This window comes from Hypanus sabinus, chromosome 2 (assembly GCF_030144855.1).
Source record: "Hypanus sabinus isolate sHypSab1 chromosome 2, sHypSab1.hap1, whole genome shotgun sequence".
Lineage (NCBI taxonomy): Eukaryota > Metazoa > Chordata > Chondrichthyes > Myliobatiformes > Dasyatidae > Hypanus > Hypanus sabinus.
The window spans coordinates 76,699,809-76,822,268 of record NC_082707.1 but is presented as its reverse complement, the minus strand read 5'-3'; the positions used below and the strand labels follow the sequence as shown (position 1 = coordinate 76,822,268).

Here is a 122,460-nt window from a genome sequence, read left to right as displayed (position 1 = left end):
GACACTAGGCTGTACATAAGGTGTACATAAGCCATCCTAGTACAGACTATGTTTTCCTTGGCATATAGGAGACTATTATTTTTATTATTCTGTTATGGATTTATTGAGGATGCCAGCTAGAAAATGAATCTCAAGGTTGTATGTGGTGACAAATATATACTTTGACAATAAATTGACATTGAACTTTGAAGAGGGGCCTTCACAAAATATTAGTAATAGTTAGTAGAAACAGTTCTCCCCAACCAAGCTGCCTGCAAAGGTATTAGAACATGGAACAGTACAGCACATTACAGGCCCTTCAGCCCACAATGTTGTGCCGACCCTCAAACCCTGCCTCCCATATAACCCCCCACCTTAAATCCTCCATGTATCTGTCTAGTAGTCTCTTAAATTTCACTAGTGTATCTGCCTCCATCACTGACTCAGGCAGTGCATTCCACGTACTAACCACTCTGAGTGAAAAACCTTCCTCTAATATCCCCCTTGAACTTCCCTCCCCTTACCTTAAAGCCATGTCCTCTTGTACTGAGCAGTGGTGCCCTGGGGAAGAGGTGCTGGCTGTCCACTCTGTCTATTCCTCTTAATATCTTGTACACCTCTACCATGTCTCCTCTCATCTTCCTTCTCTCCAAAGAGAGAAGGCCTAGCTCCCTTAATCTCTGATCATAATCCATACTCTCTAAACCAGGCAGCATCCTGGTAATTCTCTTCTGTACCCTTTCCAATGCTTCTACATCCTTCCTATAGTGAGGCAACCAGAACTGGACGCAGTACTCCAAGCGTGGCCTAACTAGAGTTTTATAGAGCTGCATCATTACATTGCATCTCTTAAACTCTATCCCTCGACTTATGAAAGCTAATACCCCATAAGCTTTCATAACTACCCTATCTACCTGTGAGGCAACTTTCAGGGATTTGTGGACATGTACCCCCAGATCCCTCTGCTCCTCCACACTACCAAGTATCCTGCCATTTACTTTATACTCTGCCTTGGAGTTTGTCCTTCCAAAGTGTACCACCTCACACTTCTCCAGGATGAACTCCATCTGCCACTTCTCAGCCCAATTCTGCATCCTATCAATGTCTCTCTGCAATCTTCAATAATCCTCTACACTATCTACAACACCACCAACCTTTGTGTCATCTGCAAACTTGCCAACTCACCCTTCTACCCCTACATCCAGGTCATTAATAAAAATCACGAAAAGTAGGGGTCCCAGAACCGAGCCCTTTGGGACACCATTAGTCACAACCCTCCAATCTGAATGTACTCCCTCCACCACGACCCTCTGCCTTCTGCAGGCGAGCCAATTCTGAATCCACCTGGCCAAACTTCCCTGGATCCCATGCCTTCTGACTTTCTGAATAAGCCTACCGTGTGGAACCTTGTCAAATACCTTACTAAAAATCCATGTAGATCACATCCACTGCACTACCCTCATCTATATGCCTGGTCACCTCCTCAAAGAACTCTATCAGGCTTGTTAGACGCGATCTGCCCTTCACAAAGCTATGCTGACTGTCCCTGATCAGACCATGATTCTCTAAATGCTCATAGAGCCCATCTCTAAGAATCTTTTCCAACAGCTTTCCCACCACAGACGTAAGGCTCACTGGTCTATAATTACCTGGACTATCCCTACTACCTTTTTTGAACAAGGGAACAACATTCTCCTCCCTCCAATCCTCCGTACCATTCCCGTGGACAACGAGGACATAAAGATCCTAGCCAGAGGTTCAGCAATCTCTTCCCTTGCCTTGTGGAGCAGCCTGGGGAATATTCCGTCAGGCCCCAGGGACTTATCTGTCCTAATGTATTTTAACAACTCCAACACCACCTCTCCCTTAATATCAACATGCTCCAGAACATCAACCTCACTCATATTGTCCTCATTGTCATCAAGTTTCCTCTCAGTGGTGAATACCGAAGAGAAGTAATCATTGAGGAACTTGCTCACTTCCACAGCCTGCAGGCACATCTTCCCACTTTTATCTCTAATCGGTCCTACCATCCTTTTGTTCTTCACATAATTGAAGAATGCCTTGGGGTTTTCCTTTACCCTACTCGCCAAGGCCTTCCCATGCACCCTTCTTGCTCTCCTCAGCCCCTTCTTAAGCTCCTTTCTTACTACCCTATATTCCTCAGTAGACTCATCTGACCCTTGCTTCCTAAACCCCATGTATGTTGCCTTCTTCCACCTGACTAGATTTTCCACTTCATTTGTCACCCATGGTTCCTTCACCCTACCATTCTTTATCTTCCTCACCAGGACAAATTTATCCCTAACATCCTGCAAGAGATCCTTAAACATCGACCACATGTTCATAGTACATTTCCCTGCAAAAACATCATCCCAATTCACACCCACAAGTTCTAGCCTTATAGCCTTCATAATTTGCCCTTCCCCAATTAAAAATTTTCCTGTCCTCTGATTCTATCCTTTTCCATGATAATACTAAAGGTCAGGGCGCGGAGATCACTGTCCCCCAGATGCTCACCCACTGACAGATCTGTGACCTGAACCGGTTTGATACCTAATACTAGATCTAGTATGGCATTCCCCCTAGTCGGCCTGTCAACATACTGTGACAGGAATCCATGCTGGACACACTTAACAAACTCTGCCTCATCTAAACCATTGGAACTAATCAAGTGCCAATCAATATTAGGGAAGTTAAAGTCACCCATGATAACAACCCTGTTATTTTTGCACCTTTGCAAAATCTGCCTCTCAATCTGCTCCTCGGTATCTCTGCTGCTACCAGGGGTCCTATAGAATACTCCTAGTAGAGTAACTGCTCCCTTCCTGTTCCTGACTTCCACCCATACTGACTCAAAAGAGGATTCTGCTACATTACCCACTCTTTCTGCAGCTGCATTAGTATCCCTGACCAGTAATGCCATCCCTCCTCCCCTTTCCTCCCCTCTCTCCCTTTTAAAGCACTGAAATCCAGGAATATTCAGAATCCATTCCTGCCCTGGTGCCAGCCAAGTCTCCGTAATGGCTGCTGCATCATAATTCCATGTATGTATCCAAGCTCTCAGTTCATCACCTTTGTTCTTGATGCTTCTTGCATTGAAGTACACACACTTTAGTCCTTCTACCTTACTATCTTTATACCCTTTATTCTGCTGCTCTTTCCTCAAAGCCTCTCTATATGTTAGATTTGGCTTTACTCCATGCACTTCTTTCACTGCTCTATTGCTCCAGGTCCCATCCCCCTTGCAAACTAGTTTAAACCCTCCCGAACCATGCTAGCAAACCTACCAGCAAGGATATTGCTCCCCCTTGAGTTCAGGTGCAACCCATCCAATCTGTACAGGTCCCACCTTCCCCAGAAGAGATTCCAATGGTCCAAAAATCTAAAACCCTGTCCCCTGCACCAACTCCTCAGCCACGCATTCAATTTTCATCTCCTCCAATTCTTTCCATCACTATCACGTAGCACTGGCAGCAATCCTGAGAACGCCACCCTTGTGGTCCTGTTCTTCAGCCTTCTGCCTAGTTCCCGAAACTCACACTTCAGGACCTCATCCCTCTTCCTGCCTATGTTACTGGTACCAACATGTATCACGACTTCTGGTTGCTTTCCCTCTCGTACCAGGATGTCATGCACCCGGTCGGAGACATCCCGGACCCTGGCACCCAGGAGGCAACAAAACATGCAGGTTTCCTTCTCACATCCACAAAATCTCCTGTTTGCACCCCTGACTATAGAATCTCCAATGATGACAGCTCTCCTCTTCTCCGTCCCATCCTTCTGCACCACAGGGTCAGACTCAGTGCCAGAGGCCCTGCCACCGTGGCTCACACCTGGTCGGTCGTCCTCACCAACAGCATCCAGGACAGTAAACTTATTATTCAGGGGAATGGCTACAGGGGTGCTCTGCATTACCTGTCTACTCTCCTTCCCTTTCTCCTCTCAGACTGTCACCCAATGACCTGCTTCCGGCAGCCTAGGTGTGACTACCTCCCTGTAGCTCTCATCTATGACTGCCTCATTCTCCCTTATGAGTCAAAGGTCATCCAGCTGCTGCTCCAGATTCCTCACTCTGTCTTCCAGATCACCCAGCCGCAAGCACTTCTGGCAGATGTGTCTCTGCAAGAGAGGGAGTTCCCCCAAGACTGCCACATCTCACAGGAGAGGCACATCACTGTCTCAGGAGGCATTGTAAAGACTAACTGGGAACAAACTCGTCCTCTGCCTCTTCTTGTTGAAGGCTCTCAAGTCAAAGCCTCAAATCTCCACTCTTTCACTGGCCACTTTCCACAGGCCGCTCCACTTCAGAGAACCCTCTATTTATTTGTTTGAGCTTTTCAAACTGCTTGGTCACCTGACCTCGATTGCCCAATCAGTTGCTTTCTGCTGAGTCTGAGCTATTCAAATCTTGATTGACTTGATTGCACAATCCAACTGCCAAAACTGCCAGAATCTCTCGAGTCAAAGCCTCAAATTTACATCTGGCCATGGACTCATCTCTACCTGCCTGCTTGGTCCTCATAACCCTTAATTCCCCTACTATGCAAAAATCTATCCATTGTCTTAAATATAGTTTCTGAAGTAGTCTCCACTGCTTAATTGGGCAGAGAATTCTACAGATTCACCACTCTCTGTGAAAAGCAGTTCCTCCTTATCTCTAATCTAAATCTACTCACCCGAATCTGGAGGCCATGTCTCCTAGTTCTAATCTCACTTACCAGTGGAATCAATTTTGCTGCCTCTATCTTATCTATTCCTTTCATAACTTTATGTTCTATAAGATCTCCTCTTTAGGTCAAGAGATAAATGAGCAGGGTCTGAGGAAGACTTATTTCACTTAAAAAAGTGGTTGGAATCTGGAACACAGTGCCTCAGAGAATGGTGGCGATAGATACTCTCACAACATTACAGAACACACAAAATGTGGGAAGAATTGAGGTCAGGCAGCACCTACGGAGGGGAATAAACAGTCAATGGGTTTGGCCAACACCCTTCACCAGGGCTGGAAAGGAAGAGGAAAGAAATGAGATTAAGGTGGGATGAGGGGAGAGAGTACAAACTGGCAGGTGAGAGGTTAAACCAGGTGATGGTGAAGGTGGGTGAGTAGAGTGGAGGAATGAAGTGAGAAGATGGGAGAGGATAGGTGGAAGAGGTAAAGGGCTGAGGAAGGATTCTGACACGAGAGCACAGTGCACCATCTGAGTAAAGGAAGGAGGAGGGGCACAGTGTGAAATATGGGCCGTTGAGGAACAGAGAAAGGGGTAAGAGGGGAATCAGAATGGGGAATGGAAAAAGAGAGAAAGGGAATGGGGGAGAATTTACTGGAAGTTGGAGAAATTGATATTTATGCTGTCAGGTTGGAGGCTACCCAGACAGAATACAGGGTGTTGCTCCTCTAACCTAAGAGTTCATCTCCATAGATGTTGCCTAACCTGATGCGTTCCTCCAGCATTTTGTGTGTCTTGCTCTAGGTATTTCTTATATGTTGTGAGAGTACCTGCTTCCATCATCTTCTAAGGTAATATCTTCCATATTCCATCTAGATGTGCACTTGGATTACCAATGCAGAGGGTCTATGAGCCAAATGCCAGTAAACATGATTGACGTAGATACTCAATGTTCTGTATAGACATGATGGCCTGAAGTCTGTTTCCGTGTTATATAACAATATTTCCTTCACAGTAAAATAGCCAATTAATCAGCCTGCCAAACAGAACAGGCGAAAACCAAAGTTTCCAGGGGAAACCCACATGGGCACAGGTAGAACATGCAGACTCCACACAGACAGCAATGGAGATCAGGACTGAACCTCGGTCTCCTGAGCTGTGAAGAAGCAGCGCTGCCCATCACGAGGAGCAAAAAGAGAACATTTCACACCAGATCAAAAGAATTGTGCAGGTAAAGTACACACAATGCAATGCAGCTATTTCTATGAACTACAACAAGAATGTTCATCTTCTCACTTACTCTGACCACTCCTGAGAAGAGATATGAATACCAGTCAGTATTCATCAGTTCGTCAGTTGAGCGGCGTAGCTCAAGATAAAGACAGCTGAGTATCTACACAATATCTCAGTTTACAACTATAAAAATGTTGTGGAAGGACCTGAAGCAAGGAGTTCTTGCCAGGAAGCCCATCAGCATCCCAGAGTTGAACAAGTTTTATAAGGAGGAATGGCCTAAAATTCCTCGAAGCCGATGTGCAGGACTGATCAACGATTACTGGACATGTTTGGTTGACATCACTACTGTACAAGGCCCCCACCCCCGGGCCACACCAGTTGCTGAAAGCAAAGGTTCACATTTTTTATCAAATATTTATAATATTGGATCATTTTTCTCAATAAACAAATGAACAAGTATAAAGCCTGTTGTGTTATTTATTTAATTGGGTTTACTTTTCCTAGTTTTACAACTTATGTGAAAATCTAATCACATTTTATGTCAGCTTTATGTAAAATTAGGGAAAATTCTACAGGGTTCACAGGTTTCTAGCACCACTGTATAGCCTGTGTTGAATTACATAAACAAAGAATGCATAATCAAGTATTTACAATATTATAACCAAAACTTTTCAAAGCCTCAAGTTTAAAATGGAACTTTGAGTATTTATTATTGAAAAAAATCTCAGAATTCAGTTACGTGGTGTACACTCTGTGCAGTTACCAATTTAACACCAGTCCATTGGCAGAATGGACACCACACGTTAGCCACATGATTAATAAACAAATTTTGCCATTACTTATTTAATTGATAAATTATCTAAAATAAAAGTAATCCAGGCTCTATGAGCAACAGACGACTTTGCTTTCCCTAAGGGGTTCATACTAACCTGAGCAGTAATACTTACCGATTAAAGAAGCATTTTGCAAAAGCAAACAATGAAATTGCCATCATCACCAAAGGAATCAGGATCATAAGGCAATTCCTTTTACCTGAAAACAGTTTATAGAAATTAATGAGATAAATACACCTTTCAGCTTCTTATGGTCAAGTGTACCCTACATCTAGTTCAATAATATGGCTGTTCTCCAGCTTCTATTAAAAGATTTTGTCTTTCCTTTGATTTGTGGTTCATTATCTTAAAAGTACACTGCATCGATAAACATTAACTGTTATTCAGGAACATACGTGGGAAGCGACAGAATTAATGGTTTGAGCTGAGGTGAATGCATTAGAGCTCTAATGTTAAATGCTGAGTATTTCCAGCATTTTCTATTTTTATTTTACATCTACAGTTTCTGATTTGATTGTCAGTGATTCTCTTTCCTCATTTATGGTTAAAATCTGCCAAATATTCTAAATAAAGATCTTAAGGATTAGTTTTTTTTGTCACATGAACATCGAAACATAGTGAGATGTGTCATCTGGGCCAAATCACATTAGCATGGATTGTGCTGGGCAGCCCACAAGTGTCAATGTAGCCAGTCCACAACTCACAAACCATAACTGTCCATCTTTGGAATGTGAGGAAATCCACACGGTCACGGGCAGAAAGTACAATCTCCTGATAAGACAGGCAAGAATCAAAATCTGATCTTGCAGCCGGCAGTGTAAGGCGATGCACTAACTGCTTAATTTTGCTTTCATTGCTAAAAAAAACCAGTCCCTGTTTCCTATCTTTGTAGTAAAAGCTCACATCCTTGCTATCAACTGCAAAGACAGTATTATGTAAAAGATCAATGTCCAATTTCTCACCGTTCAGATTTCTGGTGTTACATGAATTGATAGATATCTCACTGCTGGATGCATTACTGATGGGATTTTTTGCAATGCACCTGTACTCATGTTGCTCATCTTCAGTAGCACAGTCTATCACAAGAATTGTGTTCGTATACGTCTCGATGGTGACTCCAGAAAAGGATATTTTTTCCCAGTAAATCATGACTGCCATTCCATTGGAGACAGAGCACTTCAAAGTTATATTTGATGCATTCTGACCATGACTTAATGTATTTGCTACAGGTTGAGAAACTGGTTCTGAAATATAAAAATGTAAGAGGATTTTTAAATGCAGTTGCAATTATTTGATGTGATTATTTTCTCAAAAATTTTCATGCATTACCACTCAACTGCATGTTTTTCTTTTAGGTTTTGTGTTATAAAGTTATTAATCTCAGAGCCTGCAACACTGGACAGAAAATGCAATGAGAACAATGTTTAACAGGTTGATATGCTGGAACATGTTGATGTTAAGAAAGAGTTGTGCTGGGACTTTTGACCCCAGTGCCAGACAGGATAAACTCCAAGTTACTACAGAAAGCAAGTGGAACGATTGCTGCACTTTGGCGATGAATTTTGTGTTCTCACTAGTCACAGAATTAGTACCAGAAGACTGGAGGGTGCAAAATTTGATTCCTTTGTTCAAGAAAGGTAATAGGGAAAATGGTGGATATTATAGAAATTCCATCTTTTGTTAGAAGTGAGCAAAGTGTTGTAGAGAATTCTTAGAGACAGGATTTATTACATTTAGAGAAGCATATCTGATTAGGGATAGTCAGCAGGGCTTTGTGATGGACAGCTTGTACCCTGCAGCGTGATGGAATTCTTTCGGGCAGTGACAAGGCAAACTGATGGTAGTGGAACAGTGGACAAGGTTCTTCATGGTAAGTTCATTCAGAAAGTTAGGAGGCATGGGATCTAGGGAAAATTGGCAGCATGAATACAGAATTGGCTTGCCCACAGAAGGCAGAGTGTGGTAGTAGGTAGAATGTATTCTGCTTGGGGGTTGGTGGCCAGTGATGTTCTGCAAGGATCTGTTCTTGGACCCCTGCTCCTTGCGGTTTTTATAAATGACTTGGATGAGGAAGTGGAAGGGTAAGTTAGTAAATTTGCAGATGACACAAAGGTTGATGGTGTTGTGGATTATGTAGAAGATTGTCATTGTTAACAATGGGACATTGATAGAATGCAGAGCTGGACTGAGAAGTGGCACATAGAGTTCAATCCAAACAAGTGTGAAATATTATGTTTTGGAAGGTTGGATGTAAATGTAGAATACAAGGTTAATGGCAGGATACTTAGCAGTGTGGAGGGAGAGGGATATCTGGGGGTCCATGTCCATAGATCTCTCATACTTGCCACACAAGTTGATAGAATGATCAAGTAGGCACAAATTGTGTTGGCTTTCATTTGTTAGAGCACTGAGTTCAGGAGGTCTAATGTTGCAACTGTGGTTATACCATACTTCAAATATTGTGTTTCGTTCTGATTGTATTATTATAAGGAAGGAGAAGGTGAAGAGGACGCTTACCAGAATGCTGCCTGGATTACAGATAATACAGTATCTTATGACAACAGATTGAGTAAGTGAGAACTTTTCTCTTTAGAGCAAAGGGGGATGAGAGGTGTATCACACTGCAAGGTGTGGTGGTAGAGGCAAATAAATTAGGGAAATTTAAGGGACTCATAGATAGGCACAAGGATGAAATAAAAATTGGAGGATTATGTGAGAAGGAAGAGTTATACCAGGTGTCCTCTGCTTTACGAATGTTTGTTATACGCCACTTTGCTTTTACAAAAGACCTACATTAGTAACCTGGTTTTGCATTATAAAGAGGATTTTTGCTTTTACAAGCACTTTTCCCATATACATTAATGGTTCTTCACTTTACGCCATTTCAGCTTAAGAAAGGTTTCATAGGAACGCTCTACCTTTGTAAAGGTGGGGGGAACACCTGTATTGATCTTAGAGTAGTTTAAAAGGGTAGTACAGCACTGGGCTGAAAGGCCTGCACTGTTCTATGTTCTCACACAAGTCCTGATATTGAAATGTGGGGAAAGGATGATTCATACAACCATAGTTTCTACCTACTTTCTCATGGGATTTGATAGACTCGATTTAGTTATATGGATTTCCTCACCAGATTCTTGATTGTTGTACAATTTCTTTGATTGTCATTTACACTAATAGATACAATGATGTTCTGTCAATGAAATTCTGCTTCGATAGAGAACATAAAAATAACTGCAAAGCAGTATTTTGATTTTTAGCAATTACCCATTTCATGAGAAATTCTGTCAGTATAATGTTGAAAGGGTTTCTATATTTCAGCTCTGTGTACTACCTGTTTGGTATATCTCAGTTGGCTCACAATGTAAGAATAGTATAACATTTACTATGACTAAAATGCTAAATTAATACTTTTGTAGAGACATGCTTTGCTTTCTGTTGTGAGAACAATGATGCCTTTATCAAAGTAGAAGTGCTACCAAAGATATGATTTCATAATGCTCAATTGGTTAAACAAGGGATAAACAAGTTCATTTCTTACATTTAGCTTTGGCAGTTTCAACACACTGCACTACGTGACAATAAATGGTGAGAACAGGGGGAGGCGAGGTAAGTAGGTACAATCGTTCCTTATTTTCTGATTCTGAATTAACTCTAGAGAGAATAGGGGATATTTCTACAGAGACAGTATTCTGTTCTGGGTGTTAGGTGTGGGATTTCCAGGTGACTTCCAGCCTCCCTGATGGACACATTTACACGAGGTACATCGAGATGCAGCTCCTTAGAGGCCGTGTCAGGGAACTGGAACAGCAGCTCAATGACCTTCAGCTTGTTAGAGAAAGTGAAGCAGTGATAGACAGGAATTACAGGCAGGTGGTCACCCCAAGCCTACAGGAGACAGATAAATGGATGACTGTCAGGAGAGAGAAGGAAGAACTTCAGATAGTAGAGAGCATCCCTGTGGCCGTCCCTCACTACAATAAGTACTCCACTTTGCGTACTGTTGGGGGTATGACTTGCCTGGGGAAAGCAACAATGGCTGTGCCTCTTGCACTGAGACTGGCCCTGTAGCTCAGAAGGGTAGGGAACTAAGAGGTTGGCAGCAGTGATAGGAGACTCTATAGTCAGGGAGACAGGCGATTCTGTGGACATGAAAAGGAAGGAAATATGGATAGTAGTTTGCCTCCCAGGTGCCATGTTTCTGAACGCACCCACAATACCCTGAGAAGGGATGGTGAGCAGTCAGAAGTCATGGTACATCTTGGTACAAGTGACATGGGTAGAAAAAGGGAGGAGATCCTGAAAAAAGAATACAGGGAGTTAGGAAGGAAGCTGAGAAGCAGGACCACAAGGGTTGTAATCTCAGGATTGCTACCTGTGCTGTGCAGCAGTGAGGATAGGAATAGAATGAGGTGGTAGTTAAATGCATGGCTAAAGAATTGCAGCAGGAGGCAGGGATTCAGATTTCTGAATAATTGTGACCTTTTCTGGGGCAGGTGGGATCTGTACAAAAGGAATGGGTTGCACTTGCATCTGAAGGGGGCCCAAATTCTTACAGGCAGGTTTACTAGAGCTGCTGGGAGTGGTTTAAATTAATATGGCAGGGGGATGGGAACCAGTATGATAGAGCTGAGGATGAGTCAGCAAGTTTATAAGAAAATGATGGCTGTAACATGAATATAAGGAAGGACAAGCAAATGACTGGATATGAATGCAAAGAGACAGAGCAAAGAGTTAGATTGTACCACAGAGGCAAAATCCAAAAGGGTGAAGAATGCAGGACTGAGGGTGCTGTATTTAAATGTGCATAGTATTCAGAATAAGGTGGATGGACTCCTGGCACAATTAGAGATTGGTCAATATGACATTTTGGGCATCATTGAGTCATGGCTGAAAGAAGGCCATAACTGGGTGCTTAACATCAAAGGATATACTTTGTATTGAAAGGACAGGCAGGAAGGCATGGGCAGTGGTGTGGTTCCATTGGTAAGAGATGGAATTATGTCTTTAGAAAGAGGTGACATAGGGTCAGAGAATGTTGAATCTTTCTGAGTGGAGTTAAGAAATTGCAGGGGTAAATAAAACATGGGATGGGAATCATATGTAGGCCAAATAGTAGCAAAGATCTGGGGTTGAGATTGCAAAGGGAGCTGGAAAAGGCATAAAATAAGGGTAATGACACAATTGTAATGGGGGATTTCAATATGCAAGGGAATTGGGAAAATCAGGTTGGTGTCGGATCACAAGAGAGAGAATCTGTTGAATGCCTACAGGATGGCTTCTTAGAACAGTTTGTTCTAGACCCTGTTCAGGGAAAGGCCATCTTAGATTGGGTGTTATGTAATAACCCAAATCTTATTAGGGAGCTTAATGTAAAGGAACCCTTAGGAGCCGGTGATCGTAATTTGATTGAATTCATACTGCAATTTGAGAGGGAGAAGCACAAGTCACATGTATCAGTTTAACAATGGAATAACACAATTACAGAGGCATGAGAGAGGAGCTTGCCAAGGTGGACTGGAAAAGGGTACTGGTGGGGATGATGGCACAGCAAGGATGGCTGAGGTTTCTGGGAATATTTCACAAAGTGCAGGATAGATCTATCCTACAAAAGAAGTTCTCAAATGACAGGGGTAGGCAACTGTGTCTGACAAAGGAAATTAAGAACAGCATTAAAGCCAAGGAAAGGGCACATAAGGTAGCAAAAAATGAGTGGGAAGTTGGATGACTGAGAAGCTTTTAAAATCCAACAAAAGGCAACTAAAAAGCTATAAGAAGGGAAAGATGAAATATGAGGGCAAGCTAGCCAATAATATAAAGCAAGATACTAAATTTTTTTTCAGTTATAAAAAGGGTAAAAGGGAGGTGAGAGCAGATATTGGACCAATGGAAAATGATGCTGGTGAGGGTGTAATGGGGGATGAAGAAATGGCAGATGAACTTAATGAGTACTTTATATCTGTTGTCACTGTGGAGGACACTAGCAGTATGCCAGAGGTCTGTTAGTGTCAGGGAGCAGGAGTGAGTGCCATTGCTATGACAAAGGAAAAAGTGCTAGGCAGACTCAAATGTCTTATGGTGGGTAGGTCACTTGGACCACATGAACTACATTCCCAGAGTTCTGAGAGAGGTTGCTGAAGAGACAATGGACGCATTGGTTATGATCCTTCAAGAATCCCTTGATTCTGGCATGGTCCTGGAGGACTGGAAGATTTCAAATGTCACTCCATTCTTTAAGAAGGGAGGAAGGCAAAAGAAAGGAAATTATAGGGCAGTTAGCCTAACTTCAGTGGTTGGGAAAGTGTTGGAATCTACTATTACAGATAAGGCTTCGGGGTACTTGAGACTAATGATAAAACAAGTCAAAGTCAGCATGGTTTCTGTAAAGGGAAATCTTGCCTGACAAATCTGTTGGAGTTCTTCAAGGAAGTTGGAGGCAGAGTTAAGATGGTGCTAAATGGCAACTCCTTTGCTTGCATCTTTGGAAACAGCTTGATGCTGTCCAAGTTACCATCTTGGACAATGACTCCCATCCACTCCATAATGTACTGGTTAGGCACAGGAGTACATTCAGCCAGAGACTCATTCCACCGAGATGTAACACTGAGCATCACAGGAAGTCATTCCTACCTGCGGACATCAAACTTTACAACTCCTCCCTCAGAGTGTCAGACACCCTGATTCAATAGGCTGGTCCTCGACTTATTTCCACTTGGCATGATTAACTTATTATTTAATTATTTATGGTTTTATATTGCTATATTTCTTCACTATTCTTGGTTGGTGCGGCTGTAACGAAACCCAATTTCCCTCGGGATCAATAAAGTATGTCTGTCTGTTTGTCTGATTTCTATCTTTAATATCTTTATTTTTCCCTTTCAGGGTTCTTTTGAAGACCCTGACCTGGAGTTACACGCAGACTTCGGTTCTTTGCAGGAATGAGACCCATTCTTGGGGTTTCAGGACCAGCCCTTGTTGTTTGGCTCACCAAAAGATTGGCCTGTGAGTCCTGCTCAAATTCGAAAGCCTAAGATCTCCGGGCTCTGGAGACAGGCAGATCGAGGGTTAGTGTCACAACAGAAGACTCATGTCAGAGAGGCAGGAAAATCTTTCACTGCGGGCCCAAAGACCCGAGGTCTTTGCAATCTTCAGGCACAGAGCTTGTAAAAAGCAATGAAACCGACTTTTTAACATTGTAAACCAGTGGGTTGTTGTTATGTCTCCCGCTCACTGTGGAAATGGGGGACACCTCCCTCAGTATTAGGGAGACAGAGAACCTGTGGTTTGTCAAATGCTGGATGAAACGTGATAGTCTTTACTATCGCCTAGCTCACGCTTGTGCTCAGCAGCCCGTGTGTTTTTTTTTGCTGGGGGGAGAGGGGATCATTGCTTGCTGCTGCTTACGTGCAGGAGGGGGGAGCTGGGGCGGACTTTGGGGTTCTCAAAGTCAAAGAATGAACTGTTGTTGCTAGACAGACAGACATACTTTATTGATCCCGAAGGAAATTGTTAATTATAATTATTTAATTACATTAGTAGCTGATCTTCGCTGCATACGTTGCAGTTTTTATTCCACAAATTTGTGCATTTATCAATAGTCAAATTTATCAAATTAATCATCAATATGGTTCATTTACCAATAGTTATTTATGTATCGATGCTGCCAAAGTCTTTGTGTCATCGGAGTAAAGCCCTACTGTGAATATTTACTTCTCAAAGAGACGGGGCAGATTATAGACCGCTGCTGGGTCTGGCTTTCACTTGGCGGGCTGAACAACAAATAACTGTGAACAGTCTGTGCACACCTGTTCATTTCAAACACTCACTGCTGTTCCACGGAAATCCCCTCACAACATTTTAACTCTTTATGGTTTATTTTAAGTTTTTTACTCTTAAAACTGTCCTGTTTCTAAACAGTGGGCAGACCATCACTGAATTCACAAGTTCTCCAGCTGGTCCCACGTTAATTCCGCTGGACATCTGTCTGCACTTTCTGTCTCTAAAATTATTCCCTGATGTCTGGGGCTGCCCTTTTGACAAATAATCAAAAGAAAAAATGCTGGAGTAACTCAGCAGGTCAATCAGAACGTAATGCTACTAATCAGAGTCTATGCCAAACTTCTTCCTCTGACATGAGTGAGAGCGGGTCATTCCAGCTGAATTGAATTGAATTGACTTTATTACTCACATCCTTCATATACCTGAGGAGTAAAAATCTTTATGTTACCTCTCTGTCTAAATGTGCAATTTATAATAAATAGTACGTACAACAGGGACAGTCAATATAACATAGAAATACAGTTGTGTCAGCTTGAATTAATCAGTCTGGTGGCCTGGTGGAAGAAGCTGTCCCAGAGCCTGTTAGTCCTGGCTTTTATTTTCAAGTACCATTTCCCAGATGGTAGCAGCTGGAGCAGTTTGTGGTTGGGGTGACTCAGGTCCCCAGTGATCCTTTGAGCCCTTTTTACACAGCTGTCTTTGTAAATGTCCTGAATTGTGGGAAGTTCACATCTGCTGATATGCTGGGCTGTCTGCACCACTCTCTGCAGAGTCCTGCGATTGAGGGAAGTACAGTTCCCATACCAGGCAGTGATGCTCTCAATTGTGCCCCTGTCAAAAGTTCTTAGGATTTGGGGGTCCATACCAAACTTCTTCAGCTGTCTGAGGTGAAAGAGGCGCCGTTTTGCCTTTTTCACTATACAGTCGGTATGTACATACCACGTGAAATCCTCAGTGATGTGTATGGCGAGGAACTTAAAGCTGTTCACCTTCTCAACCCTAAGTCCATTAATGTCAATAAAGGTTAACCTGTTCCCATTCTTCCTGCAGTCCACTGGTTACAGAAATGCCACAGCTCTACACACCATCATTACTCACCTGGAGAGGAGGGGTGCTTATGTGAGAATGCTGTTCTTAGTCTACAGTTCAGCATTCAACACCAGAATTCCCTCCAGGCTCGACAAGAAGCTCAGAGATCTCGGCCTTCACCCTGCCTTGTGTAGCTGGATCCATATTATTATTTGAGATTAGACCAATCAGTACAGTGTCATCAGTAAATTTAATTAGCAGATTAGAGCTGTGTGTGACGACACAGTCATGGGTATACAGAGAGTAAAGGAGAGGGTTGAGTACACAGCCCTGAGGGGCACCTGTGTTGGGGGTCAGACGAGCAGAGGTGAGGGAGCTCTCTCTTACCATCTGCCAGCATTCTGACAGGAAGTCCTCAATGTGATGGCAGACCAACAAGTTTCGGGTAGACCTGAGACTGTCTTTCACTGAGCCAATCGTCTTCCAGCAGCACGTTATGTCCATCTCTGGAACAGCCCATAGATCAGAGAGTCCTCTGTCACGTAGCCTCTCAGGTTGAACCATGACACAGGCCCTTGCTTCTTTCTCCACACCCTCTTCACAAAGCCACAGACCACAAAGAGGTGAGCAACTGTCTCAAAGTTCAAAGTAAATTTATTATCAAAGAACATACAAGTCACCATAAACACCCTGATGTTCATATTCTTGTAGCATACTCAATAAATCCAAAAACCATAATAGAATCAATGAAAGACCACACCAATGAGTGGACAGACAGTATGGAAAAGACAACTGTGTAAATACAAAAAATTTTTAAAAATCAATATGCTACAAATATTGAGAAAATGAGATGAATAGTTCTTGAAAGTGAGTCCATAGGTTGTGAGCGCAGTTCAGTGATGGCACAAGTGAAATTATCTCCTTTGCTTCAGACATGGTTGAAGGGTAGCTGTTCCTGAACCTGGTGGGGTGAGTCCTGAGGCTCCTGTACCTGCTTCCTGATAGTGAGTAGAGAGTGTGACCTGGGTTGTGGTATTCCTAAAGATTTATGTTGCTTTCTTTCAACAACGTTCTGTGCAGATGTGATCAATGCAGGGAGGGCTTTACCCAAGATGGACTGGGTTGCATCCACTACTTTTTGTAGGATTTACCATTCAAAGGTATAAGCACATATTTCCATACTGGGCTGGAATGCAGCCAGTCAATATACGCTCCTCACTCCCACCTTGTCCCCACCATGGTAATCTTGGGGCAGGGCATAGTGAGAGTGAGGTTCCAGGCAAGCAGGAAAGAATTGACTGGGAGGGCCCCTCTGACCATCAGCCAGGCAGGGTCTTGGTGCCTGTGGCTGAGGTTTGGTGATGAGGCAATGGTATATGTGTACAGCGTGCCAGCATCAGATCTACTTTGCCCTGGATACATTGAGCTTGCTCCAAGTTGCAGTATACTGTACATATCACACCAGTGCAGAGTGTTCTTCACATTCCTGACTTTTATTTTACAGATGGTCAAAGTGTTTTGGAAATTCAGGAGGTGAGTCACTCAACACAGGATATCCAGATATGAACCTGCTGAGTAGATGCAGTAATTATGCTTCTGGTTCAATTAAAATTCTGCCAAATGTAGATTCTAGATTGTGCATGAGGGAATGGCAGAAGGGAATTTTCATGACAGGCAGATAATTAGACTTTGTTATTGTCTGACATTTGTGTATCATGAAATGTACTTGTTTCTGGTCAAGCCAAGTTTGAATATCATTCAGGCCCTGTAACACATGGACAATATCTGTAAGAGGAAACGTAAAGTGTGTTACCATCAGCAAACATGCACATTTTTGACTGAGCAAAGCACTGAGCTGTCTTGCTTCTGACTGTGGTAACAATTTGGTGTGATTTAGTCTGAATTCCCCACTTTCCAGCAGCCACCATAATACTCACTGTTCTCACTGTAAAATTCCCCTTTGCATTTGTGACCCGACCTCACTGTTAATCATTACACTCAGTGTTTCATGAAAAGTAAGAAGACATTGAACAAGGCTGAACTTAATTTTAAATCATTGTAAAGTTGTAATAGTTAAATGTCCACTTTATTGAAATTCCTTTTCTTTGTAGTTCTCATTGGTGACATAAATTTTATTGTGTTATTTTGAAAGATTACAATGGTGTCAGGATAAGTAGAGGATGCTTGAACCAAAAGCAAAGTAGCAGAAATGATTCGGCAGTGAACAATAACTTTAATAAATGATCGCAATATAACCAGCATGGGGGTGGGGTGGAGTGTGTGCACAAAACATGAGTGAATAGAAGCTAAATACAACAGGCAACAAGGTAAACTTTAGGCAGGGAGTGTGAAGACTAGGAGGAACTGGTTGAGACTGGCTGGTTTAATGATTGCACAAGGACATCGATGAGAACTGGGGTTAAATAGGTTGCAGGAGCTGAGTCTGGAATGGGTGGGAGGTGAATACAATTAGCTGGGTGGAGACTGGGAGTTGCCTGCTTGTGCATGCTGGAAGGTGTCAGCAGAAGCAGGTCTGATGAAAGGCAAGCCAGATCACAACCATATGTTGATTAACTTGGTGGCATCAAGGGGATAAGAGGAGTTTGGTGTGGTGGAGCTCTTGAGATTGGAAGAAGGTCCTTTGGCCCCATTTCACCATGTTGATGAAGTTACCTCTCTGTGCTACTCCCATTTTCCTGCATTTGCCTGATATCCCCCTAAACCTTTCCAATCACGAATCTGTCTCAATTTCTTTCATACTTTGTAATTGTACCCACCATTACTATTTCCCTAACAGCATATCTGACAGAACCACTACCCTCTATTGTCACTCAAATCTCTTTTAAAACTTCCTCCTCTTACCTTAAATCAATGCCATCTAGTGATCATTGGTTCTACTCATGATTTTATCCACATTAAACTCCTCTCTATGGGAGAAAATACCCGTCTATTCACTCAGTCCGTATAACTCAAACCCTCCAGTCCCTGAAGTATCCTTGTGGAATTTCATTCTTTAAACTTACCAGTTGAGTGAGACCCTTCTTATAGCTAGGTGAACTGAACTGAACTGAAGTATTTTGAGAAGTTGGACACTTCGCTCTTACAATATCATTCATGGATATTAAAACTATGAACACTGACACCATTCCTGGCTATCAGTTTGTTCATGAAAGGAAAGAGGGATAACCCTATCAATTATAAACCAGTGAGTCGTACACCAGTGGTTGGCAAACCATTGGAGAATATTCTTAGAGACATAATGATGAGCATTAAGAGAAGTGGAGCCTGATTGGAGTTAGTGATCATGCCTTGTGACGGAGCAAGTTGTACCTCATAAGCCAGATAGAATGCTTTGAGAATGTGACAAAACAAATTAATGAAGTTAGAGCAGTGGATGTGGTGTATATGGATTTTAGTAAGGCACTTGACAAGTTTCCACATTTGTCCTGGTCATATTGTGTCAGCAGGGATATGGTAACAGAATTCTCCAAATCTTGGTGGGCTGGTTTAAGGTAATTCTACCAAAATACGTTATCCATGATAGATGCCTTTTCTCCCTGTTCCAAAACATGGAACTGGCCATGGTAAGACCATAAGACCAAAATATTTGGAGCAGAATTAGGCCATATGGCCCATCGATCCTGCTCTGCCAGTTCATCCTGGCTGATCCAATTTTCCTCTCAGCCCTAATCTCTTGCCGTCTCCAGGTATTCCTTCATGTTGTGACCAATCAGGATTTTCTCTTCATTGAATCTGCCTTAAATGTACAAAAAGACTTGGCCTCCACAGCTGCCTGTGGCAAAGAATTCCACAAATTCACCATTCTCTGGCAAAAGAAATTTCTCCTCATCTCCATTCAAAATGGACACCCCTCTATTCTGAGGCTGTGTTCTCTGGTCTTAGACTCTCCCACCATAGGAGACATCCTCTCCATATCCACTCTATCAAGGCCTTTCACCATTTAATATGAGCTGAATAAGAGCTCATTCTTTTCAACCTTACATTAACTAGTTCTTCCCAGATTATCAATCTGCTTCGAAGAGCTGAATAAAACTTCACTTATTGTGGTGAATCCAGTTAGTATGTACTCTGCAGTTTCAATGGTGGACTAGACCACACCTGTTACTTTGATTAAGTAGGTGAAATGTCAAGGTAATTATGCTGTTAATATAATTAACACCAATATTTTATTTTTTCAAAAATATAATTTTTTAAATTTAAAAAAATCAGACCAGTATTTTATAAAGAATTTTGCTGGTTTTTCTCTATGTTATTAGTGCATCATAATTAATGTCTTTACATCAATTACAAATTCCTTATTTAATTTTGAAAATTAATCATGTTTTAGGTTTGATAACAAGATATTCTTTTCCATCCCTAAGGCAGCAATGAAGGAGTCAGACAATTATCAAATCATTGCCTCGTTAGCTCTGCATAGCTTTTAACCAAATCTGGAACCACTGATCAGATTTGGACAGTTTTCCCACCAACCTGTTCACAACCCTAGCGACTGGGCGAGGCTTTTGAGATGCTGGTGCACAAACAACATTTTATTCCTTGCACTTTATCTTTCTATGTTGTAAATTAATTCATGGAGCTTGCAATCAAGCAAAAAAAAAATCAATGTTGTCTGTGTTTTTTATTGTTACATGTAATTTTAGAAATCCAAAGTTTTGGTTTTATCATGCAGAATTACCTTTGTCCATACAAAATATTGAAAGAGATTTCGTGCCAATATCAGTTCACTGCTCAAACTGCACCCCTCACTGAAGTCAGAGTATTTCTTCTGTCTGTGCTGCTCTCTAACTTCTGTATGATGCTGGCCAACATGCCGTGTGATGCACCATCAATAACTCTCTCTGAGATGTGAAGTTGAGATTTCGGCTTTTATTGACTGGAAGAAGGAACAAGCAGTAGTTGACCACCATACTACATCCTGGAGACTGAGGCCGGGGCTGTGTCTCCAATCGCCTTTATACCGGGGTCTGTGGGAGGAGCCACAGGAGCAGTCAGCAGGGGGCGTGTCCAGACAGGTATATGTAGTTCACTACATTCACCCCCACTTTGTTTTAAAAGAGAGTCCCCATGGGGCAAAGTTTCTTAAAAGTATATTTACAGGTCAAGTCTATCAGGTGGTCGAATCAGTCACTGCGATCTATGTAGCACCGGCTGTGACTGCACAGGTGCCGGTGGTGTTTGCACCGGAGATGGTGGTTGTGCTGGTTCCGGCCTAACTGGAGGTGTCAGCCCACTAGGCGTCAGTGATCCCTCAGGCATGTGCGAGGCGCCTGGTATATGTGCGTATGAGATGCCCGGTATAGGAGTGTCGTGAGGAGTCTGTGTAGGGCTTGGTGTGCGCGGTGTCACCTCGGGTACAGGGTTCATAGTTACCGTGGAGTGTTTGGAGTAGTGGTCTGCTGCTCCTGCGGACGCCAGGTCACGGACAGAGACCGTGTCCTCTCGCCCATCAGGTAAGACCACGTAAGCATACTGGGGGTTCGCATGGCAAAGATGTGCATATAGATTTGGCAGTCCCTGGCCATCGTCCTGATGTCCTCTAGGGAGTACGGCAGGTTCCAGGCTTTCAGGAAATAGTAAAATCGAGTGACCCCCGGATGGCAAAGATCTGCATGGAGGGCGTATAGCCGGTCGAGCTGTGCGCTGGCACACGCTCCCTGGGATAGGGCATCAGGGGGCTCATTGAGCCTTCCAGGCTGGTACAGGATATCATAGTTGTAGGTGGAGAGTTCAATTCCCCACCTCAAAATTTTATCATTTTTGATTATTGCCCGCTGTTGGTTGCTGAACATGAATGCAACCAAGCGCTGGTCGGTCAGCAAGGTGAACCTTTTCCTGGCGAGATAGTGCCTCCAGTGCCTAATAGCTTCCACTATGGCCTGGGCTTCTTTCTCCACCGCAGAGTGCCAAATTTCAGAGCTTTGAAGGGTACGAGAGAAGAATGCTACTGGCCTGCCTGCCTGATTGAGGGTAGCAGCCAGCGCAAAATCGGAGGCATCACTCTCTACTTGGAAGGGAATGGTCTCGTCCACCGCATGCATCGTTGCTTTGGCAATGTCCCCTTTGATGCAGCTGAAGGCCGTGCAGGCCTCAGCAGAGAGGGGAAAAGTGGTAGACCTGACCAGCGGGCGTGCCTTGTCTGCGTAATGGGGGACCCATTGGGCGTAATAGGAAAAGAAGCCCAGGCACCGTCTGAGGGCTTTGAGAGTGGTGGGAAGAGGGAGTTCTAACAGGGGGCGCATATGGTTGGGATCAGGACCAATGACCCCGTTTTCCACGACATACCCAAGGATAGCGAGTTGGGTGGTTCTGAACACACACTTGTCCCTGTTATAAGTAAGTTTCAGGGCTTTGGCCACTTGGAAAAATCGTTGGAGGTTGGCATTGTGATCCGGCCAGTCATGACCATAGATGGTGATGTTATCCAGATAGGGAAATGTGGCCTTCAGTTGGCACTGGTCCACCATCCGGTCCATTTCCCTCTGGAAGACAGAGACACCATTTGTGACACCGAAGGGGACGCGCAGGAAGTGATAGAGCCTGCCGCCCGCCTCGAAGGCGGTGTAGGGGCAGTCCTCCGGGCGGATGGGGAGCTGGTGATAAGCGGATTTCAGATCTATTGTCGAGTACACCTTGTACTGAGCTATCTGGTTGACCATATCCGAGATGCGGGGTAGGGGGTACGCGTCAAGCTGTGTGAACCTTTTGATGGTTTGACTATAGTCCACGACCATCCTATTTTTCTGCCCGGTCCGAACAACAACCACCTGGGCCCTCCAAGGGCTTGTGCTTGGCTCAATGATCCCCTCCCTGAGCAGCCGCTGCACCTCTGACTGAATGAAGGCCCTGTCTCCCGCGCTGTACCTCCTGCTTTTAGTTGCCACAGGTTTACAGTCGGGGGTCCGGTTGGCGAACAGCAGTGGGGGAGGGATCTTGAGGGTGGAGAGGCTGCAAGTGGTGTCAGTATCGCAGCTGGTTGGCATGGTGCTGGGTGGGATGTGTGGTTTGGTGTGTGTGTGTGGTCAGTAGCGGGGTATATGGCGAAGTTCCACCAAACTGAGGATTCCTGACTGTGAGTGGTGGGAGGGGCCTGTCATATGCCATAGTCACACTTTCGAGGTGGCTCTGGAAGTCCAGCCCCAATAGCACAGGCGCGCACAGTTGAGGCATGACCAGTAGCGCAAAGTTCTGATATTCTGTTCCCTGCACCACCAATGTCGCTACACAACCCACCCGAATGTCTGTGGAATAGACCCAGAAACCAAGGTGACCCTCTGCCTTACCAGCCATGTCACGAGTCTGCAGCGTTGCACTGTGTCCGGGTGAATAAAACTCTCAGTGCTGCCCGTGTCAAACAGGCAGCTATTCCTCTGCCCCCCCACCAGGATGTCCATCACTGACCTTGCAAGCTGGTGTGGGGCGTTTTGGTTGAGGGTTACGGTGGCCAGAGTTGAACCACCATCTTGGTGCCCAGTAAGCACCGGTGAGTCGGGGGCGGGGCATGTTGGCGCCGACAAAGATGGCCACCCCCATCCGGGCATGCAAGATGGCAGCCCCCATGCCTCGCACAAGGCGGGCAGGCAAGATGGCGGCCCCCATGCCTCACATGCAGCGCCGCCCGACCCCGCTCGTGGTTTAGACTTACAGACCTTGGCGAAATGGCCCTTCTTCCCGCAGCTGGAGCAGGTCGCTTCTCAGGCCGGGCAGTGTTTTCGGGGGTGCTTTTCGAGTCTGCAGCAGGCTTGCGACTGGCAGCAGCTGTGGTCGGGTTCGGGGAGTTCGTGGAATCGCGACTGGCAGCGGCGTTGGTGAATTCGCTTGTGGGAACCGGCGGCGGCGGGGTCTGAGGTGTCCACAGAACCGGCGGGGAATCGCGCGGCTGGACAGTGTCAGCATTGTGCAGAGCAGACTCCAGCGTGTCGGCCGCCTCGATCGCCAAGTGTAAGGTAAGATCGGCATTTTCCAGCAGCCGTTGGCGTATGTACACTGACCTCAGTCCCGTCACAAAGGCGTCTCGTACTAGCAGCTCTGCATGCTGTTCCACCGTGAGAGTTTTGCAGTCGCAAGTCTACACGAGTGTCAGTAGGGCTCGGAGAAACTCAGCGCTGGACTCTGTAGGCCGCTGTCGTTGCGTAGCTAAGCGATGTCTTGCGTAGACAGTATTCACCGGCCGCAGGTACTGTCTTTTGAGGGTGTCCAGTGCCCCTTCGTAGGTTGACAGGCCTCTGATAAGTGAGTAAACTTTCGGGGTGACCCTCGAGAGGAGAATTCGGTGCACAACAGCGGGTTCAGTTGCACTAACCTCCTCCAAGTATGATTGGAAGCATGCAAGCCAGAGTTCAAAGGCAAGAGCTGCTTCAGGGGCTTGGGGGTCCAAATCCAATCTTTCCGGATGTAAAACGCTTTCCATGTTTTAAAACTTCCAGTCAATAAAATTGATGCACCAATAACTCTCTCTGAGATGTGAAGTCGAGATATCGGCTTTTATTGACCGGAAGAAAGAACAAGCAGTAGTTGACCACCATACTACATCCTGGAGAATGAGGCCGGGCTCAGGCCTCAATCGCCTTTATACCAGGGTCTGTGGGAGGAGCCACAGGAGCAGTCAGCAGGGGGCGTGTCCAGACAGGTATATGTAGTTCACCACACCGTGATTGTGCTGGGCAGGTCTGGTCGTGCACAAGTGGACTGTGCTTACAGATGAGCAGACCATATTCCAGCCTGGAGCTCCCACCACACAATACTTTCATTTGCATGAGCTGGGACTAAACCAACCATTACAGGCATTATGGCCTTGCACTGACAGTTAAACCACTCATGCAATTAGAAAGCAAAGCTATACAGGTCAAAGTTCACCTGCTCTGCCAGTGTTGCTTGAGTTGTTTGTGGGGGAGGGATTGACTGCATGACTGTCTCTGAAATATTGACTTTGTTACTGCTCTCCCTTTCACCATAGGCATCAGCCATAATATCAATCACCAATCCTCCATTCCTATCTGTTTGAAACTCTGAAATCTCCTTTCCCATGGATTCCACCCTCTCCAAAAATGTTGCCTGGCCCTTTCAACGTTTGGCATTCTGTTTTCTTCTTTCGTTTGAATTCTGTAAAACTGTTCCCTGACATTGAAAAACGTTTGTCAGTTTCAGCCTGAAATGTCAACTGTACTTTATTCCATTGATGCTGCCTGGTCTGCTGAGTTCCTCCAGCACTTTGTGTGTGTTGTTCAGATTTCCAGCATCTGCAGATTTTCTCTACTTTATCAGTTTCCATCTACTCCAATGAATGTAGTTAATTGGGTTCATGAAATCGATTTCCCAAAATTAGATTCTACAATAACAGAAAGGGCAGTGAATGAGCTGCTACATCTAACCTGTAATTCATCTTAAAGCTCTACATTTATTACAGTCAGATTTATCAATTCAGTTGCCCACCTCAGCTAAAATAGAGGTAAAATTATTTTTGTTTGAACAGAATTAATAGTAATTTGAAGTATTCATCACTTTAAAATGAATAATTTCTTTGCCAGGGTTTTTTGGAATATATCTCATTATCCAAGATATTGAAGAACAAAGAAACAGCTGGAGCCGCCTCTGAGTGTCCGGGTCAGGGCATCAGGGTGCTTCCTACTAATCTGCACACCACTCACATCTCAATTTGCTTATGAAACAAGCATGGAATTGAAGTGCCGAGGTTGGTGGAAGTTCAGAACTGCAACAATAAAGTGACATGGGATCAAGGACAGGAAGCAGGTTGGGTCCTACGTGACTTCTGAAATGTGCCAATGTTTTGAACTTCAATGTCAAATTTTTACTGCTGTTAGATTTGTTGCAGAGAACATGAACTTTAAAATAAAATTTGTTGTGTAACTGGTCTTCTGTGTAATGAATTTATGCTTTTTCTAAATCGGCTGTTCTGTTTGCAAGGATCCATGGCACATTTTTCTTTTCTGAATACACATCACAATGGTCTGCCTTACTTAAATACCGATTTTAGCCTCTGTTATTGCCTTCAGTTATAGAAAAGGAAGGGCATCACACATGTCCTGAATCAAAAGTGTAGCAGCTTGCAACAGCACCAAAACTTCAAATGGAGGCTTAGAGAATGATCACAAGATCTGTGGTTGAATATTCATTTCATCTGCACTTTGCTAAAAATTGAATAATCATATTTATGCAGGATCTGTTGACTGTTTTTAACATTTCCAAGTATTATCATGTAGTGTCAAGGAACAACAGAATTTTGATACAGTCACTGGGGCAGTTAGGACTGGTTTGGTTCTCCAAGTCTCATTCGAAAAATTGGGTTTGGTTTCCAATGAAAAGAAACACACAATGTTTCCAAGTGCAAAAACAAAAAATAACACATTATTTAAATGAGCAATATTATGGGTGTAGTGGAAGACAGGTCCCAGAGAGAAGTTTCTGAGTGGGATTTGTATTTTATGGGAACAGAAATCAGCAGTGGAATAGGTTATCTGCACAAACACATATATAGGAGTCACAGAGGGGCTGGTGGATTTGTGAGTAATGGTGACAAACATCAGTTATTTCCTCCACAGGATCAGCAAAATATTCTCTGGTCTGATCCACCCTTGTGCAGCGTTGGGATCAGTCAAGGAGGTTAGTCAATACCAAAGCAGGATCGAGAGACCAAGCTGCTTTCTGCTTATAATTCCCTTGCTCAAATGTTCATATGAAATCAACATCTGACAGTTTTGATCATGTATTATCACAAAATAGATACATAGCTCCTAACACAAAAATTGTTAATCAATTATTCACAACAAAAATCAATTCATTAAAAGTAGTAACTCATGTTAATACTTTTAAAAAATACTATTTCATGCTATATATTGTAGTAAAACTTAGGTTTACAATTTCCCAAGATTTGATAGGACAGAAATCAATGCCAGTGAACATCTTTTAGGAGATATATACATTTAAGACAAAAACATTCAGTCCATTGAATTTGCTAAACAGATTCACCATGGCTTGCCTCCAGTTCTCTCTCAACCCCATTCTTCTCCCTTCATCCCTTTCGTGCCCTGAGTGATCAAGAACCCATCAATCTCTGTCATAATTACACCCAATGACCTGGCCTCCACAGCCAGCTGTGGCAAAGAATTCCACAGATTCACCACCTTCTGGCTACAGAAATTCCTCCTCACCTCCATTCCAAATGGACATTCCTGAGTTTGTGCCCTCTGGTCTTAAGACTCACTCAGTATAGGAAACATTGTCCCTATTTCCACTCTATCTAGGCCTTTCAACTTTCAGTAGGTTTCAATGAGACTTTTGCACAACATGTAAATGACAATAAAGAACGAGCTACAGCATTAAAACAGAATCAGAAGTATCCAAACTACAGTCCAGTTCATAAACCACAGATGCAGAAACTTTGCACCATCCTTCGACTGGGGAGGATAGGTAGGGGGAGAGAAGGAGGAAAGAATGGGGAGAGGTGGGGGAGAAGAAGAGGTTACTCAAATGCAGGGGCCTTTCCTAGGGAGAAGTGACCAAGAGGGAAAGACACATTCTCCCAGCAGCAGTGAGCCTGGCTGGTAACGGCACTCAACACCTGCTTGCACTCCATATTGGCCTCGATGTTCTCAATCTTCTTCAATGCTTTAATTGGCAAAAGATGGAGTCAATCATGGGCTCACACCCCATTCCTAAGCTTTTTACCCTCTTCCCACTCAGTCCACCAAACAGACCCATATCAGAATCAGGTTTATCATCACTCAAAAGTTTCATGACTTTTGATTATTTTATGGCAGCAGTACAGTGCAATACTTAAAATTACTACAGTATGGTACAAAAGTCTTAGGCACCCTAGCTGTAAATATGTGCCTAAGATTTTTGCACAGTACTGTATATCTGAAAATAATTGTTATCCTCATTGAACTTATTGGCCATTTTACTTTCATATTTTATCTTCTCCATTCTTACTGCTTTTTTACATTGCCTTCCATTGGTTTTTAAATTTCTCAGTTCTCCAACTTCCCACTAACTTTTGCTCTATTATATGACGTATCCTTTTTCACGTTGGCTTTGACTTCCCGTGTCAGCGATGGTTACATCATCCTGCCTTTAGAATACTATTTTGGGATTTATCTATCCTGTATCTTCTAAATTCTTCCCAGAAACTCCAGCTATTGCTGCTCTGCTGTCATTCCTGCTGATGTCCTGTTCCAATCAACTTCCAGCTCCTCACTCATGCCTCTAATCCCTTTACTCCATTACAAATAATGATATATCTGACTTTAGCTTCTCTCTCAAATTGCAGGGTGAGTTCTATATTATGATTATTCTATATTAGGCGGTGCAGACTCCAGGGGCCGAATGGTCTACTTCTGCACCTATTGTCTATTGTCTATTGATCACTGCCTCCTAAGGGTTTCTTTACCTGAAGGTGCTAAATCAAATCTGGTTCATTACATAGTGCACTATACGGAGTAGCTGATCCCTTACTGGGCTCAACCACAAGCTGCTCTATAAAGGTACTTTGTAGGGATTCTACAAATTCTCTCTCTGGGGATCTAAAATCAGCACCAATCTGATTTTCCCAACCTACCTGCATGTTGAAATCCCCCATTACTATCTTAACATTGACTTTTTGACATGGATTTTCTGTCTCCAGTGGTAACTTGTGATGCACATCCTGGCTACTATTAAGAAGTCAGTATATAATTCCTATCAGGGTCTTCTTACTTTTCCAGTTTCTGAACTCTACCCACAAGGATTCTACGTCTTCCCATCCAATGTCACATATATGGACGTAGCTGAGATACAATTGTGGTTTGCGTCTAGGTTAGCAATCCATGCAATGGATTAGAACTAAGGGACATAGCCTCAAGATTCAGGAGAGTAGACTTACAGGGGAGATGAAAAGGAATTATTTTTCCCAGAGACTGATGAAGCTGTGGAATTCTCTGCCCAATGAAGCAGTGGAGGATACCTCAGTAAAAATATTTAAGACAAGTTTGGATATGATTTTGCATAGTAGGGGAATTAAGGGTTATGGGGAAAAGGCGGGTAGGTGGAGGTGAGTCCATGGCCAGATCAGTCATGATCTTATTGAATGGTGGAGCAGGCTCAACGAGCCAGATGGCCTACTCCTGCTCCTATTTCTTACGTTCTTAACTCTAATGGATACAAAGGAGGCTGTGATGGTTACAGAAATGGAACTCGCAGGGCAGGAGAGTAGTGTTTGGTTGACCACAAGACAATTTCTCATATTCCATGAGCAGGTGGTCATGTCACCTCCAACCTCTGCTCAGGTGGTTACGAGGTGTCCTGGCTTTCCCTGAAACTTCAAGCCTTGGGAATTCATTGCATGGGTCAGCTACCAGTTGGTCATGCTTGTGGTCAGCCAAAGATGCTATAGAGAAATGAGCTGTCATTCGCAAGTATGGTCTGTGGCATTCCAGTCAGGGTTGGTGAATTTTGTGCAGCAATGTGAGTGTTTCCAGGTAATTCTTGGAGATGATCGTCAGGCGTTAGAATTCATCATTTGGACATCTAAAAAAAAAACACTGATGTTAAAGTGCTGTATAATCCAGAGTTTATTTTTAAATTGAGAAATCAATACAAAACTTACAAAGCAGTTGTGAAATCATTCAATTATATGTGGAATGAATTCAAACATAGGAAGACCATTCCCAGCCCAGGTAAAGTCCTCTTCTTAATGCCTGGGAGCTGTACTGACATCGAGAGCACTCTCCCTTGTAACTGCATGACAAAGTTGTACTCCAACTCCTACCTCATGGGTAACATACTGGATCTTTCCACTGCAATCCCTTTGTACATCAAGAGTAAATAATACTTTCAAATCTTTTCATGAAAAATAGTGGATAACCATGCAGATAACAGGAGGAGACTTTTCCATTCACAGTTCTAGTGGACCTAGATACGAGGCTTATAGATAACACTGAAGCATTTCCAAACGAATTCAGTCAGAAATGATTCTGAGATCCCAACCATCACAGAATTCTTTAGCTGTATCACACCATTGTGATATCAAGAAGAGTTTTATGCACTGGATACCAGAGATTAAAGCTATGGAACATGATGGCATCCCAGCTGTAGTACACAAGATTGTACTGATTTTCTCGCTGCTAGTCAAGATTCAAGATTGTTTAATGTCACTTCCTGTAAACAGTTGTAAAGAGAATAAAATAATTGATTGCCTGGATGAAAAGTAAGAGAACAAAATAATTGCCCCTGCATGAAAAGGCCACAAAAGATAAGATTCCAGATTCATCCAGATGTGCACTTGAGACCATTGCAGAGAGTCTATGAACCAAGAGCTAGTGAACATGATTGATAGAGACATGTATTTGATGGTCTGTGTGGACGTGGTTTTTCAGAAGAGTCTGCCTCTGTGTCAAATAGCTACACTGCCATAATATAAAAATATCCAATTAATTAGCATGCTAAACACCACAGGAGAAAACCAAAGCATCTACAGGAAAGCCACACCAGCACAAGTAGAACATGCAGACTCCACACAAACAGCAATAGAGATCAGGACTGAACCTGGATCACTGGACCTGTGAAGGAGCAGCACTGCCCATTGTGAAGACCAAAAAGGAAACATTTGACACTGGATTAAAAACCTGCAGGTAAAATATAAACAATCCAATAGGCATTTGTGAACCACAACAAGAATGTTCATCTTCATCTTCATCAAGGAGACATGATAGAGGTGTACAGGACAATAAAAGGAATAGACAGAGTGGACAGCCAGCGCCTCTTCCCCAGGGCACCACTGCTCAGTACAAGGGGACATGGCTTTAAGATAAGGGGAGGGGAGTTCAAGGAGGATATTAGAGGAAGGTTTTTCACACAGAGAGTGGTTGGTGTGTGGAATGCTCTGCCTGAGTCAGTGGAGGAGGCAGATACACTAGCGAAATTTAAGAGATTACTAGACAGGTATATGGAGGAATTTAAGATGGGGTGTTATATGGGAGGCAGGGTTTGAGAGTCAGCACAACATTGTGGGCCGAAGGGCCTGTAATTTGCTGTACATTTCTATGTTCTATGTTCTCATGTACATAGGAAAGATATGAATACCAGTCAGTATTCCAAATCAACTAAACATGCAACGAAGTTCAAAATTAGAGACAGTGAAGAATCTATGTGATACCTCAGTTTGCATGTTTCTGCTTTAAGTATATTTATATATGTATATATTATATATAAATATTTGTATATAATGATAAAATGATGACGCAATTTCAAAGATTTTTAACATTGAAAGGATCATCTTTTTAAAAAATAAGTTATGTATCTATTTATTCAAAAACAAGGCATTCAAAAATATTTATTGCAACTTGTTTGATTTTAATCAGATTAAGCTAGAAGATGAAGATCAGTAAATAATTTCCATTCGTATCTTCAATTGTCACATTTCCTTAGTAATTGGAATATTGTAAATGAATTGCATTAATTGTTTCTGGCCTAATGTGTCATATTTTCTATTTTATGAAATACTGAAGACAAAGCTGGAATTTGTCTACAACTTCAAGTGGAGGACACATGGTGTCGAATTAGGAAGATACAGGATCAAGACCTTTTGAAGATTCTGAAGATTTCTTGCAAGTGTCTGTGCAAAAGTTAAATGTTATTTCTTTGTAACTACAAAACGTAAAAGAATAAAGAAAAATATACACAGAAATGCAAAATACTATATACTACAACTACGATATAGGCATCCACCTCATAATAAATTTGAAATGGTCTTATTCAGGTCTAACAATTTAATTGCTGAAGGGGATTTCTTACTCTTGAGGAATAACTTTTTTCCTGACGGGGGAGGTCGCTCAGCTTGGCAGGTGAGACTTGTGGCTGTGAAAGAATCTCAGGTTCTGGGGCCTCCTCCATGGTGGTTGTAGCAGTTGACTGTCGGACTGCAGGAAGTGGTTCTGACAGCTCTGGACACCTTTCTTCTCCAAGATTCTCTTGTCGTCTTTTGGACGTGTTGGCATCCTAAACAGTACATAGCACGGTGCCCGATCTGCTGATCTGTCCCTGGCCATCAGACAGCTTTGATCCATCACTTTCATTTTGTCCATGCCTAGATGACCAGCACATTGCTCCTCCATCACTTTATCTCTCAGCTTGGATGGTACAAGAACTCTCAATCCAAACATAAGGCGACCCCAGTCAAGGTCAAGTTCATCCTAGTGTTGGTTAAAATGGGGGAACTGGAGTATCTGCTGTTTCGTCCAGCCATTAGAGTGCCAATTTAGACCTGAGACACTGTAGGGTCTTTTCTGGTTTCCCTTTGGATCATCTCTTCTGTAATAGGGAGACTGTTCATTTGTGATAGGAGAATATGTCAAGAGGATTGTCCTCCTGTAAATATTTCAGGTATATCCTTATCCAGGGTAAATGCTACAATCCATCAGCATTTCCATGATTAGTTGTGCTCTTGAATTCAATTTTGTGATTGTGTCCTCCAATTAAGAACCTACGTCTGCATTCGTGCTGCTGCTGTTAGTGGAACTTCTGTTGATTGAAAATGGACACTAGTGGTTGATAATCAGTGATGAAGGTAAACTCTCTCCCACACAGGTGCTGGTTGAAATGTTTTAGACCCCAATCGTTGTCAATCTGAGCATAATTTTCTCTAGAGCAGTAAGGGAATGTGATGCAAATTCTATGGAGTGTTCACATCCATCTTCATAACATGTAACATGACTATACCTATACTAGAATACGACATGCCAGAGGCAGTCCTCACTGGATGATGTGGGTTATAACATGAGAATACAGTGTCTGATGTCACAATTTCCTTTGTCTTTTTGAAAGCCACCTCACTGCTTTGTCCATTGCCATTTCTTTCTGATCTGTAGTAATGAGTCGATCTAGGAACAAGGAATCACCACCAACATCTTCTGAATTGTCATACTTAATTACGTTCATGCTGTCTTTTTCACTTTGTGCTCTTATTATAAGCAAAACTTCAATGCCTGAAGTTTAAAATGTAACTGAGAATTAATTACTACTGAAAAAAAATTCTCAGAATTCAGTTATATAGCTAAAAGTCTGTGCAATTACCCATTTAATACCAGACCATTGCCAGAGAAACACCAGACATCAGCCACATCATTAATACACAAATTATGTCATAACTTATTTAATTGATAAATTATCCTAAACTAAAGGAAATCCAGGCTCTGTGAGCAACAGACCACTTTGTTTTCCCTACAGGTCATACTAACCTGAGCAGTGACACTTACCAATTAGAAGAGTATTGTACTAAAGCAAACAATAAAGTTGCCATCATCACCAAAGGAATCAGGATCATAAAGTAATTCCTTTTATCTGAAAATAGTTTAAAGAAATTAATGAGATAAATACACTATTTAGCTTCTTATGGTCAAGTGTACCACATGTTCAGATCAATAATATGGCTGTTCTCCAGCTCCGATTAAAAGATTACTTTTTCCAATGGCTTGATTTTCAAAAATCGCTTTATATTTTGCTTTTCCTTTGATCTGTGGTTCCATGTCTTAAAAGCACACCGTATCAATAAACATTAACTGTTATTTAGGCAGCATATGTGGGAAGAGTGACGGAATTAGTGATTTAGGCTGAGCAGAATTCATCAGAGCTCAAATGTTAATTCTGCATGTCTAACCACAGATGCTGCCTGACCTGATGAGTATTTACAGCATTTTCTATTTTTATCTTATATTTCCTGCATCTGCAGTTTCTGATTTGATTGTCAGTGATTCTGTTTCCTCACTTGTGGTTAAATTCTGCTAAATATTGTAAATAAAGATCTTAAGGATTTGTTTTATTTGTCACATGTACATCGAAATGTAGTGAGATGTGTTGTTTGTGCCAAATCAAATCAGCAAGGATTGTGCTGGGCAGCCCACAAGTGTCAATGTAGCAAATCCACACCTGTCCAAATTTGGTATGTTTGAGGAAAATGAAGCGCTTACGAAACCCACGCGGTCATGGGGAGAATGTACTAATAGATGGGCAAGAATTGAAACACTATAAGCACTGTAAGGTGATGCACTAGCTGCTTAATATTGCTTTAATTGCTCAAAAAGATACATTCCATGTTTTTGTCTAGTTGTATAAGTTCATATCCTTGGTATCAACTACAAAGACAATATTATATAAAATATCGACGTCCAGTTTCTCACCGTTCAGATTTCTGGTGTTACACGAGTTGTTAGATATTTCACTGCTGGATGCGTTACTGATGGGATTTTTTGCAATGCACCTGTACTCATGTTGCTCATCTTCAGTAGCACAGTCTATCACAAGAATTGTGTTTGTATATGTCTCAATGATGACTCCAGATAAGGATATTTTCTCCCAATAAATCATGACTGACTTTTCGTTGGAGACAGAGCAAATCAAAGTGATATTTGGTGCATTCTGACCTTGACTTAATGTATTTGCTACAGGTTGAGAAACTGGTTCTGAAATATAAAAATGTAAGAGGATTTTTAAATGCAGTTACAATTATTTGATGTGCTTATTTTCCTGAAAAATGTCATAGATTACTATACAATTGCATGTTTTTCTTTTAAGTTTTGTGTTATAAAGTTATTAACCTCAGAGCCTACAATACCAAACAGAAAATGCAACAAGAACAACATTAAACAAGTTGATAAGCTGGACCATGTTGTGTACTTGGATGTACTGGAACATTTGAAAAACATTCGGTTAGATGTCTCCAGTGCCAAACAGGATATAACCCAGGTCACTACAAGAAGCAAGGGAAAAGTTTGCTGGACTCTTTCAATGATCTTTGCGTCCTCATTGGCCACAGAAGACTGGAGGGAGCAAAATTTGATTCCTTTTTTCATGGAAGGCAATAGGGAAAATCCTGGGTATATAGAACACTTTCATCTTATGTCAGTGGTGAGCAAACAATTGGAGAGGATTCTTAGAAACAGGATTTATAGCATTTGGAGAAGCATAATCTGATTCGGGATACCAGCATGGTTTTGGACGGGGCAGGTTTCTTCCTTGGGAGAATGATAGAATTCTTTGAGGCAGTGAGAAAATAAATTGATGAACGTACAGCAGTTGACAAGGTTCTTCATAGAAGGCTTACTCAGAAATTTAGAAAGCATGGGATCCTGGGACGCTTGGGAGCAGGAATACAGAAATGGTAGTAGATGGAATGTATTCTGCCTGGAGGTTGGTGGCCAGTGGTGCTCTACAGGTATATGTTTCCTGCTCCTTGTGATTTTTATAAATCACTTGGATGAGGAAGTAGAAGAGTGAGTTTGTAAGTTTGCAGATGACATGAAAGACGGTGGTGTTGTAGATTGTGTAGAAGATTGTCATTGGTAACAATAGGATCTTGTTACCAATCTTGTAACAAGAGGATCTTGTTACCAATAGGATGCAAAGCTGGACTTAGTAGGGGCAGATAGAGTTCATCCAGAAAAGTGTGAAGTGTTAGATTTTGGAAGATCAGACATTAACACAGAATGCAAGGTTAATGGCACGATTTTTAGCAGTATTGAGGAACAGAGAGATCTCGGGGTCTACGTCCACAGATCCCTCAAAGTTGCCACACAAGTTGATAGAGTGGTTAAGAAGGCATAAGTTGTGTTGGCTTTTGCTTGTCGGAGTATTGAGTTCAGGAGGCTTGAGGTAATGTTGCAGCTCTATAAAACTCGGTTGGACCACACTGATTATTGTGTTCAGTTCTGATTTTCTTTTTATAGGAAGGATGTTGAAGATTGAGAGTGTGTAAAGGTGATTTACCAGGATGCTGTCTAGATTAGGGATCATGTCTCATGTGGGTACATGAAGCCAGATAGAGTTCTTTTCTCTAGAGCAAAGGAGGATGAGGTTGTAATACACTGCAAGGCGTGATGGTAGAGGAAAAAAAATTAGGGACATTTAAGGGAGTCTTAGGTAGGCACAGGGATGAAAGAAAAAATAGAGGGTTATGAGGGAAGCAGGAGTTAGATTGAGTTTAGAGTGGTTTAAAAGAGTGAGAAGACCTGTACTGTGTCATGCTATGTTCTATGTTTTCATACAGGTCCAAGTCCTGATATTGAAATTTGGGGAAGTGATGATTCACACAAACAAACTTTGTATCTACTTTCCCATGGGATTTGATAGGCTGGATTTAGATGTATGCATTTCCTCAGTCCAGTTTTGCACAATTTCTTTTATTGTGATTTACACTAACACATACAATAATGCCAATGAAATTCTGCTTTAATGGAGAACACAAAGATAACCTCAACACTGTATTTTGATTTTTATTGATTACCCATTTCATGAGGAATTCTGTCAATGCAATGTTGAAGGGATTTCTAAATTTCTGCTCTGTTCTACCTGCTTGGTATATCTCAGTTGGCTTGTAATGTAAGAATAGTACAGTATTTACCTTTCTATGACTGAAATGGTATATTAATACTTCCTACGTAGAGACATGCTTTGCTTTCTTTCATGAGAACAACGATACCTTTATCAAATGAGAACTGGTACCAGGTATGATTTCATAATGCTCAATTGGTTAAACAAGGGACAAACAAGTTCATTTCTTACATTTAGCTTTAGCAGTTTCAACGCACTATCCTATATAGACAATAAACTTACTATATTATGTGAGAAAATGTAGGCTTGTTTGATAACAGTGTAAACATTTGCTGCTTTTGAATGACTGAATGGAAACATTACTAAACTAGTCTTTGCAGGTCTGCTTGTGTCAGTGAGTACATTAGGGACAACTGATTAAACTACAGTGGTCCTTTCAAATTCATTCTTCATGAGAAATTGATCCAATATGAATCCATTAAAACACTGATACATTTTTTAACTTCAGCTAGACACTACATTAATCAACTAGAATTTTTTCCCGTTTAGTCATCTTTAAACAAATAGGCATGACTTGTGAGACCAGCCTTTACTGCCATTCCCTAAAGGCCATCAACGTTGGTGGTGAGCTGCCTGTGGTGAAGATACTTTCAGACCACTGACACATTTAGAGCTCCAGGCTTTAGTCCCAGGAACAGTGAAGGGCTTGTGATACATTTCCAGGTCAGGCAGCTCTGTTAACTGAAAAGGAACCTGTAAGCAGTGACCATTCGATGTCCCTGCCGCCTTTGCTCTTCTTGTGGCAGAGATTGTGGTTTCACATGCTATCTCAGTAGCCTGGGTGAGTAACATCTCACTACACCCTGCACCCTGAAGGCAAAGATTGCAACGTTGTCTAGGACGTTCAGTAGTAAATTTAATATTACAGAATGAGTTGCAAACCTCTGCATTTCTGACTCGATTGAGGGAAGGCAACTGGGCCTAGGACCCAGTCTGAGGAATTGTTGCAGTGATTTTCTAGGGCTGAATGATGACCCCGATCATTGGGAGAATTTCTCCATTGACACCCACCAACTCTGATCTTATTCAGACTCGTTAAGGTCACACTTAGTGAAATGCTTTCTTGCTGTCAAGGGTCATCACACAACTCACTTCTGCTCTTCATATAGTTGACCTCGACCAAGGGCTGGAACTTGAAAATACTCAACTTTCTAAAGATACTGGAACTATAAAAAGTACGAGGAATGAATACTTACCAAAGACTTGAATCGTGAAAGTATTTTGATCATGGTTTTTCAGTTCTACCCCATAGTAGTCAGTTCGTATTTGATATTCTCCACTGTCATTAACTTGTATATCATATAACACCACCGATCCATTTTTGATTGTAGCTCTGTGTTTATATTGTGGATGCACAATATGCAGATTGTCTGGATTATTGGATGTCCACATGAAAATGTTAAAGAGCTGTGGAATTGTTAGACTAAAGGTAACATCGTACTGATCTTCGTTGCTTTGGTGCTCTATGGGGAACATCACGGTTTGTCCTGCAGCAGCATTAGTGACAGTACCAGGTCTGGCATACAAAGCCCCTCTGCACACCAAAATTAAATGGAAGACTGGAAAATAAATATAAATTCAAAAGTAAAGTACTGTAGACACTGGAAATCTAGCATTGTAAACCACAATCAACCAGTTTACCTTGAAGCACCATAGTACATGGAGTAGTGTGAGTTGTACTGAAGTTTCAAGGACGATATTCACTTCACCCTGGAGCCAGTCAGCAAAGGACTGTTTTCCCATGCATGTTGGGCTGAGCTCCACCTGATGCCAGGCTGGGCACTAGAAATGAGCCTCAATCTGGACAAGACACCTGCTGGTCAAGGAGCCACTGGCACAATGATCAACAAGATTGGTTGATGTACAATCCCTGCCCCAACCCTCTTCTCCAATTGTACTCTTGGCAGTGGCAGGATCATGTGTGTGAGTTTGATGGAATCTCAGAAAAAAAATATTGCTACAAAAGATAGTTATTACTGAGAGTGAATAGAAAGAAATTTTGTCCAGCTTTCTGAACAAGAGTTGAGGAAATATTTTCTCTGAGATGAAACTGCACAGCTAGCTTCTTGAGGATATATTTGTTCAGCATTATTTCTGAGTGGCCTAAAATAAAATAGAAATACTGGAAATGATCAAAAGTCAAGTAGAAACAATAGGAGAGAGAAAATAAAATCAGATCAGTGACTTTCCTCACAGCTACAATCTATTAAAGTGGGAGATGCTCGGCATTTATGTGTGTTGTCTGACACAGGTGTTGGGTACATTATCACGGAAAAGGAATTCAGAATTATCAGCAGGTCAGCATTTTCTCGATGTATTTGAAGATTGCACAATGTGTTTTACAGATTCAAGCATTCTTCAGTTTGTACATGTTACCTGAAACAAGTTTGAAGATGTTGATGTTTAATGTCTCTGAAAGTTCCATGATGTGTCATGCACCTTTTTCCTTTATGGGAGTATGAGGTGGTCCTAAAAAAGATGAGAGAAATTTGAGATTCAATACTCAGTACTGGATTTCCAGCAAATACTAGCCACATGAGTAATGCATGTTTATGTCATCTTCTTCATCATTAAGAAGACAACTTGTTAGTTCTCACCAAGGATAGTGTAACCAAAACAGATTATCTGTTCTTGATGATGTTGTTGGAAGCTAGTAATTTGCTGCCTCACTGCTTCCCAGAGCCCTTGGCTCAATCCTGACCTCAGGTGCTTTGTTTTCCTCCCCATAGCTCAAATGCAAGCAGATCAGTAGGTTAAATGGTTAATTTCCCATAATGTGCAGAGGACTGGCTGAGTCTGGGGTGTCTGGGGTAGGGGAAGGGCAAGGATAGATGAGAACGTGGGGTGAATTATATATAAATGGGATTAAATAGGATTATTGTAAAAGGGTGGATGATGGTTAATGTGGATTTGGTGGCCAAAGTGCCTGTTCACATACTGTACATTTCTGTGACTCTTATAGTAGGTATCAGGCAAAAAATATATTTAGAAGTGGAAAAAGTTGAAAATTGGTAGTTGAGAAAGCCCCATAACCAGGTAATATGATATATTTAAGACCAATGCACTAAGCTATAACTAGCTGCGGACACAAGTGATATTACCATCTACTTTATTGCAAATTACATTGCATATAACAAATGCTGAAAGAAGATAAAATGTTTAAGTGTGAAATCTAGGATCTATGGACCTTCGAGGCAGTCCCAGAAGTGAGAGATCCTAACATTGTTTGTCCTCCTAGCCTGGTCACCCTGGCACGTTGACATTAACATTGCCACTAAGACACAATTGGAAATAGATGGGTGGTTCAAAAAGGAAATGGCAAACATGAAGATTCCATCTTCACAGGATGTGTTTTCTGTCAGGAAAGTATTCCAGCTGCTTGTTCAGGAAGGAGAATGAAAAGATAATCTGTGTGGATCCTTCCTACTGACAAAATGCGTGGAGCACCAATATTCCAACTTCCATTCTGTCAGAGGCAGATGCAAGACCTCAAAGCAGCATCCATAATACAGTCACAGATACATTTTGATTATGTCATTATCGAAGCAACAGACTACAAAGAAGTCCAAGTCACCCAGGCCTAGAGAGATGCTGTTCTATGTTGGACTCTACCGTCTACAAGAAAATGTTCTCATAAGGAAATCAGTGAAGCTTTCAAGGACTTTGCAAAGATAGATCTTCCCACAAATGACAATCAGGTGACTCATATTCATCTCAGCCAATAAGAATTCTAATCCATTCAATATTGAGTGCTTGTGACACTGCTGACTCCATGTGTATCTTCATTGATCTCCTACCTTCATTACAGAGGTAGAGTGAGGGATATGTTAGGTTAAGAGAGAACAGATCATGGAGATCATATTTCCACTTTTGCTGATGGTCCAGATCAGCTCATGGACGTCCAGTCATTTATCATGACCATATCACCACCCAACACAATGGAGTGTGTCCCAACTCTGTTACAGCACTTCATCTCCATAAGGACTGTGCATTGGTAATCTCATACAAAGATGTTTTTTGACACAATATCCCTCCAACTATGTAAACAATTGTATTTCTCATGGAGGTCAACTCTCCCTTTTTTAAATGCTACAGGATACATAATTACCCTCCTCAGTGTGTCCTCATATCATCCCATGAAGCAACGTGGTGTCAGGCCTATCTGGGCTTGAACGCAGACTCCAGCATGACAGTACAGAACTCTAACACTGTACCACAGGGACTGAGGGAGAAATGAACCCAGGAGCAGAGACCATGCAGGAGGTCAGAATGAATATTCAGATCGGTACTTTACTGGATAGTTTGCTTTCCAGCACAGTTCCAAAACAAAGGCATTAATCCAAATCAGAAGGCCAGGGAGTGGGTCAGTATTAGAAACAAAAAGTCAAATATGAGCAGATGAACAATTCCAAAAACACAACAGGCTGAATCCAAAGTTCTAAAACAAAATGGGTCCAAAATACAAAAGGAAAAAGCCAAGGGCAAAAAGATACTCAAAGGGAACACAGCAATTCGACCACCAAAGAGACACAGTATCAAGTGTTGGCTCAAAGACTGAACAAAGAACAGTAAAAACACACACAAAATGCTGGTGGAACACAGCAGGCCAGGCAGCATCTATAAGGAGAAGCACTGTCGACGTTTCGGGCTGAGACCCTTCATCAGGACTAACTGAAAGGAAAGATAGTAAGAGATTTGAAAATAGTGGGGGGAGGGGGAAATGCAAAAAGACAGGAGAAGACCAGAGAGGGTGGGATGAAGCTAAGAGCTGGAAAGGTGATTCGCGAAAGTGATACAGAGCTGAAGAAGGGAAAGGATCATGGGACGGGGGCTTTGGGAGAAAGAATGGGGGGGGGAGCACCAGAGGGAGGTGGAGAACAGGCAGAATGATGGGCAGAGAGAGAGAAAAAAAACAAACAACTAAATATGTCAGGGATGGGGTAAGAAGGGGAGGAGGGGCATTAAGGGAAGTTAGAGAAGTTAATGTTCATGCCATCAGTTTGGAAGCTACCCAGCCGGTATATAAGGTGTTATTCCTCCAACCTGAGTTTGGATTCATCTTGACAGTAGAGGAGGCCATGGATAGACATATCGGAATTGGAATGGGACGTGGAATTAAAATATGTGGCCACTGGGAGATCCTGCTTTCTCTGGCGGACCGAGCGTAGGTGTTCAGCGAAATGGTCTCCCAGTTTGCGTCGTGTCACATCAATATATAAAAGGCCACACTGGGAGCACCAGACACAGTATACCACACCAGCCGACTCACAGGTGAAGTATTGCCTCACCTGGAAGGACTGTCTGTGGCCCTGAATGGTGGTGAGGGAGGAAGTGTAAGGGCAGGTGTAGCACTTGTTCCGCTTACAAGGATAAGTGCCAGGAGGGAGATCGGTGGGAAGGGATGGGGGGCACGAGTGGACAGGGGAGTCGCATAGGGAGCGATCCCTGCAGAAAGCAGAGGGGGGGGGAGGGAAAAATGTGTTTAGTAGTGGGATCCCGTTGGAGGTGGCAGAAGTTACGGAGAACTATATGTTGGGCCTGGAGGCTGGTGGGGTGGTAGGTGAGGACAAGGGGAATCCTATCACAAGTGGGGTGGCAGGCGGGAGGTGTCGGAAATGGACCAGGTAAATTTGAGGGCAGGTGAAAGTTGGAGACAAAGTTAATGAGACAAAGGAGAAATTATTAAGAGTAAGGACTAATTCTGCTAGACGGAGGAGAGTGGTGGTAGAGGGGAATTGGTTAGGTCTGGAATCCATAAAGAAGTCGAGAGCTTTGAGACCGTCTGGGTGGGGGATGGAGGTATATAGGGACTGGATGTCCATGGTGAAAATAAGGCGGTGGGGGCCAGGGAATTTAAAATCATTGAAAAAATTCAAAGCATGTGAAGTGTCACAAACATAGGTGGGAAGAGATTGAACAAGACAGTGTCAAGGTATGCAGGAATGAGTTCGGTGGGGCAGGAGCAAGCTGACACAATAGGTCTACCTGGACAGGTAGGTTTGTGGATCTTGGGTAGGAGGTAGAAACAGAAAGTGCAGGAAGTGGGAACTATGAGGTTGGTGGCAGTGGAAGGGAGATCCCCAGAGCTGATAAGGTTGGTGATGTATAGGAGACTATGGCCTGGTGCTCCTTAGTGGGGTCATGATCAAGGGGTGAATAAGAGGAGGTGTCAGAGAGTTGTCGCTATCCCTCGGCCAGGTAGAGGTCAGTATGCCAGACAACAACAGCTCCCCCTTTATCAGTGAGTTTTATAGTAAGGTTGGGATTGGTGTGGAGGAAGTGGAGAGCAGAGCGTTCAGGAGTTAGGTTGGAATTGGAACAGGGTGTGGTAAAGTTGAGATGGTTGATGTCCCGTTGGCAATTAGCAATAAAGAGATCCAAAACAGGCAGAAGACCAGAGCGGGGTGTCCATGAAGAGGAAGAGGGTTGAAGACGGGAGAAGGTGTCATCAGTTGGGGTAGTAGAGACCTTGCCAAAGAAATAAGCTCGGAGGCGGAGCCGGTGGAAGAAGATTTCAGCATCTTGGCGTACGTGGAACTCACTGAGGTGTGGACGAAGGCCCTTACTGAGGACAGAGTGCTCTGCCTCAGAGAGTTGAAGGTTGGAGGAAATGGTAAAGACCCGGCACGGATGAGAGATGGGATCACAAAGAACAGCATAATTCACACAGTTTAAACACTGAGAGAGACTGAAGCAAAGGTGAACTCAATTACCATACAGGTAACCAGTAAGGTTAGAATATTTGGAAACCAGAAGCCTTCTGAAAGCTTCTAGTGGCCGACTGTGGATGGAGCCCAAAGTCCTGGCAATGTGGTGAGTCCACTCCCTCTGCATCCTTTATCCTGCTTCTGATAAATTGTTGTTCACTGTGAAGAAATGTTGAGGTCATTCTAGCAGAAGGAGAAAATTACTACCTGAAACTTCAAATTTTATTTCATATTCAATGTATTGGTTTACAGGTCTACTTCTTGTGGGTTCCCACACATAGCGGTCTTGCGGGGAATGAGTGTGTCGATTGTTAGGCTAAAAAAGCTGTTAGAAGTTCAACTGTGGATGTAGTCCTTCCATTGAGCAAATCAGAAGCTAAGAGTTTGGTGGGGTTAAGAATAAGGGGATTATAGTAAAACTTGTGGGATAATGGACATAAGGGGAGACACCTTTACAAAATACATAAAACTGTTGATAAATGGGAGAAGGGGGTAAATAAGAACGGAAGGAATTATATTGACTCGACTTTGAATTGGGAATACAGTGCTTAACTATTCCTGATATCTTGTTGGAAAACATCACTCTGGAGTGCATAGGTTTTGTCATCATTATGAAACAGTTGAACACACTCTTTTACAGTGTATACAGTGTTACAGCTGCTTCACTGTGTGGTTTGGAATTTGCACCATCTTGGATCGCAAGACCCTGCAGTGGATAGTGAGGTCAGCTGAGAAGATCATCGGGGTCTCTCTTCCCGCCATCACGGACATTTACACTGCACACTGCATCCGCAAAGGAAACAGCATTATGAAGGACCCCATGCACCCCTCATACAAACTCTTCTCCCTCCTGCCGTCTGGGAAAAGGCTCTGAAGCATTCGGAATCTCAGGACCAAACTATGTAACAGTTTCTTCCCCCAAGCTATCAGACTCCTCAATACCTGAAGCCTGGACTGACACCTTGCCCCATTGTCCTGTTAATTATTTATTGCAATGCCTGCACTGTTTTGCGCACTTTATGCAGTCCTATGTAGGTCTGTAGTCTAGTGTAGCTTTCTCTCTGTTGTTTTTTTTACGTAGTTCTGTCTAGTTTTTGTACTGTGTCATGTAACACCGTGGTCCTGAAAAACGTTGTCTCATTTTTACTATGTACTGTATGGTCGAAATGACAATAAAAGTGACTTGATTTGAAATAAGGTTGAACAAAAGCAAATACAAGATGCACTTTGGATCTTTGGGGGTTGACAGTTTCCATTTAAAAACTAAGTTTTGGAAATTAATTCACGATATTGTTTTTCATTATTTAGAATCTATAGGGCTTTCTGCGGTAACCTAGTTTTCATTTGATAACTACTAGAACTAGTAACTCTCTACAACTACACTCCAGTCCAGTTGGTGGCGGTAATGCATCTTTAAATTAGACCGCCAACCGCCATCAAAAATCCGAATTGTGATTCAAGATTATTTCCCGAATTTAAATCTCGCCGCCGCCTTTCTGCGATTTGAGCTCTGAGCGGCCTGTCGCCACACGTTTCCATTTCACGCTAACCTGCTTGCACTGGTGAAGTCTGTGTGTAATCTCCTGAAGCGTGGGGAATATTCTTTCCTATAGAAGGTGCCCAACCTGGTGAAAATTCTCGTTTCTATTTTTATTTCAGATTTCCAACATCTGTAGTTTTTGTTTTAAATTAAATTTTTATTTGAGGACTGAGTTTTTTTTTGCACCGCGTACCCGCCGCTGCTTCCCTGGTGCACTTGTCGCTTTGAGTGGAAAATACTTCTCAAGCATCCGGACTGCGATCGGCTCAGTTAATATCTGCTTGAAGTTGCTCTCAAAATGGATATTTTTCTATTACCCGGTCCCTCTCTCCTCTCCATTCAATAACATCTTAACATTTTTTTCTATGCCTCGCTCCCTCCTCGTTCTGCACGTAGGTAGATTTTGATGGAACAACCGTGTTGTGAATCTCCACCGCCAACACCAACGAATGAACTGATGAACTGAAACTTTCCTTCCGTCGGCGGGAGCTGGAACAACGTCCCAGTGGCGGCCTCTCTGAATCCAGCCTAACACTTCTCTGTTTCAGTCCGGGTTGGAATTGAGAAACTGTTTCCCCCCTCTGCAGGAATGACAGCCAGTCTCTTCACAGGAATGACAACCACTCTCTTCGCACTCACCTAATTCCCAGGGTGTTTGCAATTCCAGCGCCGTTCACACCAGCCCTTTCAATCCTTGTCCGTCAAGGAAGCAGTTAAAAAGACCGCGAAAAATCTTTCTCTTTGGCAACCCGCCAAAAATTGCAGGACTATTAAAGTTCACGAGTTCACTCTACCTATTCTTATAAGGTAGGTTCCCCAATCCAGACAACATCCTTGTAAATACCCTCTTCACCCTTCGGATAGTTTTCACATTCTTCCTGTACTGAAGTGACCAGAACTGAGCACAGTACTCCAAGTGGGGTCTGACCAAGATTCTATATAGTTGTAACATTACCTATGGGCTTGAACTCAATCCCACAGTTGATGAAGGCCAATGTATCGAATGCCTTCATAACCTCACAGTCAAACTGTGCAACAGTTTTGAATGTCCTATGGAACCAGACCCCAAGATTTCTCTGATCCTCCACACTGCCAAGTGTCTTACCATTAATACTATATTCTGCCATAACATTTGACCTACCAAAATGAACCACCTCACACTTATCTGGGTTGAACTCCATCTCTCACTTCTCAGCTCAGTTTTGCATCCTATTGTTGTCCTGCTGTAATCTCTGATAGCCGTCCACACTATCCACTACACCCACCGCCCCCCCACCTTTGTGTCATCATCAAATTTACCAACCCATCCCTCGACTTCCTCATCCAGAGAGCATTTATAGAAGTCATGAAAAGAAGGGGTGCCAGAACAGATCCGAGGCACAGCACTGGTCTCTGACCTCCATGCAGAATATAACCCATGTACAACCACTCTTTGCCTTCTGTGGGCAGGCCAATTCTGGATCCATAGAGCAAGGTCCCCTTGAGCCTATGCATGGGGTACCTATCAGATGCCTTGATGTAATCCATATACACATCTAATGCTCTACCTTCATCCTCAAAAAACTTCAGTCAGGCTCATAAGGCACAACCGACCTTTGGCAAAGCCATATTGACAAGTCCTAATCATATTATGCCTCTCCAAATTTTCATACATCATGCCTCTCATGATCTTCTCGATCAACTTAACAATCACTGAAGTAAGACTCACTGGTCTACAATTTCCTGGGCTATCTCTACTCCCTTTCTTGAATAGGGAACATCTGCAACCTTTCAGTCCTCCAGATCTTCTCCCATCCCCATTGATGATGCAAAGATGATCACCAGAGGCTCAGCGATCTTTTGAGTTGTGCTCAATGTTGGGGAGTGCTTTACCTCTGATGGACTGGGCCACATCCACTACTTGTTGTAGGGCTGGCTGTTCAAGAGCATTGGCACTTCCATACCAGGCAGTGATGCCGACTGTCAATAATGTCTCTTCACTCCCATCATGTCCCCACTATAGTCATCTTGAGGATAGTGCACAGTGAGAATCAAGATCTAGGCATGCAGGACAGAAGTGAATGGGAGGGGCCCTGTCACCAGCAGCCAGGCAAGGTCTTGGTGCCTGTTGTTGAGATTTGGTGATGAAGTGAATGTATATGTGGATGAAGAGTGAGTTTGCTCTGGATATGTTGAGCTTAAGATTCCAGAATACATAATCACACCAGTGGGAAGTGTATTTTCACATTCCTGATTTTTATTCTACAGATGGTCAACGAGTTTTGGAAAGTCAGGAGGTGATGGGATATCCAGACATGAACCCACTGAGTACTATTTACCTGAAGTAATTATGCCACTGGTTAAATTGAATTGAATTGACTTTATTACTTCATCTGCATGAGGAGGAAAAATCTTTACATTACATCTCCATCTAAATGTGCAATTTATAGTAATTTATAATGAATAGTATGTACAACAGGATAGTCAATATAACAGAAATACAGTTGAGTCAGCATGAATTAATCAGTCTGGTGGCCTGGTGCAAGAAGCTGTCCCAGAGTCTGTTGGTCCTGGCTTTTATGCTGTGGTACCGTTTCCCAGATGGTAGCAGCTGGAACAGTTTGTGGATGGGATGACTTGGGTCTCCAATGATCCTTCGGGCCCTCTTTACATGCCTGTCTCTATAAATGTCCCGAATAGTGGGAAGCTCACATCTACAGATGTACTTGTCTGACTGCACCACTCTCTGCAGGGTCCTGTGACTGAGTGAAGGACAGTTCCCATACTAGGTAGTGAAGCAGCCAGTCATGGAAAGTTTTTTGGATTTAAAGGCCCACACCAAGTTTCTTCAACCATCTGAGGTGAAAGAGGTGCTGGTGCACCTTTTGCCACCACACAGCCAGTATGTACAGACCACGCGAGATCATCAGTGATGATTAGACTGAGGAACTGAAAGCTGATCACCATCTCAACCCCATAATCCATTGTCGTCAACAGGGGCTAGCCTCTCTTCATTCCTCCTCTAGTCCACAACCAACCCCTTTGCTTTTCTGACATTCAGGGAGAGGTTGTTTTATTGACACCACTGTGTCAGGGTGGTGACTTCTTCTCTGTAGGCTGCCTCACTATTATGTGAGATTAAGCCAGTCAATATATCATCAGCAAATTTAATTAGCAGGTTGGACCTGTGGGTGGCGACACAGTCATGTGTATACAGACAGTAAAGGAGGAGAGCTTAGTACACAGCCGTGAGGGGCATCTGTGTTGAGGGTCAGAGGGGGAAGAGGTGTTTGAGCCCACTCTTACCACCTGCCGGCGATCTGACAGGAAATCCAGGATCCAACTACACAAGGCAGGGTGAAGGCTGAGGTCTCTGAGCTTCTTGTCGAGCCTGGAGGGAATTATGGTGTTGAATGCTGAACTGTCATCCAAGAACAACATTCTCACATAAGCATCCCTCTTCCCAAGATGTGCAAGGACAGTGTGTAGATCTGTGGCTATTGTGTCATCTGTCAATCGGTTGTGTCAGTAGGCACATTGTGGGTAGTCCAGTGTGGGTGGCAGCAAGCTGCAGATGTAGTCCTTGACCAGCCTCTCAAAGGATTTGCTTATTATTGAGGTGAGCACAACAGGACACCAGTCGTTCAGCCATGTTACCTTGCTCTTTAGGTACAGGGACAATGGTGGATGTTTTGAAGTAGGAGGGCACTCTGCACTGGGAGAGGGAGAGATTAAAAATGTCCGTAAACACACCTGCCCGTTGTGCTATTCACATCCTGAGTACTCGCCCTGCGACGCCGTCTGGTCCCGCAGCCTTGTGACTGTCCACTTGTTAGAAACACCTGCGTACTTTGGCCTCAGAGACGACCAGGCTGCCGGTTGCATCATCTGCAGGGGCTCAGTATTGGGGAGATCGAATACAGCGCAAGAAAGACTTAGCTGGTCTGGAAGAGAGGCAGCGATGTTGGAAACTCCACTGCGTTTAGCTTTGAAGTCTGCAAATCAAAATTCTGCTAAATGTAGATTCTGGAATGTGCATGAGGGACTGTGGATGACAGCTGAGGTTAACTTGGCTGCAGATGATGAGTCTGGAATGAGCACAAGCTGAATAGCTGGTTGGAGACAGGGAGCTGCCTACTTGTGCAGGCTGAAAGGTTTCAGCAGGAGCAGGCCTGATAAAAGGGAAGCCAGATGACAATTGTATGTTAAGTTGGTGGCACTAAGGAGATGGAGGAGTTTTTCACAAGTTTGGTGTAATTAAGCCATAGAGATACAGTATATAGAGTAAAAACCAGGCCTTTGGTCCAATTTGATCCTGTTACCTCCCTGTGCTACTCCCATTTTTCAGTATTAGGCTAATCTTCTCCTTAACTTCTAACTTTTTATACATTGTAATTGTACCCAACTTTACAACCCTCTGTGGTCACTCAAGGCCCTTTAAAATTTTTCCCCCTCTTACCTTAAATCAATGCTATACAGTTTAAGTCTTCCTGACCCAGTGAAAAAGATAGTGATCAATTACCTTATCTATTCTACACATGATGGTACCTAACTGTACGTTACCCTCCTTAATCTGGGGAAAATGCCAGATCTATCCACTCAGTCCATATAACTCAAGCTCACCCATCTCAGTAACATCCATGTGAAATTTGTTTCTATGGACTTTCCAGTTTAGTGACATCCTTCTCATAGCTAGGTGACCAGACTGAACTGAAGTGGAAAATCCAAAAGCCCAGAAATCAGGTACATCATGACCTTGAAGGGGATAGCATAGGTTTATGCAAATAAAATGGTGAAGGCACTTTATGTTCCAGAAAAGCTGTGGCAACTTACTTACTGAGCTCAAAGTGCGCTAAAATGCTTTATAATATTGTCCTCTGGCCACCTAGTGGTAGTGGCCACCATGGTAAGGAGCTGTGAGAAATGGCAGGAGAAAGAAAGAACCAACAAGGCCCACGTTAAAATGGTGAAACTGTCACTAGGGGACCTCAAAAGGTGCCAATGGCGCCCGAACATGACAGTTAATTTTTGTCTGTTGGTACACCACACAGGCTGCAGTCCAATGACACAAGTCCTTTAGAAGGCTGTGCCACACAAACTTTAGTGCACCCAGTTCCTGCGAGGACTTCCGGCCTGGATGTGGAAGGCCACTGTGAAGGTCAATGTTGATGATGTGGCTGGTAATTGCAACCACCATACACTCCCCTCCTTCTGGTATCATGCCCTTAAGCGTGATAAAAAGTCTGTAGTGGTGTTATCTCACCTGGGAATGTGCTGGATGGTGAAACAATATGGCTGCACTGCCAAATACCAGCGGGTGTTACGGCTATTAGCATCCTTCATCCTTTCCATCTACCTCAGGGCTTTACGGTCAGTTTCCAGGATGAACTCTTCCCAGGAGATAATACTTGAGGGAATCCAAAGCCCATTTCACTGCCAAGCATTCTTCCTCCACAGTGGAATAACGAGACTCCTTCAGGAACAACTTCCTGCTGATGTAAGCCAGTGGGTGACGGTCACTGGGCTCTCCCTGCAAAAGCACCACTCCCAAACCTTGCTCTAAGGCATCCATCTGCAACACAAAATCTTTACTGAAGTCAGGACTACAAAAGACAGGGTTCTCACTCAGCACATCCTTGAGGCCCTTGAAAGCACATTCCACCTCCTCACTCCACTGCAGCTGAGTAGGGCCCATCTGCCAAGTCATATCTGTGAGAACAGCAGCACGAGAGGAATAGTTAGACACAAGTCGTCTGTACCAACCTGACATTCCAAGGAATGACTTCAACTGGGTCTTTGTCTGTGGACTTGGGCAGGACTGAATGGCCCACAAAATATCTGTCTTACCAGAAGGTTGATCAAACTTTGGAGTGCAGGCCTGCACCCCTAACTGAAGGGGATTGAATTGGTGCTGCAGTACTTTAAATCACTGCTCACAGCATGCTGTTTCTTCACCCAATCGGGCATCTCATACCTGCTGCTGCCCCATATATGTGAAAAATATTGGCCAGGTCAATAATATTGGGCTCCCAAAGCACCTCTAATTCTGAGGACCTGGCCCCACCTTTCACTCCTTCCGCTTCAGCTTTTGACTGCTCTCCCAACTCCAACTGCTGCTCTCGATCGGCCAGTGTTTTTCCTCCTCTTACTGCCTTCTTCAGGTTGGAGAAAAAAAAATAATCAAGACACCTTTCCTGCACCTCCTACTGCTGATCCCATATGTGAAGGACCGGAATAAACAAAAATCTGGGACAGCAGGTAAAGGTGAAAAAAACATTCAACCAAAATGTTTACAAACTCAACAGAACTGTTCTTAGAGTCCAAACTGAAATCAGCTAAACAGAACTGGGTTACTACAACATAGTAAATACTCCTCAAATCAAAGAGACACCACTCATCTCTCTCCGTCTTGTTTTATGGCAGTTGGCACCCAGCTTAATGGTGCAATACCACTACTTTTTGCTCCGGAGTGTGTGATACACTCACATTCCAAATTCCTTCACCCAATCTCACACACACAAACACACCCCCCATCTTTGGCCATCCTAGCAGCCTATTCCTGTTTAACCATCATATCCTATAAAAAAAAACCCCTGTACCCCTTAAGCTAAAAATACTCTAACCTGTGATCTCTCACCCATGCCCAGCAACCCTTCTAATGTGAATTTCTGCACCCCCAATTCCCTTAGAATAATTCTCATCATCTCTCTGTATCCCATACTTCCTGCAACTCAGAACTACATGTTCTACTGACTCCTCTACCTGATATTCCTCACACAATCCTGTCTGGTGTTTCCCTATCATTTTCAATGTTTTGTTTAAGCGCACAGTGCCCCAGCCTTAACCTAATCCACACAATTTCCTCTCTTCTGTATCCACTACCTACGCTAGTACCTGTAACACTTCTTTGTATTCGATATAAATGCCTTCCTTTCCCTTCCCTGTCCCAGCTTTCTTGCCAAATATGGTTCATTTTTTCCCCCAGTAAATGGATCATCAATTATATCATCTGTTTCTTCCCTCATGTTTAACACACCTGGGTGTTGACTCATTGTTCTTTCCCTTTTTCAGACAAATTTTCTGATCTATTTTTAGAAATGACTTGTCCATGATCTCAGCCTTATCCCTGCTGGAGACTGCCGTTTCCTCCTCAGATATCATTACTGGATATTCCCAATCCCTTCCATCTCCCTCAATCCTCTTAATAATTCCCCATACCTCTCCCACAGGCATTGTTCTTCCTATTTTGTTGCAAAAACTCCTCCAACTGACATATAGTTCTTCTCACCACTGTCTGTGCCTTCTTATATTGAATCAAATGCTGCATATTATGGGTTCTTTTAATGAGCCCGAATGCTCCATTTCTGTTGTTTTTTGTTTTTTTTTTATTATTTAAACAGCCTGACTACATTCCTCTGTCCACCATGGAACCAGTTTTCTATTCATCCTGATTTTACTACTGGGTATAGATCCTTATTCTACCATAATTGCTGAAGTCACCTGTTTACTTCATCTATATTTCCAGAAATGTCCATTTTTGTCAATGCTTCTTTACTTAACTTCTGGAACTTACCCCAATCTGCTTTTCCAAACACCCACTTTGGGATTCCACCTCCTGGCTTACTTCAACTCTTTCACTTACTGAACATGAAACTGGGTAGTGATCACTGCCTACGGTTGAAGCAGTCCAAACTCCCCAGTTAATAACTCCAGCCAAGGTATTAAACAATAAAGTAATATCTAATACTTACTCAGTTCCTGTTATGTTTATCCTTGTTCCTCTACCATCATTCATACACACCAAATCCCTTTCTTCCATCAAATCTTCAATTACATTTCTATTTGAATCTGTAATCGGATCCCCCCCCCCCCATATTGTTCTGAGAGCACGGAAATCTGCACACCACACTACTTTATGTCTATTTTATCCTTGTATCCTTAATAGGCTGTCCAAATCCAACCTTTTACATGGATTGTAGTAGTTAATTATAATTACTCCCTCCCCTCTCTCCCACACTTCCACCACTATGCATTCCTGATCAACTCTTTTTTCCAGTACCCTATGTGGTATACCACATACACATACACTTGGCACATACACTCTTACTGGGTAACTCATGAAACACAGCAGCTTCCTTGGCACTCTTTCTTCTTCAAATTCAATCAATATTGTTTCACTTTCCTTTTTCATTCCATCCTTTGTTGTTTCCAGTCTTCATACATTCAGTACTTTTCCTCCTTTAATATTCCTTTTTAATGCCTCCAGATTTATACTCATTGGTACTCCTGTGATCACTCCTTTACAACCACCATTTTGTGCTCCCACCCTCCCTGTATATTCCACCTTACATTTTCCCATCTCTCTTAATTTGAGTGCTTTCTCAGGTTGTCCTCATTCACACATCTTACCAATAGGTTGCCATCATTAAGAACTTTTGCAAATACTATTTTCCCAATCTTATTTGCCAGAGTCATTGTTGGCACAAATGGGTTAATTTTCTTCATGTGTCCTTGAGCCTTCTCATTAAACCCATTTATGACAACCCCTTCTCTCTGAACTTGTTCATCTTCCTCACTTTCAGAGCTCTCACCACTGTCATTTCTTATTCTTTTATTCCCTTTGTCTGTTTTCATTCATCTGACCCCTCACTATTTCCTCATTCCCTTTATTTCCCCCTTCACAATAATCCATTTCTCCCCAGCTGCCTACCTCTGACCCCAAATCCCCATCCCACTCCTTCTCCACTCTCCTTCCCTCAACAAGTTCCAAACCACATTCACCTCAGCAGTTAGACCACCCTTCAGTCAGCCTCCTGGAGCCAGACTCGGGACCACAACTCAGCCAGAGCAGAGTTTCCCAGAAAGATGAAAATCCGACACCACTCATCGCCTGACTGCGGGTTTATATTCGATGCTGGCCAGTCCATAGTAAATTGCAGGGCAGAGAAAACATTTCTCCTTAGAAAGAGACGGCATAAATTTAGCAGCTCCGGAGAAAAACCCCTCTGGCTGTAGCAGAATGGCACAATCCAATTATGCAGCCCCGTCCACCTCGGCTGCTGTAATGCAACACTTCAGTTCTTTGCCGGATTATCAGGAGGACGGTTGGCTACCGGACAGTTTAATATGTCTGTTTGATGGTGCAGCTGGTAATTGCAGCTGCCACAGCCATGTGTGTGGAGTGAAAAACAGTCTGCACAATGGGGCGAGGGTGACCAGCTGAGTCATCATACGGAAGTGAAACCGCAGCTTCCCTAAACTTAGTGTCAGCCTACCCCAGGCCCGTGACTGCTGTTCAGTAAGCCTGGACCTCTGGGTCAGCAACGTGGTTGGCTGCCATACCAGCATAGTCAGCTCCTCTGTGTATAGCCTCAATGGCTGGATATGAGAAGCTATCAGCCATGGCTTAACTTTTCACCTTGATATGTTGCATATCAGTTGTGAACTTGAATTTGTAAGCCAGGTATTATATTGAAAAAGGGGTTTGTGAAATGGCAGCCTACTAAAAGAAAACGAGAATGGCACACAGCAAGATAGAGACTGAGAAGCTCACAGTCAAAAGTGCTGTATTTCCTTTCAGGGGGTCCGAGCTGGTGGCTGAAGAAGAGCAGCTGTCACACACCCTGTCCACTGTCCGTGCACAGCACAGACTGAAGTGTCAGTAGTAACGGCTATGGGCGCATGGGGAGGGGGGGGCAGTAGGGTTGTTTAGAAAGAGCTCATTTCGTATCATCAAATGCCCTGGTCGTGTCCATTGACCAGTCAAACTCATGATTAGTGGTATTGAAAGTGAAATGAAATTTGATATTTAGCAGCCACAGTTCAATGCAATGCATATTCTAGCGGAGAGAAAAACAATAATAAATAAGAAAAATAAGTAAACAGGTAAATCAATTATGTATATTGAATAGATTTTAAAAAGTGCAAAAACAGAAATACTGTATATATATATTTTTTAAAAAGTGAGGTAGTGTTCAAAGATTCAATGGCCATTCAGGAATCGGATGGCAGAGGGGAAGAAGCTGTTCCTGAATTTCTGAGTGTGTACCTTCAGGCTTCTGTACTTCCTCACTGATGGTAACAGTGAGAAAAGGGCATGCTGGGGGTGCTGGAGGTCCTTTAATATTGGACATTGTCTTTCTTAGACAACGCACCTTGTGTCATGGTCCCTTCTGGCACCTGGCTGTCTTCCTCGGGAATCATCTCGTTCAGTTTCCAATCATTCCCATGTTCCACTAACTACAAACATCAGTAACTGCAGCAGAAAAACCCTGTGAGCACAAGGAGCTGCCAGTTCGTTGGTCGACTCGTGTAGGAGTAACCTCGATCCCTGGTTCTTAGGAATACCAGTTGTAAGTCTAGCATCGTTCCTGAATCCTCTACTGGGTAAAGACTCCATTGGAACCAATTTCACGCTCGCTACGACCTTAACGCCTCCCAAACTCTGAGCTCGTGTTCAGCACTTGGGTTTGTTCCAGCGCTATGTCCTTGTAACAGAATGAACTGGCCACGATGAATCCAGCGGACACGGATCCCGGACAACGGGCCCTGGCCAGCCAGGGCTACCTATTGGGTGCCCACGGAAAACCTTCAGACACTAACCACGAATGTGCAGAAGGTCAGTGAACGAGTGGACCGGGTCTCCGCTTCTGTTTCTCCGTTCCCTCCAAGAACCCTGGACACCCAAACCGCACCGCTCGGGATGGCTTCGCCCTCGGAATCAGCAACACCATCCCCTCGAGAGCCGCATGTGCCCGCGCCTGAACCCTAGGCTGGGGACCTAGGTAGGTGTTACAATGCTCCCTAGTCTTGGAGCTGCAGCCACGTACCTACACTTCCGTTAAATCAAAGAATGCGTACATCATGGGGCTGCTACGAGGGGGTGCCTTGGCTTGGACAACCGACCAGACGTTAGTTCCTCCGACTCCTTTGTCGCTGAAATGAGGAAATTCTTCCAACAATCCATTCGCGGTAAGGCCGCCGCGAAACGGTTGTTTAGTCTTCGCCAGGCTTCGCGAAGTGTGGCTAGGTATTCAATTAAGTTCCGGACCTTGGCCGCGGACTCCGGGTGGATGACGAGGCCCTACGGGAGGTGTCCGACAGGGCCTCTCGGACAAGATAACGGATGGGTTGGCCGCAAGGGACGACGCGGACTGCCTGGACTCTCTGATCTCGCTAGCCATTCGATTAGATTATCGACTTGGAGAACGTCAGAGAGAAGACCAGTTACCCCGTTCCTCGGGCCATCCCGCGGTCCACCTTGCCTTCAACCAGCCCTAACCTCTCTCCCCCTTCCGTTCCTCAGAGCTCCCGCTCTTGCTGTTCTGGTGGGTCCGAGGACATTCCTTTCAGCCCCCCAGACTCGGATGCAGATCCCGGCCACCGTGAATTACCAACGACTGTCTGTCCCTATTCTCTTTGGTGGATTCCGGTGCCGAGGGCAATCTGCTGGACGAGGACATCACCTCCCAGGCTGGAATTCCTCGTGAGCCGCTAACTACACCTCTGGAGTCCCGGGCCCTGGACGGAAAACTGCTGGCTCGGGTGGCCCACTGTACGCCGCCCCTGACCTTGATCCTATCCGGCAACCATCGGGAGGAGGTACGATTCAGTCCCATTCGTTCACCTCAAGCCCCGGTAGTGCTAGGGTACCCATGGCTGACCCAACACAATCCCCACATCGACTGGTCTACCGGGAGGATAGCCAAATTGAGCCAGTCTTGCCACGCCATCTGTCTGCGGTCAGCCTCATCTCCCAGGGAAGCTACTGTGAACCCGCATGTCCCGGAACTCCTCGATTTGTCCCGAGTCCCCACCGAATACCATGACCTGCGACCGGTATTCAGTAAACAACGGGCCCTTTCCCTGGCTCCGCACCGCCCATATGATTGTGCCATCGACCTTTTCCCCGGGGCCTCGCTACCCATCAGTCGCCTTTTTAACCTATCCCGACTCGAGAGAGGGGCCATGGAGAAGTACATCAGCGGGTGGTAGGTGAATAGCAAAAAAATAGTTGAGACCAAAATTGGGCCATTGAAGACAGAAACGGGTGAATTTATTATGGGGAACAAGGAAATGGCAGATGAGTTGAACGGGTACTTTGGATCTGTCTTCACTAGGGAAGACACAAACAATCTCCCAGGTGTAATGGTGGCCAAAGGAACTAGGGTAAAGGATGAACTGAAGGAAATTTATATTAGGCAAGAAACGGTGTTGGATAGACTGTTGAGTCTGAAGGCTGATAAGTCCCCGGGACCTGATGGTCTGCATCGCAGGGTACCTAAAGAGGTGGCTCTAGAAATCGTGGACGCATTGGTAATCATTTTCCAATGTTCTATAGATTCAGGAACAGTTCCTGCTGATTGGAGGGTGGCTAATGTTGTCCCACTTTTCAAGAAAGGAGAGAGAAAATAGGGAATTATAGAATGATTAGCCTGACGTCAGTGGTGGGAAAGATGCTGGAGTCAATTATAAAAGAGGAAATTACGACACATTTGGATAGCAGTAGAAGGATCAGTCCGAGTCAGCATGGATTTATGAAGGGAAAATCATGCTTGACTAATCTTCTGGAGTTTTTTGAGGATGTAACCATGAAAATGGACAAGGGGGAGCCAGTGGATGTAGTGTACCTGGACTTCCAGAAAGCTTTTGATAAAGTCCCACATAGGAGATTAGTGGGCAAAATTAGGGCAGATGGTATTGGGGGCAGAGTACTGACATGGATTGAAAATCGGCTGGCTGACAGGAAACAAAGAGTAGCGATTAACGGATCCCTTTCGGAATGGCAGGCTGTGACCAGTAGGGTACCGCAAGATTCGTTGCTGGGAACGCAGCTGTTTACAATATACATTAATGATTTAGATGAAGGGATTAAAAGTAACATTAGCAAATTTGCTGATGATACAAAGCTGGGTGGCAGTGTGAAATGTCAGGAGGATGTTATGAGAATGCAGGATGACTTGGACAGGTTGAGTGAGTGGGCAGATGTATGGCAGATGCAGTTTAATGTGGATAAATGTGAGGTTATCCACTTTGGTGGCAAGAACAGGAAGGCAGATTATGATCTCAATGGAGTCAAGTTAGGAAAAGGGGAAGTACAATGAGATCTAGGTGTTCTTGTACATCAGTCAATGAAAGCAAGCATGCAGGTACAGCAGGCAGTGAAGAAAGCTAATGGCATGCTGGCTTTTATAACAAGTGGAATTGAGTATAGGAGTAAAGAGATCCTTCTGCAGCTGTACAGGGCCCTGGTGAGAACCCACCTGGAGTATTGTGTGCAGTTTTGGTCACCAAATTTGAGGAAGGACATTCTTGCTATTGAGGGAGTGCAGCGAAGGTTCACAAGGTTAATTTTCGGAATGGCGGGACTGTCATATGTTGAAAGATTGGAGCGACTGGGCTTGTATACACTGGAATTTAGAAGGATGAGAGGGGATCTGATTGAAACATATAAGATTATTAAGGGATTGGACACACTGGAGGCATGAAGCATGTTCCCGCTGACGGGTGAGTCCAGAACTAGAGGCCACAGTTGAAGAATAAGGGGTAGGCCATTTAGAACAGAGATGCGGAAAAACTTTTTCACCCAGAGAGTGGTGGATATGTGGAATGCTCTGCCCCAGAAGGCAGTGGAGACTACGTCTCTGGATGCATTCAAGAGAGAGTTAGATAGAGCTCTTATAGGTCGTGGGGTCAAGGGATATGGGAGAGGGCAGGAACAGGGTACTGATTGTGTATGGTCAGCCATGATCACAGTGAATGGCGATGCTGGCTAGAAGGGCCGAATGGCCTACTCCTGCACCTACTGTCTATTGAGTCCCTCGGGGCGGGCATTATCAGACCTTCATCTTCCCGGGTAGGCACTGGTTTCTTTCTAGTAGAAAAGAAGGACGTGACTCTTCGCCCTTGTATCGACTACCGATGCCTGAATAATATAACAGTTAAGAAGAAGTACCCTCTACCCCTCATTGGTTCGGCATTTTAACCCCTGCATGGAGCCACCACCTTCTCATAGCTGGACCTTCGCAACGCCTACTATTTAGTCGGGATGAGGGAGGGAGACGAATGGAAGACGGCCTTCAGTACACCTCTGGGCTACTTTCAATATTTGGTCATGTCGTTTGGCCTCACCAATGCTCCCGCCGTTTACCAAACCCTGATCAATGACACACTGAGGGACTTTATCAATCGGTTCGTATTTGTTTACCTTGACGATATCCTGATATTTTCTAGCAGCCCCCAAGAACACGTACACCATGTCTGTCAAGTCCTCCTCAGACTGTGGGAAAACCAGTTATTTGCAAAGGCGGGAAAATGCGAGTTCTCCGTCCCTTCGGGCAGCTTCCCAGGCTATATCACTGAAAGCGGGCTGGTAAAAGCAGACCCCGACAGGATCCGGGCAATGGAGGAATGGCCTCGACCCATGACACACAAACAACTTCAACGATTCCTGGGGTTTGCAAACTTCTACCGCAGATTCATCAGAGACTACAGTCGAGTAGCGGCCCCCCCTTACCGGGCTTACCTCGCCTACCACACCGTTTTGCAGGGACCCCGAAGCGGACTCAGCTTTCAGCGACCTGAAGAGGCGTTTCACCACCGTTCCCATCCTGATCCAACCCGTCAATTCATCGGTGAGGTGGACGTCTCTGACGCCGGGGTAGGAGCAGTCCTATCCCAACGGGCAAGTTCAGACGAAAAACTTCACCCCTGCGCCTTCTACACTCGCCGACTGCCCCCCGCCGAGCGGAATTACGATGTGGGTAATCGGGAAATGCTGGCAGTCAAAATAGTACTGGAAGAATGGAAGCACTGGTTGGAGGAGGCAGAACACCTGTTTGTGGTGCGGACTGGTCATAAGAACCTGGGGTATGTTCAGATCGCCAAACGATTGAACTTTCGCCAGGCGCGTTGGGCATTGTTTTTTGGAACGGTTCAAGTTTACCCTCATGTACCGTCCAGGATCCAAGAACAGGAAGCCGGACGCGCTATCCCGCCAGCATGGCACCTCCAGTCCCGAGACTATCCTCCCTCCAACCTGCGTGGTGGCCACCATCACTTGGGAGATCGAGGCCAAACTAAATGAAACCCAAGGGGACGACCCCGACCCTGGCAATGGACCTGGCGATCGCCTGTACGTGCCCGGCTCTGTCAGGTCTCAGGTTCTCTAATGGGGGCACATATCCCGGTTCGCTTGCCACCCCGGGAGTGATCGGACCCTGGCTCTCCTGAGGAAGCTCTTTTGGTGGCGGCCCACGGAGGGGGGACACCCGCTCTTGTGTCTCGGCTTGTTCCATCTGTGCCCGGGGAAAGGTCTCTCATCGACCACCTGCAGCTCTACTTCATCCTCTACCTGTCCCTGGTCACACATCGCCCTAGATTTCGTCACCGGTCTACCCCCCCCCCCCCGTGGAAACACCACTGTCCTCACTGTGGTAACCCGATTCTCCAAGTCGGTGCACTTTGTGGCCCTCCCTAAACTCCCTTCCTCTCAAACCGCAGATCTTCTCGTCCACCACGTCTTCCACACCTGCACGGAATTCCCGTGGACATCGTCTCCGATCGAGGTCCCCAGTTCATCCCGCAGGTAATGAAGGCCTTCTGTCAAGCCTTAGGTGCGTCGGTCAGCCTGTCGTCCGGCTTCCACGCCCAGACGAACGGGCAACCAAGACCTGGAGGCGAGTCTACGTTGTGTAACCGCAAACAACCCGTCGACCTGGAGTGACCATCTCCCGCGGGTTGAGAACGCCCACAACTCGCCCGTGAGCTCTGCCATTGGGAGGCCGCCGTTCGAGTGCTCCCTTGGGTATCAACGCCCGCTGTTCCCCGCGCAGGAGGAGATTGCGGTACCGGCGGTTCAGGACCATATTAATCGGTGCCTAAGATTTGGGAGGAAACGCGCACAGCCCTACTCCGATCAACAGATCGAAATAAGACAGCAGCCAACCGACACCGGACTAGCAACCTGGGCAGATGGTGTGGCTTCCCTCCAAGGATATCCCGCTCAAAAACGAACATAGGAAACTCGCCCCCACTTCCTGGGACCATTCAAGGTCAAAAGGGTTATCAATCCCACAGCAGTCTGCCTAAAGCTGCCAAGGTCCATGCGTATCCACCCAACTTTTCATGTGTCTCAGTTAAAGCCAGTCTCCATCAGCCCCTTGTGTCCTCCGGCTGAGACTCCCCCACCTACCTGTATCATGGACAACCATCCAACATGCACTGTCTGAAGACTACTGGATGTGCACCATAGGGACAGAGGTCTCCAATACCTGGTAGACTGGGAAGGGTATGGTCCAGAAGAGTGTTCCTTGGGTCCCCTGCTCCTTCATCCGAGACCCTTCCCTCATCCAGGATTTTCATCAGGACCATCCAGACTGGCCTGGAGGCTCCCATTGAAGGAGGGGTACTGTCATGGTCCCATCTGGCAAGTGCCTACCTGGCTATTTACCTCAGGAATTGGGCCTTAATCACCCCTTTTAGTTCCAATCATCATTCCCAGGTTCCACTAACTACAAACACCTGCCTTCCATCAGGAAATGCAGTATAAAACCCATGTGAGCACAACAAGGAGTTGCCAGTTTGTTGGTCCACTGGTGTACGAGTAACCTCATTCCATGGTTCTTGGGACTATCAGTTGTAAGCCTAGCATCATTCCTGAATCCTCTACTAAGACCAAGACTCTGGGTAAAGACTACATTGGCACCAACTCCACCCTCACTACAACTGTAGCCCCTCCCTATTCAGTCTCTGCACCCACGTTCACCACTTGGGTTCGTTGCAACAATATGTGCCTAAGATTTTTACGTCGTATTGTATTTCTGAAAAATACCTTTGGTATCCTCTTCATATTATTGGTGAGCTTACCTTTACATTTCATCTTTTGCCCCTTATGGCTCTTTTATTTGTAGCTCACATCCTAGCTACTGTTCGGAGACCTGTAAATAATCCTCATCAGGATCATTTTACCTTTGCAGTTTCTTAACTCTATGCACAAGGATTCTACACCTTCTCTTCCTATGTCACATATATCGACATAGCTGAGATGCAATTATGATTCATCATCTCACTTAGCAATCCATGTAATAGAAGGCAGTTTAAATAGATGTGATAGCCCCCGAGCATGAGTGCACAGAAGAGACTGTTTCTCGTATTCCATTTGCGGAACAGGTGGTCGTGTCTTCTCCGTCCTACACTCAGGTGGTTAAGAGTTGTCCTGGCTTTTTTCTGCAAGATTGTCTTGGGAATTCATTGCTTGGGTTAGCTACCAGTTGGTCAAAGTTCAAAGTGCAAAGGACATTGTTATCAGAATGCAGGTATGTCATCACATATAACCCTGAAGTTCATTTTCCTGCAGGCATATTCAGCTAAAATCTATAGAACAGTAACTATAACAGGATCAATGAAAGAATAAGTACAGTGCAGAAAACAACAAGCTGTGCAAATGCAAATATAAATAAATAGCAATAAATAACATGAAATAACATGATATAAAGTCCTTTTGCACTGAGATCACTGGTTGTGGGAACATGTCAATGGATGGACAAGTGAGTAGAATTGTCCCCTCTTGTTCAAGAGCTTGATGGTTGAGTTGTGGTAACTGTTCTTGAACTTGTTGGTGTGAGTCCTGAGGCTCTTGTACTTTTTACCTGATGCAGCAGTGAGAATAGAGCATGGCCTCAGTGGTGAGGATCTCTGATGAATGCTTCTCTCCTATGACAGCCTTTCATGCAGATGTACTCAATGGTTAGAAGGGCTTTACCTGTGATGTAATGTGCTGAATCCAATACCTTTGGTAGGATTTCTTGTTCAAAGGCATTGATGTTTCTATACCAGGCTGTGCCAACCTTTTCCAACTCTGATCCTCTGATGACTGGGTAATGGACCTATGGTTCTCCTTCCTGAAGTATATAATCAGTTCCTTAGTCATTCTGACATTGGGTGAGAGGTTGTTGTTATGACACCACTCAGCCAAACTTTCAATCTCCCTCCTGTGTGCTGATTCATCAACACCATTGATACAGCTCAAAACTGCGGTGACAGCAGCAATCTTGAATATGGTGTTGGAGCTGTGCTTAGCCATACAGTCATAGGTGTAAAGTGAGTAGAGCAGGGGCCTAAGTACACAACGCTGTGGTACTCCTGTGCTGATGGAGATAGTGGAGGAGATGTTTTTGCCAATCTTAACTCGGTGGGGTCATTTGCATAGGGAGGTATTGAGTACAATGTCTTGGAGCTTATTGATTAGTTTTTGTGGATGATGGTATTAAGTACTGAGCTGTAATCAATAGAGCATCCTGATGTCTTTGCTGTCCAGATGTTTCAGGGTGTGTGAAATGCCAATGAGGTGGCATCTGCTGTGGAGCTGTTGCTCTGGCAGGCAAATTGGAATGGATCCAAGTCACCTGTCAGGCAGGAGCTGTTACGTTTCATCACTAACCTCTCAAAAACACTTCACAGTACTTCACCATTCTGGATGCAAGTGCAACTGGGTGATAGTCATTGAGGCATTTCACCACACTCTTTTTGGGCACTGGTATGATTGAAATTTACTTGAAGCAGTGGATACCACATACTTCTGAAGTGAGGGGTTAGACATCAGTGAGAACAAGCCAGTTGATTAGCACATGTCTTTAGTGCATGACCAAATGCCCCGTACGGTCCTGATGCTTTCCTTGGATTCACCCTTCTGAAGGCATATCTGCTTCAGATTCTGAAATCAAAGGATCGTCAGGAGATGTGGAGATTCACAATGGCTTCTTCATGTTCAGACGGTCAACCATGTGCATGTCAGTCAAAGATGTTATAGAGATTTCAGCTGTCATTTGTAGGTGTGGTCTGTAGCACTCAACTAGGAGTTGGTGAATTTTGCGCAGCTATTAGAGTGTTTCCAGGTTATTCTTGGAGGTGATTATCAAACTCCACAGTACAGGTATTAGGATTCATCATTCGGACATCTAAACAAAAGATACTAATGTTAAAATACTGTATAATCCGTTGTTTTTTAAATTTGATAAATCTTTCAAACCTGTTGCAAAACCATTCAATTACGTATATGGGAGGGTCACATGTAGCCTAGTCTATCCTGTAAAGTTCTCCTCTTAATGACTGGAAACAGTGCTGCCTTTGATAACACTCACCCATGTAACAGCCTGACACATTTTTACTCCAACTACTACTTTATGCTGGATTTTTCTATTGCAATCCCTTAGTACATCAAAAGTAAACAGTCCTTTCAAATCTACTCCTGAAAAATGGTGGATAATCAGGCAGATAACACAGAGAGGCATTCACAACCCTAGTGGACCCAGCATACGAGTCTTATAAGGAACATGGAAGCATTTGCAACTATATTCAACCAGAAATGATACACTTGAGATCCTGACCATGTTAGCATTCTTCAGCCAATTCACTTCATTGTGATATGAAGAGTTTTATGCACTGGATACCAGAGATAAAAGCTATGCAACTAGATTCCATCCCAGCAGTAGAACAGAAGATTGTACTGACTCTCTTAGCCTCTAGTCAAGATTCAAAATAGTTTAATATCACTTCCTGTGGACAAGTGTAAGGAGAACAAAATAATTGTTACTCCTGATCAGATGCAGCATGAAAAAAAAACAAGATAAAGTACTCAACAGTAAAACCTTAAAAAAAAACCCACATAAAATATAAGTACATAAGATAGCTTAAATACATTGTATGTATGCAAAGTGACACTAGGCTGTACATAAGGTGTATGTAAGCCATCCTTGTACAGTTACAATAATGTCTCTACCCAATAGTGTTAAGGCCTTGAGAATAGACAGACTATGTATGTTTTCCTTGGTATATAGGAGAGTATTATTTTTATTATTCTATTATAGATCTATTGAGGATGCCAGCTAGAAAATAAATCTCAGGGTTGTATATGGTGACAAATATATACTTTGACCATAATTGACATTGAACTTTGAAGAAAGACCTAATAGAAAAAAAATTAGTAATAGTTAGTAGACCAAGAGTTGGACTTGGTTATCAGAGGCTGCTGGAGTCACCTGCCATTTGGAGCATTTTATAGGGAATAGGAGCTTATCCCCACTACCACCCCCGACTATGACATCCTTAGGAACTGAAAATCTGAAATGATTTTGAGGAAATGCCAATTATAAGCTAACACATTAAAAACTTAGTTCCTGATAATAACACTTAAAATTTCTGTTTTTATAAAATACAACTGCCAGAGACGACATCTGAACTGTACTCATTCCAGGAACAGGGAATCACCATCAACATCTTCTGAATATTCATACTTAACAACGTTTATTCAGGAATGCTGTCTTTTTCACTTTATGCTCTTATTACAACCAAAACTTCAAAGCCTCGTTTAAAATGGAACTTTGAGTATTTATTATTGGAAAAAATCTCAGAATTCAGTTACGTGGTGTACAGTCTGTGCAGTTACCAATTTAACACCAGTCCATTGACAGAATGGACACCACACGTTAGCCACATGATTAATAAACAAATTTTGCCATTACTTATTTAATTGATAAATTATCTAAAATAAAAGTAATCCAGGCTCTATGAGCAACAGACGACTTTGCTTTCCCTATGGGTTCATACTAACCTGAGCAGTAACACTTACCGATTAAAAAAGCATTTTGCAAAAGCAAACAATGAAATTGCCATCATCACCAAAGGAATCAGGATCATAAGGTAATTCCTTTTACCTGAAATAGTTTATAGAAATTAATGAGATAAACACACCATTCAGCTTCTTATGGTCAAGTGTACCACACATTCAGTTCAATAATATGACTGTTCTCCAGCTTCTATTAAAAGATTAGTTTTTCCAATGGCTTGCTTTTTAAAAGTTGTTCTATATCTTCCTTATCCTTTTTTTTAAAAAACTTTTTTTTATTGAGTTTTCAGATAATTACAGAAAGAAAAAAAAAAATACCCTTAGCCCCTCCCCCCTAACATCCCTATAGAAAAAAGAAAGAAAGAGTGCCTGGATATCGGAAGATCCCCACATGCTCCACGGGGTTCGTAATAACTTTAGTATATATATTTATTTCTTTCCCCAAATAACCAATTATTTTATCTTCAGAGCACCTGTATCATTAATCCTGTCTTTTGTAAATAAGGGCACCAAATTTTCTAAAATGTTTCATATTTATCTCAAGTTATAAGTAATTTTTTCAAGTGGAATACAGCTGGAAATTTCATTCTTCCAACGATCTATACTTAAGTATGCATCTGATTTCCAAGTAACTGCAATAGCCTTTTTGGCTACTGCCAGTGCAATTTTTATAAATTCTTTCTGATATTTATTCAATTTGGGTTTTGATTTTATCCCTTCAATATCGCCTAATAAAAATAATATTGGATTATGTGGAAGTTGTATTCCAATAATTTGTTCCAATAAAACTCTTAAATTTGTCCAAAAAGGTTGAATTTTAGAACACGACCAAGTAGAATGTAAAAAAGTACCAATTTCTTGGTTACATCAGAAACACTGATCAGATAAATTTGGATTTAATTTATTTATTTTTTGTGGTGTAATATATAATTGATGTAAAAAATTATATTGCACTAATCTTAACTGGACATTTATTGTATTTGTCATACTATCAAGACATAGTCTTGACCAATTTGTTTCTTCAATTTTAATATTCAAGTCACTTTCCCATTTTTGTCTTGACTTATGGACTCCTTGTTTAATTGCCTGTTTTTGAATCAAGCTATACGTACAACAAATAAAGTTTTTAGTTTTTCCTTTTTGAATTAAAGTTTCTATTTCATTAGATTTCGGCAATAACATTGTTTGACCTAATTTTTCTATTAAATAAGCCATTAATTGGAAGTATCAAACTAACTTTTTATTTAACTCTTGAAAAAACTTCTGGGGTAATTGTATTGGTAGTGATTGAAATAAGTATTGTAGTCTAGGGAATATATTCATTTTTATGGTATTTACTCTACCTACTAATATTATTGGTAATATCGTACATTTATCAAGATCTTCTTGAATTTTTTCAGTAATGGTAAGTAATTTAATTTGTACAAGTTCTTTATATCATTATCAACTCTTATACCTAAATATTTTATACCATTTGCCGGCCATCTAAATTGAGTTATTAATCGACATTGACTATAATCTCCTTTAGTAAGAGGTAAAATTTCACTTTTATCCCAATTTATTTTGTAACCTGATATTTTCCCATATTCTTCAAATCTATAGGATAATTTACACAACGAGTACAATGGGTTTGTTAAATAAAGCAGAACATCATCAGCAAATAAGTTAATCTTGTATTCTTCCTGATTAACTCTGAAACCCTTAATATCTGGGTCCATTCTAATTAATTCAGCTAATGGTTCTATCGCCAACATAAAGCAGGTGATAATGGACAACCTTGCCTACTTGACCTTGTTAACTGAAATGGTGTTGAAATTTGACCATTTGTCACTACTTTAGCTTTGGGATTAATATTTAAGGTTTTAATCCAGTTTATAAAAGATACTCCTAATCGATATTTTTCCAATACCTTAAATAAAAAATCCTATTCCAATTTATCAAATGCTTTTTCTGCATCCAAAGCAACTGCCACACTCATTTCCTATATAGGTCTATATGATGCTGGTTTTAAAAGGTCTCTATCTTTTTTTGGCAATACTATTAAAATAGCTGTTGAAAAAGATTCTGGAAGTTCATGCGTTCTTTCCGCTTGATATATTAACTCCATAAAAGGAGGAATTAATAAATCTCTAAACTCTTTATAAAATTCAGGTGGAAAACCATCTTCTCCTGGAGATTTATTACTTTGAAATGATCCTAGAGCTTCTTCGACCTCTTTTAATGTAAAAGGCATATCTCATCCCTTCTGTTCTTCAGCATTTAATTTTGGAAGAGTTATTTGTGATAAAATCGTTTCTATCTTGACATTATCATTTTGAGATTCTGATTTATACAATTCAGAATAAAAATTCTTGAAAGTTTCATTAATTTCTAAAGGTTTATAAGTAATTTTTATTTACTCTTGTTCGAATTGCATTTATTGTTTTAGAAGTCTGGTCTGTTTTTAACTGCCATGCAAGGACCTTAGGTGATCTTTCACCTAATTCATAATATCTCTGTTTAGTTCTCACAATTGCTTTTTCTGTTCGATATGTCTGAAGTGTATTATATTGTAACTTATTAATAAGTTGTCTTTGTTTTTCTTCTGTCATATATCTTTGAGATTCTTTTTCTAACTTTGTAATCTCTTTTTCCAATTGATCTATTTCTATCATATATTCCTTCTTAATTTTAGAAGTATAACTTATTATCTGACCTCTCAAATATGCCTTCATTGCTTCCCACAATATAAATTTATCATCAACTGAATGTGAATTTGTATCTAAAAAAACTGAATCTGCTTTTTCATAAAATCACCAAAATCTTGACGTTTTAGTAATATTGAATTAAATCTCCATCTATAAATCAATTCCTCTTTATCTATCATTATCGTTGTCATTATCAAAGGAGAATGATCTGACAATATTCTTGCTTTATATTCCGTATTTTTCACTCTATCTTGCATATTCGTTGACAATAAGAAAAAATCTATCCTTGAATATGTTTTATGTCTATTTGAATAAAATGAATAATCTCTTACTTTTGGGTTAATTCTTCTCCATATATCAATCAAATTTGAGTCTTTCATCAATGATAGAGTTAATTTTGCTACTTTTGATTTTGTGACAACCTTTGTTGATTTATCTAAAACTGGATCTAGACAAAAGTTAAAATCTCCACCTATTAATATTTTATCATGTGCATCAGCCAAATTCAAAATTCAAACTTTACATCATTTTCATTTGGTGCATAAATATTCATAAGAGTCCATAGTTCTGAAAAAATTTGACAATGTATAATTACATATCTCCCCGCCGAATCAATTAATATGTTTTGTATTTTAATTGGTAAATTTTTATTAACCAAAATTGCAACTCCTCTCACCTGTGAATTAAATGAAGCTGCAATAACATTTCCAACCCAGTCTCTTTTTAATTTCTGATGTTCTATCTCTGTTAAATGTGCTTCTTGTAAAAAAGCTTTATCTATTTTCATTTTTTTTAATGTATGTTAAGATTCTTTTTCTTTTCACCGGTCCATTAAGCCCATTAACATTAAAACTTTAAAAATTCAGTAAATTAGTCATTATTTTCAATTATGTTACTCCAATCTATAATAATACCTAATCTTTCAACTTTCGTGGTATCTTGGGAAATCTTTCTAAAATTCTCCATATTGCTATGTGTGTCCCCACCGATCATCCAGGCAGAAAGATAGAAGAAAAATAGAGTATAAAGAAAAAAAACAAAATACCCCCCTACTAATGTTGTGGAAAAAAAAACACAACATTACCCCCCTCTGTTGTAGGGGTCATGGCGATCGCCACGATCACACACGTGAATCCAATAGTAATCGATCCAAAGCTCCCCAGCTCCCCCGCAACATAAGAAGTATATATATAAGAAAAAAATACTATTCTCAATTAGTATTTCTGAAATTTTGCTTTTCTCCCCTATGTCATCCTTAAATGTCCATCACTTCCATTCACTGTCTCTGTCTTCATCTTTAATCCATTACACTTGGAAATCTCTATGTGTAATTAGTGAGTAGTTGGAAGTTTTTGTGTGAACTCCTCCGCTTCTCGATAATCGGTAAAAAATCTTCTTCTTCCCTCCAAAAAAATTATCAGTGTTGCTGGGTGACGCATTATAAATTTATAACCCTTTTCCCATAAAACTTTTTTTGCTGGGTTAAATTCCTCCTTTCTCATCAAAAGGTTATAACTTATATCAGGATAGAAAAGAACTGCCTTCCCTGCTATCATCAATGGCCAAATATCTTCCTTATCCCAAAAGTAGACTGCATTAATAAACATTAACTATTATTTAGGAACATATGTAGAAAGAGTGACGGAATTAATGATTTAGTCTGAGCAGAATTCATCAAAGTTCGAATGTTAACTCTATGTCTAACCACAGATGGTGCCTGACCTGCTGAATATTTCCAGCATTTTCTACTTTTATTTTACATTTCCTGCATCCGCAGTTTCTGATTTGATTGTCAGTGATTCTTTTTCCTCACTTATGGTTACAGTCTGCCAAATATTCTAAATAAAAATCTTAGGGATTAGTTTTATTTGTCATATTTACATCGAAACTTAGTGAGATGTCTCATCTGGGCCAAATCAAATCAGCGAGGATTGTGCTGGGCAGCCCACAAGTGTCACTATATCAAGTTCACAACTCACAAACTATAACTGTCCATCTTTGGAATGGGGGAGGAAACTGGAGCACTCAGAGGAAATCGACACGGTCATGGGGAGAACATACAATCTCCTGACAGACAGGCAAGAATCAAAACCTGATCTTGCAGCTGGTACTGTAAGGCAATGCATTAACTGCCTAATATTGATTTAATTGTGGAAAAAAAACATTCCCTGCTTCCTGATTCCCTGATTCTTGGTATCAACTGCAAAGACAGTATTATGTAAACGATCAATGTCCAATTTCTCACCGTTCAGATTTCTGGTGTTACATGAGTTGATAGATATCTCACTGCTGGATGCATTACTGATGGGATTTTTTGCAATGCACCTGTACTCATGTTGCTCATCTTCAGTGGCACAATCTATCACAAGAATTGTGTTCATATACGTCTCGATGGTGACTCCAGAAAAGGATTTTTTTTCCCAGTAAATCATGACTGCCATTCCATTGGAGACAGAGCAAATCAAAGTGATATTTGTTGCATTCTGACCATGACTTAAAGTCTTTGCTACAGGTTCAGAAACTGGTTCTGAAATATAGAAATGTAAGAGGATTTTTAAATGCAGAGTGATTACTTGATGTGATTATTTTCTTGAAAATTTTCATATATTACACAACTGCATTTTTTTTTAGGTTTTGTGTTATAAAGTTATTAACCCCAAAGCCTGCAATACAGAGTAGAAAATGCAAAGACCATAAGACAAAGGAGCAGAAGTCGACCATTCAGCCCATCGAGTCTTCTCCGCCATTTTATCATGAGCTGATTCATTCTTCCATTTAGTCCCACTCCCCCGCCTTCTCAACATAAACTTTGATGCCCTGGCTACTCAGAAACTTATCAATCTTTGCCTTAAAATACACCCACCAACTTGGCCTGCACTGCTGCCCGTGGCAACTAATTCCATAGATTCTCCACCCTCTGGCTAAAAATATTTCTTTGCATCTCTGTTCTGAATAAGCGCTCTTCTATCCTCAAGTCATGCCCTCTCATACTAGACTCCCCCACCATGGGAAACAACTTTGCCACATCCACTCTATCCATGCCTTTTAACATTAGAAATGTTTCTATGAGGTATCCCCTCATTCTTCTAAATTCCAAGGAGTACATTCCAAGAGCGGTCAAACATTCCTCATATGTTAACCCTCTCATTCCCAGAATCATCTTAGTGAATCTTCTCTGAAATCTCTCCAACATCAGCACATCCTTTCTTAAATAAGGAGCCCCAAAACTGCTCACAGTGTGGTCTTACCAGTGCCTTATGGAGCCTCAACATCACATCCCTGCTCATATATTCTATTCCTCTAGAAATGAATGCCAACATTGCATTCACCTTCTTCACCACCGACTCAACATGGAGGTTAACCTTAAGGGTATTCTGCAAGTGGACTCCCAAGTCTGGTTGCATCTCAGGACTTTGAATTCTCTCCCCATTTAAATAATAGTCCGCCCATTTACTTCTACCAAAGTGTATGACCATACAGTTTCCAACATTGTACTTCATTTGCCACTTCTTTGCCCATTCTCCCAGCCTATCCAAGTCTCTCTGCAGTCTCTGTTTCCTCAGCACTACCAGCCCCTCCACCTATCTTTGTATCATCAGCAAGCTTAGTGACAAAACCATCTATTCTGAAGTGCACAACATTAAACTGGTTGAGATGCTGGAAATTATTGATGCTAAGAAAGAGGATTGCTGGATGCTTTGAAAAACATTAGGTTAGAAGTCCCCAGTGCATTCAGGTGATGATCTGTGCATACTTACTGGCTACAGAAGACAGGAGGGAACAAAATTTCATTTTTCTGTTCATGAAAGGTAATAGGAAAATCCTAGGTATATATATCTTATGTCAGTGGTGAGCAAACTATTGGAGAGGATTCTTAGAAACAGGATTTATAGCATTTGGAGAAGCATAATCTGATTTGGGATATCAGCATGGTATTGGGAGGGGCAGGTTGAGCCTTTAGAGTATGATGGAATTCTTTAAGGCAGTGACAAAACAAAATTGATGAAGGTAGAACAGTTGATAAGATTCTCCATAAAAGGCTTATTCAGAAAATTATAAGGCATGGGATTCAGGGAAGCTTGGGAGCATGGATATAGAATTGGTTTTCCCACAGAAGGTAGAGAGTGGTAGTGGATGGAATGTATTCTGCCTAGAGGTTGGTGGCCAGTGGTGATATGTTCTTGGACCCCCACTCCTTGTGATTTTTATAAATTACTTGGATGAGGAAGTGGAAGGGTGGGTTAATAAGTTTGCATCAGACATGAATGGTGTTGTGGAATGCAAGGCTAATGGTACAGTTCTTAGCAGTGTGAACAGACGGATCTTGGTGTCCATGTCCAAAAATACTCAAATGTTGCCACGCAAGTTGATAGAGTGTTTAAGGAGGCATAAATTGTGTTGGCCTTCACTTGTCAGAGGATTGGGTTCAGGACCCTTGAGGTAATGTTGCAGCTCTATAAAACTTGGTTAGACCACACTGAATATAGTGTTCAATTCTGGTTTTCTTTTCATAGGAAGGATGTTGAAGGGTGAGAGTATGCAAAAGAGATTTACCAGGATGCTGCCTGGATTAGGGATCATGTCTTATATGGATAGATTAAGCCAGCTCGAGCTTTTCTCTCTGGAGCAAAGGAGAATGAGAGGTGTAACACACTGCAAGGCGTGATGGTAGAGGAAAAAAAATTGGGGATGTTTACGGGATACTTAGATAGGCACAGGGATGAAAGAAGATGGACGGTTATGTGGGAAGCAAGAGTTAGATTGACTTTAGAATAGTTTTTAAATGTGGGATGACATTGTGGGCTGAAAGGCCTTGTTTTCATACAAGTCCAAATTCTGATATTGAAATTTGGGGAAGGGATGAATTTAATTGAATTGAACTGACCTTATTACTCACATATTTCATATACATGAGGAGCAAAAATCTTTTACGTCTCCATCTAAATGTGCAATGTACAAGTTATAGTAATTTATAATAAATTGTATGTACAACAGGATAATATAACAGAAACACAGTTGCGTCAACATTTATTAAGCAGTCTGATGGCCTGGTGGAAGAAGCTGTCCCGGCCTGTTGGTCCTGACTTTTATGCTGTGATACTGTTTCTCAGATGGTAGCAGTTGGAACAGGTTGTGGTTGGGATGACTTGGGTCCCCAACGATCCTAAGGGCCCTTTTTACACACCTGACATTGTAAATGTCCTGAATAATGGGCAGTTTACATCCATAGATGCGCTGGGCTGTCTGCACCACTCTCTGCACAGTCCTGTAATTGAGGGAGGTACAGCTCCCCTACCAGGCAGTGATGCAGCCAGTCAGGATGCTCTCAATTGTGCCCCTATACAAAGTTCTTAGGATTTGTGGGCCATACCAAACTTCTTCTGTCTGAGTTGAAAGAGGAGCCGTTGTGCTTTTTTCACCACACAGCTGGTGTGTACAGACCACGTGAGATCCTCGGTGATGTTTATGCCGAGGAAGTTAAAGCTGTTCACCCTCTCAACCCCAGATCCATTGATGTCAGTAGGGGCTAGCCTGTCTCCATTCCTCCTGTAGTCCACAAGCAGCTCCTTTGTTTCAGCGACATTGAGGAAGAGGTTGCTTTCTTGACACCACTGTGTCAGGGTGATGACTTCTTCTCTGTAGGCTACCTCATTAATATTTAGATAAGGTCAACTAGTGTAGTGTCATCAGCAAATTTAATTAGCAGATTGGAGCTGTGGGTGGTGAATTTGAGGATTTGAGGGCATGCATGTTCTGGGCGTCGCACCAGGCATTACTGGTCATGAAGCCTACCCCACCTCCTTTACTCTTCCCAGAGAGGTTTTTGACCAGAACAGGGAGAACCCAGAGGGCTTGATGGCATCTCCTCCATCAGCCAGTTCTCCATGAAGCACAAAACGTTACATTTCATACAACCAAATTTAGTATCTACATTTTCATGGGATTTGATAGACAAGGATTTAGTTTTATGGATTTCCTCACCAGAGTCCTGAATGTTGCACAATTTCTTTGATTGTCATTTACACTTGACATATATAAAAATATTGTACCAATGAAATCCTGCTTCAAATAGAACACAAAAATAACTGCAAAGCAGTATTTTGATTTTTATCAATTACCCATGTAACATCCTGGGAAAGGTTTCACTGCTAATGTTTTGGTCTTTCTGTAGAAGCAGGGTTTGGGCTATGGTTAGAGATAACGTGTGCTTTGGAATGCGAGCAGTTCAATGAGGGGAGTGTTTTTTCTTGCTGTGTGTCTGGGACTGAAGTGATCTGGGTCTTTTGTTCGGTGGAAGAGGAAGTGAGACGATGCCAGAGAGCAGACGTCATAGACACCAGAAAGTCGCCGACTTGGAGTGGGGCCAGGAATTGATGAAGCCCAGGGAATTCGATGGAGGATCGGAGAAAGGGAAACCGTGAGCTCCAACTTGTGGACGTTAGACTGTTTCATTAAAATGAGCCCTTTTCTTTTTGTTTTATTTTACTAACACTTTAGTGAAATTATAAAGCTAAACGTTCAATTGTATATGGTGTGCTGTCTGTTGTTCCGTGGTACTGATTTGTAACAGGGTAATACATCATGCAATATCCACACCAACAGGAGGTTTTGCACCTCAATCTCACACGTTTGGTGGGGCCGGATATCATCTTCCCCAGACTTACGTAGTGACAGAACCCGAGGGTTACACCCATTTCAAGAAGACGAAGACAGTGTAATGTTGAAGGGATTTCTAAACTTCAGCTCTGTGTACTACCTGCTTGGTATATCTCAGTTGGCTTGTAATGTAAGAATAGCATAATATTTACCTTTCTATTACTAAATTGCTATATTAATACTTCTTATGAAGAGGCATGCTTTGCTATCTGTTGTGAGAACAATGACACCTTTATCAAAGTAGAAGTGGTACTAGATATGATTTCACAATGCTCAATGCTTAAACAAGGGATAAACAGGTTCATTTCTTACATTAACTTTGGCTAATGTGAGAAAATAAAGCTTGTTTGATAACAGTATAAACATTTGTAGATTTTGCCTGGGTGAATAGGAATGTTGCTAAACTGGTCTTTACAGGTCTGCTTGTGTCAGTGAGTACATATGGACAACTGATCAAGCTACAGTAGCCCTTTCAAATTCATTCTTCATGAGAAATTGATCCAAAATGAATCCATTAAAACACTGATACATTTTTTATCTTCAGGTAGAAACTTTAAATTAATCAAATAGAATTTATTTCTGTATATTTGTCTTTTAACCAATAGGCATGACCAGTGAGGCCAGCCTTTACTGCCCATCCCTAAAGGTTATCAAAGATGGTGGCCAGCTGTTTGTGGTGAAGATACTTTCAGACCGCTGACACATGTAGAGCTCCATGCTTTAGTCCCAGGAACAGTGAAGGGCTTGTGATACATTTCCAGTTCAGGCAGCTGTGTTAACTGAAAGGGAACATGTAGGAAGTGACCATTCTATGTCCCTGCTGCCTTTGCCCCTCTTGTTGCAGAGATTGTGGTTTCACATGCTATCACAGTAGCCTGCATGAGTAACATCTCACTATACCCTGCACCCTGCAGGCAAAGATTGCAACGTTCTCAATGAAATTTTGCACTGAATTTAATATTACAGAATGAGATGCAAACCTCCACATTTCTGACTCAATTGAGGGAAGGTAGCTGGGCCTAGGACACAGTCTGAGGAATTGATGCAGTTATTTTCTAGGGCTGAATGATGGACCACCAACATCTAAAATGACACCTGATCATTGGAAAAATTTCTCCATTGACATGCACCAATGTTGATTTTATTCAGACTCCTTAAGGTCGCACTTAGTGAAATGCTTTCTTGCTGTCAAGGGTCATCACACAACTCACTTCTGCTCTTCATACAGTTGACCTCAACCAAGGGCTGGAACTTGAAAATACTTAACTTTCTAAAGATGCTGGAACTATAAAAAGTACGAGGAATGAATACTTACCAAAGACTTGAATCGTGAAAGTACTTTGATCATGGTTTTTCAGTTCTACCCCATAGTAGTCGGTTCGTATTTGATACTCTCCACTGTCGTTAACTTGTATATCATATAACACTACCGATCCATTTTTGATTGTAGTTCTGTGTTTATATTGTGGATGCACAATATGCAGATTGTCTGGATTACTGGATGTCCACATGAAAATGTTAAAGTGCTGTGGAAGTTTTAATCTGAAGGTAACATCATACTGTTCTTCGTTGCTTTGGTATTCTATGGGGAACATCACGGTTTGTCCTGCAGCAGCATTAGTGACAGTACCAGGTCTGGCATACAATGCTCCTCTGCACACCAAAATTAAATGGAAGACTGGAAAATAAACATAAATTCAAGAGTAATGTACTGTAGACACTGGAAATCTAGCAATGTAAACCATGATCAACCAGTTTACCTTGAAGCACCATTGTACACGGAGTAGTGTGTGAATTGTACTAAAGTTTCAAGGACTATATTCACTGCACCCTGGAGCCAGTCAGCAAAGGACTGTTTTCCCATGCATGTTGGGCTGAGCTCCACCTGATGCCAAGCTGGGCACTAGAAATGAGCCTCAATCTGGACAAGACACCTGCTGGTCAAGGAGCCACTGGCACAATGATCAACAAAATTGGTTGAAGTACAATCGCTGCTCCAACCCTCTTCTCCAATTGTACTCTTGGCAGTGACAGGATCATGTGTGTGAATTTGATAGATTCTCAGAAAAATAAACTATTGTTGCAAGAGGAAATATTTTCCCTGAGATGAAACTCTGCAGATAGCTTTGTGAAGAAATATTTGTTGAGCACTATATCTGAATGTCCTAAAATAAAATACAAATAGTGGAAATGTTCAGAAGTAGAGTGGAATCCACAGGGAGAGCAGGGCTGGATTAACCTAGCTGCAAAAGTAGCATATTCTACGGGCCCTGCATTTTCGAGGGCCCCGCACTAAATGCTTGCAAATTGCAGTCTGGTGAAATCGGCATCTCTCACCGTATTCGCATGACGATCTGGCAATGCTGTTGTTTTCATGTTGGGGAAGCTGCATGCCACATGATATGTGTGTGCAGACGTGTGTTGGCTCCTAGCTGTGTCGTGGTGACCTGTGTGCTGTCTCCCACGCTCCCAAGCCGTTGCAGTGTGCGCCGCCGCGGTGAGCCTGCGACAAGGAATGTGCTACTCAACAGTTTTATGTGACCCAGTTCATGGTTCCTCATTTTTTTCCCGATTTTAGGTAGTCCAATCCAGCTCAGGAACATACAAGATTGGATTAGACTGTGAGTTCCGTGTCGCTAAACGTGTCGCTTCCCACCTTGTGAAAGAAATGGAGACTGAACAAAAGTATTGGTGCACACTTCTAGAGCAAATAATTGAAGTTGTTAAGTTTTTAGCAGAACAAGGCCTTTCATTTCATGGTAGTGATGATACTGTTGGCTCTCCTCATAATGGAAACTACTTGGGGTTGTTAGAATTACTGGTGAAGTTTGACCCTTTTCTGGCAAAGCATATAAATGCTCGTACAAACAAAGGAAGGGGTCATAAATCATACCTATCTAAAACATGTGAGGAATTCATCAATCTGATTGGATCCAGCGTACTAGATCACACTATCGGTGAAGTGAAGAAATACAAATATTATTCTGTTTCATTGGATTCTACTCCAGATATATCTAATGCGGACCAGCTGACTTTGTGCGCTATGTTTTGCTGTCTGGACCAGTTGAAAGGTTTGTGAAGTTTTTGGATATGGAAGGTCATAGTGCTGAACAATTCACTCAAAGTTTACTTCACTTTTTAAAGGAAAATGACATTGATATAAAAGACTGCCGTGGTCAAAGTTATGACAATGCCAGCAACGTGAGTGGCAAGTATAGTGGCTTACAAAAACGAATTAAAGAGCTGAATGAGTTTGCGGATTACATTCCATGTTTTGCACATTCACTAAATTTGGTTGGAAAATGTGCTGCTGGATGTTGTCAAGAAGCATTAATTTTCTTTCAATCTGTAGAAAGCCTGTACACATTTTTTCTGCTTCTGCTTATCGGTGGGATCTCCTTTTTGCTGAATTATCTGATGGTGGTGCTCATTTGCCCATTGTAAAAAGAATGTCAGATACCAGGTAGTCAGCTCGTGCAGATGCAACAAAAGCACTATTACACAGCTTTTCTGTAATAAAACAAGTCTTGGATGACATTTCAAATAACCATGATCAGAAGGCAGCGTGTCAACAATAGGCTCGTGGACTACTTTCAACCATAATGATGTTGGAAATTGGAATAATGGTCATATTGTGGGATCAAGTATTACAGCATTTTCAAATGACCAGTGTTTCTTTGCGATTTTCTGGCCAAGAATTGAACACAGCTTTGGCACTCTATTAATCCTTGTATGGATATATTCAAGCTATGCAGTCTACTTTTTCAGATATTGAGCAAAAAGCCAAGGATCTGACTAAGTGTGAAGATTATCAACAGCAAACTCGAAGAAAACACAAGCAAAATCACATGTATGATAATTTCAGTGGTTCTAGCACTCTTGATTCACTTGTTGAATCTCAAACACCTTCTCAGAAGTTTAAAAACCGAACATTTCTTGCCATTATTGTCAGCCTGCTTTCTGCCTTGTCAAAAAGGCAGAAAGCTTATCTAAAGCTGAATGGTGTTTTTGGATTCCTTCATCAGTTACAGTCGTTTACAACTGAAGAGGTCATAAAGAGATCATCAAATCTTATTAAACATATCTGGAAGATCTGGAAGAAAGTTTTGATGAAGTATTTCTGCAGTTTACTGAACTGTTGAACACTGATCTTGCTTCTCATATTGGCACCAAACAAGACCTTGTAGAGTTACAGTTGTACCGTTGATAACTGACAATTCTTTGGAGTCATGTTTTCCAAATGTAGAACATGATTTGTGCATCAATTTGTCACTCATGGTTACCAAATGCAATGGAGAATGCTCATTTTCAAAACTGAAAAGAATTTAAAATGAACTAAGGAGCACCATGGGTCAAACCAGATTGAACAATCTCACTCTAATGAGCATTTGACATGAACTTCTGCGTGAAATAGACATTTCCAGTATCATCAACAAATTTGCTCGTGCTAAATCTAGAAAATATAACTTTTAAATTGTAGTTTTGTTACTTTTGACTTTTGAAATTGATACCTACATGTAAGTAATACTATTAGATCATAAGACCATAAAACAAAAGAGTAGAAGACCATTTGGCCCCTCGAGTCTGCTCCACCATTTCATCATGAGCTGATCCAATCTCCCCCTTAGTCCCATTCCCCCACCTTCTCACCATAACCTTTGATGCCCTGACTACTCAGATACCTATCAATCTCAGCCTTAAATACACCCAATGACTTGGCCTCCACTGCCGCCTGTGGCAACAAATTCCATAGATTCACCACCCTCTGGCTAAAACAATTTTTTCGCTTCTCTGTTCTGAATGGGCGCCCTGCAATCTTCAAGTCATGTCCTCTCGTTCTAGACTCCCCCACCACGGGAAACAACTTTGCCACATCCACTCTGTCCATGCCTTTCAACATTTGAAATGTTTCTATGAGGTCCCCCCTCATTCTTCTAAACTCCAAGGAGTACAGTCCAAGAGTGGTCAAACATTCCTCGTATGTAAACCCTCTCATTCCCAAAATCATTCTAGTGAATCTTCTCTGAACCCTCTCCAATGTCAGCAAATCCTTTCTTAAATAAGGAGCCCAAAACTGCACACAGTATTCCAAGTGAGGTCTTACCAATGCCTTATAGAGCCTCAACATCACATCCCTGCTCCTATACTCTATTCCTCTAGAAATGAATGGCAACATTGCATTCGCCTTCTTCACCACCAACTCAACCTGGAGGTTAACCTTAAGGGTATCCTGCATGAGGACTCCCAAGTCCCGTTGCATCTCAGAACTTTGAATTCTCTCCCCATTTAAATAATAGTCTGCCCATTTATTTCTTCTACCAAAGTGTATGACCATACACTTTCCAACATTGTAATTCATTTGCCACTTCTTTGCCCATTCCCCCAATCTATCCAAGTCTCTCTGCAGACTCACTGTTTCCTCAGCACTACTGGCCCCTCCACCTATCTTTGTATCATCAGCAAACTTAGCCACAAAGCCATCTATTCCATAATCCAAATCGTTGATATACAACCTAAAAATAAGTGGCCCCAACATAGACCCCTGTTGAACACCACTGGTAACCAGCAGCCAACCAGAATGGGATCCCTTTATTCCCACTCTCTATTTCCTGCCAATCAACCAACGCTCTATCCACGTATGTAACTTCCCCGTAATTCCACGGGCTCTTATCCTGTTTAGCAGCCTCATGTGCGGCATCTTGTCCAAGGCCTTCTGAAAATCCAAATACACAACATCCACTGCATCTCCCTTGTCTAGCCCACTTGTAATTTCCTCAAAAAAAATTGCTCTAGGTTTGTCAGGCAGGATTTTTCTTTAAGGAAACCATGCTGAGTTCTGCCTATCTTGTCATATGCCTCCAGGTACTCCATAACCTGATCCTTGACAATCAACTCCAACAATTTCCCAACCACCGATGTCAAGCTAACAGGTCTACAATTTCCTTTTTGCTTCCTTTCCCCCTTCTTAAATAGCGGAGTGACATTTGCAATCTTCCAGTCCTCCGGAACCAGTCCAAAATCTATTGACTTTTGAAAGTTCATTGCTAATGCTTCCACGGTCTCCACTGCTACTTCCTTCAGAACACGAGGGTACATTCCATCTGGTCCAGGAAATTTAACTACCCTTAGACTATTCAGCTTCCTGAGTACTTCCTCTGTTGTAATTGTGACTGCGCCTATTTCTCTTCCCTGATACCCTTGAATGTCCGGTATATTGCTGATGTATTCCTCAGTGAAGACTGATGCAAAATACTCGTTCAGTTCCTCCGCCATCTCCTTATCTCCCATTATAATTTCTCCAGCATCATTTTCTATTGGTCCTATATCTACACCTACCTGTCTTTTACTCTTTATATACTTGAAAAAGCTTTTAGTATCCTCTTTGATATTATTTGCCAGCTTCCTCTCATAGTTCATCTTTTCCCTCTTAATTAACTTCTTAGTTTCTTTTGTATGCTTTTAAAAACTTCCCAATCCTCTGTCTTCCCACTAATTTTTCCTTCCTTGTATGTCCTCTGTTTTGCGTTTTCTTTGGCTTTGACTTCTCTTGTCAGCAACAATTGCATCCTTTTTCCATTCAAAATTTTTTCTTCTTTGGAATATATCTGTCTTGCACCTTCCTCACTTCTTGCATAAACTCCAGCCGCTGCTGCTCTGCCGTCCTTCCCGCTAGTGTCCCTTTCCAGTCAACCTTGGCCAGTTCCTCTCTCATGCCACTGTAATTTCCTTTACCCCACTGCAGTATCAACACATCAGATTTCGGCTTCTCTTTCTCAAATTTCACAGTGAACTCAATCTTGTTGTGATCACTGCCTCCTAAGGGTTCCTTCACTTCCATCTCTCTAATCACCTCTGGTTCATTACACGATACCCAATCCAGTATAGCTGATCCCCTAGTGGGCTCAACAACAAGCTGTTCTAAAAAGCCATCTCGTAGACATTCTACAAATTCTCTCTCTTTTGATCCAGTGCTGACCTGATTTTCTCAATCCACTCGCATGTTAAAATCCCCTCCAATTATAATAACACTGCCCTTCTGGCAAGCCTTTTCTATTTCCTCTTGTAATTTGTAGTCCACATCACTGCAGTGTTATTACAGACATTACTGAAGTGTCATATATTTGTCATATATATATCTGGCTGTATAACAAATGAAAAAATTGAATTTATTTACTATACAAGTACATAATTTATGTTTTAATACTAATGCAAATTTTTTAAATTTAGGACCCCTTTATAACATATGCTACAGGCCTCACACGAGCTTAATCTGGCCCTGGGGGAGAGAGAGAAAATAAAATTAGATCAGCGACTTTCCTCACAGCTACAATCTGTTAAAGTGGGAGATGCTCGGCATTTACAACCAGCACATGTGTTATCTGACATTGGTGTTAGTTACATTGCCACGAAAAGTAATTCAGAATTATTGGCAAGTCAGTAATTTCTTGATGTGTCTCGATAATGCACGGTGTTTTACTGATTCAAGCATTCCTTAATTTGTTCATGTTACCTGTAACAAGTTTGAAGATGTTGATGTTTAATGTCTCTGAGAGGTCCATGATACGTCTTGCACCCACTTCCTTTATGCGAGTGTGAGATGGTCCTAAAAAGATGAGAGAAATGTGAGATTCAGTACTCAGTACTGGGTTTCCAGCAAATACTAGCAACATGACTGTGAGTAAAGAATGTTTATGTCATCATCTTCATCATTATAAAAACAATTTGTCAGTTCTCACCAAGGATAGTGTACCCAAAAACAGATTATCTGTTCTTGATAACTTTGTTGGAAGGTAGTAAGCTGCTGCCTCACAGCTCCCCAGAACCCTCGGCTCAATCCTGACCTCAGGTGCTCTGTTTTCCTCCCCATATCCCAAAAGCAAGCAGATCAGTAGGTTAAATGGTTAATTTCCCATAGTATATAGATGATGGGCAGAGTCCAGGATATCTTGGAGGGCGGGGGTGGGTGGTGTAGGGAAGAGAATGAAAAAGGTAGATAAGAATGTTGGATGAATTATATAAATTGGATTAATTAGGATTATAGCAAAAGGGTGGTTGCTGGTTAATTTGGATTTGGTGGCCAAAGTGCTTGTTCACACACTGTACTTTTCTATGACTCTTACAGTATGTATCAGGCAAAAATATATTTAGAGATGGAAAAAGTGGATAATTGGTAGCTGAGAAAGTACCATAGCCAGGTAATGTGAATTATTTAAGCCCAATCCACTAAGTTCTGAATAGCTGAGGACACAATTGATATTACCATCTACTTTACTGCAATTTACATTGCATCCAACAAATGCTGTAAGAAGATGAAATGTTTAAGTGTGAAATCTAGGATCTATAGGTCTTCAAGGCAGTCCCAGAAGTGAGAGATCCTAACATTGTTTGCCCTCATAGCCTGGACACCTTGACTTTAACATTGCCAATAAGACACAATTGGAAATAGATAGGTGGTTGAAAAAGGAACTGGTAATCATTTTGGAGGGGCAAACATGAAGTCACCATCTTCACAGAATGGGATTTCTGTCAACAAAGTATTCCAGCAACTCAGAGCTCATAGGACAAGTGGATTCCACAAACTTATGGCTTAATCTTTTATGGAACTAGCAACCACTGGTATTAGTGTCTACTTCCCAAAGTTATGGATGAAGTCAAGAAGATCTACTCTGGCCTTGGGTAAGAAACATAACTGTGGCCCAGAGAGGTAAACTGGTCTGCTGTGGAGGATTTTAAAAAATCGGACCTTCTGTTGGAGCTGCTTATCAGGGAGGGAAAATGAAAAGATAAATCTGTGGATCCTTCCTACTGACAATATGCTTAGAGAACAGATACTCCAACTTCCATTCTGTCAGAGACAGATGCAAGACTTGATAGCGGCATCCATAATCGTCACAGATACCTATTGATTATGTCATTATCTACACAAGAGACTACAAAGAAGTTCAAGTCACCCAGCCTAAGAGAGACTCTGTTCACTGTTGGACTCCACCATCTACAAAAATAATGTTATCACAAGGAAATCAGTGAAGTGGTCAAGGACTTTGCAAAGATAGATCTTCCCACAAGTGACAATCGGATGACTCATATTCATCCCAGCCAACAAGAATTCCAATCTCTTCAATATTGAGTGCTTGTGACACTGCTGTCTCCATTTGTATCTTCATTGATCTCCTACCTTCATTATAGAGGTAGAGTGAGGGATATGTTATGCGAGGAGAGGACAGATCATGGAGATCATATTTCCACTTTTGCTGATGGTCCAGATCAGCTCATGGACATCCAGTCAATTATCATGACATATTGCCACCCAACACAATGTAGTTTGTCCCAACCCTGTTACAGCGCTTTATCTCCATAAGGACTGTGCAGTGGTAACCTCTAGCAATACCATCATTGGCACATTGATCTACTACAGATATATTACTGAAGTGAAGGTGTAGCTGTATTAACAGCTGGTCTCAGCTATGTAAGATTAAGAAATCAATGCAGGAATGTATCATTCAGCCCCCAGAGAATGCTCTGCCATTCAACAATTCAGAGCTGATTTGCTACCTCAAAAACCATCTTTGTGCCTGAAATATATACCCCTTTATTCCTTTGATATCTGGACATTTGACAATGTCTAGTTTGAATGCAATCAGTGACTGACCTCCACAGCTATTGAGATAGATAATTCAAAAGCTCAGCCTTACTGAAGGTAGAAATTTCTTCCATTTTAGTCTCAGGTGATCCGTCTTTTATGATATCAAGACCCTAAGTTCTGGACTTCTTTTCTCATACAAAAATGTTTTTTTTTTTTAAACACAATATCTCACCAACTATTGTATTTCTCATGGAGGTTAACTCTCCCTTTTTTAAATGCTACAGGATACATAATTACCCTCCTCAGTGTGTCCTCATATCATCCCATGAAGCAACGTGGTGTCAGGCCTATCTGGGCTTGAACGCAGACTCCAGCATGACAGTACAGAACTCTAACACTGTACCCCAGGGACTGAGGGAGAAATGAACCCAGGAGCAGAGACCATGCAGGAGGTCAGAATGAATATTCAGACCGGTACTTTACTGGATAGTTTGCTTTCCAGCACAGTTCCAAAACAAAGGCAATAATCCAAATCAGAAGGCCAGGGAGTGGCTCAGTATAACAAAGAAAATGTCAAAAATGTGCAGGTGAACAATTCCAAAAACAAAACAGTTTGAATCCAAAGTTCTAAAATAAAATGGGTCCAAAATACAAAAGGAAAAAGCCAAGGGCAAAAAATAACACACAAAAGGAACACAGACAGACACATTCAATTACCAGAGAGACACAGTATCAAGTGTTGGCTCAAAGACTGAAAAAAGAACAGCATAATTCATACGGTTTAAACACTGAGAGTGACTGAGCGCTGGTGAACTCAATCACCGTACAGGTAACCAGTAAGGTTAGAATATTTGGAAACCAGAAGCCTTCTGAAGGCTTCTAGTGGCCGATTGTGGATGGAGCCCAAAGTCCTGACAACGTGATGAGTCCACTCCCTCTACATCCCTTATCCAGCTTCTCATGAATTGTTGTTCACTGTGAAGAAGTGTTGAGTTCATTCTAGCGGAAGGTCAGATTTACTACCTGAATCTCTTCAAAGTTTATTTCATATTCATATTGGTTTACATGTCTACTTCTTATGGGTTCCCACAGTTAGTGGTCTTGAGGGGAACAAGTGTGTTTATTGTTCGGCTTAAAAAAAGCTGTTAGAAGTTAAATTGTGGATATTGTCCTTCCAGCTACCAAATCAGAAGCTAAGAGATTGATGGGATTAAGAATTAGGGGGGATGATGGACATAAGGGGAGACACCTTTACAAAATACATAAAATTGTTGGATAGATGGGAGAAGCGGGTAGAATAAGAAGGGAGGGAATTATATTGACGCGACTTTGAATTGAGTGTTCTATGCTTGACTATTCCTCATATCTTGTTGGAAAACATCACTCTGGGGTGTGTAGGTTTTGTCATCATAATGAAAAAGTTGAATACAATATTTTACAATGTATACAAGGTTGAACAAAAACAAATATTGGATACTCTATCATCTTTGGTGGTTGATAGTTTTCATTGAAAAACTTTAAGTTTTGGAAATTAATTTATTTCACAATATTGTCTTTCATTATTTACAATTTATAGAGCTTTTGTGGGTAAATTAGTTTTCATTTGATAAAGATCCAGCAGGGGTTTCATTCCTCAACTCGCTACAACTACACTCCAGTTGGTGGCGGTAAAGCCTGTTTAAGTTCGAAGTTCTGATGGAAGGTTTCAACCTGAAACAATATCCATCAGCGATTGTTAATCATGAGAAGGAAGTTCATTCATTTCCCAAGTTTGACCTGCTGCCAGCACACTGCTTGGAAACTGGAGTCAATCCCGACCCCCGATACCGCCCCCCCCCCACCTGTTTAAGCCCGAGTCGCTAAATCGAAGGTATTTGTTGGTACCACCGGGCAGTAGATGCTCACGAATTGTGATGGAAGAGGCTCCGAGTGACCGCTGTGTACAAGGTAGATTAGAAACCTATTCACGCTGGTCGTGATATCACTAACTGACCATGTACAATTTGTCACTAATTTTGAATCGCACTTCAAGACTGTTGACCGAATTCAAATGTTCCCGCCGCCTTTGTGCGATTTGAGACCCGAGCTCCGCGTCCGCACACATTTCCATTTCCCGCTAAACTGCAGATCAGTTCAGTAAATATCTCCTTGATGTTGCTCTCAAAATGGATTTTTTTCTATTACCCGGTTCCTCCCTCCTCTCCGTTCAATAACTTATTAACATTTTTTCTACGCCTCACTCTCCCGTCATTCTGCACAGAGGTAGATTTTGACAAAACAACAGTGTTGTGAATCCCCTCTCGGCCCCACGCACCGAGTAATGAACATTCAGCACTGAAACTTTCCTTCTGCAAAACCCTGTCAACGGGAGATGGAACAACGCCCCAGTGACGGTCAGTCTGAATCCAGCCCGAGCACCTACTCTGTTCCAGTCCAGGCTGGGTTCGAGGGGACTGCTCCCACTTCTACAGGAATCACAGACATTCTCTTCGCATTCACCCAACTCCCGGTGTGTTTCCGAATGAGCACCGTTTCCAACAGCCCTTTCAATCCCTGTCCGCCCAGGAAGTAGTTTCAAAAGACCGCAAAAAGTTCCTATTTCTACCACAACCCGCCAAAGTATCCCTGGAACATAAAATCAATTTTATAATAAGTAAATTGTATACTGAAACATGTCATATAATCATTTGATTGCTTTAGTGGGTGATCGTTGTTGTGTACGTTGCTACTGCGCAGGGGTCATGCAGATCTCTATCATTTTGATGCCCCTCCGTGTGTCAATATCTGTTTGATTTTGCTCTCAAAATGGATATTTTTCTATTACCCGGTCACCCTCGCCTCTCAATTCATTAACATTCTAATAGTTTTATGTCATTCTCACCTCATTCTGCTCCTAGGTAAATGTTGACGAAACAACAATGCTGTGAATCGCCACCGCAACCCCGACAAAGGACGACAGAGCGGGACTGAAACTCACCTTTGGGAAGCCCTGTCAGCGGGAGATGGCCAGGAACGGCCAGTCTGAATCCCTCAGGATCACTTACTCTGTTCCCGTCCAGGCTGAGATGGAGAAACTGCAGGAATGAGAGGAACTCTCTTCGGTTCATGCGATTCCCAGCGTGTCTGCGAGTCGGGTACCGCTTCCAATGGCCGCTGCAATCCAGGAAATCGTTACAAAAAGGCGCGGAAACTGTTCCACAGCCCGCCTAGGTATCCCTGGAATATAAAATCCATTTATATTAAATAAATTGTACACTGAAATTGATCTTATAATTATTTAATCACATTAGTGGCTATTCTTCGCTGCATACATTTGCAGTTTTTATTCCACAAATTCGTTCATTTATCGTTATTAATCATCGATATAGTTCATTTGCCAATAGTTATTTATGCATCAATGCTGCCAAAGTCTTCGTGTCACTGGAGTCAAACCCTACTGTGAATATTTACTTCTCAAAGAGACGGGGCAGATTATAGACCGCTGCTGGGTCTGGCTTTCACCTGGCGGGCTGAACAACAAATAACTGTAAACAGTCTGTGTACACCTGTTCATTTCAAACACTCACTGCTGTTCCACGGAAATCCCCTCACGATATTTAACTCTTTATGGTTTACTTCAAGTTTTTTACTCTTAAAACTGTCCTGTTTCTAAACAGTCGGCAGAGCATCACTAAATTCGCAAGTTAGCTGGCTGGTACAACATTCCACTGGAGATCTTTCTGCCCCAAAATTATTCCCTGATGTCTGGGGCAGTACTTTCGACAAATAATCAAAATAAAAACTGCCGGAGTGACTCAGCAGGTCAAACAGCACCTGTTCTCGCCAATCATAGATTCTATGCCAGACTTCTTTCTGACATGAGCAAGAGCGGGTCATTCCAGCTGAACTTAATTGAATTGACTTTATTACTCACATCCTTCATATACCTGAGGAGTAAAAATCTTTACGCTACGTCTCCATCTAAATATTCAATTTATAATAAATAGTATGTACAACAGGACAGTCAATGTAACATAGAAATACAGTTGTGTCAGCATGAATTAATCAGTCTGATGGCCTGGTGGAAGAAGCTGTCCAGAAACCTGTTGGTTCTGGCTTTTATGTTGCAGTACCACTTCACAGATGGTAGCAGCTGGAACAGTTTGTGGTTGGGGTGACTCAGGTCCCCAGTGATCCTTTGGGTGCTTTTTATACACCTGTCTTTGTAAATGTCCTGAATAGTAGGAAGTTCACATCGATGGATGCGCTTGGCTGTCTACACCACTCTCTGCAGAGTCCTGCAATTGAGGGAAGTACAATTCCCATATCAGGCAGTGTTGCAGCCCGTCAGGATGCTCTCAATTGTTTTCCTGTAGAAAGTTCTCAGGATTTGGGGGCCCATACCAAACTTCTTCAACCATCTGAGGTGAAAGAGGTGTTGTTCTGCCTTTTTCACCACACAGCTGGTAAGTACAGACCACGTGAGATCCTCGGTGATGTGTATGGTGAGGAACTTAAAGCTGTTCACCCTCTTAAACCCTAAATCCATTGATATCAAAAGGGGCTAGCCTGTCTCCATTCCAATAGCTAAAGCTCTACACACCCCGTCCTTAACTTACCTGGAGAGGAGGGGTGCTTATGTGAGAATGCTGTTCCTGGACGATAGTTCAGCATTCAACACCAGAATTCCCTCCATGCTCAACAAGAAGCTCAGAGATCTTGGCCTTCACCCTGCCTTGTGTGGCTGAATCCATATTATTATTTGAGATTAGGCCAATCAGTGTGGTGTCGTCAGCAAATTTAATTAACAGATTGGAGCTGTGGGTGACGACACAGTCATGGGTATACAGAGAGTAAAGGAGAGGGTTGAGTACACAGCCCTGAGGGGCACCTGTGTTGGGGGTCAGACGAGCAGAAGTGAGGGAGCTCTCTCTTACCATCTGCCGGCATTCTGACAGGAAGTCCTCAATGTGATGGCAGACCAACAAGTTTTGGTAGACCTGAGACTGTCTTTCACTGAGCCGATCATCTTCCAGCTGCACTTTATGTCCATCACTGGGAACACCCACAGATCAGGGAGTCCTCTGTCACGTAGCCTCTCAGGTTGAACCGTGACACAAGCTCTTGCTTCTTTCTCCATACCCTCTTCACAAAGCCACAGACCACAAAGAGGTGAGCAACTGTCTCAAAGTTCGAAGTAAATTTATTATCAAAGTACATACATGTCACCATAAACACCCTGGTCATTCTCTTGTAGCATACTCAATAAACCCAACAACCATAATAGAATCAATGAAAGACCACCCCAACAGTGTGCAAAAGACAACTGTGTAAATACAAATTTAAAAAAAATCAATAAGCTACAAATATTGAGAACATGAGATGAATAGTTCTTGAAAGTGAGTAGATAGTTTGTGAGAATAGTTCAGTGATGGGGAAGTGAAGTTATTTCCTTTGCTTCAAGAGTCTGCTGGTTGAGGGGTAGTAGCTGTCCCTGAACCCAGTAGTCTGAGTCCTGAAGCTCCTGTACCTGCTTCCTGATAGCGAGTAGAGAGCATGACCTGGGTTGTGGAGTCCCTAAAGATTCAAGCTGCTTTCTTGCGACAGCGTTCTGTGTAGATCAATGTTGGGGTGTGTTTTACCCATGATGGGCTGGGTCGCATCCATTACTTTTTGTAGGATTTCCCATTCAAGGGCATTGGTATTTCCATAGCAGGCTACAATACAGCAAAATAATCTACTCTCCTCACTCACATTTTGTCCCCACCATGGTAATCTTGGGGCAGGGCATAGTGAGAGTGAGGTTCCAGGCAAGCAGGAAAGAATTGACTGGGAGGGCCCCTCTCCCCATCAGCCAGGCAGGGTCTTGGTGCCTGTGGCTGAGGTTTGGTGATGAGGCAATGGTATATGTGTATAGCGTGCCAGCATCAGATCTACTTTGTCCTGGATACATTGAGCTTGCTCCAAGTTGCAGTATACTGTACATATCACACCAGTGCAGAGTGTTCTTCACATTTCTGACTTTTATTTTACAGATGGTCAAAGTGTTTTGGAAAGTCAGGAGGTGAGTCACTCAACACAGGATATCCAGATATGAACCTGCTGAGTAGATGCAGTAATTATGCTTCTGGTTCAATTAAAATTCTGCCAAATGTAGATTCTGGAATGTGCATGAGGGAATGGCAGAAGGAATTTTCATGACAGGCGGATCGTTACTTTATGTTATTGTCTGACATTTGTGTGTCACAAAATTTACTTGTCAATGCTCAAGCCAAGTTTGAATATTGTTCAGGCCCTGTAACACATGGACAATATCTGTAACAGGAAACATAAAGTTTGTTACCATCATCAAACAGGTGCAGTTTTGACACACTGAGCAAAGCTCTGAGCAGTCTTGATTCTGACTGTGGTAACAATTTGGTGTGATTTAGCCTGAATTCCCCACTTCCCAGCAGCCATCATGGTACTCGCTGTTCACTCTGTAAAATTCCCTTTGAATTTGTGACACAGCCTTACTGTAATTCATCACACTTAGTGTTTCATGAAAAGTATATTGAGCAAGGCTGAACTTAATAGTAAATCTTTGTAAAATTGTAATTGTTATGCAGAATGTCCACTTTGTTGAAGTTCCTTTTCTCTGCTTTTCTCATTGGTGACATCAGTTTTATTTTGTTAATTTGAAAGATTACAGTGCTGTCAGGAAATGTAGAGGAGACTTGCCGCAAAAGCTAAGCTGCAGAAACAATTCAGCAGTGAACAATAACATTAATAATAGATCACAATATAACCAGCATGGGGGGGGGGGGGGGGTGTGCATAAATCATGAGTTTTTCACAAGGTTGGTGTAGAGGAGCTATCGAGATATATAGAGTGGAAAAAGGGCCTTTTGCCCCATTTGACCATGTTGACTAAGTTACCTCTCTGTGCTACTCCCATTTTTCTACATTTGCCTCATATTCCCCTAAACCTTTCCAATCATGTATCTGTCTCAATTTCTGTCATACATTGTAATTGTACACACCATTACTATTTCCCTAACAACGCAACTGACAGATCCACTACCCTCTATTGTTGCGCTCAAATCTCTTTAAAAACTTTCCTCTTACCTTAAATCAATGCTGTCGAGTGATCATTGATTCTCCTCATGATTTTATCCATATTAACCTCCTCTCTCTGGGAGAAAATACCCGTCTATCCACTCAGTCCGTATAACTCAAACCCTCCAATCGCAGTAATATCCTTGTGAAATTTCTCTCTACAAACTTACCAGTTTAGTGAGCTCCTTCTTATAGCTTGGTGACCAGAATTGAACTGAAGTGTTTTGAGAAGTTGGTCACAAAGCATATCAACACCTGCCTGAGGAAACTTCAGCCTTACAATATCATTTATGGATATTAAATCTACGGGCTTTGACACCATTCCTGGCTATCAGTTTGTTCATGGAAGGAAAGAGGTATAACATTGGGAAATATAGACCAGTGAGTTTTACACCAGTGGTTGCAAACCATTGAAGAGTATTTTTAGAGACAGAACTTATGAGCATTAAGAGAAGTGGAATCTGATTAGGGATAGTCAGCATGAAATTGTTACGGAACAAGTTGTAACTCATAAGATTGACTGAACGCTTTGAGAATGTGACAAAACAAATTGACAAAGTTAGAGCAGTGGATGTGGTGAATATGGATTTTAGTAAGGCATTTGACATGTTTCCCCATTCGTCCTGGTCATATCGTGTCAGCAGAGGTACGGTAACAGAATTCTCCAAATCTTGCTGGGCCTGTTTTAAGGCAATCTACCAAAATACATTCAGGTTTACCCCTCTTATCCATGATAGATGCCTTTTATCCCTGTTCCAAAACCCAGAACTGGCCATGGTAAGACCATAAGGCCAAACGATATAGGAGCAGAAGTATGCCATGTGGCCAATCGAGTCTGCTCCACCAGTTCATCCTGGCTGATCCAATTTTCCTCTCAGCCCTAATCTCATGCCTTCTCCCAGTATCCCTTCATGCTGTGACCAATTAAGATTTTATCTTCATTGAATCTGCCTTAAATGTACATAAAGACTTGGCCTCCACAGCAGCCTGTGGCAAAGAATTGCACAGATTCACCACTCTCTGGCAAAAGAAACTCCTCCTCATCTCCATTCTAAATGGACACCCCTCTATTCTGACGCTATGTCCTTTGGTCTAGGCTCTCCCACCATAGGAAAAATCCTCTCCACATTCCATCTGCCATTTCTTTGCCCACTCTCCTACTCTGTCTAAGTCCTTCTCTAGCCTCAATTCTTCCTCAGAACTATCTGGCCCCCCCAGCTATCTTCATATTGTCTGGAAACTTTGCAAAAAGGAAACCAATTTATTGTCCAAATCATTGATATATAACATAAAAAGAATTGGACCCAACACAGACCCTGTGGAACACCATTCATCACCGGCAGCTAACCAGAAAAGGCTCCTTTCATCCCCACTCTTGGCCTCCTGCCAATCAACCACTGCTTTATACATGCTAGAATCTTGCTTGTAATACCATAGGATCATAGCTTGTTAAGCAGCCTCATGTGTGGCACCTTGTCAAAGGCCATCTGGAAATCACAGTACACAAGACCAACCAATTCTCCTTTGTCTATCCTGCTTGCCATTTCTTCACAGGATTCTGACAAATCTGTCAGGCAAGATATTTCCTTGAGGAAACTATGCTGTCTTCAGCCTATTTTATCATGTGCCCACAAGAACCCTGAGACGTCATCCTTCATAATTGACTCCAACAGCTTCCCACCACTGAGGTCAGACTAACAACCTTATAGTTTCCATTTTTCTCCCTTTCTGCCTTCTTGAAGAGTGGAATGAAATTTGCAATTTTCCAGTCTTCTGAAACCATTTCCAGAATCTAGTGATTCTTGAAAGATCATTACTAATGCCTCCACGATCTCTTCAGCCACCTCTTTCAGAACCCTGGAGTGTACACCATCTAGTCCAGTTGACTTATATACCTGCAGACCTTTCAGTTTCCATGTACTTTCTCTCTAGTAATGGTAACATTACACAGTTCATTCCCCCGACACTTGGAACTTCCACCATACTGCTAATGTCCTCTGCAGTAAAGACTGACTCAACATACTTAATTCAGTTCACCTGCCATTCATTTTCCACCATTGCTACCTGTGCAGCATCGTTTCCCTACAGTCCAATAACCACTCTCACCTCTCCATTACACTTCACGTATCTGAACAAACGTCTGGTATTCTCTTTCATATTATTAGCTAACTTACTTTTGTATTCTATCTATGCCTTCTCAATGTCTTTTTTAGTTGCCTTCTATTGGTTTTTCAAAGCTTCCCAAATCCACTAACTTCCCACTATGTTTTGCTCTATTATAGGCTCTCTCTTTGGCTCTAATGTTGGCTTTGACTTCTCTTGTTAGCCATGCTTATATCATCTTTACTTTGGAATATTTCTTTCTCTGTGGGATGTACATCTTCTGTTCCTTCCAAATTGCTTCCAGAAATTCCAGCTTCTGCTCCTCTGCCATTATCCCTGATTGATTAATCTCTTCCAATCAATTCTGATCAACTCCTTTTATGCCTCTGAAATTCTCTTTGCTCCACTGTAATACTGATACATCTGACTTGCTACTTCTTCTCAAATTTCAGGATGAATTCGATTGTATTATGACCATTTTCTCCTCAGGGTCATTTACCTTAAACTCTCTAATCATTTCTGGTTCATTGCACAAAACCCAATCCAGAATAGCTGTTCCCCCAGTGGTCTCCACCATGAGTTGCTCTAAAAAGCCATCTTGTAGCCACTCTAGAAACACCCTCCTGGAATCTAGCACCAACCTGATTTTCTCAATCCATCTGCATATTGAAATCCCCCATGACTATAATAACATTGCCCTTTTGGCATGCATTTTCTATCTCCCATTGTAATTTGTAGGCCACATCTTTGCTGCTATTTGGGGGCCTGTATACAACTCCCATCAGGATCTTTTTATCCTTGTTGTTCCTTAGCTCTGTCCACAATGATTCAACAGCTTCTGCTCCTGCGTCACCTCTTTCTAATGATTTGATTTCAATTTTTACCAACAGAGTAATGCTGCCCCCTTTGCCTTCCTGCCTGTCTTTTTCATACAATATTTATCCTTGGACAATAAGCTCCCAGCTATAATCTTCTTTCAGCCATGATTCAATGATGCCTGCAATATCATACATGCCAATCTGAAACTGTGCTGGAAGTTCATCAACCTTATTCCATATACTGTGTGCATTAAAATATACCATCTTCAATCCTGTATTGACCCCTTTCAATTTTGTGCATCTTTTATGTTGCAAATTTACTTGTTGCCTGCAATTTTGCCCTATCAACAGCCTCTCCTCACCACACATTGCTTGTGTTTGTAAACTAGCTACCTCACCTTTAGCACTATTATCCACCTTTCCTACAATACTTGCATTGATCTATTTGCAGCACAGAACACTAGTCACACCATACTCAGCCTTTTGATTCCTAACTTTGTCTTAGGTCTCACCAACATTTTCCTCCAGAACCTCTCCACTAACTGTTCTGACAGTTCTGGATGCACTTCTCCCAGTTGTAGTCATCAGGGACACCGGAGGCCTCCCTGCCTTCCCACATCCTGCAAGAACATTCCACTATCCCGCCTGTCATCTCCACTGTCCTAGCTGAGCAGATATAAAGGGAAGGAAAAAAATACTAAAACAAGAGCTTTTCTTTTCTTTGCATTTTCTGACTGAAGTCTCACTTAATAAATGTGTGTTCAATAGTAAAGTGTAAACGGACAATTTAAAGTACAGACTAAATTGAAAAATGCTAATTTTTGAATGGTTTAAAAGTAACTGCCATTTATGTTAAAATGCTACACTCTCTCTTTTAATATGCAATTATATAACCTATAGGAAATCTGGACATCCTCAATGAAAATAAGCAGTATAGGAAATATTTAGATACTTGAATCTGGATAGAATGAAATACTACATACTGTATGTAAATAGAATCAATATCTAAACAAAAAAATATTGTTTCAGAATTTACAATGTGATGACGTGATTGTCCATTCCCCATATTATTTGATTTACCTGAATTCCAGTTCTGAGTATATATATTGCCTGAGCATTTACTTTTCTCTGGGCTAAATAAATCGAATCATTCTCAGTGAAGTGAAGAGATCTCTCTCGGTAGTTTCAATTCTTATTCTTGCGTCTACGCACAGTAACTCTGGCCTTCCTGGACAAAGAAATGACCTGTATGTATCTTCTCTGTGACCTTCTTTCAGAATCAGTTGTTTTAATGACAACACCTCATCCATCTAAACTCGAAAGAATAAGAGCTCATTCCATTCAGCATCACTTCAATCAGTTCTTCCTGGATTATCAATCTGCTTTGAAGAACTGAATAAAACTTCACTTATTGTGGTGAATCCAGTTAGTATATACTCTGCAATTTCAATGATGGACTAGACCACACCAATTACTTTGATTAAATAGGTGAAATGTCAAGGTAATTACCCTGTTAACAATATATATTAAAAATCACACCAATATTTTATAGGGAAAATTGATTGTGATTCTGCTAGTATTGCATCATAACTAATGTTTTAACATCAATTACAAATTCTTTATTTAATTTGAAAATTAATCATGTTTTAGGTTTCATAACCAGATATTCTTTTCCAACCCTAGGGCAGCAATGAAGAAGTCAGACAGTTACCTAATTATTGCCTCATAAACTCTACATAGCTTTTAACCAAATCTGCAACCACTGATCTGATTTAGACAGTATTCCCACCAGCCTGTTTATTTCCTGTGTGACTGGGTGAGGGTTTTGAGATGCTGGTGCTTTTAATCCCTGCTCCACTTCTAAGGGATTTCATTCCTCACACTTTATCTTTTGGCATTGTAAATTAATTCATGGAGCTTGCAACCAGGCAAAAAAAAAATCAATGGATTATTGTTGTCTGTGTTTTTTATTGTCACGTGTAATTATAGAATTCCAAAGCTTTGATTTTATTATGCAGAATTAAGTTTGTCCGTACAAAACACTGCAAGAGCTTTTGTGCCGATATCAGTTCACTGCTCAAACTGCACCCCTCACAGAAGTCAAAGTATTTCTTCTGTTTGTGCTGCTCTCTAACTTCTGTGGGATGCTGGCCAACATGCCGTGATTGTGCTGGGCAGGTCTGGTCGTGCACACGTGGAATGTGCTTACAGATGAACAGACCATATTCCAGCCTGGAGCTCCCACCTCAGAATACCCTCATCTGTGAGTTCTGAGCATGAGCTGGAGCTAAGCCAACCATTATGGGCACTATGGCCTTGCACTGATGCCCTTTTATTGTTCAACATTTTGTTTTCTGCTTTTCTTTCAATTCTGTAAAACTGTTCCCTGACATTGAGAAACATTTAGAATTTTTGGCCCAAAACGTCAAGTGTAATTTTTTCCATAGATTCTGCCTGGTCTGCTGAGTTCCTCCAGCACTTTGTGTGTGTTGTTCAGATTTCCAGCATCTGCAGATTTTCTCTACTTTATCAGTTTCCATCTTTTCCAATGAATGTAGTTAATTAGGTTCATGAAACTGATTTCCCAAAAATAGATTCTAAAATAACATATAGGGCAGTAAATGAGCGATACAGGGAGGTTGCTACATCTAACTTCTCACAAACGACAACAATAAATAACAAGATAAAACACAATATAAAAACAGAATCAAAAGTATCCAAACTACAGTCCAGTTCATAAAGCACAGATGCACAAACTTTGCACCATCTTTCCACTGGGGAGAAGGGGTAAGGGGGAGAGGAAAGAGAGAAGAGGAGGAAGGGGGGGAAGAGGAAGAGATCACTCAAATACAGGGGCCTTTCCTCGGCAGCAGTGAGCAAGCGGGAATAACACCCTCCCCAGCAGCAGCGAGCCAGGCTGGTAACGGCACCAAACACTTGCTCGCTCTCCATATTTGCCTCTATGTTCTCAATCTTCCTCAATGTTTTAATCGGCAAGAAATGGAGTCCATCATGGGCTTGAACCCATTCCTAAGCCTTTTACCCCCTTCCCACTCAGTCCACCAAAGAGACCCATATCAGAATCAGGTTTATCATCACTCAAAAGTTTCATGACATTTAATTATTTTGTAGCAGCAGTACAGTGCAATACTTAAAATTACTACAGTATTCTGCAAAAGTCTTAGGCACCCTAGCTGTATATATGTGCATAAGATTTTTACACAGTACCGTATATCTGAAAATAATTTGTTATCCTCATTGAAATTATTGGCAAGTTTACCTTCATATTTGATCTTCTCCATCTTTATGGCTTTTTTTTTAAGTTGTCTTCCATTGGTTTTTAAATTTCCCAGTTCTCCAACTTCCCACTAATTTTTGCTGTATTACATGACATCCTTTTCTTTTATGTTGGCTTTGACTTCTCATTGGTTGCATCATCCTGCCTTTACAATACCATTTTGGTCCAGTGGTCAAGAAGGCAGCCCAGCAGGCATTAGTGGAGTGCTGAGAGCACGATAAGGCACTAAGATGTTCTAGTCATCCACTGCAAGAGGCGGTGATCTCTTTAAACTCACCAAGCAGAAGGCAAAGGCAAACAACTACTGTAATCTGCCAAGCAGATGATTTCCCAATTTGTCAGAGGTGTGTGGAGGGAAATTGTCTGCCAACTAGAATTTCCAAATGCGACCTAAAGCGAGTGGAAGACAGGTCCCAAAGAGAAGTTTTTGAGTGGGATTTATATTTTATAGAAAAGATATCAACAGAAATCAGCAGTGGAATAGGTTATCTGCACAAACACATATATAGGAGTCACAGAGGGGCTGGTGGATTTGTGAGTAATGGTGACAAACATCAGTTATTTCCTCCACAGGATCAGCATCACTGCAAAATATTCTCTGTTCCACTCCCACCCTTGTGTAGCGTTGGGATCAGTGAAGGAGGTTAGTCAATACCAAAGCCGCTTTCTGTTCAAAATACTTTAATTATCAAAGTAAAAATGCAACTTACAACTCTGAGATCTGTCTTCCTCAGCCAGCCACAAAACAAATAAAAACATCAACCATCCCATGGATAAAAAACCAAATTGAACAAACAACAGCCAGAATATCAACTCCCATCCCCACGTGCAAAAACAAATCCTGCAAATGGCAACAAGAATATCAACTCCATCCCACGCACAAACAACAATGAAAAAGAAAGAGATAAAACACGATATAAAAACAGAATCAGAAGTATCCAAACTACAGTCCAGCTCATAAACCACAGATGCAGGAACTTTGCACCATCCTTCGACTGGGGAGGAGAGGTAGAGGGGGGAGAGGGAGGAGATGGCGGGGAGAGGGAGGGGGAAGGGGAGAGGAAGAGATCACTCAATTTCGGGGGCCTTTCCTCGGGAGCAATGAGCAAGCGGGAATGACACCTTCACCCAGCAGCAGCGAGGCAGGTTGGTAACAGCACTCAACACTTGCTCACTCTCCATATTTGTTTCTATGTTTTCAGTCTTCCTCATGCTTTAATCAGCAGGAAATGGAGTCAATCATAACCTTGCACCCCATTCCTAAGCTTTTTACCCCCTTCCCACTCTGTCCACCAAAGAGACCCATATCAGAATCAGGTTTATCATCACTCAAAAGTTTCATGACATTTAATTATTTTGTAGCAGCAGTACAGTGCAATACTTAAAATTACTACAGTATTCTGCAAAAGTCTTAGGCACCCTAGCTGTATATATGTGCATAAGATTTTTACACAGTACCGTATATCTGAAAATAATTTGTTATCCTCATTGAAATTATTGGCTAGTTTACCTTCATATTTGATCTTCTCCATCTTTATGGCTTTTTTTTTTAAGTTGCCTTCCATTGGTTTTTAAATTTCCCAGTTCTCCAACTTCCCACTAATTTTTGCTGTATTACATGACATCTTTTTCTTTTATGTTGGCTTTGACTTCTCATTGGTTGCATCATCCTGCCTTTACAATACCATTTTGGGATTTATCTATCCTGCACCTTCTAAATTCTTCCCAGAAACTCCAGCTATTGCTGCTCTGCTGTCATTTCAGTTGGTGTCCTGTTCTAATCAACTATGGCCAGCTCCTCACTCATGCCTCTGCAATCCCTTTACTCCACTATAAATAATGATATATCTGACTTTAGGTGTCCTCTCAAATTGCAGGGGGAAATACTATATTATGATCACTGCCTCCTAAGGGTTTCTTTACCTGAAGGTACAAATCAAATCTGGTTCATTACATAGCACCCAATCTGGAGTAGCTGATCCCTTACTGGGCTCAACCACAAGCTGCTCTATAAAGGTATTTTGTAGGGATTCTACGAATTCTCTCTATAGGGATCTAAAATCAGCACCAATCTGATTTTCCCAACCTACCTGCACGTTGAAATCCCCCATTACTATCTTAACATTGACTTTTTGACATGCATTTTCTGTCTCCAGTTGCAATTTGTAGTGCAAATCCTGGCTACTATTTGGAGGTCAGTATATAATTCCCATCAGGGTCTTTTTACTTTTCCAGTTTCTGAACTCTACCTTCAAAGATTCTACATCTTTCCATCCAATGTCACATATATGGAGGTGGCTGAGATGCAATTGTGGTTTGCGTCTAGGTTAGCAATCCATGCAATGGATTAGAACTAGGGGACATAGCCTCAAGATTCAGGGGAGTAGAATTAGGATGGAGATCAGAAGGAACTGCTTTTCCCAGAGACTGGTGAAGCTGTGGAATTCTCTGTCCAATGAAGCAGTGGAGGCTACCTCAGTAAATATATTTAAGACGAGATTGGATATATTCTTGCATAGTAGGGGAATTAAGGGTTATGGGGAAAAGTCAGGTAGGTGGAGATGAGTCCATGGCCAGATCAGCCATGATCTTATTGAATGGGGGAGCAGGCTCAATGGGCCAGATGGTCTACTCCTGCTGCTATTTCTTTTGTTCTTATATGTAATGGATTCAAAGGTGTTGCAATGGAATGGGGTGAACGTTTATGCAGGACGCAGACACGGAGGTAGAGTAATGTAAAATGTTGAGTAACGGTTACAGGGAAGGCCAGGGAGCGAGGACTAGGCCGAGGAAAGCTGAGCAGCGAGGAAAGCTTGACTGGGGATCGAACCTGGGTCACTACGGTGGAAACGCGGCGTTTAACCACTGAGCCAACTGAGAGCGTAAGTGGGCAGCGGAACAAGGCAAAGCAGAGATGCAAACCAGGGTGTGAGTGTGGCTTGAGGCTAACAGCAGGCGGAAGGATGAATGGGAAGACAGAAGGCATGCAATGCTCCTACTAACACAGAGAGACAGAGTTCACACCGGCAAACAAAAGCGCGGAAACAGAACTTGGAATTCACAATACTAGGCAGACGAGAGACAGGGTTAACACAGGCAAACAGTGCGGAAACAGAACTCGGAATACACAGTTCTAAGTGATCGAGAGACAGGGTTAACACAGGCAAACAGTGCGGAAATAGAACTCAGAATACACAGTTCTAAGTGATCGAGAGACAGGGTTAACACAGGCAAACAGTGCGGAAATAGAACTCAGAATACACAGTTCTAAGTGATCAAGAGACAGAATTAACACAGGCAAACAGTGCGGAAATAGAACTCAGAATACACAGTTCTAAGTGATCGAGAGACAGGGTTAGCACAGGCAAACAGTGCGGAGACAGAACTCGGAATACACAGTTCTAAGTGATCGAGAGACAGGGTTAACACAGGCAAACAGTGCGGAGACAGAACTCAGAATACACAGTTCTAAGTGATCGAGAGACAGGGTTAACACAGGCAAACAGTGCGGAAACAGAACTCAGAATACACAGTTCTAAGTGATCGAGAGACAGAATTAACACAGGCAAACAGTGCGGAAACAGAACTCGGAATACACAGTTCTAAGTGATCGAGAGACAGGGTTAACACAGGCAAACAATGCGGAAACAGAACTCAGAATACACAGTTCTAAGTGATCGAGAGACAGAATTAACACAGGCAAACAGTGCGGAAACAGAACTCAGAATACACAGTTCTAAGTGATCGAGAGACAGGGTTAACACAGGCAAACAGTGCGGAAATAGAACTCAGAATACACAGTTCTAAGTGATCGAGAGTCAGAATTAACACAGGCAAACAGTGCGGAAATAGAACTCGGAATACACAGTTCTAAGTGATCGAGAGACAGAATTAACACAGGCAAACAGTGCGGAAATAGAACTCAGAATACACAGTTCTAAGTGATCGAGAGACAGAATTAACACAGGCAAACAGTGCGGAAACAGAACTCGGAATACACAGTTCTAAGTGATCGAGAGACAGGGTTAACACAGGCAAACAGTGCGGAGACAGAACTCAGAATACACAGTTCTAAGTGATCGAGAGACAGGGTTAACACAGGCAAACAGTGCGGAAATAGAACTCGGAATACACAGTTCTAAGTGATCGAGAGACAGAATTAACACAGGGAAACAGTGCGGAAATAGAACTCGGAATACACAGTTCTAAGTGATCGAGAGACAGAATTAACACAGGGAAACAGTGCGGAAATAGAACTCAGAATACACAGTTCTAAGTGATCGAGAGACAGAATTAACACAGGCAAACAGTGCGGAAATAGAACTCAGAATACACAGTTCTAAGTGATCGAGAGACAGGGTTAACACAGGCAAACAGTGCGGAAATAGAACTCAGAATACACAGTTCTAAGTGATCGAGAGTCAGAATCAACACAGGCAAACAGTGCGGAAATAGAACTCGGAATACACAGTTCTAAGTGATCGAGAGACAGAATTAACACAGGGAAACAGTGCGGAAATAGAACTCAGAATACACAGTTCTAAGTGATCGAGAGACAGAATTAACACAGGCAAACAGTGCGGAAATGGAACTCAGAATACACAGTTCTAAGTGATCGAGAGACAGGGTTAACACAGGCAAACAGTGCTGAAATAGAACTCGGAATACACAGTTCTAAGTGATCGAGAGACAGAATTAACACAGGCAAACAGTGCGGAAATAGAACTCGGAATACACAGTTCTAAGTGATCGAGAGACAGAATTAACACAGGCAAACAGTGCGGAAACAGAACTCGGAATACACAGTTCTAAGTGATCGAGAGACAGGGTTAACACAGGCAAACAGTGCGGAGACAGAACTCGGAATACACAGTTCTAAGTGATCGAGAGACAGGGTTAACACAGGCAAACAGTGCGGAGACAGAACTCAGAATACACAGTTCTAAGTGATCGAGAGACAGGGTTAACACAGGCAAACAGTGCAGAGACAGAACTCGGAATACACAGTTCTAAGTGATCGAGAGACAGGGTTAACACAGGCAAACAGTGCGGAGACAGAACTCAGAATACACAGTTCTAAGTGATCGAGAGACAGAATTAACACAGGCAAACAGTGCGGAAACAGAACTCGGAATACACAGTTCTAAGTGATCGAGAGACAGGGTTAACACAGGCAAACAGTGCGGAAATAGAACTCAGAATACACAGTTCTAAGTGATCGAGAGACAGGGTTAACACAGGCAAACAGTGCGGAAATAGAACTCAGAATACACAGTTCTAAGTGATCGAGAGACAGAATTAACACAGGCAAACAGTGCGGAAACAGAACTCAGAATACACAGTTCTAAGTGATCGAGAGACAGAATTAACACAGGCAAACAGTGCGGAAATAGAACTCGGAATACACAGTTCTAAGTGATCGAGAGACAGAATTAACACAGGCAAACAGTGCGGAAACAGAACTCGGAATACACAGTTCTAAGTGATCGAGTGACAGGGTTAACACAGGCAAACAGTGCGGAAATAGAACTCAGAATACACAGTTCTAAGTGATCGAGAGACAGGGTTAACACAGGCAAACAGAGCGGAAATAGAACTCAGAATACACAGTTCTAAGTGATCGAGAGACAGAATTAACACAGGCAAACAGTGCGGAAATATAACTCGGAATACACAGTTCTAAGTGATCGAGAGACAGAATTAACACAGGCAAACAGTGCGGAAATAGAACTCAGAATACACAGTTCTAAGTGATCGAGAGACAGGGTTAACACAGGCAAACAGTGCGGAGACAGAACTCGGAATACACAGTTCTAAGTGATCGAGAGACAGGGTTAACACAGGCAAACAGTGCGGAAATAGAACTCGGAATACACAGTTCTAAGTGATCGAGAGACAGAATTAACACAGGCAAACAGTGCGGAAATAGAACTCAGAATACACAGTTCTAAGTGATCGAGAGACAGGGTTAACACAGGCAAACAGTGCGGAGACAGAACTCGGAATACACAGTTCTAAGTGATCGAGAGACAGGGTTAACACAGGCAAACAGTGCGGAAATAGAACTCGGAATACACAGTTCTAAGTGATCGAGAGACAGAATTAACACAGGCAAACAGTGCGGAAATAGAACTCGGAATACACAGTTCTAAGTGATCGAGAGACAGAATTAACACAGGCAAACAGTGCGGAAACAGAACTCGGAATACACAGTTCTAAGTGATCGAGAGACAGGGTTAACACAGGCAAACAGTGCGGAGACAGAACTCGGAATACACAGTTCTAAGTGATCGAGAGACAGGGTTAACACAGGCAAACAGTGCGGAGACAGAACTCAGAATACACAGTTCTAAGTGATCGAGAGACAGAATTAACACAGGCAAACAGTGCGGAAACAGAACTCGGAATACACAGTTCTAAGTGATCGAGAGACACGGTTAACACAGGCAAACAGTGCGGAGACAGAACTCAGAATACACAGTTCTAAGTGATCGAGAGACAGGGTTAACACAGGCAAACAGTGCGGAAATAGAACTCGGAATACACAGTTCTAAGTGATCGAGAGACAGAATTAACACAGGGAAACAGTGCGGAAATAGAACTCGGAATACACAGTTCTAAGTGATCGAGAGACAGAATTAACACAGGGAAACAGTGCGGAAATAGAACTCAGAATACACAGTTCTAAGTGATCGAGAGACAGAATTAACACAGGCAAACAGTGCGGAAATAGAACTCAGAATACACAGTTCTAAGTGATCGAGAGACAGGGTTAACACAGGCAAACAGTGCGGAAATAGAACTCAGAATACACAGTTCTAAGTGATCGAGAGTCAGAATCAACACAGGCAAACAGTGCGGAAATAGAACTCGGAATACACAGTTCTAAGTGATCGAGAGACAGAATTAACACAGGGAAACAGTGCGGAAATAGAACTCAGAATACACAGTTCTAAGTGATCGAGAGACAGAATTAACACAGGCAAACAGTGCGGAAATAGAACTCAGAATACACAGTTCTAAGTGATCGAGAGACAGGGTTAACACAGGCAAACAGTGCGGAAATAGAACTCGGAATACACAGTTCTAAGTGATCGAGAGACAGAATTAACACAGGCAAACAGTGCGGAAATAGAACTCGGAATACACAGTTCTAAGTGATCGAGAGACAGAATTAACACAGGCAAACAGTGCGGAAACAGAACTCGGAATACACAGTTCTAAGTGATCGAGAGACAGGGTTAACACAGGCAAACAGTGCGGAGACAGAACTCGGAATACACAGTTCTAAGTGATCGAGAGACAGGGTTAACACAGGCAAACAGTGCGGAGACAGAACTCAGAATACACAGTTCTAAGTGATCGAGAGACAGGGTTAACACAGGCAAACAGTGCAGAGACAGAACTCGGAATACACAGTTCTAAGTGATCGAGAGACAGGGTTAACACAGGCAAACAGTGCGGAGACAGAACTCAGAATACACAGTTCTAAGTGATCAAGAGACAGAATTAACACAGGCAAACAGTGCGGAAACAGAACTCGGAATACACAGTTCTAAGTGATCGAGAGACAGGGTTAACACAGGCAAACAGTGCGGAAATAGAACTCAGAATACACAGTTCTAAGTGATCGAGAGACAGGGTTAACACAGGCAAACAGTGCGGAAATAGAACTCAGAATACACAGTTCTAAGTGATCGAGAGACAGAATTAACACAGGCAAACAGTGCGGAAACAGAACTCAGAATACACAGTTCTAAGTGATCGAGAGACAGAATTAACACAGGCAAACAGTGCGGAAATAGAACTCGGAATACACAGTTCTAAGTGATCGAGAGACAGAATTAACACAGGCAAACAGTGCGGAAACAGAACTCGGAATACACAGTTCTAAGTGATCGAGTGACAGGGTTAACACAGGCAAACAGTGCGGAAATAGAACTCAGAATACACAGTTCTAAGTGATCGAGAGACAGGGTTAACACAGGCAAACAGAGCGGAAATAGAACTCAGAATACACAGTTCTAAGTGATCGAGAGACAGAATTAACACAGGCAAACAGTGCGGAAATATAACTCGGAATACACAGTTCTAAGTGATCGAGAGACAGAATTAACACAGGCAAACAGTGCGGAAATAGAACTCAGAATACACAGTTCTAAGTGATCGAGAGACAGGGTTAACACAGGCAAACAGTGCGGAGACAGAACTCGGAATACACAGTTCTAAGTGATCGAGAGACAGGGTTAACACAGGCAAACAGTGCGGAAATAGAACTCGGAATACACAGTTCTAAGTGATCGAGAGACAGAATTAACACAGGCAAACAGTGCGGAAATAGAACTCAGAATACACAGTTCTAAGTGATCGAGAGACAGGGTTAACACAGGCAAACAGTGCGGAGACAGAACTCGGAATACACAGTTCTAAGTGATCGAGAGACAGGGTTAACACAGGCAAACAGTGCGGAAATAGAACTCGGAATACACAGTTCTAAGTGATCGAGAGACAGAATTAACACAGGCAAACAGTGCGGAAATAGAACTCGGAATACACAGTTCTAAGTGATCGAGAGACAGAATTAACACAGGCAAACAGTGCGGAAACAGAACTCGGAATACACAGTTCTAAGTGATCGAGAGACAGGGTTAACACAGGCAAACAGTGCGGAGACAGAACTCGGAATACACAGTTCTAAGTGATCGAGAGACAGGGTTAACACAGGCAAACAGTGCGGAGACAGAACTCAGAATACACAGTTCTAAGTGATCGAGAGACAGGGTTAACACAGGCAAACAGTGCGGAAATAGAACTCGGAATACACAGTTCTAAGTGATCGAGAGACAGAATTAACACAGGCAAACAGTGCGGAAATAGAACTCGGAATACACAGTTCTAAGTGATCGAGAGACAGAATTAACACAGGCAAACAGTGCGGAAACAGAACTCGGAATACACAGTTCTAAGTGATCGAGAGACAGGGTTAACACAGGCAAACAGTGCGGAGACAGAACTCGGAATACACAGTTCTAAGTGATCGAGAGACAGGGTTAACACAGGCAAACAGTGCGGAGACAGAACTCAGAATACACAGTTCTAAGTGATCGAGAGACAGGGTTAACACAGGCAAACAGTGCAGAGACAGAACTCGGAATACACAGTTCTAAGTGATCGAGAGACAGGGTTAACACAGGCAAACAGTGCGGAGACAGAACTCAGAATACACAGTTCTATGTGATCGAGAGACAGAATTAACACAGGCAAACAGTGCGGAAACAGAACTCGGAATACACAGTTCTAAGTGATCGAGAGACAGGGTTAACACAGGCAAACAGTGCGGAAATAGAACTCAGAATACACAGTTCTAAGTGATCGAGAGACAGGGTTAACACAGGCAAACAGTGCGGAAATAGAACTCAGAATACACAGTTCTAAGTGATCGAGAGACAAAATTAACACAGGCAAACAGTGCGGAAACAGAACTCAGAATACACAGTTCTAAGTGATCGAGAGACAGAATTAACACAGGCAAACAGTGCGGAAATAGAACTCGGAATACACAGTTCTAAGTGATCGAGAGACAGAATTAACACAGGCAAACAGTGCGGAAACAGAACTCGGAATACACAGTTCTAAGTGATCGAGTGACAGGGTTAACACAGGCAAACAGTGCGGAAATAGAACTCAGAATACACAGTTCTAAGTGATCGAGAGACAGAATTAACACAGGCAAACAGTGCGGAAACAGAACTCGGAATACACAGTTCTAAGTGATCGAGTGACAGGGTTAACACAGGCAAACAGTGCGGAAATAGAACTCAGAATACACAGTTCTAAGTGATCGAGAGACAGAATTAACACAGGCAAACAGTGCGGAAACAGAACTCGGAATACACAGTTCTAAGTGATCGAGAGACAGGGTTAACACAGGCAAACAGAGCGGAAATAGAACTCAGAATACACAGTTCTAAGTGATCGAGAGACAGGGTTAACACAGGCAAACAGTGCGGAGACAGAACTCGGAATACACAGTTCTAAGTGATCGAGAGACAGAATTAACACAGGCAAACAGTGCGGAGACAGAACTCGGAATACACAGTTCTAAGTGATCGAGAGACAGGGTTAACACAGGCAAACAGTGCGGAGACAAAACTCGGAATACACAGTTCTAAGTGATCGAGAGACAGGGTTAACACAGGCAAACAGTGCGGAAACAGAACTCGGAATACACAGTTCTAAGTGATCGAGAGACAGGGTTAACACAGGCAAACAGTGCGGAGACAGAACTCAGAATACACAGTTCTAAGTGATCGAGAGACAGGGTTAACACAGGCAAACAGTGCGGAAACAGAACTCGGAATACACAGTTCTAAGTGATCGAGAGACAGGGTTAACACAGGCAAACAGTGCGGGTGAACAGAGGAGCGGGAGGCAGGCAAAACTTTTCTTGACACAGGGCGCTGCTGGAGCAGAACGGCAAACAGGAGACACGCGACAGGCAACACTTATCTTGACATGGAGTGTAGAAAGGCCAGCAGCAGACAATACTTTTCTTGACACGGAGAGACAGAGTTACACAGGTAAACCTCGGTGCTGAAGTAAAACTTAAAATATATAATCCTAAGCGGCCGGGAATGTTCATTACTGCACTGACTGAAGCAATGGTCTGGCAACGAGTGGATACAAAGCCGGGTTTTTATAGACAATAGGTGCAGAAGTAGACCATTCGGCCCTTCGAGACTGCACCGCCATTTTGAGATCATAGCTGATCATATACTATCAATACCCAGTTCCTGCCTTGTCTCCATATTCCTTGACTCCCCTATCCATAAGATACCTATCTAACTCCTTCTTGAAAGCATCCAGAGAATTGGCCTCCACTGCCTTCCGAGGCAGTGCACTCCAGACCCCCACAACTCTCTGGGAGAAGAAGTTTTGCCTTAACTCTGTCCTAAATGATCTACCCCTTATTCTCAAACCATGCCCTCTGGTACTGGTCTCCCCCAGCATCTGGAACATATTTCCTGCCTCTATCTTGTCCAATCCATTAATAATCTTATATGTTGCAATCAGATCCCCTCTCAATCTCCTTAATTCCAGAGTGTACAAGCCCAGTCTCTCTAACCTCTCTGCGTAAGACAGTCCGGACATCCCAGGAATTAACCTCGTGAATCTACACTGCACTTCCTCTATAACCAGGATGTCCTTCCTTAACCCTGGAAACCAAAACTGTACACAATACTCCAGGTGTGGTCTCACCAGGGCTCTGTACAAATGCAAAAGGACTTCCTTACTCTTATACTCAATTCCCTTTGTAATAAAGGCCAACATTCCATTAGCCTCCTTCACTGCCTGCTGCACTTGCTCATTCTCCTTCAGTGACTGAACAAGGACTCCTAGATCTCTTTGTATTGCTCCCTTACCTAACTCTACACCGTTCAGATAATAATCTGCCTTCCTGTTCTTACTCCCAAAGTGGATAACCTCACACTTATTCACATTAAACGTCATCTGCCAAGTATCTGCCCACTCACTCAGCCTATCCAAGTCACCCTGAATTCTCTTAACATCATCACATGTCACACTGCCACCCAGCTTAGTATCATCAGTAAACTTGCTGATGTTATTCTCAATGCCTTCATCTAAATTGTTGATGTAAATCATAAACAGCTGTGGTCCCAATACCGAGCCCTGTGGCACCCCACTAGTCACCACCTGCCATTCCGAGAAACACCCATTCACCGTTACCCTTTGCTTTCTATCTGCCAACCAGATTTCTATCCATGTCAATATCTTCCTCCCAACGCCATGAGCTCTGATTTCACCAACCAGTCTCCTATGTGTGACCTTATCAAATGCCTTCTGAAAATTGAGGTACACTACATCCACTGGATCTCCCTTGTCTAACTTCCTGGTTGCATCCTCGAAAAACTCCAATAGATTAGTCAAGCATGATTTCCCTTGGTAAATCCATGCTGGCTTGGCCGAATCCTATCACTGCTATCTAGATATGCCACTATTTCATCTTTAATAATGGACTCTAGCATCTCCCCCACAACTGATGTTAGGCTGACAGGATGATAGTTCTCTGTTTTCTCCCTCCCTCCTTTCTTAAAAAGTGGGATAACATTAGCCATTCTCCAATCCTGAATCTAAGGAACATTGGAAAATGATTACCAATGCATCCACAATTTCCAGGGCCACCTCCTTTAGTACCCAAGGATGCAGACCATCTGGACCTGGGGATTTGTCAGCCTTTAGTCCCATCAGTCTACTCATCACCGTTTCCTTCCTAATGTCAATCCGTTTCATCTCCTCTGCCGGTTTAGATGGGAATCAGGTGTCATAATCAAGGAACCCACGAGAACATGGGGAAAAGGGAATTATGAGAATAAGAGGAATTAAGGGTCAGGACCGTGACAAAAGGAGGCCGTGTACTGTATCTAGCAGTGATGCTCACAGAAATGGAACTCGCAGGGCAGGAGTGGCCAATTTCAGTGACTATTGTCACAAACAAAACAATTTTTTATATTCTCTTTGTGGAGAGGGTGGTCATTTCATCTCCAACCTATATGCAGGTGGTTATGAGGAGTCCTGGTTTTCCCTGCCAGGTTAAGACTGGGGAATTCATTGCTTGGATCAGCTACCAGTTGGTCATGCTTGTGGTCAGCCAAAGATGCTCTAGAGAAATGAGCTGTCGTTCGTAAGTATGGTCTGTGGCATTCCACTAAGCGTTGGTGCATTTTGTGCAGGAATGTTAGTGTTCCAGGTAATTCTTGGAGACGATCATCAGGTGTTACGATTTGTCATTCAGACATCTAAAAAAGAGACACTGATGTTGAAATACTGTAGAACCACTGCAATCCCTTTGTACATCAAGAGAAAATAATACTTTAAAATCATCTCTCGAAAAATCATGGATAATCATATAGAGAACAGGAGGAGACTTTTCCACTCACAGCTGTAGTGGACCCAGAAATGAGGCTTATAAGTAACACTGAAGCATTTGCAAACATATTCAGTCAGAAATGATTCTGAGCTCTGGACCTTCATAGAATTCTTTAGCCAATTCACACCATTGTGATATCAAGAGGAGTTTTATGCATTGGATGTCAGAGGTAAAAGCTATGAAGCATGATGGCATCCCAGCTGTAGTACAGAAGATTTTACTTATTTTCTTGCCTCTAGTCAAGATTCAAGATTGTTTACTGTCACTTCCTGTAAACAGTTGTAAGTACAAAATACTGCAGCTCCAAAAAAAAAGCCACAAAAGAATGCAGTAATACTAGAAATACATATTATAAATACATAAGATAGCTTACACACGTAGATAGAAATGTACTGTATAGATATGTCCATAAAGTGACACTTGTGTGTACATAAGGTGTATATAAGCCATCCTAGTATAGTTGCAAGGTAGTGTATTCCAGATTCATCCAGATGTGCACTTGAGTTACCATTGCAGAGAGTCTATGAACCAAGTGGCAGTGAACATGATTGATAGAGACAGATACTCAATGGTCTGTGTGGATGTGGTGGACTGAAGAGTCTGTCTCTGTGTCACATAACTACACTGCCGTAATATAAAAATATCCAATTAATTAGCCTGCTAAACAGCACGGGAGAAAACCAAAGCATCCATTGGGAACCCAGACCGGCACAAGTAGAACATGCAGACTCCACACAGACAGCAATGGAGATCAGGACTGGACCTGTGAAGGGGCAGCACTGCCCATTGTGAGGGCCAGAAAGGGAAATTTCACACTGGATTAAAATCCTGCAGGTAAAATATAAACAATCCAATGCTGCATTTGTGAACCACAACAAGAATGTTCATCTTCTTGTGCTCTGATCACTCCTTAGAAAAGATATGAATACCAGTCAGTATTCCAAATGAAATCCAACATGCAATGAAGTTCAAAAGTAGAGACAGCTAAGATTCTATATGATACGTCAGTTTTGTATGTTTCTGTTTTAAGTGTTTATATATGTATATATTATATTTTATAAATATTTATATATAATGAGAACATGATGGTGCAATTTCAAAGGTTTTAACATTAAAAGAATCATGGTTTTTAACAAATTATGTATTTATTGATTCATAAACAAGGCATTCAAAAATATTCATTGCAGCTTGTTTGATTTTAATCAGATTAAGCTAGAAGATGAAGACTTGTAAATAATTTCCAATCATATTTTCAACTGTCCCATTTGCTTAGTAATTGGAATACTGTAAATGAATTGCATTAATTGTTTCTGGCCTAATATGTCATGTTTTCCATTTTACTGAAGACAAAGTGGGACTTTGTCTACAAATACAACACCAAGTGGAGGACACATGGTGTCAAATTAGGAAGATATTTGATCAAGACCTTTAAAAGATTCTGAGGAATTCTTGCAGGTGACTAAGCAAAAGTTAAATGTTATGTTTTTGTAACTACAAAACATAAAAGAATAAAGAAAGATATGGAGGCAGGGATAAATGTGTCTATTTCGTGCTTACTTCAGTGAGGCATTGTCAGGGTCCGGTCCGGTCTGGAATCCGCGTTCCGGGTCTCAATCTGGTCTGAGTGCTCTGGACTTTGGGTCTTACAGCTTTCCCTCCCAGCCCCTTTGAGCCTGTTAAGTTCATCCTGAATCAAGGAGACACACCTGTGGCCAATTTGGCTGCAGGTGTTTATAAGGGGCCGTGGGACAGAGATCAGTTGGGTGGTCGTTTTGTTCTGTATCCTGTTCTGCCCTGGTTGCCGCCCTGCTCGGAATCCTGTTCTGCCCTGGTTGCTGGAATGTTCTGTATATGCTCTATCCAGTTGGTCTTGTTCCCCTGCTTCTCTCCTGTGTGCTGGTCCCGCTGTTCTGCCTTATTCTCCTTGCTTGTGCTGCCATGCTGTTGGTTGCCTTTCCCAATTTACCAATGCACCCGGTGGATCACTGTAGGTTTGCTGCTTACCCTGGACCAGCTTCTTACCCGTTGCCTCCATCAGGCAGATCCAGCTGGACTGCCGCTGCCTGGTGGGGGTTCTGCCCCTTCCTACTCGTTGCCTCTGTCGGGTAGGTCTGGCTGGACTGCTGCTGCCTGGTGGGGGTTCTGCCCCTTCCTACCTGTTGCCTCTGTCGGGCGGGTCCAGCTGGACTGCCGCTGCCCGGCAAGGGTTCTGCCCCTTCCTACCCATTGCTTCCGACGGGCGGGTCCAGCCTGACTGCCGCTGCCTGGTGGGGATTCTGCCCCTTCTTACCGGTTGCCTCCATCGGGCAGGTCTGGCCAGACTGCCGCTGCCCGGCGGAGGTTCTGCCCCTTCTTACCCATTGCCTCCATCGGGCAGGTCTGGCCAGACTGCCGCTACCCGGCAGAGGTTCTGCCCCTTCCACCTATTGCTCCCTAAGGGTTGTGGCCTGCACCTGCCCAGGTGTCTGCGACTGTCCCAGGCTTCTGTGTTCCTGCCTGGGAGGCGGCCCTGCCCGGGATTCTTGCGGCCCGCCATGAGGAATCTGCCTGCCAGCTCCTAACTGTGGGATCTGCCTGCCTGCCTACCTGCCCTGAACCATGGGATCTGCTGCCCTGTCTGAACTCTGGGATCCTCCTGCTTGCCTGCCTCGTCTGAACTCTGGGATCCAGCCCCACCTGCATTAACCCTTAAATGACATGGCATCCCCATCCTGTCCTCCCCCTAGTACTTCAGTGTCTGCGTCCTGCGTTGGGGTCCATCCGGCCCCTGTTCCCGATGGGCATGTACATATGACGTGGTGGCCAATCACTTAGTTCTTACATGTAACCCGTAATGAATTTTGTAAACAAAGAATGTTCAATAAAACAATGCATACACTCAAATACAAAATACTATATAATAGAACTAATATATATAATCCACATCATAATAGATTTGAAGTTGTCTTATTCAGGCCTAACAGTTTAATTGCTGAAGAGGATTTCTTACTCTCGAGGGATAACTTTTTCCTGATGGGGGCGGTCGCTCAGCTTGGCAGGTGAGACTTGTGGCTGTGAAAGAATCTCAGGTTCTGGGGCCTCCTCCATGCTGGTTGTAGGAGTTGACTGTCAGACTGCAGGAAGTGGTTCTGACAGCTCTGGACACCTTTCTTCTCCAAGATTCTCTTGTCGTCTTTTGGACGTGTTGGCATCCTAAACAGTACATAGCACAGTGCCCGATCTGCTGATCTGTCCCTGGCCATCAGACAGCTTTGATCCATCACTTTCATTTTGTCCATGCCTAGATGACCAGCACATTGCTCCTCCATCACTTTATCTCTCAGCTTGGATGGTACAAGAACTCTCAATCCAAACATAAGGCGACCCCAGTCAAGGGCAAGTTCATCCTAGTGCTGGTTAAAATGGGGGAACTGGAGTATCTGCTGTTTCGTCCAGCCATTAGAGTGCCCATGTAGACCTGAGACACTGTGGGGTCTTTTCTGGTTTCCCTTTGGATCATCTCTGCTGTAGTAGGCAATTTGCCTATTGTATCCAATTTGCGATAGGATATGTCAAGAGGATTTTCCTCCTGTAACTTTTTCTGGTATATCCTTATCCAGGGTAAATGCTACAAACCATCAGCATTTCCATGATTAGTTGTGCTCTTGAATTCAATTTTGTGATTGTGTCCTCCAATTAAGAACCTACATCTGCATTCGTGCTGCTATTTGTGGAATTTCTGTTGATTGAAAATGGACACTAGTGGTTGATGATCAGTGATAAGGGCAAATTCTCTCCCATACACATTCTGGTTGAAATGTTTTGGACTCCAATCGTTGTCAATCTGTGTATAATTATTCTCTACAGCAGTAATGGAATGTGATGCATAGGCTATGGAGCATTCACATCCATCATTCATAGGATGTGACTTGACTATACCTATATTATAATAAGACATACCAGAGGCAGGCTTCGCTGGATGATATGGGTTACAACATAAGAGTACAGTGACTGATGTCACCATTTCCTTTGTCTTTTTGAAAGCTACCTCACTGCTTTGACCATTGCCATTTCTTCCTGATCTGTAGTAATGAGTTCAAGAGGTGGAGAACAGCAGCCAGGTTTGGCAGGAATCTGTTATAGTAATTGACAAGTCCTAATAAGGAACACAAAAATGACATATCCTTTGGCCTGGGGAAGGCACCAGTGCTTGTATTTTCTCAGCACACTTGGGTAATCTTTGTACGACAGTAGTGTGACCTCAGTAAGTGATACTTGATTTAAAGAATTCACACTTGCTGTGTCATGCTCTGAGCCATAATCTTCTAAATTTTTTAACATTACCTTGTGATTTTGGGGATGTTCCTTGTCATCCTTTTCAGTAACAGTGAAGTCATCAGTAACACTGAGTGTCTGGTCAGCCTTGCAGCACCTGGTCCATAGATTCTGGACATGCTGTAGGAGCAGATGCTACTCCAAAAGTAAGCCAACTACAGTGATAAAGCCCTTGTGAGTGTTGATGGTAAGAAACAATTTAGATTCTTCTTCCATCTCCATCTGTAGAAAGGCTACAATTTTCTTAGGGCCTCTGCTAGAAATGACCTCTGAACTGTAGTGTATCTAGGAACAAGGAATCACCACCAACATCTTCTGAATTGTCATACTTAATTATGGTTATGCTGTCTTTTTCACTTTGTGCTCTTATTATAAGCAAAACTTCAATGTCTGAAGTTTAAAATGTAATTGAGTATTACAATTGAAAAAAAATTCTCAGAAATCAGTTACGTAGCCAAGTCTGTGCAATTACGAATGTAATACGGGACCATTGCCAGAAGAGACACCACACATCAGCCACATCATTAATACACAAATTATTTCATAATTAATTGATAAATTATCCTAAAATAAAGGAAATCCAGGCTCTGTGAGCAAGAGACCACTTTGTTTTCTCTGCGGGTCATACTAACCTGAGCAGTGACACTTACTGATTAGGGAAGCATTTTGCAAAAGCCAACAATGAAATTGCCATCATCATCATCACCAAAGGAATCAGGATCATAAGATAATTCCTTTTATCTGAAAATAGTTTAAAGAAATTAATGAGATAAATACACTATTTAGCTTCTTAAGGTCAAGTGTACCACACATTCAGTTCAATAATATGGCTGTTCTCTAGCTCCTATTAAAAGACTAGTTTTTCCAATGGCTTACATTTTAAAGTTGTTTTATATGTTGCTTTTCCTTTGATCTGTGGTTCCATATCTTAAAAGCATACTGTATCAATAAACATTAACTGTTATTTAGGCAGCATATGTGAGAAGTGACAGAATTAATAATTTAGGCTGATCAGATTTCATCAGAGCTCGAATGTTAACTCTGTATGTCTAACCACAGATGCTGCCTGACCTGCTGAGTATTTCCAGCACTTTCTATTTTTATTTTACATTTCCTGCATCTGCAGTTTCTAATTTGATTGTCAGTGATTCTGTTTCCTCATTTATGGTTAAATTCTGCTAAATATTCTAAATAAAGATCTACATATTTGTCACATGTACATCGAAACGTAGTGAGATGTGTCATTTGTGCCAAATCAAATCAGCGTGGATTGTGCTGGGCAGCCCACAAGTGTCAATGTAGCCAGTCCACAAACTCACAATCCATAACTGTCCATCTTTGTACTGTTAGAGGAAACCGGAGCACTCAGGTAACCCACGTGGTCACGGGGAGAAACACAATCAGCATTGTAAGGCGATGCACTAACTGGTTAATATTGCTCTAATTGTTCAAAAAAATCATTACATGTTTCTTATCTAGTAGTAAAAGTTCACATCATTGCTATTAACTGCAAAGACAATATTATGTAAAAGATCAATGTCCAGTTTCTCACCGTTCAGATTTCTGGTGTTACACGAGTTGATAGATATCTCACTGCTGGATGCATTACTGATGGGATTTTTTGCAATGCACCTGTACTCATATTGTTCATCTTCAGTAGCACAGTCTACCACAAGACTTGAGTTTGTATACGTCTCGATGATAACTCCAGAAAAGGATATTTTCTCCCAGTAAATCATGACTGCCTTTGCATTGGAGACGGAGCAATTCAAAGTGATATTTGGTGCATTCTGACCATGACTGAAAGTCTTTGCTACAGGCTGAGAAACTGGTTCTGAAATACATAAATGTAAGAGGATTTTTAACTGCAATTGCAATTATTTGATGTGATTATTTTCTCAACCATTTTCATGCATTACTACACAATTGCATGTTTTTCTTTTAGGTTTTATGTTATAAAGTTATAAACTTCAGCGCCTACAATATAGAATAGAACATGCAACAAGGACAATGTTAAATAGGTTGATATGCTGGAATATTTTAATGTTAAGAAAGAGGATGTGATGGAACTTTTGAAAAAGTCCCCAGTGCCAGATAGGATGCACCCCAGGTTAATACAGGAATCAAGGGAAATTTTGCTGTACTTTGGCAATTATTTTTGCATCCTCAATTGCCACCGAAGACTAGAGGGTGTAAAATTTGATTCCTTTTCTCACAAAATGTAATAGGGAAAATCCTGGGTATATAGGACACTTTCATCTTATGTCAGTGGTGAGCAAACTTCTGGAGAGGATTCTTAGAAACAGGATTTATAGCATTTGGAGAAGCACGATCTGATTTGGGATATCAGCATGGATTTGTGAGAGGCAAGTTTCATCCTTGGAAATATGATGGAATTCTTTGAGGCAGTGACAAACCAAACTCATGAACGTAGAACAGTTGACAAGGTTCTCCAGAGAAGGCTTACTCTGAAAATTAGAAGGCATGGGATCCAAGGAAACTTGGGAGCATGGATACAGAATTGGCTTGCCCACAGAAGGCAGAGAGTGGTAGTAAATGAAATATATTCTGCCTGGAGGTTGGTGGGCAGTGGTCCTCTACAGGGATATGTTCTTGCACCCCTGCTCTTTGTGATTTTTAAAAATTTAATTGAATGAGGAAGTACAAGAGTGAGTTCGTAAGTTTGCAGATGACACAAAGGATGGTGGTGTTGTGGATTGAATAGGAGATTGTCATTGGTAACAATGGGACATTGATAGAATGCAGAGCTGGACTGAGAAGGGGCAGATAGAGTTCAAACCAGACAAGTAAGAAGTGTTGCACTTTGGAAGATCAGACATAAACACAGAATACAAGGTTAATGGCACGATTCTTAGCAGTGTAGGGGAACAGAGAGATCTCAGAGTCCATGTCCATAGATCACAAAGTTGCCACACAAGTTGATAGAGTGGTTAAGAAGGCATAAGTTGTGTTGGTCTTCACTTGACGGAGGATGGAGTTCAGGAGGCTTGAGGTAATGTTGCAGCTCTATAAAACTCGGTTGGACCACACTGATTATTGTGTTCAGTTCTGATTTTCTTTTTATAGGAAGGATGTTGAAGGTTGAGAGTGTGCAAAGGAGATTTACCAGGATGCTGTCTGGATTAGGGATCATGTCATATGTGGATAGATTAAGCCAGCTCAAGCTTTTCTCTCTAAACCAAGGTGTATGAGGTTGTAACACACTGCAAGACATGATGGTAGAGGCAAAAAAAACTAGGTACATTTACAGGACTTAGATAGGCACAGGGATGAAAGAAAAAATGGGGGGTTATGAGGGAAACAGGAGTTAGATTGACCTTAGATTGGTTTAAAAGAGTGAAAAGGCCTGCACTGTGCCATGCTGTGTTCTATGTTTTCATACAGGTCCAAGTCCTGATATTGAAATTTGGGGAAGGGATGTTACATACAACCGAAGTTTGTATCTACTTTTCCATGGGATTTGATAGACTGGATTTAGATGTATGCATTTCCTCAGTCCAGTTGTTGCACAATTTCTGTGATTGTGATTTACACTAACACATACAATTACGTTCTGCCAATGAAATTCTGCTTCAATGGAGAACACAAATATAACTGCAACACAGTATTTTGATTACCTATTTCATGAAGAAATCTTTCAGTGCAATGTTGAAGCGATTTCTAAATTTCAGCTCTGTTCTACCCACTTGGTATATCTCAGTTGATCTCGCAATGTAAGAATAGTATAGTATTTATCTTTCTATGACTGAAATGCTGTATTAATACTTCTTAAGCAGAGAAACGCTTTGCTTTCTGTCATGAGAACAACGATGCCTTTATCAAAGTAGAATTGGTACCAGATATGATTTCACAATGGCCAATTTGTTGAACAAGAGATAGAGGTTCATTTCTTATATTTAGTTTACTTATACAGACTCCTTAAGGTCGCACTTAGTTAAATGCTTTCTTGCTGTCAAGGGTCATCACACAACTCACTTCTGCTCTTCATATAGTTGACCTTGACCAAGGCTGGAACTTGAAAATACTTAACTTTCTAAAGATGCTGGAACTATAAAAAGTACGAGTAATGAATACTTACCAAAGACTTGAATCGTGAAAGTACTTTGATCATGGTTTTTCAGTTCTACCCCATAGTAGTCGGTTCGTATTTGATACTCTCCATTGTCACTAACTTGCATATCATATAACACCACCGATCCATTTTTGATTGTAGTTCTGTGTTTATAGTGTGGATGCACAATATGCAGATTGTCTGGATTATTGGATGTCCATATGAAAATGTTAAAGAGCTGTGGAAATGTTAATCTAAAGGTAACATCGTACTGATCTTCGTTGCTTTGGTGCTCTATGGGGAACATCACGGTTTGTCCTGCAGCAGCATTAGTGACAGTACCAGGTCTGGCATACAAAGCCCCTCTGCACACCAAAATTAGATGGAAGACTGGAAAATAAACATAAATTCAAAAGTACTGTAGACACTGGAAATCTAGCATTGTTAACCATGATCAACCAGTTTACCTTGAAGCACCATAGTACACAGAGTAGTGTTAGTGGTACTGAAGTTTCAAGGACTATATTCACTGCACACTGCAGCCAGTCAGCAAAGGACCATTTTCCCATGCATGTTGGGTTGAACTCCACCTGATGCCAGGATGGGTACTAGAAATGAGCCTTTAATCTGGACAAGACACCTGCTGGTCAAAGAGCCACCAGCACAATGATCAACAAGGTTGGTTGAAGTACAATCCCTGCTCCAACGCTCTTCTCCAATTGTACTCTTGGCAGTGACAGGATCATGTGTGTGAATTTGAGAGATTCACAAAGAAAAACAAATTGCTGTAAAGGACAGTGGTTACTGGGAGTGAATAGAAAGAAATCGTGTCCAGCTACCTGATCAGGGGCAGAGAAAATGTTTGGTCACTGAGATAAACTGCCCACAGCTAACTTATTGAATAAAAATTGGTAAAGCATCTTTTCTGAATGTCATAAAATAAAATAGAAATACTGTAAATGTTCAGAAGTGAAGTAGAACCAATGGGAAAGAGAAAAAATAAAACCAGACAGCAAACTTCTTCTCAGTTGTGGTCTGTTCAAAGTGAGGGATACTTGGTAGTTACACCCTGTACACGTGTTATCTGACACTAGTGTTGGGCACATTGTCACAGAAAAGAAATTCAGAATTATCAGCAGGTCAGCATTTTCTTGATGTGTTTGAATAATGCATAATGTGTTTTACAGATTCCTCAGTTTGTACATGTTACCTGAAACAAGTTTGAAGATGCTGATGTTTAATGTCTCTGGAAGTTCCATAATGTGTCATGCACCTATTTCCATTATGGGAGTGTGAGGTGGTCCTAAAAAAAAGAACAAAATTTGAGATTCAATACTCAGTACTGGGCTTCCAGCAAATACTAGCCACATGAGTGTGAGTAAAGCAGGTTTATTTTATCTTCTTCATCATTAAAAAGACAACTTGTCAGTTCTAACAGAGGGAAGTGCAATCAAAAACAGATTATCTGTTCTTGATAACGTTGTTGAAAGCTAGTAAGCTCCTCACGGCTCCCCAGAGCACTCGTTTCAATCCTGGCCTTAGGTGCTCTGTTTTCCTCCCCATATCTCAAATGCAAGCAGATCAGTAAGTTAAATAGTGAGGTTCCCATAGTGTGTAAATGACTGGCCGAGCCCGGGGTGTCTGGGTGAAAGGGTGGTGTAGGGAAGAGAAGGGAAAAGGTAGATGAGAATGTGGAGTGAATTGTATAAATACAATTAATTAGGATTATAGCATAAGGGTGGTTGATGGTTAATGTGGATTTGGTGGGCTAAAGTGCCTGTTCACATACTGTACCTTTGTATGACTATTACAGTAAGGATCAGGCAAAAATATATTTAGAAATGGCAAAAAGTAGAAAATTGGTAGTTGAGAAACCACCATAACAAGGTAATGTGATATACTTAAGCCCAATGGATATTGCCATCTACTTTGCTGTAAAATGTTGTCAAAAGATAAAATATTTAAGTGTGAAATCTCAGATCTATGGACCTTCAAGGCAATCCCAGAAGTGAGAAATCCTAACATTACTTGCCCTCATAGCCTGGGCACTCTGGCACTTTGACATTAACATTGCCACTAAGACACAATTGGAAATGGATGGGTGGTTCAAAATGGAAATGCTAAACATTTTGGAGGAGCAAACATGAAGATACTATCTTTACAGGATGGGTTTTCTGTAGGAAAGTATTCCAGCAACTCAGAGCAAACTGGGCAAAAGGATTCCACAAACCTATGGCTTAATCTGTTATGGAGCTAGCAACCACTAGTTTTGTACAAGTATCAGTGTATACTTTCCAATGTTATGGATGAAGTCAAGAAGTTCTACTCTGACCTGGAGAAAGAAACATAACTGGCCCAGAGAGTATGGTCTGCTGTGCAGGATTTTATAAAATGGGACCTTCCATTAGAGCTGCTTGTCAGGGAGGGAGAATGAAAAGATCATTCCTACTGACAAAATGCTTGGAGCATAAATATTCCAATTTCCATTCTGTCAGGTGCAAATGCAAGACCTCATAGCAGCATCCATAACAGTCACAGATACCTTTTGATTATGTCATTATCAAAGCAACAGACTACAAAGAAGTTCAATTCACCCAGGCAAAGAGAGACACTGTTCAGTGTTGAGCTCTACCGTCTACAAAAAAATGTAATCAAAAGGAAATCAGTGAAGTTGTCGAGGACTTTGCAAAGATAGATCTTCCCACAAGTGACCAACAGGTGACTCATATTCATCCCAGCCAAGAGGAATTCCAATCCGTTCAATATTGAGTGCTTGTGGCAGTGCTGACTCTATGTGTATCTTCATTGATCTCCTACCTTCATTATAGAGCTAGAGCAAGGGATACGTTAGGCCAAGAGAGGACAGATCATGGAGATCATATTTCCACTTTTGCTGATGGTCCAGATCAGCTCATAGACATCCAGTCACTTATCATGATCATATTCCACCCTACACAATGGAGAGTGTCCCAACTCTGTTACAGCACTTTATCTCCATAAGGACTGTGCATTGGTAACCTCTACCAATACCATCATTGGCACATTAATCTACTATAGATGTATTACTGAGGTGAAGGTGTAGCTTTATAAACAGCCAGTCTCAGCTACATAAGATTAAGAAATCAATGCAGGAATGTATCATTCAGTCCCCAAAGAATGCTCTGCCATTCAACAATTCAGAGCTGATCTGCTACCTCAAAAACCATCTTTGTGCCTGAAATATATATCCCTTTCTTCCTTTGATATCTAGACATTTGACAATGCAAGTTTGAATGCAATCAGTGACTGACATCCACAGTCACTGAGATAGATAATTGCAAATCTCAGCCCAACTGAAGGTAGAAATTTCTTCTCATTTTAGTTTTAAGTGATCCATCTTTTATGATATCATGACCCTAAGTTCCGGACTTCTTTTCTCATACAAAGATGTTTTTTGACACAATATCCCTCCAACTATGTAAACATTTGTATTTCTCATGGAGGTCAACTCTCCCTTTTTTAAATGCTACAGGATACATAATTACCCTCCTCAGTGTGTCCTCATATCATCCCATGAAGCAACGTGGTGTCAGGCCTATCTGGGCTTGAAGACAGACTCCAGCATGACAGTACAGAACTCTAACACTGTACCACAGGGACTGAGGGAGAAATGAACCCAGGAGCAGAGATCATGCAGGAGGTCAGAATGAATATTCAGACCGGTACTTTACTGGATAGTTTGCTTTCCAGCACAGTTCCAAAACAAAGGCAATAATCCAAATCAGAAGGCCAAGGAGTGGCTCAGTATAAGAAACAAAAAGTCAAAAATGAGTAAGTGATCCAAAGTTCTGAAATGAAATGGGTCTAAAACAGAAAAGCAAAAAGCCAAGGGCAAAAATGACACTCAAAAGGAACACAGGAATTCAATTACCAGAGAGACACAGTCTCAAGTGTTGTTTCAAAGACTGAACAAAGAACAGCATAATTCACACAGTTTAAACCAGGGGTGGGCAAACTTTTTGACTTGTGGGCCACAAAGGATTCTAAAATTTGACAGGGGGGCCGGGCCAGGAGCAGATGGACGGAGTGTTTTGGTAATACACCTCATAAGAGAAAATAAAATATCATGGGATATGTAGAAAACATGTGCTTTAATTT

General features: G+C 42.2%; 3 protein-coding genes across 5 annotated transcripts in view; all 3 read right to left on the bottom strand.

Annotated features, from left to right (window-relative positions):
- Positions 1-28,766: 28,766 nt before the first annotated feature.
- LOC132380117 (uncharacterized) lies at positions 28,767-44,865 on the bottom strand. The gene is made up of 6 exons (XM_059948714.1): positions 44,804-44,865; positions 38,294-38,386; positions 37,114-37,476; positions 33,709-33,990; positions 32,788-32,872; positions 28,767-29,062 (listed from the first exon to the last, which is right to left on the bottom strand). Coding segments are annotated over exons 2-6 (780 nt in total). The 5' UTR covers positions 38,343-38,386; positions 44,804-44,865; the 3' UTR covers positions 28,767-29,061.
- A 16,240-nt stretch (positions 44,866-61,105) lies between these two features.
- On the bottom strand, positions 61,106-86,906 carry LOC132405017 (hepatic and glial cell adhesion molecule-like). 3 transcript variants are annotated; one of them, XM_059989713.1, is made up of 6 exons: positions 86,671-86,906; positions 81,621-81,713; positions 75,426-75,788; positions 69,699-69,980; positions 64,770-64,854; positions 61,106-63,099 (listed from the first exon to the last, which is right to left on the bottom strand). In XM_059989713.1, exons 1-6 carry the CDS (start codon positions 86,798-86,800, stop codon positions 63,078-63,080), a joined length of 975 nt encoding a protein of 324 aa, XP_059845696.1. In that variant the 5' UTR covers positions 86,801-86,906; the 3' UTR covers positions 61,106-63,077. The 3 variants fall into 3 exon arrangements, with proteins under 3 accessions (XP_059845696.1, XP_059845705.1, XP_059845713.1); XM_059989722.1 differs by having other exon boundaries at positions 86,738-86,906; XM_059989730.1 differs by lacking the exon at positions 86,671-86,906 and adding an exon at positions 86,116-86,232.
- Positions 86,907-114,872: 27,966 nt separating this feature from the next.
- LOC132405015 (hepatic and glial cell adhesion molecule-like) overlaps positions 114,873-122,460 on the bottom strand; it is an 11,647-nt gene continuing 4,059 nt past the window's right edge. Inside the window, exons 3-6 of the mRNA XM_059989701.1 lie at positions 119,534-119,626; positions 118,351-118,713; positions 115,804-116,085; positions 114,873-114,992 (exon numbers count right to left, since the gene is read on the bottom strand). Coding sequence (XP_059845684.1) covers positions 114,898-114,992; positions 115,804-116,085; positions 118,351-118,713; positions 119,534-119,582 — 789 coding nt within the window. The 5' untranslated portion in view covers positions 119,583-119,626 and the 3' untranslated portion in view covers positions 114,873-114,897. The remainder of the gene's footprint in view (positions 114,993-115,803; positions 116,086-118,350; positions 118,714-119,533; positions 119,627-122,460) is intronic.

Bases quoted from the DNA above. Each gene is read 5' to 3' on its own strand.
- LOC132380117 (XM_059948714.1), bottom strand. From the start codon at position 38,342: ATGGAACTTTCAGAGACATTAAACATCAACATCTTCAAACTTGTTTCA. The intron at 37,477-38,293 runs GTAACATGTACA...TTTATTTTCCAG, and splicing joins CATCTTCAAACTTGTTTCAG to TCTTCCATTTAATTTTGGTG. The intron at 33,991-37,113 runs GTAAGTATTCAT...TTTATATTTCAG, and splicing joins TTTCACGATTCAAGTCTTTG to AACCAGTTTCTCAACCTGTA.
- LOC132405017 (XM_059989713.1), bottom strand. From the start codon at position 86,800: ATGAACCGAAGAGAGTTCCTCTCATTCCTGCAGTTTCTCCATCTCAGC. The intron at 81,714-86,670 runs GTGAGTTTCAGT...TCATCTTTTTAG, and splicing joins GCTGACAGGGCTTCCCAAAG to GACCATCTCACACTCGCATA. The intron at 63,100-64,769 runs GTAAGTGTTACT...TCTTTTGTTTAG, and splicing joins GCAAAATGCTTTTTTAATCG to ATGTCCGAATGATGAATCCT.